Source organism: Ambystoma mexicanum, chromosome 2q (assembly GCF_040938575.1).
Source record: "Ambystoma mexicanum isolate Mex_15411 chromosome 2q, UKY_AmexF1_1, whole genome shotgun sequence".
NCBI lineage: Eukaryota > Metazoa > Chordata > Amphibia > Caudata > Ambystomatidae > Ambystoma > Ambystoma mexicanum.
Window position 1 is genome coordinate 886,061,114 of NC_090924.1, and position 144,179 is coordinate 886,205,292.

Here is a 144,179-nt window from a genome sequence, read left to right on the forward strand (position 1 = left end):
CTCCGCCTGTGCTAGTATCAGTTATTTTCTTGCACGCTTTGGCGTCGGCCTCTTATCTGTAGGAGGCGGGTAATGCAGATGTCTCAAAAAGGCTCAAGAGCTGTTAGATTTCCATTTGTGGGTGGTTGATACGCTCTTTGATTTTTTCGCCTGGGGTAAAGCTGATTCTTTAGGCAATTCCGGAGCCTTAACTGACTTGAACATAGAGAAAACATTTTCAGCCATCAATGTCTTTGGTGGCTCTCCTGCTATTGGTACCATACTTATCACCTCCAGATTCTGGTTTGACTGTCCCATATTAGTCAGGAAGGAATTCGGAGGGGACGCCCCAAGTTTTGGGGGGGTGTCCAACATGGCTGACTACCATTGTTTATGTTGTGATCTCATCCACTTGCAGTCAGCTAGGAGGGCTTCCATTAACAAAGATTTATCTGAGCATTCCCTCCTTGCTAAGTCAAAAAGGGGTTCTGCGACTGGCTGGAATTTTCTGCTTCTTTATCCAGAGTGAGTTCCATCTTATTCACAAAGACCTCGAGTCCCATCATTTTATTAAATACAGCTGTAAATTGTGTAGACTGCTCCTGCTCCTGGACTCATACAATTTCGTGAATGGTGTCAATGAGGCCGATAGGGAAGACATCACCATTTGCTGGAAATAAATCCTCACCTCCACTCTTGATGGTACCTCTCGTTTCCATTGGTTGTTTTCTGGCAACAAGGGACTTTGGATATCTGATTAGAGGAGGCTGAAGAGGGGATGGAGGAATCCCCCTTGCCTTCCGCCGTCTTGACTAGCGTCTTCAATATTAGAATGGGAGCCCCATTCGATCACCCTTTCATTTTGCTTGCCAACCCTCACCCTGATGCTTAACCTTTCCTGGGATGCCTGCAGATCTTGGCTCTGTTTTTTACATGGCACTTCATTTGCTGAGTAGTCAGTTTGCTGTTGAACTGGTTTTTATATCAATCCTTCAACTCTATTGGCAGACTCTGGATTTTTCCAAGATTTGCAGTCTTTTCTTCACACAAGATAAACTATTCCTTTTTTGCTGAGCTATTTTCGATGTTAGGTCCATTAATTCATTTGATAACTGAGCTGCTAGATTTGAACTTTTCCGAGCTTTTTCAGGAGGTGGGCCGGTCCCACCCCACCCACCTTCCTCACTTGGGGACACATGCGGGTACTTACCTATCTCTGACTGATATGAGAGCCCAAGTCTGGATCACCAAAAACCTCTGTGCAATGTTCCTTCATCATGTTTTCTTTGTGAATATCATCCCCTTCAACTCTTAGTTCGAACGCAGTATTTTTCTTCAATGCTTTGGGCACAATATCAGTCATACTGGACTCGGGCTCCTCCTGTCCAACTCGCCGCCCAGAGACATTTGCATTCCCCACATATTTCTGCTCTCCTATTTTATCGTAGGCCTGTAGTTCTCTCACCAAAGGTGACATCACCTTTACCTTATCAGCCCCCAAGCAATAATTTATATCAGTAGTGCTCGCACAACACCTTACCTGGAGTCTGGTCCTTGCGCAAAGGGGGCTTCTAGGAGGAAACATCTCCGTGCCAGGGAGGTCATTCTTTTCCTCCCTTAAACACCCAACGAGTTCCAATGAACTCCAACAAACTTCACTTTCCTCCACTATCAGGATTTAAAGGCAGCAATCAGGAGTTCAAGCAAGGCGGGGTAGCACATTGTAGCACACAGGAATATTAAAGCCACAGTAGCTCACAGTGACTTGCCAACTCCAACAAACTTCACTTTCCTGCAATACGCATCACTGTTCTTAGTTTTACAAACAGTGTCCCAACCAGTGGATCTAAGAATCCTTTGTATAGCTGCAAGTACCTTCAATCATTTTCTGCTTGCAGTGATGTGATGCCTAAAACCTGTCTTATAGCAGCCAAAGGGGTTCCCTTTGGTAGGGCAAGAACATTATGCTATAAACCACCCTCAAACTGTGTCCAGCACCCTTCTGCTTCCAATGCTTTGGTGCAGTAAATTACCTTAGGAATGATCTTCTTATGGTACAATCTTAATACCGTGCTCAATGAAAATCGCCCACATTTTCTATCCAATTGTCTCCGTTGTGCTGCAGAAGATGAAACTGAAGTCCTACTTAACGGGAGCTGCTTGTAGAGCTTACGATTTGTACAAATCAATGTGCCCAGGTACTTAAAATATTGTACGTGTTCAAGTTTGCTTCTATTAATAACCCAATTAAATTGTTTAATCTTCTTTCTTGTTGATGCATTTCAAATCAGTATTTTTGATTTCCCCATGTTAAGCCCAAGACTCAAGTTCCTAAAGTAATCGTTCACTGCTACCAGTGCCTTTTGTAACCCCTGTGGTGTATAATCAAATAACACCAAATCATCAGCATAAAGTATGTACGAAATCTGGCCATTTCCCAATTTAGCGGGGTTAATGTTCACATGATCAAGACAGCTCCCCAAATCTGATATATATGCATTGCAAAGGAAGGGTGCCAGCACTCATCCTTGGTGAAAGAGCCACGTTCACTCTTTACTCAATCTGAGGTGCTTTGTCTCCCTATCTAGCCTTACTTTAAGTCTTGTTCCCATATGCCAGACTTTTAACATGTCGATCAGGGGAGTAGGGCGCCCCTGTATTCCTAAGTTTGCCCACAACGCAGATGATTCCACAGTATCAAAAGCCCTTGTTATATCAAGAAAAGCAACATAAATGTGTCCTTTTGCTGGTTGTGTGTGAGTTGTCAAAATAGGTATAATCAAGCATTTAATGAAACACTCACCCATCTATTGAAACGTGATTGATATATATCTTGGCAAAGAGGTTCATCGGTCCTCGATCCAGGAAAGAGATTTGCTTGTAATTACCAGGGTCTAATCTATCTCCTGTTTTATGAATAATTATCACCAAAGCATCCCTCCAAGAAGTGGCACATGCCCTTGTGTTTACAATACTCTCAAACAACTCCGAAAGAATTCTTGCCCATAACTATGAGTCTGATTTCATCGTGGCATTTGGTAAACCATCTGGACCCGGGGCGTTAGCTTATTTACAGTTCTTAATAGTCCTCTGAATGTCCTCTAATTCAATGTTAAGGAAGTTCCAAGATAATTGAGCCTTACTCTGGTCTTTGCTTTGGACAACTATTTCATTAGTGTCCTGAGTATAGTTTTGAGAAAAGAATTACCCAAACAGTGCCAGATATCGGGTTAGCCTGTAAGGATCTCTGTGTCACATTTGACTTAATTAGCAACCAAAAACATGCACAATTATTCTTATTCAACTTGCATAGGATACTCTGCATCTCTTTGATATTTCAGATTCTTCCTACATTTAACCCAATTCGAGTAGCTCAGCCTCCACTTTCTCAAGAGGGCGAAGCCCGAGACCCCCATTTTCCTAGTTTCCCTCACATGCTTCCTATAAAGTGTCATCTCTTCATCAAAATGATGTGTATGAGAATAAGATTTAACTTGATTATCTAGTGGCTTTATCGGGAGCAGGCCAGCAAGGGTATCCTGGACAAAGGCGATAAAACCTCCTGGCGTTAAAGCCCTTAAATTTACATCCACCAGACATTCAATCAGTTGTTCAGTAAATTGGAGTTCCAATTGTGATTTGGATAAACGCGTGGTCTCTCTCTCTCTTATTTCAATATTCATATTAGAGATTTGGGGTTCATGTTCCACTTCTATTTGTAAAGTGAGAATTAAGGATCTATGATCACTACCCCGAAATCTAAGACCAGCACATTGTGCCTCATAGTAGTTTGCCAGTCCGGTAGTAATGGCACTGGTAAGCTACCGGCGCCGTTACTACCAGACCGGCAAACTACAAGTTCTGCTCGCGGGTGCCTTTTCGTACACAAGGTCTGACCTGGAGGCTGTACCGGCACCCGCGAGCAGACCATATCACATTAGGACCCCATCCATGGCATATCAAGGCAGCATCAGGTTTTATTACGGTTCGGTACTAAAGCAGGCACACCTTTATTTAACTAACTGTTGTTTTATCAATCATGAATCCATATATATTTTTCTGCTACATGTGTAATGTTACTTCTGGTGATGTCATCAAGGTCAAGGGCCGGGTGATATCACTACCGGTGATGACATGTGGGTCAAAGGTCATAAGATGTCTTTACTCGTGATGGCATCAGGTGTGTGATGTCACTCCTGCTAACCCTGGCATTTTAATCAAATGCATTAAACATAAAAAAACAGCAATAAACTGAATAATACCATGTTAACTTCCATAAACCGTGGTGTTTTATGGTGATCTTTGTGATGTGTTTTTTCATTTGTAGTGTATGTTATATATGATATATATGGAGCACACGCCCCACGCGTCTGCTTTGCATTTCAAAATCCATCTAGTAACGGCATGCACAATGAATTTGTCTCTAATTTTAAATGGCCTGAATACGTTAATTATAAATGCGGTGATGAGCTTCGGCACCGTAGGGCCCATACTGAGGAAGACATACGGCCAAGTGTGGCAGGTAAATTGCGGTGTGTGGAGGCCCCTGAGATGGGAGCCAGGCTAAGCGACGTGAGGTTTTTGGCACCATTATAATTCCTCTCACTGAAACTCGTTCGGACGTGGTTTGGGTGGGCCCAGAGGTCCACAATAAGGCGCTGAAGAGTAATAACTTCCTAACATGTCATGGGCCCATGGTTTCCAGTACTGTGATAACTTCTCCTGCTTCACTAAACAGCACCAGAGCAGCAGCAGAGTACATTACTAGGCAGCGTGTGGTACTAGGCATGGTTTGAAACAGAACCATGGTGTTCAGACATATGAACTGTGCTGTGACTGAGCTATGGCCCTGCACAGGAGTAAACACCCTCTCAGAAGGACTTTTAACAAAACTGCTCATTTCTGCTCTTGGGAAATGGTGGATTCCATGTGTGGTTCCATATAAGATGGAAAAATAGTACGAGCCAGCACACAAACAAAATGGAGCACCTCATGTAATGACACCAACACCTAAATCAATGATACACTCAGTATAGGAGCTATCCTTAGGACAATATGCTTTGTAGTAGTCTGTGATGGCAGGCACTGGTTAATTCATATCTCCAACAACAGCAGAGGATGGCATTATGTACACAGAGGCCCAGTATACAGGAGTGACGCAATAGTGAACAAATGCTTCATCCCGGTAAAATTGAGTTCTTCTGAGGATATTGTCGGACTGAAGGTGCACCAGACAATATATCAATCAAGATGGTGGTGGAGGAATGGGTCGATAATAGACACATCATGCATATCAATACACAAAGCATTCAACGGACAACCGGGCATGTCTTTATTATTTTAGTTTCTTCTTTGTCCATATGTTTTGTTCAACGTATATTTTGTGATCAACTTGCAAACGATCGCACAGAGCAGTCAAGTAAAACTGCTTCATCACTTTAATTGCTCATTGTATCTCCCATGTCGGTATGCCTATCACCTTACCCACAGAGAGGCAAGCTGAAGGAGGGATCCTAGTTAAGTGGAATTTCGAGGTTTTTCATCACAATATAAAACCCAGAGGTATGACCCACTAAGTCCTCAGACTCGCTTCAATATCGCTGTAAAGAGGAGAGGAAAACCTGCCATCCAGTTCCATATTATATCGTACAATTACACCAGGTGGACATGCCATCCACTTGGTAGCCACTCCCTTCGCACCAAAGTATTTGCTAGCCACAAAACATGGCATGCAAAGATTACCCATCCTCAACAATTTTTTCCAAAGGTTACAGCACCTGTGATCCCATGGGAGTTATGTTTTGACTTAATTCCAGGAGTATTTGAGGGCTGCAGGTAGAGATAGGTTTGGGATTACCAAAAAGAGGTTGCATTACTCAATGGCTTGGGAAATTATGCATTAGGTGGATTAAACCATCTCCCCAAATTAGCAGGTTTGCACGGCATCAACCTATCAGATCTCGGAACTTGTTGCCCATTCTAAGGTTTTTGAGATCAAGGTCATATGGCACATCTTGCATAGTCGTTGGGGCCAAGCTCTGGAACAGTCTGCCTTTAGACATTAGGACAATATCTAATCTCGTGCATTTCAGAAATAAATCTGAACATTTTATTATTCTACATCTGCTGAGAGTACAAGGTAGTCTTACAACCCGGAATAACCCCCATTGTGGCCAGATGGATATCCCGAGCACTGAGAAACCTTTGAGTGATAGTTGCGCATTAAGACCCCTACCTACATTTGAAATGTATAGCACATGAGGACGTTGAAGGGAGGACATTTTCAGCAAATCTAAGTTTGATAAGGGGCTGGGAAAAGGCAAGGCCCATTTCTGTAATAAGACACATTTTGTGCTTGAGAGGTATCAGGGTGGGGAGTAGATCACTGTATAGGTGCACTCTGAGAGTTGATTTCCACGTGATCATAGACACATAAAATGAATATATTAGGGTCCAGTTGATGTTACACATTTCAAAGCCCATTGTCCTGGAAGGACTGCTGCAGTCATGGAATATCAGGCTGAAATAAGCTACTGCCATATCCGACAAAGTCCAAGGCAAATTGTTGCTTTTGTTGGGTGGGGTGGGTGGCCACATGCTTGGGCTGTCAACATCTGCAGTGTGATGCACAGCCCAGAGACAGGAAGTGGGAAATCTCTAGGACCTCCTGGTGCTAGTGGCAGATGACTGCCACTTAGTGTGCAGATGTTATGCCTTCTCCTTTAAGATAAGACTCAAGTTGTTACATACCTTGTTGTTATAGCACTGGGTCAGTCTTTTTATTTTTATTTTTATTTGATTTAGTTGATACCCAACTTTTCAAATATATACAAAAATACACAATTATACAAAAGCAGCAAAAAGGAGAAAAGAGAATAAAATACCAGGGTACAAGAGATAAACATATTATAAACAAGCAATGAATAAAAACAAAATGCTTTACATTTCTTACACCATGCAGATGATTTGAATACAATATCAAAAGAAAAAAAAAAGAAAAAATAATAAGGGATAAAATGACCAAACAAAACGCCTCTCATGAACCAATGGGAACCCATACAAAATTTATTTGAGGCAGCTACAACAGGCAAAACCATTCTTAAGTATTGGACAATAGCAATCTGTACTTTTTCTCTTGAGGTAAAAAACCTAATTTGCCATTTGTAGTCACTTGAAGTGCATGTGTGAAAGGTGATAATGTTCTGAAAGTATCTTTCTCTCACCAACATTAAAGACGGACAATCCACTAGCAGAGGTTGCAGAGTTTCTTTTTGCTGTACATCAATGCAATATCTGCAGTAGTTTTGTTCCTGCGGGATCAGTTTCCGTCTAGATAATACATCTCTCGTACCCTATAGATTAAATCTAAACCGTTGGAATTCGGATCGTATAGCTGGAGATGGACATTTCAGCAGGTACTGAGCAATGATACCGTAAGGTTTGAGACCAAACACCCAAACATTGAAATCTTTATAGAGCGAGCACTTCGCTAAAGTCCCCGCCCAATCGGCGTGATAAATTTTACTTCAGCAAGGTCAGGGTTCTGGAGTAACAGCTCTATTGTTACATTTGCCTCACTCATATGGCTAAATACACACTTCAGCCATTTCCTTGGTTATGTATTACATGATTTTAGCAAGGCCAAGGCTAAGACTTCTAGAATTGTCCCACTATTTATACCCAGCAGGCACTTCCGTAGTAGGGCACACTATCTCCACCAACCCCCAACTCATATCGCACCATAGCGATCAGGGTCGCTTTAGGTAAGCCTAAGATAGCCTACCAATAGTTGGCCTCTAAGGCCTACAAAGGTGAGCCTTTGTCTAACACCATACTCTCCACAACATACAATACAATCGGGAAGACTTTCATTTAGTAAAAATCTACTGCATGTTTCAGCGAGAATTTACCAAATTTTTTTATGATGATTCTGGACTGTGAGGTCAATTGGAGTAACTTACTCTGTACCATTGTTCCTATGTCGCCCTTGGATTGCCTGTTTGAGATTTCTATCCACAAATATTTGTATTCCGGCATCTTTTCCAACTTGATGTCTTGTATCAACCATGTTTGTGTAAGGGGGGGCCTCCTTTTACTTCCCCACTTGGGGGGACAGGCAATTACTTGTGATTTACTTACATTAATTAGCAATCTATTTTCGCGGGTGTATTCCCCAAGCCTTACAAGCAACCGCTGTAGACCTTGTGGGGTCTGGGACAAGAAGATAAGGTCGTCTGCGTACAACAAGTATGGGATCTGCTGGGCTCCAAGCCTTGGCGGGTCGCCATTACAATGCAAAAATTAATTTCCAAGATCTAAAATGAAAAGGTTAAACAAGAATGCAGCCAACGCACAGCCCTGTTTCAAGCCATGTGATGTTTCAATTTCTGGAAACAGCTTCCCATCTAAGCTCATAGGAACCCGCATTGATGTATTAGAGTGGAACTAGATGATCAGGGACAGTAGGGATATCGGGCACTCATACGCTTTCAATTTGTTAAACAGCAGAACGCAATCCACAGAATCAAATGCTGCCTTGAAATCTATAAAGCCCATATATAGAGGTTGAGACCGCTCTAGCTGCTGTGCCTGGAGGAAATTGAGTAACATTATGTTAGGAATTGTTCCTGGACCCTTTACAAAGCTGGATTGTAATGGATCAACCAGTTTTTTTTGATGAAACCCGACAATATAATTTTCCCAGGAAATCGAGCAGCGAGATTGGCCTATAGCTGCTCGGTTCCAGTCTATCTCCTTTTTTATAAATGGGGATAGTTATTGCTTGTGTCCACGAGCTTGGGAGACACTGCAATGCATTTATGGTCTTGAAGATTTTATAAAGGACTGTCGCCCATGTTTTAGGGAATTTTTTTAACTTGAAGTTTGACAGACCGTCAGGACCACAGCCTTTTGAGTTAGAGGCAGTAACAATCAGATATATAATATCATCTAAATCAAATGCTAGATGAAAGGGCGCCAAAGGCCTGGTGACTTCGCTAATGATCGTAGGGGAGGGGCAGGCACAAAGAAGGGAGAAGTAATCAATCCATTTCTGGGTAGACACTCCATTCAACTGTAAGCTTATCTGGGAACCTGTGGTTGCATGATTTATGGTTGACCACATTTTCGCTACGTTCTTACTTGCTAAGGTTTTCAGCATGCTGGCCTCATCCTCCTGGTACAGGATCGCTCGATGTCTTCTGCCCCAATTTCTATACCTTGTTTTCACTCTCATAATCAGCATTTTCCTGATCAGGAGAGGTGCTTTACGAGCTACTCTTAGTTCATAACGGAGTCTTGATTTAATTTCTTTTACATCTTTATCAAAGACATGAAGATGTAGCGATGATTGCTTCGATTCGGTGCCTTGTTTTCGGGGCATTTGTATTAAATCTGGATGTTCCTTCAACCCGTTTCGAAGCAATACGGTGTAATCATGGTGGCCTTTCTCTAACAAACAATCAAGGGAAGTTACATCATTCTCTGACCATCATAGTTTTTTCCCCCCTGCATAGACTGTACAGACTGAGCCCTTGTGTTTATCTACTTTTGAGCCCTTTAGCGGATCCCATCTCCATTGGGTTTCCAGTTTATTATGGTCGCTCGCCTCTGTTTTTGACACACAAAAGTTCATTACCGCAGGCCAGAGATCCATGCTTACATAGATATAATCAATAACCGATTTACTGTCTCCTTTTTGCCATGTCGGGGCCGGAGGTATATCAGATGGGAAGGCACCATTAAGGAGTATCAAACTTCTATCCTTAACAAGGGAGACCCATCTTTTCCATCTGTTTTTATTTTTGCTACCCGCCATACTCAAACAGTTTAAATTTAAATCACCCGCCACTATAATTCCCCTTATCTTTGGGTCCAACACCATGAGATCTAGAATATTATTTAGATCTTTAAAAAAGGCATCATCCGACATGGCAATGGGGTTCCAGTAAATATTCACAAGAGCATAAACCTCTATCCCGGCCGTTAATTTTGCCAACAACATGTAGCTATTTGGAATGGCCCAAAGATCAGAGCTTAAGCCTCTGCCCCTTTTCACGGCTATCAACAGTCCTGACATCGGACGTCCCATTTGGGGTTTCACTGCAGGGTTAAGGTGTAGGTCATAATTATCCCATATTGGGACATGTGTGAGCCACGTCTCCTGTAAGAATACAATGTCATATTTACACAACTCTTCCTGGTCATTGTTTATGAGGTGGGAAAAACCTCTGGTGTTCCAGCTTACAATTGACAACAACTCCTTCCTCCCCCCATACTCACACTAGTTAGGTCCAGTGGCCTTAGACCTCGAGCCATGGGGCAGGCCCTCGTTTGGTGTGTTCAATTGCGGCTCAACCACAAACCCCAATGCGAGCAACTCATCCTTGGCCTGCCAGGTTACATTTTTTACCACTCTTGATTTGAACCACAAAATTACTGAATTCAAATTGGAACGCACAGGGAACTCCACTAATGATAAGTCTGATGAGACTATATCCTGTAGTTGATGCATTTCTGAGAAGATAGCCATCACCGCCCTCCTATTAAGATCATACTGCGTGCAAGGAGGACTTCTGCATGATAACCTCAAGGGAAACGATGTAGGCAGATTTTTCATAGGCGGTTTAAATTGGGTATTTTTCATCTGCTTTCCCCTAGCCTGAATGGGCTTTTCTTCTATATGAGCTTGAGGACCCTGCAGTCTCTTAAGGGCACTTTCAATCAAAGAAATGATCGGCCCCGTTATTTGTGTCAGATCCCCAATATCAACTTTCTGGGCCATATTTCCTTGGGGTTGATCTGCCAGGCCAATCCCTTGGGGGTAATTTGCTTCCACGGCCCTTTCAGGGCTATGGGGGGCTCTTGTCTGACTTACTTTTTCTAAGCTCACATTATGCGGTTGAAATGGCTCAGCACCCACAGCTCTTTCCAAGGCCAATTTACTTTGCCCACTGTCGGTCTTTTCAATTGCACTCACCAAGCTCGGTTTATCAGGTGGCAATAGTATAGTGTGTAATGCTTTCGCCATATAGGCATCTACTGCTTTCCTGATCTCTGCCTGGTGTACACTAAGGGCCAGATCCTTGGCTTCCAACTCTGACAAAGATTTAAGGGGGGGATTGACCGAGTTGGGTTCCCGGGAGGTCAATTTGTCTTCTATACCTTTATCCGAGATTGCCAACTCCCCCACTAGATTGTCTAAGGGTGGGTACTCCAAGGCTTGAAGGGGGTGAAAATTTAAAGTCCCATTTTTCCGAACAAGAGCTCGGGCTAAGTATTTTTGTTTAATGGCCTCGGATGCAGCTATGGTAGTGCGTTTGGGGAGTGAAATGACCTTAAAAAAATGTTTGACCAACGATTTTCCTATCGTTTTAGGGGTCTGCTGGTTTTTTGGTAATTTTTTCTCAGGTATTTTTTGGGGTCTGTTTTCCTCGCTTGCTTTTCTGTTTGTCGGGGGATATGTCTACTTCAGGCGTTTTAGCTTTCGGCTGTTCCCCCTGAATTTCCTCAGTGGATGATTTTAGCATTTTTAAGCTATCTTCCCCTTGAGCCAACTGCCCGCCTCCCCCTCTCGAGGATACATAAATAACATCATCAAAGTACGGAATCGCTGATTCAACCACATTTGATTTTAAGGTCACATTTCTAGCATGATTCTCTCCTGTGTTAAGTCGGCAGGCGTGTCAGTTTGAATTGCTACAGAGATTACTTGTGGTTTCAATTCCCTTGCAGCAACCAAGAAGTCCCAAATTTTGGTTAAAGCAGCCTCATTCAGGACTTGCCCTTTCATAATTTTGTCCATACATTTACTCTGGAGGTTTAATTTCTGTTCACATGCTAACAAAGAACTTGACATTGTGGGTAAAGCAAGGTTCATAGCCTGTAAAGCGATCCCCCAACCATTTTCTGACTGCAAAACTACCACCGACGTGTTCATACTCTGATTGTGGGTTGACTGAGTTGACACTTCTTGTTCATCATTGATGGTATTAGGGTCTCTTACTGACATTGCTGACTCATTTGCCCGACCTTGTTCCTGACTCCTGGAGTGGGCTGCACTTATAGAACTCTCTGAGAACATTACCGGGGGGGCTGATAAGTTCTCAGGGAGTAGATTGTTTGAGAATACAGAGTCGTTTGCCTCCAAATCTATCACAACAATCTCAACTTTCTGACCCTCGGGGTTAGAGGGTTTGCAGTAGCCGGGTGCCAGGGCACCAGTTGCCGGTATTGATTCCAATAGGGCCGTATCTGATATTGAGGAATCCTTTGGCGGGCACTCGATGGGCGGCTTCAACAGTTGGTCATGAGTTTGAAAATCGAAAGGATTGTCATTTAATCTGTAATTCGGGCCAGCTAGGTTACCACTCTCACCACCATCCTTCTCCATAAGTTTAGGTGTCATGGACCCAGACTGTGCCCGAAAGGCAGATAGAGACCCATTGCAGAATTTACGTATATCAGTGTTCCCCGGTGCCGGGTCTCTTGAGCCTCTCTGCCTCGGGGTGGAACTTGACAGATCAGTATCAGCCTGTTTTCTGGCGCCCCCAGTATTCATACTCTTTAGTGGGCTCCGGTCCGGCATATCCGATTTTAGGGATTTGAGGGATATGCGCATCCTGGGTCACCTGTTCCTCTCGGGTGAATCTAGTTAAGTTGGGGCTAGGACCCCCCCCCTGTCAGGGATGAGCACAATTAAGTAGCCCCTCCCAGCAGTGAGTAACAAAAAGCTTGCTGGAAGTTAAAAACTGTGTGAATCGGAGAACACCTTTGGATAGATCTACGGAAGAAAGGTTCCCCGGGTAGATCTTTCTATTGACCTCCGGGTCAAGCCAGCTATTGGGTCAAAGGTTTCAAAGCCCGCAGTCCCCAATGAATGGCTACAGTCGTGCCGGGGATCTGGGCCCTAAGGTGCCAATGAGCCACAAGACAGGGACAGCCGGGTTCTGCCAGGCAGTGTGTGTGGCACTCCCCTCACAGGCACCTAACCCACCGCTAGCCCCCACTCTTAAAGCAGGAGGCAGGAGGCAGAAGGCAGGTGGCAGGAAACTCTCCTCAACTCACCTGTTGCACACCCGCTGCACTCTCATATTCCCCCACTATTGGGTGGCCGGCGCTGTGGGGAAATCGCTAATGGGTCCTGGGCACTCGTATGCCCTCATATGCCCTCCAGTGCTCAAGGGCAATCCAACGCAGGGCCTGCCGAGGTTGAGCTGATGGAGCTGATAGAGCTGATGGAGGCTCTTCTCTCGTCACCTGCCCCCTCAGCACTCCGCTTGCAGCTCGCAGCTCCGTCTCCGCTGTGCAGCGTATCCGATCGTCTCAGATCGCGCACCCAAACCAGGAAACAGAGGAAAGGACCCTCTGGCGTAGGGAAGCACAAGGAGGCGTGTCCCGCCACACCATGTCAAGCCGCACCTCCACCTCCACCATGACTCACGGACTCACAGAAGCCGCTTTATAACTCTAAACTGACCCAGCAAATAGAGAAAAAGCAGAGTTCTCACTGTAGTAGAGAATAGGGTGGTGTTCCCCTCTGCGACATGCAGAGCAGCTGAGAAATCACTTGGGATTTGGGGTCAGGCACATCATGAGGGTGGTCTACCTGCCAGCATAGAGCTAGCACATGTGAATTACAAGATGGCAGACAGGCATCATGTAAGCGTGTTTCACGTGACAAAACAACCTTGCTCTCTAGCATTGCAAGCAGGTAAGCTGAAGCATGGAGACCTGGTACACCAATAACAAAACAGATCCAATTATTTTCACCAGAAGCATTCAATTTCTGGGAGCAGGACCCACGGGGAGTGGATGAAATAGAATAAAAGTCCTGACATGGAATTAAAGAGGGGTAGTTATGATGAAGTGGAGAAAGGCATTCGAAGGACACTGGGGAGAGATAGCAGAAGGGAGAAAGGTGTAAGAAGGAGTTAGTATTGGGGACATGTATTGGGCACAAGTTGGAAGTGACAGTGATAGGAGGTTGAAAGGGAGTTTCAGGATAAGGGTGGAAGACTTATGAGTGAGTTGGTGAGAATTTCAGAGAGGAAGATGGAAGGAGCTGTGGGGAAGGAGATAGAGAAAACGCCAGAATTAATGTTGGAAGGAGAAGCAGAGAAAACATCAGAGAAGAGGAAGGAAGAGGTTGTGAGGAAGGACAGAATATCAAAGTGGAAGTTGAAAGGAGTTGCAAGAGAGAAATGGAATCAAACAAAAGAAAGAAGTTTGGAAGACATATCAGGTTGGAGGATGAAATAAGCACTGGGGAGGAGTCAGGAGGAACTCCTGGGACTAGATCTGGAGAGTACATCAAGGAGGAGAAACATCAGAGGAGATATTGGAGGTGGAATTGACTTGGTACATGAGGAGAGAGAGAAGTGTGGGGGAGGAGATCAGAGGAGAATTAGAAAATATGCCCTTTGTAACAAGATAATTGCTAATCCTCAAGAAGGGCATTGTCCTTTGTTTGGGGAACAGTTCCAGGACCTTGACACAGGGAAGCGAGGAGCAGGTTAAAGTTGGGGTCCCTTCATCTGTCTCCTAGTGGAACCTGGGGTTTCTTGCCACCTTTACCAGGCCTCAGCTTTTAGCATTGGTTGGTGCTAGCATGAAAGTGCACCTGAGCTCAGAGATCCTTCAAAGGAACCCCCCACTTTATCAAGGATGAGAAGCAGAGGATCAGAGTCCACAGAACCAGGAGAAAAGTCATGTGGACATTTGAAGAATCCATGTCAGCGTTTTGAGTTTAGGGCCCTTTAGGAACGTGCATATGTAATGGATGGGATCACACAAACATTCTGAGTCCTTATCATCGAACCAACTCAGGAAGATTGCAAAGTGCTGTTTTATTAACAATTATCTAAAACAGGGAGTTACAACGAACATCAATGGACATATGCTCATTTCTTTCAGTGATCTTCACACAAATCATAGCTTTTAAATCAAAGATACATCAGAGGTGATGTCATACTATGTGGCAATAATGAAAAACCTATCAAGGGACAGGCTTGGCTAAGGGGAACATCTAAGTATACTTTCTATGGGAAGTAGGATTGTGATTGGATGTCCACTATCAGGTGAACAACATATGCCTATCACTAAAACGTGTCATCTTCAGAAACATTGGATACACCACGGTTTCTCATTTGTTTTCAAACTGTAAGGTCCTTTGTTATATGGACTACTACAATTGGTTGGCATGCTTGTGCCAGGTCTGGAAGATTTGGTTCACTTAGCAGCACAAAAGCCCAGACCCAGGTACAAGGAGATGGGACATAACATTACCTCCCCACCCAATTAGCCCAGCATCTCTCATCGCCCATGCCTTCTGCCATGAACATTGTCTTTGAACTTGGCCTTGCAAAGTATCCATCGGATTTAGAATACATGGGAGGGAGAGCACTCACTATCGTGTTCTGGGACTCCAAGTTCGAACTCTATTTTTATGCTTGGCTCACATGACCAAAGACCACGGTTTGGTCTATTTTGCAGCTTTTAACTGCTTTAAATGGATTAAACTTGGCAATTTTGGTATTCTTTCTTTGCACCTTAACAAGGGATGATTCATTGTTCGCATGTTAGGTCATTTCCAGAATAGATAGCTGACATTAGCTGCTTCAGCCTTGACTCCAGGCCAGACAGCCTCATCTTGCAGCTCCACAATTCTGCTTATTCTTTCTTGCCGTTTCTTGGGTCGTGGCTTACTAAATTCATGATACCGATGTCCAGCTTCTATACAATGGTGCCTTTGCCTGCGTTCTGCCCAATACGTATAGCCATTATCTATGATGACTTAGTCTACCTTGTGTTTCAGCATCTGTACATTTATTGAACGGTTGATTTTCTACAACACTTCGTGCACGTGTAATCTTTTTCCTTTATGTTTGAGTTCACTCGATTCTTTACTTCGTCATTCGTTTCTTTAGGATCCATGCATTCTCTTCAGTCAGTATCCTGAAACATTGTGCATACATTTTGTGACATGACTGGCTTATTTTCTTTGCTCCTTCTCATATTCCTTCAGGAAGTACCTCCATCAAGTTATCATTCCTTCAGGGATACATTCGGTAGGGTTGTCTCAATGGGTATCTTCTGTCAAACACACGCTGCGGTATTAAAACAACTGCTGGTGTCAAACACAGCACAATCTCAGGTCTCCAACATATGGGAGGTGGGGGGCAGGTTTCCTGCAGAGGCATGCAGCTGCTCATCTACATCCACCCTCTGGTCGAGTCCTCGACAACCTCCTCAATCGTTTCCACATCTTGGTATTTTCTTTTGAAGGCGTGTTTCTTGGGTGTCCATATCCTCATCACCACCATCAGGGTGCCTGTTGTTTTGACATGTTCATCTACACTACAGGTCATGTAATTACATTGTCCATTCAGGGTACAATTGACCCATCGTCCCACAAACTTCTTATGATTCTTTGGATACAGAAACGTGGTTCCTTCAGGTGCTATGATGCTAGCCTCTATGTATTTTCTAATGGCGTTATCAGTCAGCTCCCTGGCGTTTGGCTCAGGTTTGACATCGATCATGATCTTCATCCCTCCCACCTTCATTGCCGTTTCCTTGCATTGGGCAATCACCATCCTGACTATACAGAATCCAAACATTACAAGCACCAGTATTACTCCAAGAACCTTGAATATATTCACCAACCACTGTGGAATCCATGAAATCAAAGAAGTGTTAGGGAGAATTCTCATAAATGTGCTAATTCCCTTCACCTTAGAGACCCCCAGCAACTTTGCTGGATTTTGAGGACTTGAATTTTCTTACATGGAAAGAGTGTGAGCCTTTTTTCCCACTCTTTCATGTATTTTGATGTGTGTTTTACTCTTGTGTTATGTAATTATGGAGTTTTTAGATAACTCCATAGGCATCATCTTTTCATGTGAGTTACACAGCACCTTCAGTGCAGTGACACAGGGATGTCTTTTAGACTTCCAAAAGGTTTAAATACCTTCTCTGGGGTGAACTACTGTTCCACAGGGAATGTAAAGTGAAATTGACTTTACTAGTCTTTTGAAATTCCTAGACCCAGCACACCCTATCTCACAATAGAGTGCTGGAGGGGTTACCTAGTATCCCCTGTGTCTAAATACTCATGTAGCAGTCAAATGCTAACATTTCCTATCGAAATGGCTGGTGGCAGTGGTTTTAAAATGAACTACCATGATTTTTCCCGACCGCGGGCTAAAAATCGTAGGAGCCAGGTTTTTCAAGATGGCGCCTTAAGCCCCTTGTTTAAAAGGGTCCCATTCTTTTTTCACGTTTCTTTTTGGAAAGGTCCTTCTAGAGTTTGTCTTTGCGCACCAAACCAGGTTTTATCCCTTTGTTCGTATGCCTTTGGCGGGCTTCACGACTGAAGACCGTCTCTGGCACCTGAGTGTCTAGGGGTGGGCAGAAAGTAAGGCAGGTGCCCGAAACTCCCTGTGCTTAGTCTCCTAGTGTTAAACCGTAATCATATAGTGCATCCTTATTATGAATATTGCCCTAAACCCATTCGCATTACGCAGAAAACCGCGTTGCAAAGTTTTGATTTTTGGGTTCACTTCGCCGCCATTTTAAGACTCATCCGCCATTTTGATTTCAACTCATGTTCCATGTTCTAAAATGGTGGACTGTGTTTTCGACTTGCAGTCGAGCTGAACGACCTTTGAGTTTTCGTTAATGCTTAGTTTGACCAAGAGCCGACTGTGTAACCTATGTAAAGAAACCTTGCGCTTCATACGAACTGCCATTTAAGTGTTGTCCTCGCTCACAAGCCTCTTCCTCGTATAAACACTGAAACAATGAAGAGTAAACTTCGATCGTATGCTTTAACTGAACTGCATTGTAGTGACTCTTGGAATAAGGCTTACTATGGATTCCAAGAACCTACAGCATCATTGCATTTTCATGGACATGTAAACCTGTTTAATCCCTTGCATAATATTATAACATTTGTCATGTGAACTAGGCACAAACTCTAGCCTGCAAATTATTAACCCAATATTGTCCAAAATCGTATAAATATGTCAGTGTTTAGATACCCAGCACTCTCACTCCTCACTGTGTCTGCTGTTTCACACTGTGAGGTGTTGGGAGCCAGATAGCTATCTGTTTTGCTTTGTAAACTGTACAGTAATAAAAGATATTTTTATCTTTTCAACCCGTGATTGGTGTATTTCATTTGCCGCACTAAGCCTCGATATTTCTTTGGTCTTTCAGTAGGAGACCCAAATGCACTCTGTCGTGATTGGCGGCTGACTGTCCGGCAAGGACAGCCACCCTGCTGGGTGAGTGACAGCTAGGCTGGAATAAAGGGAGATAACTGTTTAAAAGGTGAGTCTCTTGGACTGGAAAGTAGAGTCGACCACTGGAACGAAAGAACCAAAGACGAGCTGGAAAAGGACAGCTGCTGCTACTCCTCGACCGTTGGTTTTCCTGGTGAAGCTGCAGGTCTGAATTGCCAAGTTTATCTCGACAGAGAAGCCCCTTCAAGGACGACTTTTTCCTTTGAGTTGGTGGGACCAATCAACTCGTAAGCCACCTGGATACCATTCTCGAAGCTGGTTAGGATTAACCGAGGGAAGGAAACCAACCTGTGTGCTTGACTAAAGCTACTCGAACTGAAGTGACTGCATTTTGTCAGTGTTTTCCGACGTGGAACTTTCCCAACTTGCAGGCCTAATCAGCTTTTGACCCAACATACGATTCTTTTTCGAACAAATTACTTCTGAGAACTTTCGCAAAGACTTTTACTGTTTACTACAAGAACTGCTTTTTCCTATCCAAGACAATAGGTAATGACTTTGGCCTAGGCCTATAGAACTAAAGTGAGTCCTCTGGTGGACTGAAACTATTTGCACTGCCTAGGAAAGTATTTGTGATCTATTCTGATAACTTGTGCCTTTTACTCCCATTCAAAGTAACTGAAATGCCATTTTGCTCCTATTTCATATTTCATATTTGCCTAATTTACTCAGAAACGTATTGGTTCAGTACTGAAGTGTGTTGCCTCCTTCTAGTGAATGTTTTCTAAATGATTGTGTAATAAATTAATAAGTGTTTTACCAAGAAACCTTGAGTGAAGTGTCTACTTGAACCACTGTGATTGTAAGACCTCTGTGTAACATCCTTGTACTGCTCACATTCCCTCTTGAGATAAGCCTGCTCAGCATCGCTAGCATATTCACTGTCATCTTCAATGTCATCTATCTCGTCTTCCATCTTGGCATGCAGGTCTGTCAACAACGTAATCGCCTCTGTCAAGGGTCTATTCTGGTCATCGTGAGAAGGTATGAATGTGCAACATGATGGCAGATTTTTGTGCGAACTCCTCCTTCCATCACTGTGATCATATCAAGGACATATCTATTCTGGAGGATCATTTGTCGTATGGCCCTCAGCTCTTCTTTGATGGCTTTGAATCCCTTTATGGTAGCATTGATTGTCTGAAAAAGCACGCATCTGGTAATTTGCAACAACTTGGCATACACCACTATTTGGCTTCCAGGCATGAATATAGATTTCATTATCATAGCAGTCTTGCTGTCTTGCTGAACAACTTGTGCTCTTCAGGAATACTATCATACGCTGTTATCAAGTTGGCTGAGAAATAATTTTCTCTTTTTGTCCGTTGGAGGATTTCAAGCAATCTTATTTTTCTCAAATGGTCATCCACTTTTGGAAATGTACCAATGTTTAGATCACTCTGAGGAATCACTAATGCTGGGACATGGATGAGCACCAGGGAACACACTCTGCCCCAATCTTTGGGCAACTTCATATAGGCTCTGGATCCACAGGCCCCATATCCATCCATAAGGATGGGTGTCTCTTCTCTCATCCCAGGAACGTCAATTGTGGCTTTGCACTCTTTGTTATATCCCACATGGTTCTTTCCATGATTTCGGAAATATAGTGTCGTATTAACCAATGGGACTACAGCTACTGGGCCTGATTCGTCTTCTACCCATGTCTACAATTTAAAGTGCTTGGCCCATGACTTTGTGCATCCATCATTCACTTTCTGCACTTCTTGTACGTAGTCCGTCTTCAGCAGAGGAGCTGGACAGGACACCATTCCTTCTTCCCATCCCTTTTTGTTATGCACTTGTCCATAGATCAAAATTTGAGTTTGTTCCCAACATCCAGGTGATTCTGCTATTTCTGTCAAATCAGGACAACTCATTCTGTTCATTTCGTCAATGATCACATCATCCTGTCCTGCAGCAGGATATACAAAAAATGTTGCTTTTCCATCCAGTTTCCTTCACCATTTGTACGGTTTTGATATAGTCATCCTGGTATAGGAACAACCATTTTGATCTCCATCGCAAAGTCGTCCAACTTCCTTGAAACTGTCCTCGAGTAGTACATGCTGCAAGATGACTGAGGCATTTTGCATCATGTGCTGATACCCCCTTCGAAATTAAAGTCCTTACTTTATTCATGACATAGGGTATGAGAGTGCAAACATAGCAACTCTGATCAGATGCTCTTTCCCCTACCTTTTTCTGTGTTTATTTATCTATTTATTTATTTATTTCGACACTTATATAGAGCACCAAGCCCGAAGGCATCTGGGCGCTTGTACTTAAGAAGTTGGTTACAGTAAATTACTTATAAGGTAGGTTACAGGATATAGTTGTGGTAGTTACATAATGGGCCTCATTATAAGTTTGCCAGTCTGGGAACTACGGTACCAGTAAGCTTGCCAATACCGTATTACCCGGACCAGCAAACTGCGAGTTGTGCTTGCGGGTGCCTTTCTGCCTGCCGGGCAGAAAGGCACCCGCGAGCACAGCATGTCGGATGCACCAGCACCGTTATATGGGGCCGAATGGCAATGGGGAGCATCTTTTTTCTGGCGCCCGCAAATGGGCAATTACCAGGTCCGGCAGGGCCGTAATCACCCGATAATTGCCCATTCATGGGCGCCGGTAAAAAAATATCATAATGAGGCCCACTGTAAGTGTTTAATGGTACATAGTATAGGTAACACATGGTATAGATAGGGCATGTAGGCAGCGCCGGCTGCAGTGACAAGTCCATTAGTTGCATAGAGTTTACAAGGCATGTGGGCAGCGTGGGCTGCAGGGTCAAATTCGGTAGTTACATAGAATATACAAGGCATGAGGGCAGCACAGGCTTCAGGGTCAAATCGGTAGTTACATAGAATATACAAGACAAGTGGGCAGCATGGGCTGCAGGGTCAAATTCGGTAGTTACATAGAATATGCTAGGTATGTGGGCATTGCGGGCTGCAGGGTAAATTCAGTAGTTACATGGAATATACAAGGCATGTGGGCAGCGTGGGCTGCAGGGACACATTCGATAGTTACATAGAGTAGGAATGGCATGTGAACAGCGCAAGAGTGCGAAGTCAGGACATGTTCATTACGAGGAATAGACAGGGTTCGGTGATCAACATTATGTGAGTCGCATCACAAGTTATGAGAAGTGTATTGTGCAAGAAATTGGGCGAGTCGTGGTATGGTGCACATGAATGCAAGTGGTAGAGTAGCAGGATAGAACATACCCTGGGTCGCAGTCCTGGGTGAAAGTGCATAAGGTTGAGAAGGCGGGGGCGAATGATTAGGCCAGTGTTCCAGGCCGGGACACAAGGTAGGTGAGATGGGCAAGTGAAGTGCTGCATGAATCACCATACGTCATACCTTACTGGAGGATACTCAGTATGGCAGGTCATGCAGGTGCCTACCCTTAGATGGATAAAGGTAGAAATATGTGAAGCAAGTGGAGCCGTAAAGTGTGGGGTGCCTACTGTCCAGCTTGCTCTGTAAAGGCTCCAGATAGGTAGGGGCCTTAGAGCAGGCCTTGAATGCGGGTGGACGCCGGCACAGCCTGCTGGTCAATTGGTGTTGGTAGAAGAATCGTAGTCCCTCCATCAGGGGGAGGGACGTAAGGCCATAGAGGCAGCCTCGCCTGAGGACTGTCACAAGCTACAGGTGCTGCAGGCTCGATGGTTGAAGGGGTATTCCATGGAAGCCATCTTCATGGAGCAAGTGCTCCCAGTGGGGGCACCATGTCTTGTCTGCATCGGCCTCCTCCTGTCGCATGAAGAGTTGCAGGAGGAGGCTGATGCATCACTCCTGATGGTCTGTTGACACCACATGTTATTCCCCATTTGAGTTGAATTATCTAGATAAGTATTTATCACTTCATTAGCTTCCTCTACTTATCTTTTATGTCTCCCAATATATTTATAGAGATCAAGAAATATGTAATTGTTCGTTTTCATAGTGGGGACAATCATAGGATCTCTTTCTTCAGTAGAAACATTAAGATGATAGAGACTGTGAAAGATAAAGAACAAAAAGACAACAAGAATAATCATGCTCTCCCACTGCATGCTTCAGCAGCCATAATCAGAGGTTTACGATGGAGAGAAGAACTGGCTGCACAAAACATACAATTAATTAACGGCCAACTGCGAGGGGACATTCCGCCCGCTCCAACATGGAAGAGGGGCCTGGAGGAAAACAACATTCTTCGCTTTATGCCGAGTATACGAGAGTTTAAACACCATGGAAGTCATGAGCACTATTAACAGCAACTATAATATCCTTAAAGTCACCTCGGACCATTGGTCAATGCTTACTTATACTCAAATGTGCCATAACATCGAAATAAATTCAGGACGCACTAGATTAAGAATTGCTCCAGAGAGGATTTGTAATATGACTCAAGCACTAAAAGAAAAATTAGCGGGCAATCAGGAAGATGTATCCTGTGCACTAAATGACTATACCACTGTCCTCCTCGCTTTTGTGGAACAAAAACCGGGGGTGTGAAAACAGAATTTGTCAATTGACATAGCTATGATGCTCAAGTCTCTACTGGGAAAAAAACTGTTAAGAAAACAAGTGAGGCAATTACCAAAAGTTGATACAGCCAATGCAAGGCTTGAAATAAAAAAACTTAAACAGAAATGTATAAACTGGGTCAAATCACATGAACATCTAATGTTACAAAAGACTCAGAGAAAATGTTAAAATGATAGCCGCTAAGAACACAGCAGAGACATGGAAAACATTGAGGGGCCGATTCATGGAACAAATGTGCACCGAAAACTCAGCGCAAGTTGGCGCAAGCTGGCGCAAGCGTGAAAAAGCAAGTGCACGCACACGCGTGTGATTCATGGAAGGCGCTGCGCGTGTTTCCCCTGGGAAGTGCACCAAATCCGTGCGTGGCTATATCCAACTATTCCTGGGGTACGCAGGGAGTTTAACACACAAATTCGCTAGCACGAGAGGGGTACGTGTATTCGGAGGGATGCGCAGGGAGTTTTACACGCGAATTCGCTAGCGCGAGAGTGTTACGTGTATTCTGAGGGGTGCGCGGGGAGTTTTACACGCGTTTTCGTGGTTGGGGGGCTGTATGCTTGTCCACTGGCCTGTGCGCCAGGTACGGGATTTGTGCGGGGTTGGGGGCGTAACTGGCACTGCTGCAGAGTCGCAGCGCCACTCTGCACCACGGCTGGTTGTGGATGTTGAAATCCATGAATACGCTGTACGCTGAAATGGTTTTTGGTGCACGCGGCTGGCGCAGACTGCCACACGCGCACACTATGCACCAGCCGCATGTGCCACTTGTGCGCCGAATTCTATGAATTACCCCCTCAACCTTTTGAATTGTCCACAGGCTTCAATAATCACTAATGATGTTGCGGCAGACATCTGGGCAACTCACTTTAAAGTGACATTTAAAAACTCTGGTCAAATTCACACTTCCTCAATATCAAACTCCTCAGAACAATGGACTCTTAAAACAGACAAAGACTCAATTTTATCACTGATTCGGCTAGCTAGTACCACGAGAGCTGCAGGGCCAGATGGTGTTACAAACCAAATTATCAAAAACAACCCAGATGAGTGGGCCTCTTTCATCGAGGAACTTTTCCAACACATAAAAACAACAAAGATGATACGAAAGTCATGGACCCACTCAATTATAGTGCCTATTTTTGAGAAGGGCGATAGGCCTGATCCTATGAACTACAGTCCTATCGCCCTTCTGGATGTGATAGGAAAGCTATTTGCAGCAGTCATCCTGAAAGAAATGACAGATTAGAGTAAGACCAGGAAACACTGCGACATCTGGCAAGCAGGTTTTGTCATGGGTATAGGGACGATCATGAATTTATTCTTGATAAACCGGCTAAAAATGAGGGCTAAATGAAAGGGAAAAAAAATCAAATTTAATTGGCCTCAATCGATCTCGCTCAAGCGTTTGATCTGGTTGACAGAGGTAGACTTTGGGCAAAGATGGTCAACTGGAAATGCAAAAATAACATTCTTGAATACATAAAGGCACTACACATGAGAACAATTGTCTCTGGCAGACTGGATGCCCTGGGCAACCTATCTCAAATGATTGATACCAAGAACGGTCTCAAGCAGGAATGTAGGCTAGTACCAGCAATCTTTAATCTATTCATCTCTGATATTGAGACCTCTTTCGAAAATATAAGATGTTTTCCGCCAATGCTGATGGGTTAGCCCTTAAATCGATTGCTATATGCTGATAACCTCATATTGATGGACGAGACACAAATAGGGCTGCAACTTCAACTAAATGCTCTGGAGCGTTGTATTGAGGTCAACGCCTTAAAGATTAATGTCAAAACGTCTAGGTGTTGACCCTGGGAGGAAGGACAGGTGGTAAAAAAGCCTGGTACACTTGGCAATTGAAAGGTGACAAAATCATACAAGTCGGCTATTTGAAATATCTTGGAGTGGACATTGGAAATAGCGAGATGGACAACCACTCTGATCTACACTCCACAGCAGGGTGAAGAACCTAGCAGCACCGGCAAAATTGATATCTACAAGGTACTGCAAGTTCACATTAATACCAGCAATCGAATTCTACTGAAAAAGGTAATTCCAATCTTAACTTATGGGTCTGAAGCAATGCTGGCATTACCGCACAACCTACGGCCAAATATCGAGGGGCTATTCTGGAGGAGGGTTCTAGCCCTCCCAAATGCAACGCCAATATAGGCCATTAGAGTGGAACTTGGTTTAAACTTGCTCAACCTAGTGGTCATTTCAAAATCTTTGTTGTTTCTCAGCAAGTGTTTGACCGCCCAAGCAGAGGAAAGCTTGCCAGTGCTTAAAAATGCACTAGATTGGAAGACAGAGTCACTCTTTGATCTATGGAGCAAAATCTGCATTTCTCACTTGGCAAGTGTGAACCTAGATGACCTATTGAAAAACCTGCTACTAGTCAAGAAAAAACTGATGGACTTAGACTGGATTGCTTCAGTGGAGATGAAAGACACATGCACATTATATGGCAGGCACATCACAGAAGTCAGGGCAAGGGGTTGTCTCCCAACTTACCTGAATAAATTCCCAAATAACCAGCTTTGCCGCCAGTTTATGCGCTTCAGATTAAAATTATACCCCACAAAGGAAATCACAGAGATAAGAAAACCGTTGGCAGAGAGGAACTTTTCATGTAAACTGTGTGCAGGTCCTAAGGAAACTCTTGAACATTTGGTTTTATTTTGCTGAGCACTAAGGAAACAGCACACACAATGACAAAGTTTTTCTCTGAATACAGCACACTTGATGCAGCAGACTGGTGTTCAATGATGATTGTGGGAGAGAAATTATCCATGAGCTTGGCTCTACTGGCATTTCTGAATATTTTGTTTGAAATGTTGCCTAAATGTGTAGTGGATTAAAGGTTCAGCAAACCAATTTGGGGAACGATGCACTGAGCCAAGATCCGAGGAACTCGTGATATTGAGAGACTTGCAGACCGGGGCCTGTTATGAAACAATTTTGTCTATTTTTATTTTTGTAAGATCTGTTTTGCCTGTTTGGGAGAATTGAATGATTGATTTTTTTGGTTTTTTTCTTTACTTTTTATGGTTCTTCTCTGTTAAATTAACCATGTACTTATTAAATAAAATTAAAAATTAAAAAAATATATAAGTGATGCATAGAAATCTGGTCAGCGATTTCTCGTGCTATCCTACTTCTTGCTGAACTTGTGTTCTTTCAATAATCGATTGTCTTCTTCATTAATCACTTCTAATACAATCACTGAACTTCTTTTACATTTGTAACTGTATAATTTGTTCAATTATAGCAATAAGGAATCTTATTATCACTGGACCGTTTTTAGGATCCTGTAAAATAGTGTGAATATTAACATCTCTTTTGACAAGAGTAGGATAAGATTGAAGTATAATAACAAAGACAGCAACCACAAGCCGATGAACATTACTATCTGCAGGTATCATGTATTTCTATCCCCCAAACAAATATTCTCCATGAAATGAGTCTCAATATTGATCTCTTTTCCAATTTCTAATCAAAAATGGATATTTAGGCATAATTCTGATGCATTATTCACTGCTTTAATATATTTCTAAAAGTTCATTTCGAAACTCATGCAATTCTCTGCAAATCCTTGCACTCTCTGCTAAAATATATGTAAGGAGTGTCTATTGAATTTCAGTCCAAATAAAGTATGTATTACTCACTCGTTGCTTTATTGTCCTTCTTCTTAGTCATTGTTCAGGTCCACAAATGTGGAAATTCTTCTTCTTGTCTTGCTTCTGGATCAGTAACAGTGGGAGGGAGGGTCTCGCTTTTATAAATCTTCACATTGTTTAGATGCAACCAAGCTCTTCTTCCCTGAACCTTAACAGCTGAAGGGGACACTTCTTCAACACAGAATGGTCCATTAAAGTGAGGCTGAGTCCCTTCCAAGTGAAATTTCTTATTAGAATTAGAACCCCCAAGATATAATTTAGGTAGTGGTAATAGTCCAATCAGATTGGTCACCAAATTATCTTCTTACGTGTTGCTAGACCATCCCGCCCTGATGCTTGACTTGATCTGAAATGAAAGAAATACTGGTAGTCATAAATGTCAAATAATCATGCATCTCATCACCTAGAGTTTTGGCTACACTCTGGGCATCAATCCTAATTCTAGATGGAGGTGTAAGGGGCATTCTCATTCAAAGCCTCATTACTAGCTTGTGCAGGGTCAGGTGGTGGTCCGGCCCTGGCTTATTCCAAAGGGCATATAAGGCCTGGGGTAGGCAATACAACCATCCCTTTTCCAAAGTCAATTTAATCTTGGTGATCCTCTCTTTGAGGAGACCGTTGAGTCTCTCACATATTCTGTTCGCTTGTGGGTGATATGCAGAAGAGAACTTGTGCTATATACTTAATAAAAGCCCTATTTTTTCGAATAGCTCATTGACAAAATGTAGTCCATTATTGGATCTCAGCACTTCACACACACCCCACCTCGGGAAAACTTTGTGTACTAAAAACATTGTTGTGCAAGTGGCATCTGGGTATGCAGACGGACCAGCTTTGATCCACATGGAGAAGGGGCACACCACCACTAATTCACCCGTATCCATTACATGTCTGCAGCATATTGACATAGTCAATATGTAAAGGCTGAAATGGACAATTCAGTCAAGGTATTACTCCTCTAATCGTTCTCAGTGTATGCCCGGCAGTAAACTTCTGACAAATGATGAAATTCACCATAAACAGTGCCACGTGTTCCTACAAATTAGGAATCAACCAGTCTTCTGCAATATTAGCAGCAAGACTTTCTCTAGTTACATGTGCTGGGTAATGCAGCTGTTCAAGCGTGACTTTCAATACATTTACTGTCATCACTGGCTTTCCAGTGCTGTCCTGTCGCTATAAAGCTTCCATGGGGGATAGAGAACACCCCTTAGTTTCTATAGTCTTGCTCTTTCTGTGGTGCGCTTCCCTGAATCTCTATTACTTGGGTTATTGACAGCATATTAAACTCCTCCTGCACTAACATAGTTGTAGCCGACTTTTCTTTAATATCATCAGTGTCAAAACTCAAAATTTCTGGAGAATATGCAACCCTTTTGGCTTCTAAATCTGCGGCTTTACTCCCGCAAGAGATTCACAGGGTAATTCATGGAATAAATGTGCACCGAAAAGGGGAGCACAAGTGTGAAAAATGCAGCGCACGCGTGCTAAAGTTGCGCACGCTGCCGTTCCTCGATTCATGGAATGCGCTGCGTGGGTAAACCCTGGGATGTGCGCCAAATCCGTGGGTGGCGCATGCGGGCGCACATGCCACCAAACGCTGTGTGCGACGCGCACAGGGAAAGCGCACAACTTGTAGCGCACACAAGAAAAGTGGGCGGAACACAGGGCATAACACGTGTAATGGGGATCAACGCGTGAAAATGTGGGAGTCACTGGGGAAGTACGGGAGGTAAATGCTCGCAACGCCCACACGTGCGCTAACAACACGTATTCATGGAATCGAACAGGGGAAACCCGTGCACCAAAAAAGATACGCTAATCCGGAAACACGTACGCACGCAGCAAGCAGGCGTAAGCGGCCCCACGCAGCATAAAAGTACGCACAAACAACAAGCTCATACGCTACGATGAATATACCGTTCCTCGCAGCCGTGGTCGTGGGACACCGCTGGAGGAGGAGGATAGCCAGGCCCCACATTTTTTTACCCACGACCAGCCTTTTTGAGATGCCTGATGATCAGGTGTATGGGAGGATCAGGTTTCCACCACTAATAATCCTAGAACTGGTCAGGGAGCGGGAGGATGACCTCACATCACCCACCCTGTGCTCCCAAGCACTAAGCCCCTTGGAAAAGGTGCTCAATGTACTGCACTTCTTGGCTACTGAATCATTTCAGCGGACAAGTGCCATAGTTGGTGGTGTCTCACAGGCCACGCAGTCACGCTGCCTACACCAGGTGTTGGCAATCATGACTGCATGCCCCTCAGTCTGCAGGCACATATACATGCCCAGAACACCTGCAGAAAGGCAGGCCATCATCCAGGACTTTTACGGGGTGGCACACTTCCCCAAAGTGCTTGGTGCCATTGATTGCACCCATGTGGCTCTCCGTCCTCCTCGGGCCACTGAGCACATTTATCGAAACCGCAAGCATTGGCATTCCATCAATGTGCAGGTTGTATGTGATGCCAAGGGAACGATCACCTCAGTATATGCCAACTATCCAGGGTCCAGCCATGATAGTATCATATTCCGAATGTCACCCCTAAACCGGGACCTGGAAGCTGGGAGGCATGGCGACACATGGCTAATTGGTGAGTATAAATGCCTCTGCACATGCATGCATGTCAGACACTGAGAAATGGGAAAACCCATCTAATGACAACCATAATAATCTCCCCAGGAGACAGTGCCTACACTCTGAGCACCTACATGATGACACCAATACAGAACCCAACCACACCACCCGAGGTAAGATACAACACAGCCCATATTGCAACCCGGGGCATAGTGGAGCGCACATTCGGAGTGCTGAAGTCATGCTTTCGCTCCCTTGACCGCTCTGGTGGGCAGCTGCTATATGCGCCCCCAGTAGTGTGCAGGATCATAGTGGCAGCATGTGTCCTACATAATGTTGCAACCAGGGGGGGCGTGCCGGTGGAAATGGTGGTGCCCCCATATCGCCAACCACATGCACGGCCGCTGCGCATGGGAGGTGAAAGGGCACGTGGTGAGGCAGCCCGTACCCAGCTTGTGGCAAATTTCTTCACCTAAAATCCCACCCCTGCGGAGTGCACACAGGCCTGGCACATACCAGCTGACAATTTATGATGATGACAAAAGGGACAGTCAACTCTCACAACCATACCACCCTGAGATTGTTTACCTACAAGTGCTACATTGTGTGCATCCGTAGCTACTTAAACACACCCAATGCTGTGTGAGTAAAAGGCACACATTCATGCAGCATGAAGGACTACCTCCTTGCAAAATACTACATCCAAATAGAGGCATGTCACCCAACCCCTCCCTAACCCCATCTCAGATACCCAACACCCCATGGCATGGCATGCAATGTGAACACAACCAAATGAATGCACAACACATGACACAAGTGTCACAAAGTGCACCGTCCCAAATGGAAACAGGCCAGAGACAATTTCCTCTCACTAATGAAAAAAAAGCACACATGAACAAATACTTACCGGCAAGACAAAACATCAGTACAGGATCCAACCGTGGCAACATATGACAGTAAAAAATGAACGTAGTGCAAGTGTTACAACCTGACAAAGGCAGCACATCGACCCCTTCCAACTGCAGTGTGTTGCTGGTAGCCAAATGTGGCAGTGTACTGCATACAACATGAACTGCATCTGCAATGGAGACGGGCTCGTCAAGACATGAAGAAGTAACATATATATATGCAAAAAGTCCTGTATGTAAAACCATATACAAATCCACCATGCAGTGGAGAAATGAACAGCAATCCCAACTAGGGATGTATACACAGTTTGGACTACAGACTGCCCACACAATTTATGGGAGACCAAAGCCTCGGAGTAAGTTACTGTCACTTGGTCACACCCTTTGCAAGCCCATCGAAAGGGGAAGCAGAAGGGGCGTGTGTGTCAGGAACCCAAGTATCTAACCCAAAGACAGGACAAGCCTGCATGTGCCCAGCTGGAATACACAGTGGATGCCTACTGGAGCCACACAAAGCAACACACTATAACATGACTTCACAATCTGAAAGAAAATGGTTATGAACAAAAAAGTAAAAGCAAATTAAATAAAGGAAAAGAAAAAGTAAATGTAAAGAAGTAAACCAAATAAATAAAATAATAAAAGAAAATTCAGAATACAATTTAACTAAAAAAATCTATTAAAATTAAAATAACAAATTACAAATGAAAATAAATTGAAAATAATAAATAGAAAAAAGAAGATGAAAAATACATACTAAATGAATTAAATACTATTTTCATTTTGCAATTCGGAACGAAAAATGAAAAAACCAAAAGAAACAAAATGTTTTTTAAAAAAAATCAAAAATGGCCATGTGTCGACCAGGTTTGGGGGGAGGCCACACAGGAGGGAAGATGTACAAGGTGCACCCCAACACCCACATGCGTTGATGTTGAGAAAAAAAAATCCTCCATGGGCTCATGGCCTTCACGGCTACCCTACAGTGGGAGATCTGCCGTCGCTGTCATCACCCTCTGGTGGTACATTAGAAGGTGGGCGTGATATGGGAGGCAGACCGCGCAAAGCCCTGGCATGCTCCTCCATGGCAGCAAGCATGCAGGTCTGAAAGGTTTGGTTCTGCAGGATGATGGTAGAGAGATCCCCATGCAGGACCTCACGGGTAGCACGCATTTCTGCCTGCAAGGCCTCGCCTGATGCCCAGATCTCCTCACGGGTTGCCTGGAGCTCAGCTGAGAGTGTGCGTGTCAGCTGCTCCAGCTGCTGTTCTGACTTTGTACACTGGGACACCTCAAGTGCACCCAGAGCATCTCTGAGGGACCTGTGTTCTAACCTCAGGGCATCCCTGTGGGCCTGTGACTCTACAGATATGGCTGTGTGCAGAGTCTCCAGGGCAGCTCGTCGGTCCCTGTCAGACCCTGTTGGATGCCAACATGTCCTCCCTGTGTGAGCGGCACATGGACTCTGTTGCCTGCTGCTGGAGCTCCACCTGCCTTTCAGGGGGGAGAATGGAAGTGGCCACCCTATCCATGGCCTGAGCCATCATCTCATATGATGCCCCCTGTTGTGCTGCATTAGTATATATGGAGTTCTCCCACACAGTATTGCCTGGTGGCGCACGGCAACCGCGTTGGCGGTCACCACACTTGTTTGGGGCAAGGTGATGTGCAACTTGCTGTGCTGGCACTGCCTGAGGCTGCAGGACTGCATTCCTCTTTTGATCTGCTGACCCAGGAACATGAGCAAATATAGTGGAGTGTGACCCTGCATCCGTAACTGCCACAGGCGGACTTTCCAATACTGAATGGCCCATAGCGGGGTCTACCCCCAGTGCAGGTGGGTTGGACAGAACAGCATCCCTGCCAGAAACACTCACGTGCGACAGGACATTTGTCTCAATGTCAGATTCAGCACCTGAGCTGTAGAGGTCTGCGGAGGTGTACCCAGTGACACCCGTGGACAGGATTGTCTGTAGGAGTAATGGATTTTCACCCACTACCAACCCACGTCCTCCACTGGTGCCTGGTTGTGCCTGTGAGTACTCCTGCCTCTCCTCCATCTCCTCCTCCTCAACAGCATCTAGTGCCTCATCACCTGCAAAAACATAAAATAAAAGTAATGAACACAGGCATGAGCAGCATAGCCCACACACATAGGCATCACGAAGTACACATCGAAAACATAATTGACACATGTCACACATGACAATAACTGCACTGGCAATGAAGTGAAAGGGGAGCCTAAAAGCAGCCACTGGGGACTCCAAGATGGGAAAGCAACACATGTGCTGCATGCTGCATAGCACCGGCATCACATATTAGCCTGTGAGTGGCATGGACAATCCACATACATGACACATGCCAGCACACAGATGGCACGTAGCATAGCCATGGCAGATTTGACAAGGACATCCAGATGGTAGCAAATAAGTACTGTCACCCATCAATGTGAGATGGACATCATGAAATAGAACATGCAAAAGAGTGTGACAAAACACGGATGTGCCACACGCTGCAACAAAGCCAGTGTTCACTAATGCAGTGATGACAGGCACTTGGATACATCAATGGTTGGTCACTGCAACATGACTGAAGACAATTATCATGTTGAACATTCAAACAGGGGCCCGTAGTGATTGTGGGCAGGCCATGTGTAGGTGCACATTACTCAATCAGCCTGATTGATGAAATCATTCCCATAATAAGTAAACAAATGTGGGGCATTGTTGGGTGTAATCTATGTCTGAAGTATGTTACATTTGGGGCAGAACGGCACAAAAATGTGTGGTAAACATGTAAAGGATTTCATCAATCAGGCAGAATGAACAGGAAAACACTATGAACAATGTTTTTGCATGATGGCAGTTGAAGGGCAAGTGCAGTAATTAGGAGCAAATTGTCAAATGCGATTAGAAGGGATACTGTAAAACCCAAACCCAAGGCCGGGGGATGGTTTGGAGGCACCACATGGGTGACCCATAGCAGTCATGACTACACAGCCTCACCTAGCACTCAATCAGAACACATCACCCAAACAACATACACATGGTTTGCACACACATGCATGGCCACTCACCGGACATTGCCTCAAGATCTGGTAGGTCTCCCACGCATTGGATCTGATCCTCTGTGATGAAGCCTCCAGCGATAGACTCATGTTCTGTGAGTACTTCCTCCTCTGGTGGAGACCCACTGCCAGTCACCAGAGTAGAGGCATGATTGGAAGCCAGCTTGTTCTTTGCTCTGCGTTTGAGGTCATTCCACCGCTTAGAGAAATCATCAGCTGTGCGCCTGCAAATCCAAGGGAACTAATCTGGTCCGCGATGCACTGCCAGTGGGCCCTACGTTGAGCAGTTGTAGTCTTGCACCTTGCAGTCACCAGCATTTCGCGGCCATGGCCCGACACGTAGCCCCCAAGTGCGTCTAGTTCCATATCATTGAAACTACGCTTCCTTGACGTGCCGGAGGGGGGAGCGTGTCTGGGGTCCCAGCCTGTACCGCAAGAGCACCCTTCTTCCTCTTGGGAGGTGGTGCGGACCCTGAGTGGTTTACGCCGCTCTGGTTGGTAGGGGCTGAAGCGCAGCTGGACTGGGCACTGGAAGTAGCCAAAGGCACGATGACCAAAGGTCTCACTGCAGGCATTGGCTGCTAGGTGATGTTGGCAGGACCAACCTTGGTGTGATGGACTTGGACCAACACTGTCCCGGCTGGGTGACTCGGAGCTGGGGTGGATTGAGCTGCAGCTTCCCCTGCAGCCTCCTCACCCTGGCTACTTGGGGCAGCAGATGACATTGCTGCCGCAGAGGCACATGGCCTGGTGACATCAACTTTCACTGCCACACGTGGCTTTGACTTGGTGACATGGAAGTCAGCCTGGGAGTCATCCTGTGCCGGTTCGGTTGACAATATGGGCCGGTTTAACAAGGCCTGAACTGGGATGGTGTCAGCTGCATCTCCCCGACCCATTGGGGGGGCAGCATAGGTGTCCCTGATTGGTCCTCCACACACTGGCCTCTTGGGCCACCCTGCACATCCTGGCCACGTCCCCTACCACGCCCACCTCTTGGAGGTCGGCCAACTTTGCCTCCCAACCATGGCACTGATGTTCTTGTGCGAATGGGAGGTGCAGTAAACAATTGTCCTGGGCAATTGGGGTGAAAGGGGCAGGGTACTAGATGGAATACGTACCCCAGTGCTCTAGCAAGGCTGTCTGTGACCCCTCGGGGAAGATGACGGGTCACACAATGCTCAGGCACCCCGAAAACAAAATTTAACGTGCACGTGACCCCTTGTAGCCCACGCACGTGTACAATCAACATGATCCCGTGTGGAGGGAAACGCCTGTGAGCCTTACGTCACTGATGCGCTTATGCGCTAAGGGCCTTTTCTCGAATTATACGCTGGTGTGCAGTTTTTTCACATGCCAAATCACTCCGTATCAAGCTGGCCACGTGACAAAACACGGAAGACCACGCTCCTGCCCAGAAAGCCAAATCACTGCCCCCCAGAGCCCCAAGCAGCCTCCCACGAGCCAACTGCTGCTGCTGCCTGCCTGTTGCCACCGTGTCCTGCCATTTGGTGCCTGCACATCTGCCATCTGCAGGGGTCCAGTTGCTGTGACCACCCCTGCTGGAACAGAAGACTCCCGACTGGTGTTCCATCAATCAACAGCCCAGCCCCGGGACCCAGTTGACCACCTACACCTGCCTCGGGGGTCGCCATGTCGGGGCAAACACCATCAGAGACCACTGGCGACCCCCAGCCAGAGAGGCAGAGGGCTACCAGCTTCAGTGACAAGGAAGTTGGTATCCTGGTGGAGCAAGTTCTGGGGCATTATGATGCCCTCTTCACACCATCGCGCGCTGACAAGGAAGGACGGGAGAGGATCTGTGAGGACATAGTGAGTGCCATCAACAGGGAGGGGATGGCACCCCGTGACATCAAACACATCAGGAAGTGCTGGGAGGACTACAAATCCAGGACCCTCAAGAAGGCCCAGTTTCTCTTGGAGGCAGCGGATGCAGTGGGGCACCGGGCCCATCTTACCACCCAGCAGATGATGGTCCTGGAGCGCATTCACCCAGTGCTTCACCACCAGATCCTCAGGATGCAGGCCTGTCTGGAGTCGAGCGGTAAGTGCCCATGCATTCACGTTTGAAACAGTGCATGTTGAAGCGTGGTGGTAGTTAGCTACTCGGTTGCATGTGTGACATGCATCATGTATGGATGTGTGTGTGCAGGGAAATTACAGTGTTGCATGTGAGTTTAGTCAGGCGTGACCCACATGGATGGTGTATGTGTTACAATGCATCATGCTGAGCAGCATGCGGAATGCACACATGTATGCATGCCTGTGTCTGTACCTTGACATGTTTGTGGTGTGATAGATGTGGCTTGCTGTCATGGACATGCATGATGTACATGTCCATGTGTCAGAGTAGTGTGTGCGCCATGGATGCATGACACATGTCCGTGACAATGTGTTGAATCACTGATACAGCCTACTCATCCTTGTATCCACTGTGTCTGTGGGCATATTCGGCCAGATGCATGACCCTCCGGTGATGCGTGTGCATGTGATAAGCATGTCCCATGATGCATGTGAGTTTCAGCCCACCATTGGATGTATCTACGGTGCGGTGGACATGGATGCAAGTTATTGTTGCATGTGCCATGCCGTTTCCTGCATGTGTGTTGCCTGCACTGACTCATGTGTTGTTGGGTGACATGATGGAAGTGATGTTTGACAGTGACACTCATGTGCTATTGCTTCCTGTCTAGGAGACTACTGTACAGTACCCTGATGCTTGTGTTCAATGTCTCCCTTTACACAGCGGCGAGTGAAGAAGAGGGCGGAGACGGCGCTGCAGAGGAAAGAGGCAAGGTTGCCTCCACCAGCCGGTGACACAAGGCTCAGTCACCCTCCCAGGAAATTCCATCATCTGGATGCGAGGGGACTGGTGCCGCATCTGCCACTACGGCTGCAGCGGAAGGGGCGAATGAGCCCCCACAGGGTCTTGCTACACGGAAGACGGTCTGGAGCCATCCAGGTTGGTGGTGTGTATAGAGGAGGAGGAGGCCGCTACAGAGCCGCAAATGGGGCCTGGTGGGGGTGGTACCACTGGTGCAAGTGGTGCAGTCCAGGGGCAGGGGCAGGAGGCAGCAGAGGTTGCTGCGGAGGTGCCTGTGCATGTCTCTGTCCCTGACACTGTGACTGCATCACCATGCACCAGCAGGGATGCCCCGTCCCAGGCCCGTCCGAAGGTAGGGGGGAGGCCCACGTCATCTGGCACTCCTCTACCTGCAGAAGAGAGGACCCGTGACCGGATGGAGTCTGTCCTGATTGGCATTGTATTGTGCACACGTGACATTTGTGATGAGATGCGTGGTTCCTGGGGGGACACGCACGTCATCACGAAGAGCTGTATGCCAACGTGACTCAGCTGGGAGGGGCCATGGTCGGGGGTTTCTTCCATGTGTCAGCCGGTCTTGCGACCCTCTCCTCCTCTGTGCACACTATATGCCAGTTGTTCTCTGTGCCGTCTTCTGGCCCAGATGCCACCAGGGCCCCATGTGGATCTGCCCCAACCAACGCAGCCAGCCAGGTGGAGATCCCATCCCTGCCGCAGTCGGGAGTCAGAGGTCCAGCAGGGGTGGCCAACCCACCAACTGGACCCCAGTGGATGGAGAATGTGCCAGCATCATCGGGCAGGGCACGTGCACGACGGAGCCAGGGGATTCCATCTGCCCAGGTGCCGTCGTGGTGGCAGAGGCAGTTGCATCGGAGGCAGCAGCAGGCTCAGCGTGGGAGGCATCATGGCTCGGGGCCATCCACACCCCGGGGGAAGGCATCGGCCGAGGGGCAGGAGGACCCCAGACAAGAAGTGTCTTCCGTGTGGCAGTGGTTGGGCTGGCAAATATATGCGGAGAGGCGGCGGGCAAAGAGGGCATGGCTCAGGATGGTCAGGGTGGAGAACTCTATGCACCGGGCTTTGAGGCGGGCGGAGGGCCTCGAGGAAACTCAGAGGGATTTGAGGGATTCCATGGATGCATCCCTACGAGACCTCGAGTCCAGGGAACAGGCCCGCCTCCAGAACATCGACATGGAGTTCGATGAGGCCATGGCCCAGAACATCGAACAGTGAGCTGTGGGACTAGCCCGCCGCCTTTGTAAATAGTTATGTAGTTGTAGGTTTCCTTAATCATTTTTTTTTCCTTTGGGGCGCATGGACTATGCCCCACCTTTTTGTTAATAGTAATTCATTAGGCAGGTTTTTTCTTAGGTTTCCTTTGGATTGTTGGGCACATGGACCCTTGATTTTTACATTTTATATATGTATGGACCTGATTTCACATATTTCTGTTACCATGGAGGAATGGTTTTGTATTTTTTTTACTTTGGATTTGGTGCTATGGACGGACACTTTGGAGGCATTTTTCTTTGCATTTTATTCTAATCACCATTAATAATTTTTCCATGATTTCGGACATCCTTTTATTTATCATTTTATTCTTGTGTAAAATCATTTCATTCATTCTTTTTTATATATAATACATTTTTTGTTTAAATTCATTTATGTGATCTTCTCTCTTTGGTTTCGTGCATGTCACAATGTGGGTTTTCTCAATCATGTGTCGCCATTGTGTGGGTCTGACGGACTTCTACTCATGCTCATGTGCATACTGGTTATTTGGCATCTATCATGACATTGGGATTTCAATTTGGAGTGGATGGAATTCTTGGTTGGGTGTTTGGACTGGGGTGGCGTGGGGTGGGATTTGGGTGGCCATAAGGGCCATGGATCTGGATTGTGATGACGTGTTCGGTGGGGAACATAAGTCGGGGACTGCTGGCAGGTGCCCGTCGCTAGGGGTGGGTGGGGAGCATAAGTCAGGGCCTGCTGGCAGATGCCCGTCACTGGGGGTTTGGTGGGGGACATAAGTCGAGGCCTGCTGGCAGGTGCCCGTCACTGGGGGGGACATAAGTCGGGGCTCCCAAGTGCATGGTGCCATGTGGCCTGCCTGTGGGGCATGCCTAAGGTCGATGGGCTGCCTGTGGTCTATGGACTGGGGTAAAGGGCTGCCTGTGGGGCAGCCTGCAGCCAGCCCATCCACCCTGGCCATGTCCCGCAGGCAGCCCACTCCGCAGGGGGGACTTTTTCCACGTTTTACATGCTATTGGCCTGGCGTGAGCGGGGTACGTGTATTCCAAGGGGCGTGTGTGAAGTTTTACACGCTATTGGCCTAGCGCGAGAGGGGTATGTGTATTCCGATGGGTGCACGGGGAGTGTTACACATGATAGGCCTGGCGCGAGCGGGGTACGTGTATTCTGAGGGGTGCGTGTGAAGTTTTACACGCGATAGGCCTGGCGCGAGCGGGGTACGTGTATTCTGAGGGGTGCGTGTGAAGTTTTACACGCTATTGGCCTAGTGCGAGCGGGGTACATGTATTCCGAGGGGTGCGCGGGGAGTTTTACACATGATAGGCCTGGCGCGAGTGGGGTATGTGTATTCTGAGGGGTGCGTGTGAGGTTTTACACGCGATAGGCCTGCCGCGAGTGGGGTGCGTGTATTCTGAGGGGTGCGTGTGAAGTTTTACACGCGATAGGCCTGGCGCGAGCGGGGTACGTGTATTCCGAGGGGTGTGCGGGGAGTTTTACACACGTTTTCGTGGTTGGGGGGCTGTATGCTGGTCCACTGGCCTTTGCGCCACATACTGGATTTGTGCGATATTTTTGACGCACGGGGCGGGCTTGGGGGCGTAACTGGCACTGCTGCAGGGTCGCTGTGCCACTCTGCGCCACGGCTGGTTATGGATGTATAAATCCATGAATACACTGTGTACCTAAATGGATTTTGGCGCACGCGGCTGGCATAGACTGCCGCACGCGCACTCTGTGTGCCAGCCGCATGCACCACTTGTGCGCCGAATTCTATGAATTACCCCCAAAGTCTATTTGCTTAGTATGTGCTGAGCATTTTACGACCACTATGGCTATTGGGAGTTGTAGTGCCTTAACGAGCGTATCCAATAAAGACACTTACTGCTCTGTAGAGCAGTCTATGTGGAGATAGCCCCTCCTTTTCCAAAATGCCAACCCTGCGTGTATGGTTGATGTCACATAGGCAGAGTCAATGTACACCATCACTTTCTGTCCTTCATGTTTCTCAAGCACGACAATAAGTGCTACTAATTCTGCTGCTTGCTCTGAAAAGTGAGACGGTAGTCTTGCACTCACCATTACTTCAAATTTTCCATTTAATCTGTGTCTCACTAAGGCGGCACCTGAATGTCTTTCTCCACTAGTCAAATTAATTTGTGAAAGAAACAACAATAAAAAGAATCTTCCCTCCCACCAAAGCATTCTCTTTCACATGGGGTATATCATCATAAAATTCAACATAATTGGCACAGTCATGCAAATGATCACCTTCTTCTACGGGTTGAGCTATGAATGGGGCTGGATTCACTATTTTACATCTAATAATTTTTATCATTGGGTTAGAAATCAATACCTCATAAGCTCAAGCTATTTGGGATGTCAATGTGCCCTTGGGTTTTTCTAGAATGTCAAATAGAGCTGTCATGCGCTACTCATACATGCCATCTTGGCGGCTGTGGAATACCTGGTGACTGCACCGCCATTAGAATGTTCCATACTTTTCCTCTTACTTCCTGGTTTGTCACTTTCGTGTTTTCTCTTTCCTGTCCACACCCATTTTACCGGTTCGGCGCGTTGCAACCCCTTTGCTTTCTGCCTTCGGGTTAATGCGCTTGTGCTAGCTTTGCTTTTGCTTCTTGCTTCTGCTTCGGTAGCCTTCCTTTTCACCTTCCTTTGTTTCCTGTTCGCCAGGGGTCTCGTCCCGTTCCCTTTCTGCATACTTGCCAACCCTACCGATTTAGGCGGTCGTATACCGCTTTTTAAGCAGTCCTACCGCCTACCAATTTTTTGACACCAAATACTGATTTTTTAAAAATTTTTTTTTTTTTGCCCATGCCAGCTCGGGGGAGTCTTTCAAGGGCTCCCCCGAGCTGGCGTACCAGGAGAATGCCCGGCATGCAGGCTGTTAATGTCAAAGGCACCCACGGCGGTGGGCTAAAAGCGCCCCTCCACCGCAGGTGCCTTTGGCAAAAGGCACCATTAGCCCCCCACCACGCCAACTCGGGGGAGTCTTTCAAGGACTTCCCCGAGCTGGCATAGCGGGAGAAGGCGCGGCATGCAGGCTGTTAATGTCAAAGGCACCCACGGCGGTGGGCTAAAAGCGCCCCTCCGCCGCGGGTGCCTTTGGCAAAAGGCGCCATTAGCCCCCCACCACGCCAACTCGGGGGAGTCTTTCAAGGACTTCCCCGAGCTGGCATAGCGGGAGAAGGCGCAGCATGCAGGCTTTTAATGTCAAAGGCACCCACGGCGGTGGGCTAAAAGCGCCCCTCCACCGTGGGTGCCTTTTGGCCAAAGGCGCCATTAGCCCCCCACCACGCCAGCTCGGGGGAGTCTTTCAAGGACTTCCCTGAGCTGGCGTAGCGGGAGAAGGCACAGCATGCAGGCCTTTGATGTAAAAGGCGCCCACGGTGGTGGGCTAAGGGCACCCCTCCGCCGCGAGTGCCTTTCACAAAAGCCCCCCACCACGTCAACTCTGGTGAGTCTTTCAAGGGCTCCCCCGAGCTGGCGTGATGGCAGAAGGCGTGGCAGGCGCCTCATTGTCATTGAATGCACCCGCGGCGGCGGGCTCATTCAATGACAGTGGGCTGCTGACGCGCCCTATTCCTATCATTACCTCCTTGCCTGACTATTTTTGAAACTTTAAGATTCCTACAGATTTTTGGTCACAGAATGTTGGCATGTATGTTTCTGGTTTCTTTAGATGTTCCGCTCAGACTCTGTACTTTGCCCAGACTCGACTCCCCTTGTTAATTTGCATATTCAAGTAACTTTGGGTCTCACCCTAAGTTACTAGGGGAATCCAGACGTGGACCCCTTGCTCACTACTCTTAGAGAGGCACAGCTCCTCCCTACTGATGAGGTCCAACCAGACCGAAACACGTGTCTGGGGATGCTGTTGGTACTCTTGTTCAAAGGAGAATTGCCTAGCATTTCGGTGCTGGACTGCCCCAGGGCAGGACAAGGACTGATATGTTTGGGATATTTCTTCTTTGTGAAAGATAGTGAGCTAAAGACTCTGGGTAAGTCTCTCGTAACCAGGACTAATGTCTGGCAGAGAGACTCCCAGGACACCCCTTGTTAATTTGCCTATTGTGGGTACAGACTTATTCCTGTCCCTGTAAAAGGATTCCTCCTACTACAGTGACACCTCCTATTCTAGGTGTCAATACTTGTCCTCTATCCGCCTACCGCTGTGTCTGCATAGGAGCTTGTTGCTACTGCCCCTGTGGTGGATTAATTTGTGCTCTTTCCTGCTGGGGTACCTGCTGTACTTGCAGTACTTGTGCCTGATAAGATGTGTGATCTTGGGCAAAGCCCTCTTTCGTCTGTGTGCTGTTGGCAAAGGATAAGCTGCCCTCCCCCTGGCTGGAAAACTGGTCATTTTATACATTCCCTTGGCACTCGCATACGCACGCAATATGTTCTGTCATTCCACAATTCCAACATACTGGGGGAACCCTTCTGACAATACCTCCTTGGTTATATCCTCCATGAGCACTCTTGTTTTCGTTTTGTGTGTTTTGAAACCCAACTTGGTTATTCTGAAATCCGCCTCCTCTTCCCCTTTACCCATACCTGTGCCTTGTGGTGTAAACCGGTACCCACCTTGATCCATCGGGCACAGATTATTTGCCTGTGATGCCCATTGCATCCTGCATTCCCATTGCTTTTCCGCTTGTCAATACCTCCTTCTATGGCAAATTTTGGCAACTTTTTGCGAAGCAACTTGGCTTCAATTTTTCTATTTTCATCTTTCTGTTCTCTTGTAATATTCGGCAATGGTGTACTATTGTCAACTGTATCTCAGCCCATGGCTTTGCCTCCATTCCCACTTTTTTTTTTTTTTTCATTTAGTTTATACAAACTTTTGAAAAAATGTTGTTTAAAAAAAAAGAAAAAACGTATCATCTTTACTTAATGTGTCTCTTGACATCCATTTTTCCTACTTTCTTACAACTTTGTCATTACTTAGGTTCCGTTTTAATTATTCAATACAGTTTCTCTCGCTTAAGTTCCATATTCTAAACATTAAATCTCCAGTCTTTCTTCTGTGGAGTTCTCTCCTTTGGCGTGAGCTGATCTCATTTCTAGTTGACTTTGTAGTTGCTCCAGGAATCTCATCAGCGCAATCATCACTGGTTTACTTTAAGTCATGTGTAGTTGCTTCCACCATTCTTCCGAAGTCAGCGTCTGATAATTTGCCATCTCCTTCCCTAAGCAATTTTCACGTTGAAGTTTTAATTCAGTGCAATTCAGGACCAGATGTTTTAGATTTTACTCCTCATTTGCACAGAATCTACACATTATGTTTCCTGCAGGGATCAATCGTCTATTCCTCAAGATTTCCTTTGTTTCTACAATATTCAAACGGAACTTTAAATAATGTCTTCTCAGGCATTTGCACGGTGAGAGAGTCAGATATTTTGGGAGCGTATTACATTTTTTATGTTTTTTTGCTTCTTTGGGTTGGTTTATCATGGAGTTTTGTGATGATCTTTTCTCTCCGATTTCAATCCAATCAAGATCTAATCATTTCCTTCTCACAGTCTCTGGGTTGTACCATAGAGTTATCTCATCCGTCCCCAATTGATTGAGGAGCTCACTACATTGTTGTTTCCATTCTCTTAAGGCAGATTTTTTTCCCCGCTGATTTCCAATCAGTATTTTCAGGGTGGCAAATTTGCCTCTTTGTTAGTCTTTCTAAATAGAACTAGTTTATTCCATGCAATTCTTGCGTTCAAGGTGGAGATCCCTTCTTCATATAAGACACAAGCAGTCGGGGTGCTTTGGGGGATCTGTAGAATTTTTTTCCAAAAAAATCCTTTGCACCTGGACCATATCTTGTGGTCTCAGCCGAACATGTTCTCGGCTCCGTAGGTTAGAATTGGGGTGACTTTATTTTGATAAAATTTTCTTACTAGCTCGCATGTAATTTTCCCATATTTCTTTTGCATTATGATTCCTTGTGAGGTTAGTTGATTGCAGCTGTTTAAGATTTTTTTCACCATCGGTTCGTCATTTATACTGGAGTTGATTGTTGTGCCTAGATATCTTGTATATAGCACTTTTCCCAGTTTCTTCTTTCCCACGAACCAGCTTGCTCTATGTTTAGCTGTCGTCCTTCCTCTTTTATTCTCCAGGACTAGGATTTCAGATTTAGCTGCGTTTATCTCTAGTCCGAGCTCTTCTGTATAGATCTTTAATGCTGTCAGTTTTCTCTGTAGACCGATTGGTGTGCGGTCTAAAATCACCATATCGTCAGCATACAGAATATGATGTAACTGGAATCCATTCATGAGCGGTGGGAATTAACTCACGCTTGCCAGGGCGGTTCCCACTTCTGAGATATAGAAGTTGAACAGGGTAGCCCCTAGTGGGCACCCCTGTTTCATGCCTCTCTCTGTGGGTATTGGTTTTGTCAAATTTCCTTCGCTGTCTAGCCATACTTGAATGTAGGTATCGGAATAGAGTTCTTTGATGGCAGCAATTAGACTCTCATTACATCCCCTCTCCTTAAGTTTGCACCAAAGGATTTCTCTGTCAACACCATCAAACGCATTTGCCATGTCGATAAATGCCAGGTAGATTTTGTGACCTGCTCTGATGGCATCGAGATTCAGTGCAATTTCAGTCAGGAATTTAGAGGGGGAGAGAAAGCAGAAGCAAAGAGGAAGGTTTTGAGGTGCTTCCGGAACCGGAGATGGTTCTCCTCAAGTTTCAGGGAGGCAGGAAGGTTGTTCCAAAGGGAGTCACCTGCCGAGGAGAGAGATCTACCCCCAGCTCGTTGCTTGGAGAAGCGGCTGACCCTGAGGGAGTTGGAGGCGGATGAGTGAAGAGCACGAGAGGGCAGATATTTAGGAAGAGAGAGCTGAAGGTATTTTGGCCCCAGGCCCCAGAAGGCCTTGTGTACAATGCAGAGGGTTTTGAACTTAATCCTCGCAGCCACTGGGAGCCAGTGTAGGGATTTCAGACCTGGAGAGATACGATCCCTGGGCTTGAGGCGAAGGACAAGTCTCGCAGTCCTGTTCTGAATGAGTTGCAGAGCGAGGAGAGTAGAGGTAGGCAGATTTAGATAGAGGCTGTTACAGTAGTCCAGCTTAGAGAGAACCAGGGCTCTGGAGACGGTGAGCTTCTGGGGGAAGGAGAGGAAAGGAAGAATACTTCTGAGGAGGTGCAGCTGGTAGTGAGACTTCTTAGAGATGTCAGATATGTGAGGAGAGAAGGAGAGTGTGGAGTCGAAGATGACCCTGAGGTTTTTTGCCTTCCAGGTAGGACCAGGAAGAGGGCCAAGAGAGGCCGGCCAGAGGATACATCTTCCAAAATTCTAAACTTGCTAATCTCTTCTCTAATTTCTTCCCTGTGTACGTGGCGTGCAAGTATGTGGTCATGTGTTGCAATACCACTCTTGACAATGATCCCCTTTGTGGCCATGGCATGAACATTGTATCTGCTGTGCGCTTTACCCATTCTGCACTGTATTATTTGAGTAGGGCATGTGTTTTGGTAATGTTTTGAATAGGTGCCTGAGTGGAGTATCCCCATAATGACAAGTCTCAATTGACATTCAATACTTACCACATCGTTAAATAAACTTTTTATTTCATTTGAAATCACCACTTTTAATGTTTAAAAATAACTAATATTAGCAAGCACCATCAATCGCTGCTCAATCCCCTTATTTCAATAACCTATCTATTATTTTCATTGGCGCCAATCGTTTCGATACACTTATCTTTAATCACTATTACTTCTTCACAATTCTATCGTTTCTCGATACGTTATTCAACAAACAACCTTTAGACTAGTCAGACATTTACACATGATAAACAGTGTGATCACCTTCCCACTTATCTATGTTTCATTCATAAACACAGGGTTCTCTCGCCTTTACTTTTACCTTGTATAAGGTTTGAGACATCATTTTACATGGTGCTGACCTGTGCATTTTATATTTCTCTCTACTCCCGTTGGAGTGTGAAATGTCTCCTTCTAATTCCCTTGAATTAGGACTCCTAGGCGGTATCTCTTTATCTTCACAATATTTCCCCGTTACTAAAAATGATCACAATTCCGTCCCTTTATTTGCCATTCCCCTTAGTCTGCTCACCATTCATTAATCGACTTGAGGCCTTCGGTATTGACTTCAATCTGACTACTTTGCTTTCCGTCCGCAGAGCGCCTGTGGAAACAGGCAGGGATTTCTTCAAAGGGGGACCTGCCCAATGTCTCGGTTCTTCTTGCAAGTTTATTTCTATTTGCCCGCTCTCTACAGTAATCTCTGCGATCTTCCAGCAAATGGCAGAGGATGCCCAATCATCCGCAAGTGTGGAGCTGAACAAGTTTGGATCTTTAAACCATCCTCTGCTACCACGTGAGTTTAAGGCCCTTTAGGAACGTGCATATGTAATGGATGGAAACACACAGATAAATTCCAAGTCCAAATAATCAAACCAACTCAGAAAGATGGCAAAGTACTGTTTTATTAACAATTATCTAAAACAGGGAGTTACAACAACATCAACGGACATACGTTCAATTTCTCTAAGCATCTTCACGCAAATCATAGCTTTTATATCACAAATATGTCAGAGGTGATGTCGTAATTTGTGCCAATATTGAAAAACCTATCAAGGGTCAGATTGGGTAATGAGAACATATAAGTATACTTTCTATAGGAATTAGGATTGTGATTGGCTGTCCACTATTAGGTGAACAGCATATGCCTACCTCTAAAACATGTCATCTTCAGAGACATTAGACACACAGTTTCTCATTGGTTTTCAAACTATAAGGTCCTTCGTTATTTGGACTACTACAATTGGTTGGCATGCTTGTGCCAGGTCTGGAACATTCAGTTCACTTAGCAGCACGTAAGCCCAGACCCAGGTGCAAGGAGTTGGGACATGACACTATCACCCCACCCAATTAGCCTAGCATCTCTCATTGTCCATGCCTTCAACCATGAAGATTGTCTTTGAACTTGGCCTTGCAAAGTATCCTTGTCTTTTAGAATGGATGGGAGTGAGAGCACTCACTATCATGTTCTTCGATTCCAAGTTCGAACTCTATTTTCATCCTTGGCTCACGTGACAGGAGACCACGATTTGGTCCATTTTGCAGCTTTTAAATGCTTTAGATGAATTAAACTTCGCACTCTTGGTGTTCTTTCTTTGCACCATAACAAGGGATGATTCATCCTTTGCATGTTAGCTAATTTCCAGAATAGATAGCTGACCATCGCTGACTCCAGGCCACACAGTCCCATCTTGCCGCTCCACGATTCTGCTTATTCTTTTTTGCAATACAGTTTGCCTTCCCGCTTCATGGGTCCTGGCTTACTAAATTCATGATAGCGATGTCCATCTTCTATACAATGGCGCTTTGCCTGTGTTCTACCCACTACGTATAGCCAGTGTCTATGATGACTTAGTCTACCTTGCGTTTCAGCATCTGTACATTTATTGACCGGTTTATTTTCTACAGCACTTTGTCCATGTGTAATCTTCTTCCTTTATGTTCACTCGATTCTTTACTTTGTCATTAGTTTCGTTAGGATCGATACATTCTCTTCAGTCAGTATCTTCTCGAGATGTTGTGCATACTTTTTATGACATCACTGGTTTCTTTTCTCTGCTCCTTCTCATATTCCATCAGGGAGTTCCTCCCTCAAGTTGTCATCCCTTCAGGGATACATTCGGGAGGGTTGTCTCAATGTGTATCTTCTTTCAAACACACACTGCAGTATTGGCACAACAGCTGGTGTCAAACACGGCACAATATCAGGTCTCCAACATATGGGAGGTAGGGGTGGGCAGGGTTTCCTGAAGAGACATTCCGCTGCTTCTCAACAATTTCCAGCTGTGTGATGCAAAGATGGAAACGCTTTCCCTCGCTGTCGTTATGGCATATGGCAACGATGGAAGCGAATGCAGCCCAAACCAAGATGGCCGTGTTATGTTTCCACCATGGTATACCGTGTCTCACTAATGACGTATCCAGGAAGTACCTGATAGAGCTAAGCTACATAGCGGAGACCCACGTTCGGTTGGGTGTGTCGCAACATTTCCTTTTCCTCGTTGCAACGGCACTCTGTTTCCCTGTTTCCCCATGTGGGTTTCTCGACTCCTGCTAAGTCTCGCTGGGTCTATTGCCTACATGCTATCCTTGTTCTTACATTCTTCCCCGCTAAAAGCCATCCCCTTGCAGTATTCTGTTTCTCCTTGCCTCCTTTCTAATGTTCCTCTTGTTCCTGATCCTGCAACTCTAAAATTAGAATCCACGTATTGGAAATATGTTTACAGCCAAGAATTTCCATCAATCCTGCACCCGGAAAGCTGAATGGATTTGCAGTTCTACAAAGTCTTGGCTATATTGGCCACAGCTACTTCTAAATCAACTTGAAAAATCTTTGAGTTTTTTCATCCGTTTTAGGGATTTTTCCTCCCATTGGAGCAATCTTCCCGGCAGCCCCTCCTGCTTCTGTTTCCCATTTCAGAAAGCAGGGTGGCTTCTAGAGAAGATAGGCCTTACCTCCACTCGTCATTCACAAGCAAGACTCCCCAAGTAAGGCCTGTAGCTTACACTCCAGGACTGTGAACTGATCACCTTCTCTGGTAAGGGGAAACTCATTGAGACCGACAAAACTAAGCACTTTTGAACGCAAGGAGAATCCATCCAGTTGTTCTTGTTAAAAGTTTTGCGTTGCCTTTATTAATTCATTTTTTACTGAATTCTGTAACTATCCAGAAAAAAACTGCTTTTACTATAAATTTTTGTATATACCTGTTGTTCCTCAGATCCATGACTCATGTCACAACCTATAGAGATGTCACACAAGTGTGTTAATAGATATGGCAAATGATAATAGTATAGCATTAAAGAAAATCAAGGAAGTGGTAAAAAAAAACCATTCAAGAAGGGGGTCACAGAGTTAAATGTCAAGGGCAGGAAAAAAGAGACAGTAAGAGAAACCTGCAGGTGTCATTTACATATCCAACTGCAACATGTTATCCAACAGTCTGTCATATAATAGAGGATTCGGGTCTATTGTGGGAAAGCGTTTGAGGTGAGGGCAAAACATTCACAACACCAACAACAAGCTGATTGGTCAGAATGTCTCTGATGAAACTTCAAATGCTATTTTGCCAGAATGGACAAAATCTGTCTGCTGGAACATGGGGCTACAGGACTAAATGATTCCGATAATTAAGTACTTTTACACGTGAAAGAGACAAGTGAAGTCGACCGCAGTGCACCACAAAAGTAGATAAAAATGGCACGTCCCTGTTACTAGACAAGGGCTCACTGTATACTATAATATCTATGGAAAAATGTGTCGACTCATTCAAAGGAGAACTGGCATATCTCAATGAACTAGATATCCAAGTCATTTGAGAACAGCCCCATAAATGTGTTAGGATGCAAGTGGAGTGCTCTCACATTTAAGGCAGTTAGTTTGTGTCTAAGTTCTATGTGGCAAATGAGTACTTTCAGTGTTGGGATGGACAGATGGGCGTTCCCTGCATACTTCAGCCAGGCAAGAGTTATTGTATGGTATCTGCAGGGAAGCACTTGTGGATAAGTGCTCCTTTGTGATCCCATATCATATGTGGTTCTAAAGTTGTTCAATTAATGCATCATTCCCAACATAGGGGCTAGACCAAAAATTTAGAAGTTGCAACCTTACCTATCCTATCACAGTACAGGAGAAACTCCAAGAGGAGCGGTGTGGGGTGTGCATAGCAGATGTGATTGAACCCACAGAGTTCTGAAAGGTTAGGGATTGTCTGGAAATCACAAACTGTCATTGGTATGTGCATCAGTTGAAGGGATCTAAATGTCAGCAATGCGTATAGATATTTCATCACCCGGTGCCAGATATTTAACAATTGCTATCCACAGTAAAATCGGCCAAGTTTCTGTCCACTTTGGATTTATTGATGGCATTCCACCTAATCGGGTTTGCTTGAATCCTCAGGCATCTCACCTTCTTTGTCATACCTCTGGGAGCATACAACTATTGCTGCATGCCTTTCAGTTTGGTGTTGATGGCTGCTATGTTCCAGAGCATTCCACAAGTGCTAGTTGATAGGTATGCTGAGCAAGTGCTTCTTCTGATATGACATTACCCGGTAGCATTATCCGGATGATAGCTGCAAAATATGTAGCGGACAGGGAAATGATCTCAAATACTGCTGTGCAGTGGCTTTTATAGTGGAACAGGGATCATTTAGGTGCAAACTCCCCTACAATGCCCCAACCTAAATCCTACATAGTTGATCTGGGCACAATTTAAGGAGTGCCTCATTCATTTGCAAAAGCCTCCTAACAAGGCAGTACTCTTGGTGGCCAGTTGCCCGTGCAAGGATGATACATCACATTAAGAAGTGGTCCTGGAGTGTTATAGGGCAGCAACCAATATGTAAATGACCTGCAATAGTCCCCTCTAAAATGCTTGCATCATAATGTTATGTTACCTACTTTTTAAACTGTGCCAGTCACCCAATAAATACAAATCAATATGTACACACTGCACCTTTGGTAACAGATGTATTGCGGGAGCAGGAACATATGCGGCACAGTATACTCAAATGTACACATTGGTTTAGCCTAATGTAGAATGAAATTGAAGGAGTGGAAGAAACAGTCAGCGTTTGCTGTGGGGGTGACTGATGGTAGTCAGCTGACCAGCCACTGGTCTGGGGAACCAAAGGGTGGAGGGGTGTGCAAGGTATGGGGAAGGTTGACAGGTGCACGTGGCTCAGCCCACTCGACAGGCGGTACTAGGGATGGGAGTGGTAGGATGGGGGAGAGAGGAGCAAGGGGGACCTTGGGATAGACTTTTGTACCTGCAAGTATTATTTTAATTGTAATCTTACAAACTGGGTGTGAGCACCGTCAAACCTTTTAAGCACAAAAATGACTATGGTAGACATCCGAAGAACAAGAAGTCTGGCTTCTTGTCAGATCCATCACATTTTGCTTCTTTTCACCTCTGATCATAATGATCAAAAGTGAACAAATATTTGAACAGTTTGGGCCACATAAATCAGGTGTGGGCAGTGCTTACAGGTATTATTAATGGCTTGCTCATCCTCTACTGAAATGGTATTCACTGCATAATCAGGCAACAGGGAACTAGCACTCTTCCTCCTGGTGGCAATGGTGTGGGGTGCAATTTACACATCTTGGATCAAATGGGGAAGGGAGTGAACATCAATGGTCCCAAAGGGCTCCACAAGAGCCGATGGGACCTGGTGGATATTGGTGAGGGCATGGCGTGTGGCAATTACAGTGTTGTTGGGCATTCCATCACCCCTGGTACAGTTCATGCTCCAATCCACTGTCAGATGTCACTCTTATCATGCTGAACAAAATGAATTCCATGTTAGGAGCAGCTTTTGAGATGGCAAATGAGAAATGGGTATGAAAGTCAGTGGTTCCAAAGGGCTAGCAACAGGGCAGGGAGCAAGTTGCACCTGTGTAGTTGTGGGTAAGGAGAAGTTGGAGATCAATCACAGTGTTTATAGGCATGTCCTGAGACCTGATACAGTCCCTGCTATAGTTCATGCCCCAATGTCACCCTCCTGGTGCTTTTCAACCAAATCAAAGTCAGGGTTTTGAGGAGGCACTCACCATTCTACACCACATTGTCCAAAGTATCACTGAGTCAGTACACTCCCTGAACAAGTTGGTACAAAATAATCCTGTGATCTGAAAGCTAGTCCAGGATCCTCTGCTTATTGAGTTGGGTAGGAGTTGTGCAGAGCACAGTCAGTTCACTTTGTGTCCTTCTTGACCACCTGGAAGGCTGGGACCATCCAGGGCAATCGTGCCTGCCAAGCTATGGGTTTCCTTTACAGAAAACCTTACATACTTTAAACATACAGTCAGATAGCAAAACACTAATTTACATGTATATTAAAAGTACCTGCCATGGTTGCAGCGGCACCGTGGTCAGTCCACAATATTGGTACATAGTAACTGAGACTGAAAACAGTTTAAAGGTGTGAATTTATAAACGTTTTATTATATAATCTGCTCCATTTTTAGCAAACACCTGGAAAGTTATGGTAGGTTTATAAAGGTTTGGAATGCTAAAGTAGAATTTGCCATTTTAGCTAGCTCGTACTTACCACCGCACAACCAAGTAGACATCATTAGGTGTTCACCTCTAACTCAGAGCAAAGTGAGCAAAGTATTCTGGGTATGCAAATGTGCTCAAACACACGCCTTCTGCTCCAGAACATTGCCAAATCCTAAATGGCAGTGTAACATAATAAATAGCGTTTCAACCCGTGACTGATGGTCCCTAATAAGGGTGAAGCATGTATTCAGTTGCCTGCATCCTTGAGAGCTAATGGGAAGTACCATGGTGAACACAACTTTGAAGCTGTTGTAACAGCTTCAACAAATGTCATCAAATTCCTTTTATTCCCTACATCACAAAAAAGACATCAGCGATGTATCAATGCCAACTGCAGACCAATCATATGGTGGCCATGAACGGCCTTCATACCACCTCATCATAAAATGTGCATTTAGGCGTAATTTTGCCCCCATTGCCATTCCACTGTGTTGTTGAAAAAACCTCTACTTATAAATGTAGATGTTATTTTGCTTAATTACCTTTGTGATTTGAATAATACGTTCAGTACAATCATTGTTTTGCATTGTATTGTAGGATACTTGTTAAGCACAAAGTTCCGGCGAAGGCATTTTGGCACTCCTTGGCACAGAGAGCAGAGAGTAATTTAAAAATGATTTTTTTTAAAGCTTTGCGAAACACCAGTTGAGCAGTTGTTGCTCTAAGGGACAGTGGGAGGTAGTTCCATAGAACCGCCGCCACCACTGAGAAAGAGCGGCCGCCAATGCAGCTTTACTTTGCTTGAGGAACAGTTAGTAACCAGGCGTTACCTTACCGCATGGGCTTGGCTTGGGGATATGGCTGGTATTTGGCCACAAGTTTTTCAGCTCCCTGGCTGTAAAACTCCCAGTAAACCAGGCAGAACGCCTTGAAATTAATGCGTTTGGCTACTGGCGGCCAATGAAGTTGATGAAGACCAGGGGAAATGTGGCCGCAGCGGGGGATAGAAATTGCCAGTCGGGCCACAGAGTTCTGAAGAACTTGCAGGCTATGAAGAGCATAGGCAGGCAGGCATAAGTAGAGTGAGTTACCATAGTCCAACGAGGATGTGACCAAAGCAGAGATAACAGAGGCATGAAGATGTGCAGGGATGTAAGGAATAACCCATCGGAGGAGCTTAAGCAAAAGTAGCCCTGCTGACAGACTGTACTGACCTCTGACTCCAAGGACAAGGACAAAGGGAGTTTCACCCCTAACTCCTTAACCGTAGAGACCGGCTGGGGAAAAGGGCCCAGAGAGGCCTGCCAGAACTCGTCCGTCAAGAGGGAAGATGCCGAGAAGGGGGGGTACCACCAACACCTTGGCCTTGTCACCATTCAACTTGAGGCAGTTGTTATGCATCCATTCCCCCACAGCCTCCAGACAGGCATGAAATCTGGCCGCTGAATCAGGAGTAGTCAGCATAAGAGTAGCAGAGGAAGCCGTGGTAGCATATCTAATTGGTCAGACATCCCCTTTTCTGAATATGTATTATTTTATGCTCTTGGATGTGAATGTATTTGGGCCCCGCGTGTTGCAACAAATCACCCTCCGACCCAGGCAGTTAAAGAGGTTTCTGCCCTACACCCAGTTTCTGATAAACCTCAGATAGAATCTCTGGAAGTAGTGAAAGTGGGTTTCCTTGCAGCTGCTTTTCCGATGTTTCTGCCTCTGTCTGATATGATATGATATGATATGATAAGGTATTTGTAACGCGCCTATACACAAGTGTTTCAAGATTTTGGACTCCATTTGTGTGAATCTTCCAGGCTTGCTTTGGAGATCTGTTTTGGATTTACTGGTGAAGACTTCCTATTCCATTCTGGTTCGGAGGAAGAGATACGAAGGTCTTCTTTCTTTAGTTCTGCTGCCTCTCCCATTATTGCCTCAAATCCTTCTTTTGATGATATCACTACCTCAGGTACGAGCAGAATTTCATGGACTGGAAAACGAACAAATTCGATATCTTGTGAATTGAGAAGGTACAGGCTGGGCAGTTTCTTCAAAATTGATAGAATCACCCCCCTTCAGAGGGATTTTATATTGTTTTTGTTTTTGTTTGAGCTTAGGGAGAACCAGATAATCGGCATTGCAAAAGCTGAAATTCTTTTGCTCCCTTTTGATCCTTGTTACTCATCACTTAAATGATGACTCGCAGCTTCCTCCCATTGTATGGCATGTGCCTCTTTTCTTGATGTTATACCTTGTTTGTTTGTTTGTTTGTTTATTTCATTTGTTTAGCGCTCCAGACCGAGGGGTAGAAGGGCACTTAAGAAGATTGTTAAAACATTGAGAAGTATCTTGGAGTTGCATACTTCGTACATACATACTTATAATACATATATAACAAAATGGAGTACAGTTTACAGTTTGAATAGCATACAATTATCAATATACAGTTTCCATGTACAGTCTTATACAATACATGAGGCAATTACCGAGCAGGGGTGTGAGGTCGGGTGTTAGTGAAGCTACTCTTTGTTTAGGAGCCAACTGATGACCTGCTTCCTGAAGATCTGGAAGGACTCGATAGTTTTCATGTTGAGAGGTAGGGTGTCCCAGAGTTGGGAGGCAAGTACTGTGAATCTGGCCCCTCCAGCTCTTTTTAGGTGGAATCTGGGCACTGCCAAGCATAGAGTGTTGGAAGATCTGGTGGTTCTGGTAGCAGGTTTCATGGTAAATTTGTTAGCTAGATATGGTGGTGCTAGGTGATTGAGGGACTTGTACCTGAGGCAGATGGTTTTTAAGTCGGTTTTCTGGCGTATGGAGAGCCATTTGCAGGCTTTCCTGGTAGTGGAAATATGCTCTCGTCTGGGAATGTTGAGGGCTGCGCACAGAGCGTTATTCTGTAGTACTTGTAGTTTGTTGAGTATGGATTGGTTGGCACCTAGGTACAGGCTGTTGCAGTAGTCCAGTCTGGATTGTATGAGGGCTCTGGCGAGGGTGAGGCAGCTGTTGGGTGATAGGAAGGGTCTACTGGCCCTTATGAGCTTGCCGGTGTAGGTAGAGGCTGAGGCAATCAATTGGTTTGTTTGGAAAGGTTGGTGTTGGCATCCAGATAGAAGCCGAGGGTTTTCACACTTTTGGCAATAGGGATGGTGTGACCATCGATCGTGATGTTATTGTAGCTGGGGTTGAGTTTGGTTAGGGGGTTAGGGGAGCCAATGATAAGGAGCTCTGTCTTCTCATCGTTCAGGCAGAGGCCATGTGAGGCCAACCATGCCTAAATGATGGAGAATATTTTGTTGATCCGGGCGACGTCTGCTTGGTAATCGCCTGTATCTGGGTGTCATCTGCGTAGTTTGTGTAGGTGACACCCAGATGGTCCAGTTGGTCAAATAGAGGCGTTGTAAATATATTGTACAAAGTGGGGGATACACAGGATCCCTGTGGGACTCCGCATGTGATGGGGATGGGATCTGCTGCAGATGTTGTTGATAACACCCGCATGATTCTGTTTGCCAGGAAGGATTGTATCCATGTGATGGCAGAAGGGGAGAACTGGGCTGCGGTGGCTAGGTGACTGCCGAGGATTTTGTGGCTGACCAGGTCAAAGGCCGCTGAGAGGTCTAGGAGGAGTAGAATTGCGGCATTCCCTTTATCTTTAATTTCATCAATCTGGCTTTTGAGATCAACAAGGGCAGTTTCTGTTCCGTGTTGAGGTCTGAAGCCAGATTGACGTATTCCTAGTAATTGGTTGGATTCCAGGTATTCCTGAATTTGGATGTAGGCGACTCTGTCCAGGATTTTTAGGAGGAATGGCACTGTGGTGATGGGCCTGTAGTTAGTGGGTATGGCTGGATCAAGGGATTGTTTTTTCAAGAGTGGGAGAACCCATGATTGTTTTAGGTTGCTGGGTATGGAATTATTGGGGAAGGATAGGTGAATTAGTTGGGTGATGAACGGGGAAAGCTCTCTAGCTGCATCTTTTATGATTTGGGCGGGGCAGCTGTCTCCTTTGCAGTTTGAAGGTTTTAAGGAGGTGATGAACTTCTGTAGTGGTAACTTTCTTAAACGTGAAGGCCAAACTGGTGTGGTTGGCCGTGGGTGGGCTGGGGTTGGTGATCTTGTTATTGGAGAGTTGTTGGCGCTTGTCCTCAATTTTGGTTTGGAGTCCTGTAATTTTGTTGTTGAGGGCGTTTTGGATGCTGGTGCACCAGGATTTGTCTTTCAAACAGGTGTCTGGGGGTGGAATAGGGTTTTCTAGTTCCTTTAGAATTTGAAATAATTCTTTGGTGGAGGACCTGCCTGAGTAATCCTGGTGTTGTATACATCTTTTTTGGTGAGAATTATCTCATTTTAGTACAGTGAGGATAGGTTAGTGAGGTTGGATTTATTTTCTGCGGTGGGGTTAGTTTTCCAGGTGTGTTGTGCCTTGGCTTTCTTTTTTCTGAGTGATTTGAGCTCAGGGGTGTACCACAAGTTCAGATGAGCTTTGGGTTTGTCTTTTCGTAGCTTCAGGGGGGCAACGGTATCCACTGCTCTAGCCATGGAATTATTGAAGGTGTCGACCAGCAGGTTTAAGTCAGCGTTGGCAGGGAGAGCATTGAGGGTGGGTAGGATCAGTGGTAGTAGGGCTTCAGCAGTGACGTTGCGTTTATTCCTAGTGGGACAGGCTGGTGCCAGGGGGTATTTATTGGGCAGTATCTGCTTAGTGTTGATCTCAAGAGGAATCATGTGGTGGTCAGTCCATGCCAGAGGTTGGGGCTCCTTGTCCATTGTACTCTGTTTCCATCCTGCTGCATTTCCCTTCTCCCAGCCTGATTTCCTCCATTTTTTTCAGTGACTCGACTTTTTTCTGTACTTTTTGCAAAAATATTGGGGCTATTTTCCAGCTATTGTTCCGAGCTCCCTGCATAATACCACTCAGAGGTTGGCTACCCCTTCCCAAACTTTGTTTCCTCTTCAGGAAAATTGGAGCTATTGCTGGTCCTCCTCTAGATATTTGTTGATTTACTTTGTCTTGGGTTCGGGAGCCCACTTCTGAGCCCCATTTGCTTCCCGTAGCATTCCCAATGGTGTCCACTGAGTCCCTGCCATTTAGGCTTCCCACTCCTTGATTTTCAGTTTGCGATGACACTGTTTTTGTCCCCGTTCTATCTCCGGGGGTAAGTGACGGCCGCTCATCCTTTGCTTGTTGCGTGGGTTTCCCGTTTCCCGTCTACTTTTTTTCCTGTTCCATTGGTATCCATCAGAGTCGAGGTGGTGTGGGTGAGCTCTCCCCCCTCTTCCTCTCCCCCCTCTTCTGTCATAGTCGCCATTGAAACCCTAGTGATGGTTTTTAAAAAGGCATTCGTTTCTGAGTTTTAATTTTATAGATTTCTTTTTTTTTTTTTGCTGGTTCCTCTTTGAGGATGCGCTCTCTTTCAACCCTTGTTTCCTTCATGCTTCTCTCTTCCTCTCCCTTCTTCTGCCTATGTATTGGCGGCATTTGGATTCTTCCACCTCTGCGATTATTTCATCTATGACTTGATCCTGATGGAATGTCAGGTCAGCTAAATTCTTAGGGCCATTCTCTTCCTCTCTTCCACCACATTTGCCAATCTCCTAAATTTTTCAAGGACTGATTTCGATAGTGGTGTGTCATCCATGTGTAGATTTTGATCTTCTGCAATCCTTGCTATGCTGTTGGATCCTAACCATTGTCTCAACTCATCTACCTGTGTAAGAACACTCTGCATAATTGTGAGTTGGGAATCATCCCTTTTTTTCACATTTAATGCTTGCTAGATTGCTGACAGATCTAACCCTTGTTTGGTTACTTCAGTTCGTAGATCTTTAGGATTTGGGGTTTTAATTGAGTTGATGGCATTACTACAACCCACCACTGATCCATCCAAATGTGCTACTTCTTTTGTTAACTCTAGGAGTTTCTCCGCTTTAACCGCACTTCTCCTCTCAATAATTCGAAGACTGATACAACAGAGTTTAGCACATAACTGAGGGCAGAAAGAGTGTTTGTATTTATATGTGTATCGGATTCCCCTTCTTGGTTTAGATCGGGGGTGCCAGGATCACCCTCACATAATCCACTTTCTCCCATTGTTCTCTCACATGTCAGTAGATCGATTTTTTGACTTACATCCATACCTGACATGTTCAGATTGTCCAATTCAATTGATATTTCCTCTGTTCTTAGTGCTGTTGGGGAGGTAGTACAGTTTTTTCCTTCTCTCCTCAACGTTTTCACTTTACTCTGAGTGTTCAATACCACATCTTCACCATTCACACGTCTGCTTCTTTTTTTACCGAAGTGGTCATCAATTTTCCTTAGAATTATTTTTGTGGTGACTGTGTATTCTAGGCTCGTTTTCCAATTTTGCGGAATGAGATTTGTTTCAAATTTTGGCTCAGCTCCCCTCCCAGGGGATGATGATGATACCTCTGCATGGATTAATACTTGGGTCCTTTGGCCAGTTGGGAGGGACATGCCTACTCCCCTTATTGGCGAAATTGGAACACTTTTTTTGATTTTGATGGATTTGAGCCCTTCTCACTGGCTCTTCCCATTCCGGCACTCTCCCATCAGCCTGCATTGGATTACTGCAAAGTTTCATTCTTCCTATAAGCAGTGGTGGAGTTGCGTCTTTAGCTGGTATTTCCAGGATTTACTTACTTCTCTTTATTGGCTTTCCTCTGGGTATATACGATGTTGGTGTTTATTTGTGTATTTCTTATGTACTTTCTGTCTTAATCTTTCTCTTTTGACTACAACTGTGTTTTGCGTGGCTCAGAAGGCATTTCCAGCTTAGAACTTTCCAGAATCTACCAGAGAATAGTGTCCAATAGGCGGAATCCCATGCAAGTCCCTACAATATGATGAATGCCGCCTATTCTCACAACTATCCCCTTTAATTATGTGTAGCTGAAACGTTTCTGGTGTTGTGCTTACAATGAGCAGAATCGAGTTTGAGTTCCAAACTTTCTTTCAGTCAGTGTCCTTTTCGCCCCCACTTATGCACAGTTGATATTTCCGATAGTCTGGCCGGGCTGCCCGAACCTTTTGTACCTACCCTGGGATCGAAGGGACACCGCCCCAACAGTCTCCCTTGTGATGAAAAATGAAGAGGTACAATAACATCTGTCAATAACTTCTGTCACCTGCCCAATAGGCCATGTGCCAGAATAGAATTCTTCCCCGTATGTGTTACGGGTGAGAATATTTCCTGCTAGTTTCAGACGGCCTCCCCCAATCTTGACCCTCATTTAAATGTACATTAATGAGACTCACGTTATCTCCTTTTGCGGTGTGGGTTATGATGTACTTTGACCGTTGGTTCGAACGAAGCCACACGATCTCTAGCTTCCAGGTCTACCTGAGTCCTGCGCCTCCAGTGCCAAACAGCAGCAAACAGCACACATTAGGAAAAAGATAATAATAATTTGGCATTTATATAGCGCTACGATCTGAGCGCTGCTTATTATTACCCAAGGTGTGTGGTGCTCATTTATCGAGCTCAGAAAGATGCAAGCTGAGTTTGGTCTTGACGGGTTTCGAACCTGCGTTAACAGGCTCTGCACGGATGTCAAAGCGAGCGCTCTACTCGCTGTGCCACCTGACCGACTGCGCAGAATGCACTGCCCTTTACTCACCTGGCCGGGCTTCTCACTGCAAGGGCTGGGTGCGCTGGTTTTCACTTCGTGCTTTTGGGGTGGGGTTGGGGGTGCGTGGATAACTCCTCCGGCGTCCTTAAAGGTGCAAGGCACCAGTTCAGTTCAATTACGCCCGACATTGCAATATATATTATAATAATGACAGGATTGGGTGTCACTGCATTCTCCTGCAAACTCCAGCAGTCTCGCCCCAGCAGCAAACAGCACACGTTTGGAAAAAGATGCGCCGCCCTTTACTCCACAGCTGGGCTTCACCATGGGAGATTGTCAGAAAGACTAGTTTCCCAGGCTGGCTTAATGTATGAACAGAGGCCTCATGAGTATAGAGCTGGCACCCTGCAGATCAGATGGTTGATGTCTATGTTATAGAAAAATGCAAGCAGGGTACTGGTGGAAATATCCACTGCAATTCCGACTTGGCAAACAGTCAGTGTGACCATCTGTACTGTTTCAATTATCTCTGGAAAGCCTGAACATGCAGTTTCAACTGGTTTTAGCACCGTTCATGCTTGGCTCAGACCACAGGAGATGCTTCAATGAGACACATTTGAGAGACATTAGGTTAATGAAAATGAAGGCACTTTTTGTTGGTAAATATTGCAGCAGAAAGATCCCTTGGACCACCTCCTGGAATATCACACAGCAGAATCCTCAGAGGATGAAGATGTGAGTGCAAGCCAACTACAGACACATGATGAGGGGTAAGTGGAAAGGTGGTGGGAAATTTCACTCTGACATTAGTGAGTGCATTGCAAAAAGAATGGCTTCATTTTTCACTCAAGAAAAATGTTCTGGGGCAAACACTGTTCAGCTGCGCTTTGAAATAAGATTCATGGGTTTGGATAGGTGAATATAGGCTTCCCGTTAGCCTATAGCCAAACAACATAAAGAAGCTATTCATCCCAGTCCATGCGCTTGTCCCTATGGGATCAATAGCTTGTTAACCTTGAATTACAGTAATACACGGATGTGAGTGGTCAGATCTAGTAGTAGTTTACTATTTGAACAAAAAAATACATCTTTCATGAAGCTGGGTTAAACTATTATTCCAAGATTGAATGTCCATGTGTTTCACTCATTTCGACCTTAGAATGATCTTTATCAAGGCTGGGCTAACAAGAGCAGATCTATGTCACATAGCCAAAATACAGACATTGAATATTTCAATTATATACATGTAACACAAAATAAATAAAATGGTTTAGGAGTGGAGAGACGCAGACAAAAGAAAAGACTGACCACATAATAATTAGAATGGACAAAAGAGCTACATAAAGATATATTACATCTGACAGTCTGTTGTGCGCATTCTGCCATAGTGTTACCCTTATCACCATATGGTGTTCTGAGTGTTTATCATTTAAACCCATTATTTGCTCATTATTTTTAAATCTATGCTAAAAGCTAGTGTGGTATCCTTTGCCCATGCTTTACCCATGGAGTCAATATTAGTAAATATGACATTGGAGGTCATTCCGAGTATGGAGGTAGCCATGCCGCTTTTAGTGACCTGGCTACCCCCATACCGGATACCGGGTATGGGTTCCCTGAATGGGGAAATACAGGGCCATTCCAACATTGGAGGGCCCAGTATTTCCCCATTCGGGGAACCCAGACCCTGTGCATCCCCATTCCCTCTTGAGCCCCCATAGGGCTCAATGGGAATGGGGAGCATGCTAACAACAGGCCCGTTAATTAGGAGCCTGTTGTTAGCATGCTGGTCCACTCGCGGGACCCGCTAAGCACGCCTGGTTTTACCAGGCGCCCTTAGCTGGTCCCGCGAGTGCTCCTCGTAATGAGGCGGTAGGGTAGTTAACGGCGCCGGCAGCTCTGACGGCGCCATTAACCCCCCACCACCACGGTCGGAATGACTCCCATTATCTTCTGTACACTCTATTCAGCTCCTTTTGGTTTGTAGCCCTCCGGGATCATGCTCCCTTTTCTTACACCCATTCATGGAATTAGTGGCTTCACTGCAGTTAAAATAGGCTAATCTTGTTGTGCTAGGTGACTTTAACATTATAATGAATGTGCCACTGCCTCCGTCTCTTGAGCAGTTTTTAAACAGATTTGCTGATATGGGGACCAAACAATATATGTCTGAGCCCACCCATCAGTTGGGTGGTATCCTGGATCTTATTTTTTCAGCCATTCCAGGAGTACTGGTGATATGATATGAATAATAGGTTATTTATAACACGTTTAATACCCAGAGGTTTCTAAGCGCGGACCCAGGGATCGAAACTGTGTTGCTCTGTGTCGTCTTGCTTCCAAGGCAAGCGCATTGCCCCTGAGCTATCCTCCCGAGACCAGCGTCTCCTGTTATGCCACTTATATGGACAGACCATTTCTTGGTCTCTTTCATGGTGCCTCTTTTGAGCCATTTGCTGCCTCCTACGACGCGTTCAATTCTTAGGAGAAATTGGCGCAATGTTAACTTATCTTATTTTACATCTGCTGTTATAGCAAATTAGTCCCGCTGATTTTTCTGCTTTGTCTTTAGCACTGTTGAATGCTGCTGATCAACTTGCACCCTTGGAGTCGGCAAGTGTCCGCTGTCGCCCCTCTCAACCATGGTTCTCCATTGAACTCAAAGCAGCTAAACTTGGGGTCCACCAAGCTGAGCGTAAATGGCGCCTGTCCTATAGTTTGACTGACAAAGCCATTTATTCTTCTCTCTCTAGGAAATATCATTTGTTGATAAAAACTGCCAAACAGTTGTTTTTTACTAGTAGTATTGAAGCTGCCTTGATTCAGTCTCAGTTGTAAAACCTTTTTCCTCCACTACACGCTTTTGTCCCACGGCTCCGCCTTCTCGGTCCCATTATGATTCATTGGAAGAGTTTTTTCATTCTAAAATCACCAAAATTTGCGAAGATATCGAATCTTCACATTCTGTGGCGCTGGTCGTTGGCATCAGTTCACCTGCCACTGTAAGCTGGGATATCTTTTCGGTGTTTACTGAGGAGATGGTTTTGACTGGCTTCTTGCGTGTTAAATCGGCAGCATCATCTGACAGGGACGTCATTTCACCAAAATGCCTGGGGTAGCAGAGTGACATCACATGACCCTTGACCTCTGGTGACATCACAAGAAATTATGTCATTTGACCCCACCCAGAAGTGACATCACAGTATGCGATGGAACACAACCTTTCACCCCGTGACAAAACAGGAAGTGGCATCACATAGCATTGTTTCTAAGTACAGTATGAAAAATATGGTTACGATATCACTGTAAAGTGATATATATTTCATACAAGAATGGATCACAATATCATTAATATCAGCGCATATAGGCCCATATTACCAAATGACTGTGAATGCAAGCAGACGTTGAAGGCCAAATGATAATGATGCAGTATGATATAGTACGTACGCTTAAGCACTTCATATAGAACAAATATACATACAATGTCACCCAAACTGTGTTGGTACTCATTTATCAACCTCAGCAGGATGAAAAGCTGAGTTGAACTTGAGGGGAGTCGAACCTGCAACCTGCAGATTACATGTACAGTGCAGCAGTAAGTGCTCAACCCAGTGAACTCTCTTACCGGCTATAGCTATCTGAAAACCAGCCACTGCAGAAACAAAGAGCCACAGACCAGGAGTCTCCATTTTGTTCTTTTTTTTAGGGGTAGCAAGGGAGACCACAGGGGTAGCAAGGGAGACCTCAGGGGTCGCAGACCCCTGGCGACCCCTAAAGGACCTCCCTGAGTGTCTGTCTCCAAGCCATGGCTTCCTGTGTGCTTGAAGGGCCTATCTCCTGACTGTGATTCTTGTGTGCAGGAGGCAGTGATAGCCAAACCTTTGAATGCTGAGACCCTTCTCGAGTAAAAAGTATTGTTACTGTATTGTTAATGCCAGGGCTACTTATGTTTTCTATTAAAACCAGTCCACATATCCCCCTTTGAAAGTGCCTCACACGGCCACACATTCTCCAAGCCTCCTCCCCTAATCCCGCTGGGTAAAACCTCACGGTTTGAAGACCACTGCCTTGAAATGTCTTTCTCCAGGGTTTTGTGCGCCTGCGGGCTCTAAGCGTTTATATCCTGGATGTAAGACTCAGCAAGGTTGGACTGTGGAGAACATTCCGATGATGTGCAAATGCGATGAACAGAATGATATAGTGTGGATAAAGAAGGAAGGCTGTACCAGAAACAAAACATGAGTGAGAAAGGATGCGAAAGGACTGCTGCGTAAACCACACAATGAAGTGCAAGAGGGAGTTGATACAGAGCAAGACAACAAGGGAAGATGTCATGGGAAGCAGATGGGCAGCGAGCTAAGGGGAGAAACAGCCGCAAGTTAAAAGGTAGTTTGAGAGATAAAAACGAGCGAGGTGGGCAGAGAGACAAGGACTAGACTTTGGAAGATGAGGGTGTACATGGTTAAAGAAAAAGAAAGAGGACGTCTGTGATCAATTAGAAATAATGAGAGAGGTGTTTATTGATAGTGTCCACCAAAGACTACTTCACCATTAAATAAAGCATAAAGGATGAATTGTGCTACAATGTCAGGCTGCTCAAAGAGCAGCAGCAATGCGCCGTCATGCCTGCAGACCGCGCACTTACATTAATTAACCACCCTGCGTTATCGCTGCAGCAAAAAACTGGCTGTTAGAGCTTATTAGCAATGTTGGTAAATTTAAAGGGTTTCGAGTATCCTCCCGCCCCCAGAGAGAGTGCTTTAGTGAATGCTTCACACATGGACACGTAACCGCGTACACAGGAATCCCTTTCCTCAGGCACGTGCCCGCAGACACCCCGAGCAATGCAGACCCGTTACTAGGAACGCGAAATCTGCCTGTGAAGCGGTGTGGCAGGCTGGCATCTGCTGCTTGGCATCTTATGGGGAAAAGTCTATATGAGTCACTTATTCCCAGGAGGCAGAACCCAGGGCATGTTGAATAGAGAGTGACAAGCACCTGTGTTTTATAAAGAACCAGGAACAAATCTCTCTGTGAAGAAACACGTTACTCCTTCCGTCAAGTGACGGGTTCCATTCACCACATGTGATTAGGACAGACCCTTAACTAATAGTATATGTTACATTTTTTGACAAAAAGAAGGGCGCATTTACTGGTGTTTTCTAAAAGGCTTACCATTTCCAAGTCCTCTTCGTTTCGCTGCACACACTAAATATTGCCCTCCACCGGCCACCAGTCACTGGGCCCTTCTGCTCTGCTCTGACTTCCCTGCCTCAGCCCCGTCATCTGGGCTCTTCTGCTCTGCACTGACTTCCCTGCCTCAGGCCTGGGAGAGCTATGGTTGCTAAGCAACCATAGCTTGAGTAATAGACCTGAAGGCGCCAGCACTCCTCGCTGATTAGTGCTTCCACTGGCCGGCCTGGGGTAGCTTCAGGAGCTTGCTCAGTTGCTCTTGTTTTATAAGTAGTTTGTAACAAACTATTTATAAAAACGCAAGCTCCAGTCTCTAGGCCAGGCCAGAGGTCGCAAAATCATGCCAGAGGTTGCTGGGGAAATGCCAGAGGTCGCTCTTGCGACCTCTGGCGACCCCCAAATGATGTCCCTGCCATCTGACCCAGTCCCTTTATCAATTCTTCAGGGTTTGTTGCCTAGGATTATTTCTTTGGTGACCCAGGCTGTGAATCTTTCCTGTAGTCATGGGTTTATCCCGGATAAATTGAAAAAAGCCATTGTGGTCCCTCTACTCATGAAACCTTCTTTGATGCCTCTATTTTGTCCAATGTTCGTCCTATTTCTTTACTTCCATTTTTCATGAAGCTTCTAGAAACTCTGATCTCTCCTATTCTGTCTTCTTTTTAGGAGTCCTCTGCAGTGCTCTATCCTTTTCAGTCGGGTTTTCGACCAGGAAGGGGTACGGAGAGTGTCCTGCTATCAGTCATGGATGACTTTGCCAGGTTGGTCAACAGTAGAGGAGTGGGGGCGCTGATCTTGCTCGATCTGTCAGCTGCTTTTGATACTGTCGACCGCCCCCTCCTCCTTTCTCAGATCGTGGTGCTTGGAATATCTGGTGCTGTGATGGTCTGGTTCACCTGCTTTCTGACTGGTTGTGGCCAGTCATTATCTCTTCCCCTCTTTCTCTCTCTTTCTCATCTTCTGTTTGGTGGGGTCCCCCAGGGCTCTGCTTTGTCCCCAATGTTATTTAACATCTACATTTGTTCCCCGGTTGTTTTCATCCGCTCCCATGGCTTTAGGTGCTATTCTTACGCAGACGGCACACAGATTCTGATCTGTCTAGATGTTGAACGGGAGGGTGTTTCGTCTTGTCTGCATGCCTGCCTTCTGGCTGTGGGGGAGTGAATGAGCACCAGCTGGCTCAAGTTAAACAGGGGCAAGAGGGAGGTCTTGGTGGTAGAATCTTTGGTCACACCTGACTCTTGGTCTTCTTCCTTTTGGCCTGTTTCTCTGGGTGCTTTCCCTATTTCGGTCACAGTGTTGAAGAACTTGGGGGTCTACCTGCCCACGTCACTTTCTATGGTAGCACGGGTGAGTGCAGTATGCCAATCTGGCCATTTCTTGCTACGAGTTCTTCATAAAATCTTGCTGTTTCTTCCTGCTTGCCTGCGTCTGCCTGTGGTTACTGCGCTTGTTGCTAGCCGCTTATCGGCCCGGTAGTGTGCCATCTGCATTGGCTTCCAGTGCAGCAGCGGATCACCTTTAAGTCCATATGCATTTTTCATCGGGCGGTCTATCAGGTTGGACCCGAATTTCTTCAGGAGAAGTTCCAGCCCTACATTCCAATCAGACTCTCCTCTCTAGTAGCAACCGTTTGGTTGCGGTGCCAAGATTTCACCTTCAGAGAGTAGGCGACAGGGCCTTCTCTGTAGTGGCTGGTAATCTGTGGAACAATCTCACTCTTAAACCTAAGTCCACTGAGAATCATTTTATTGTATATTAGCAAGCAGTGACTTACTTCTCGTAGTATTGTGCTTGAGAATGGCCAGTACTTGTTAAAACAAAAACGTAACTATGCTATTGACTATTTATTTACTCCTTGTCATTGGAGCAAGCAGTTATAAGAACTGCTAAATTGCAAAAGACTCTTATTGTTAGTGCAATATTCAGGGAAGCAGTTATGGTAAGTGTGCAGTATTGCCATAGTAGGCTCTCCTCTTTAACCACGATATCTCATTCTGATTGAATATATACAGTTATGGTCCAAATACAAATTATTATGGTTTGATATAATGAAGTCCTGCAAGTTAAAATAGAGTTTAATAGCACTGTAGCCCCCATAGAGTCCGTGGCCACTTGGATGTATGAAATATTGTAGCTAGCTATTACCTGTACATCAAGGGGTTGTAATACTCAACATTAAAAGTTTCATGGATTTGGGGAGGCTCAGCCAATTCGGCATGCCACGTGCTGTCACAGTGGGTGCTATTTTGGAAACGTGTTAATATACGAATGGTGATGTCACACTTATTAGGCATGACGTCACTGGTGTAAACTATAAATGGTCCATTTTGAGGCTCGATACTTATGTTCTTACTAGGGATGCAATTTCGCCAAAATGCCTGGACTAGCGGAAGAGACATCACACGACTCTTGACCTCCTTGTGACATCACAGGCAGTGGCGTCATTTGACCCCACCCAAGTTACATCATAGACAGTGATGTAATTTGACCCCGCTCCCAAGTGACATCATGGGAAGTGTCATATAGCATCATCTCTCAGTAAACTAAGAAAAACATAGTTAAAACATCACTACAATGTGACATAATAAGGCTTCATATGTTGATCCATTCTTGTATGAAATGTTTCAGTGTGTCAAGGCCAATAAAATGTGATACTTCTCCCTCCCTGAACCCACTTTCAACACCACACTGCACCCTCACTGAGTGTACTTCCGCCTGGCTCCACACTGCTACAACACACCACACGCGTTTCCCACACTGCAACCATTTGTACCCCAAACATTAGAAATGAGCTCTTCATCACCCAGTTTGCACACGCAATCCCAAGACTGAAGTGACCCCCACATAGCCCCCCTTGCAACATGATCCACTACCAGACCTTTGCTCATATCGCACAGTCCCCCTCCTTCACCGAACAATGATTGTCCTTCTCACTAATTCTCACCTTTACCCCCACCCTTCTGCTGGACATATTAACATCCCTTTCAGATTAAACATTGTTTGGAGCTATTTCTGTCCTGCTTGTAGCCTTAAAGACCATGGTTTGCTTTGACAAGAACAGCTCCAGGGGGCTACACTTAACAATCCTCAGGCCATCTGGTGCTAAACTTACAAAGCTATGTGAGGGCATTAACTATGCATATTCAGGGATGTTTAAAAGGGTACATTAGGCACACCTGGAAGACGTTTAAACTAGCTCATTGGCTGCGTTCTATATAATGGCCAAGTCATGTGGAGTTAGATTGGCAGAAAGGTATGCACAAGCAGCTCATCTCATGCCACAGAGGTAGCCCAGAGGATGCAGAAATCCATGAGCTGATTTTACCTCTGGCTCATTAAATCTTTATTTTGATCCCCTCTCCTCTGGGCAGGCATATCTGCTGAGCAGGCCTTCCTTCATGTGGGAAAATAATAAAGGTTGGCCAAGGTTCTTTTCCACAACATTCATGCAACCCCCCAAGGTTTACACCCCATAAATGCGAGTTAACCCCTTCTGGACAGCAGGTATCTAACCCACAAGGTAAACCCCCAACCCAACGCAGGCGTCCACCTCACATGTCAGACAGACACCCTTTGTATGGCAGTCCGTGCCCTGTATACAAGTTATTTCAGAGAGGTAAATGGAAGACAATTTGCTTTTAAACATCGGCTTGGGGGGATAGTAGAGATTATAAAATATAAGTAGTCAGGTTTGTGTACTTTTGCCCATGTCAGTATTAAAGCTTCTTCACTTTTTAATGTCACTGAGTTAAATAGTGCTGAATTGGTCATATTTAACCAGCTGCTGGTAACTAGTGGCTGGGAAGTGCTTCCTCATTGGACTTTATTTAAGGTGTTCACAATGTACAGAGAAGGCAAGTCCAGCTTGAAACTTTTACTCTTCTTTGCACTAGTAAGTCTTCTTTGCACTAGTGAGGCTTCTGCCCAGAGGATGCAGCATTTTACCATTGGTGCAAAAAGGTCACATTACAGCATTGTTTTAAATAGTTGTCTTTACTTTTCAGGTAGTGTGTTACAAGTGCCTGACCACAAGATGACACTGGGGTGCATTAGCGTGCACAACGTAAACGCGGGTGCAGTGTGTCCTCTCTCTCATAGACAGTGGTATATGGGAAATAACTACATTGATTTGTTTTGACTACTTGAAGATGCCAATGCAGACCAATCAGCAGATGGGGGCGTGTCTAGTAGAAACAGGCATACAAAAATCGCTTCTGTATTTAGGCCTGAAGGTGGCATGCTCCTGGTCTTGTAGTTCTTTGCAAAAACACCTTATTTAAATAATGCCAGATTTAAATTTGAAGTGCGCGTAGGCCCGCCCCTGTTGCCCAATGCCACTTAGATTTTAAAAAAAATTTTAAAAAAAGGTGCACACTCAATCTTTAAAACGGTGCAGCACTGCACATAGATGATGCATAAATTGGTGGCATAGGGAGGAGCCGTACAACATGTGATGGTTTTACACTCAAGCTCAGCATTTCTTTTTTTTTTTTTTTATTTTTTATTTTAAACTTCAGACTTGATTGCCTCAGTGCTCACACTGTGGCATCAGACTTTTGTTACAACATAAAGAGTTTTGTTAGTTTCCTCACTAAACATACAGTTCAGTATTTTCAATGACACTTCAGCATCTTGTCTAAAAGAAAACAAGAAAGAAACAAGGAAGACAACCAGTTTTCGATCAATGATCATAAAAAGCCTCCAGCTGTAAATAGTCTATAAAATCTACCACAGCACAGCTTAATTTCACTGAACTGCCAGCCATTGCATATGACCACCAGTCCCGAGATTCAAAGTTCACTGGACTGAAGCTTCCCAAGTGCAGAGTTCGTTTTTGTATGATCTGAGTACATTTTGTAAGTAAATGTTCCAAAGATTCAATTTCTTTCAGGCAGAAGCAACACTTATTGTCATTTACTTCTTTTAAATGACGAAGCCACATCATCGCCTTGGTTTTTATTGAATTTAAGCGAATACGTAGAAATTGCTCACGATGATGTCGGGAGGGGCAATTTGTTAGGTAGCGACATGGTACTCCTAACTTATGTGCTCCTAACCCGGAGTCTAAAGTCGTTGGCATCCTTAGACGTTCGTCATTATTTTGAATCCAACATGAATGTTCACATTTTTTTTTCACGGCTTGTGGTCTCGTTACCAAAGCTTCTACTGTTAATTCGGCTTGTTTTAGGATCTGTTCCATACATAATTTCCACTCTTCCAGGAGAATTGATTTTCCTGTGCCTGGTCTCGAGGAAAAAACTTGATAACCTGGTGGAATTGGCGTCGAGATCATTTTCCGCAGAGCCATCAAGGATTTCCACATGCACATGCATGAAGAGAATTCAAAGAAAGTTCATATCTTAACTGCTTCATTGAGATATACGCCGGTATCCTCAGAACTCGCCTCCAAAAAATGGCTTCTAATTTATTCCAAAAGGCGATGTCAATGTTCCATCCCGCTTCAGACCCAAAAGTTATTGCTGGAACTACTTTTTGGGTATAAAATGTCAGTACAGGGTTAAGGTAAATTTTCCGTATGTTTTATACAACAACTGAGCTTGAATACTGAACTGAATCATTCGATTTGCCATGTCATTTTTCCAATGCTGTTCACACAATGAATTGTTAAATGAGATTCCCAGATATCTTATTGAGTCTACCACTTCCAGATGTTTATCATCAATTTTCCATCTAAATTGATTTTTATTTTTGGTATTTGTCCTACCAATGATGATTATTTTGTTTTTTTCAGTGTTTAATACCAAATCATTTTTATTAAGATAGTCATGTAGATTTGTTATTTGCCTTTGTAAACCTATCGGGGTCTTATCTAAGAGAACCACATCATCAGCGTAAATGATGTATCCGATTTCTGTATTATTTAAAATAGGCAGAAAACATCTTAAATTTTTACAATGTGCTGGAATATCAGCAATAAACAGTTTAAATAACTTGGCAGCCAATGGGCAGCCTTGTTTCACGCCCATGTTTGTAGATATCTGATTAGATAAGGTGCCTTGGTTATTCAACCTTATGCTGATGACGGTATTTGAGTATAACGCTCTTATAGGTTCAATTAAGTTACTGGGACATTTCCAATTTTCCAATTTGTGCCACAATTTTGATCGATTGATGCTATCAAAAGCCCCCCGTAGATCAATGAAAGCTACATACAATCGTGATTTAGTTCTTAAACTTTCAACTTTCAAAATAGTCATTAATAGGAGATTCACCTCGACACCAACTCCTTTGGTAAAACCTGTTTGCCGTATGTCCGGAATTCGTTTCATAACAGACCATTGTACCAGCTTCTGGCGTAAAAATGAAGCAAATATTTTCCCAATAGTATCTGACAGGGCAATCGGGCGATAATTAGTTGGATCTGCCCGATTTCCCTTTTTATAGGTGGGAACAATTATTGCTTCGCACCAAGACACCGGAATCGTCATTGTTTCTGATAATCATAGGAACAATGATTCCATGAACATTGCCCATTCATCTTCATCTTTTTTCAACATTACGTTAGTTATTAGATCTGGACCAGCAGCATGTGAATTTTTTAGGGTCCGTATTACTGCTTTTATATCTTCAGCTGAGATTTGCATGTCCCATGATGACAAATTATGTTCAGCAGATCTTGTTTCTTCATGCTGTGAATTTCTGAAGATTTTAGTAAAATGAAGTTCCCATTGTGACGCATCGATCCCATTTGACAAATCAGAGTGATGTTTTGAGTTTCCTGTGTTCAGGATTGCCCAGATTTCTCGAGAATTTTTCTGGACTAACTATTTCATTAATAGCTCTCTTTTGTCTTGCTCAATAATCATTTTTTGGGATTTTAACCAATTCCGATACAATTGTCGACACTTTTTTATTGCAATTTTGATGGATTCTATTGCAAAACGTGATTTTTTCAATTTCCTCACGTCACGTCGCATGGCCTTTTTTACTAGCGTCAATAATGTTGATGACAAATGTTTATGTGTTTGTCCCATAACCAGTTTAGAGGCTCTTACAGTGACGAAATCCGAAAGCAAGGGAACATAATCAACCGACATTGATTTGTCATAGAGAAGCTTCTGATTTAGTTTTTGTATTTTGGAACCATTTATCCTAAGGCGAGTTCCGCCAGCATTCACAGAAAGTGGTATATCATGAATTCTTGTTTCATTTGTCCATTCCACTGGACAGGCCAACCGCAACAAGTTATGGTCACTATTTGACATAGGAGATATTAACAGTGACAAATCCTTTTCAAATAGATTTTGGGAGACCCAGAAAAAGTCAATGATCGATTGTGCATTATGATCCGACCACGTTTGCTTTGGCGGTTGATCACCTGGCACATGACCATTTACCATTTTACCGTTGCGATTTCCTAATACGTGGCTCCAACAGTGCGCTCGACTACTTACTTCATTTTTTGGTGATAGTTTAAACACATGATTAACTTGGTCGTATTTGAACCACGTACAATTTAAATCTCCAGCGCAAATTATTGAGACGTTCTTATAATTCAATATTGCTTTGTCAATAAGATGTTTTATTGAATCCAGAAACGATTGGGTGCTGATTTTTTTCGGGTTCCAGTATCCATTTAGTATAAGCAGGTGCTTCCTTATATTCATATTTTTGTTATTTGTTTGAAGTAAGGCTCCTTGCACATATGGATTAGGACTAAAAGTGTCGATAAGCCCCCACCACGTGTTTATTCTAATCATCATCAACAGTCCAGAGGAAGGACGCCCCTTTGTGTTTTTAATAGCGGGGTTTAAAGAATCACAAAGCCATCTCTTGCTGGTGGATCGCTTAACCATGTCTCTTGCAGGCAGATGGCAAAAACCTTTTTTATCTCGACATCAAATCGGTTGAACAAATGAGTAAATCCTCTCGTATTCCAGGACAGAAATTCCCAAATACTTTCATTTTCAATTGCTGGTGGCTAGTGCCAAGCATTTTTGTTGTTTTATGTTTTGTATTTGATGGTCTTCTTTGTGCATGATCTTTGGAAGCCTGGAATTTGCATTTCTCGACGTAAATTAGCACATCTTTGTTCTAAATTTTTATGAGAGGTACTCTTCAAACTGGTCGTAGAAGTCTCTGAACCAGAACTAATTGGTTCAACCGATATATCAAATCCAAACATCAACAGTTCATCAGAGGCATTCAGCATAGTATTACAAACAGAAGCTGAGGAAATGTGCAAGAGCACTTGGTCACAACACCGCTCAGTTGCATACTCCACAATTTTTATATCATCGGATGTGATTGTTCGAAGTGTTGGAATGCAAGAAAATAATTTCATCACATTATTGCGGTTTAAATTCAAATCATCATCTTCTTGATGGAGATTTTGCAGTCTCAATTTATAGTTTGAGGTTTTGTTGTCTGATTTCAAAGATGTGGAAGCACGAGAGAGGTAATGAACTTGTTTATTGTTTTGAGTTCTTGGTTGTTTGGGGTTCAAGAGTGATGGTGTGTTTTTCGAACTTTTCTCAGTCACCGTTGATCTGTATTCAGAACTCCTATCTTTTTGCAACTCAGATGTTAGAATTTGTGGTGGTGGAACATGTGGGGTTTCAGGAGCCATGTATGGATTTAAAGTTTGTCGATCACTTAATGTGTCATCCGAGTATGTAGACGGATCACAAATGTTGATCGAGGATCCTGAAGAGTGACTTCTGATACTTTCCGGTCCTGAGTCCACTCTTTGACGCTTGCTAGAGGGAGCTACAAAGCGCACAGGGTCCTTATTAGAATTCACTAGATCACATGTATAGTATTAGGAACACTTGATTTAGATGTCTCGGAGCGATTGAACAAGCCCAGCCTAGCATCTGCGGGTACATTTCGAATAAAATTTTGTGATTTCCGAGGCTGTGCCTCCTTGTTAGTAACAGGCCTCCTTTTTTCTTTCACTGATTTGCGCTGGTTTTGCCGATTTAGTGTGCAGTCACCCTTTTTTGTTGTAATCTCGATTGACTTGGCTGATCCTTGGAAAATTCCAAAAGACATCGAGGGCATCAGGGAGACTGCACTTTTAATTTTTTCTTCCATTTGTTGGCTCTTTTTTTGTGCTAAAGCGGGAACAGTACAGCAAGTATCAAGATTTATATTATTTGCTTGCAAGTCCGCATCAGGGCACAGTATTGTTTGAGGAATTGTCATAGACGTCATTTCCATGTCTGTTCCATTTAGAGACTGCTCATATAATTTATTCCCACCTTCAATTAAGTTTTTTGATGTTATTTTCGATACTGCATCACGTTTCCCTGCAATGGTTAATCCTTTTTTATGTAACTCGATTTGAGAGTTCATCAACGTAGAAGAGTGTCGCATCCATTTCACGGCATCAAGCAAGCCATCAGATAAAGAGTCATTAGAGAATGATGGCGTGCGGCAAGATCGCTTAGCCGCTCTTGCCAACGCAGTGTACGTTCAGCTTCCTGAGTCAACTGAGCTTGCAGAAAATTTGTGGCCAAGTCAAAACTATCCATCTTTTCCTTTAATGATATTATGAGTAAGGTCTGATCTTTATGGGATTTGTGAAGAGACTCATACATCTTCAAAAATGGTAAAAGAGCTGCAGACAAGGCCGCTAATACATTGTTATATATCTGCATAGCTGCTGCCGAGGAGAGACTTGGTTTCGACTCAGTTCCAGTCTTATCTGCTGAACATGTATGTAGATTGTTTGATTCTGAATTGGAATTATTTGTTGTTGACAAGTTCCCAAATTTGGTCGTCACAGGAACTTGTAAAGATTGCAATTGATTCAATCGTGATCCACTCTTTCTTGGTGAGTTCTTTGAAGTTCTCATGTGAGTTCTTAATTTGGTTGTACATGTACTCGTATCTTGCTCAACTTCATCATGTAGAGTGGACCAGTAATATAGCATTTACCCATCTGAGCAACATTGTGTTTCTATCAAGATATTATTGATGCGTCTACTTCAAGGTTATGGACGTTGCAAGATGATTTTGCTTGAGAACTTTGATTTTATCGTCCTAATAAAAAACAGCTCGATCGTTGCGTTGCATCAGCTTCATCAAATCGGAACCTTGAGTGCCTAGAAATACTTTGTGGTGATATCTGTGTAGTTGTTTTTGCATTGACCACTCGTGTAGGTTTTTGAAACCGATCTTTCGTGTTTAAATGTAGAAGGGTTTTTTTAGTCATGCTAATCACTGACGAGGAGCCAGCTAAGATTGTGTCATCATTATCAACCGAATGAGTAATCATTTCTGGTGCTACTGTGCATTTTGTTGCTTCATTTATATCCTCGTTTTGAGAAGCTTCCATTAGTTCTGCATCCGTTAATTCGTGGGCAGTAAAAAAACATCTACTATTTCAGATTGAATTGGAAGTGGTGAATCTATTCTATAGCACTCCGGTCGAATAAAGGTAGGTTGAGCAGAGTCAATAGTGGTTTTTGTAGTGGAGTGACAGTAGCTTCAGAGGTAGTTGTCACTTCAACTTCACCGACATTCTCTGGTTCACTATTGGATCTACTAAGATCTCCAGAATTATTTGGATATTTTTGCACAACATCAAAAACTACAGGAGCAACAAAAGAGTTATCGGCGACATGTAAATCAGCCAATACTTGTGCCGGAAGATTATTTAAAGTTTCCATTTCATCAGACGGGGCAAAAAGGCTAGTTGACATAGTTTCATGTCTGTCCCCAACTTCAGCCCCAGCTTCTACAGTAGATAAATGTACAGACGCCTTAGGTAAATATTCCAAATCTTTAGTGTTTGTCAAAGGGGTTGTACAGTCTACTGATAGAACAGTGTGCTCAATGTGTTCGAATTGTAGACAAGGATCCACTAATTGCTTAGATGCACTTTTTCTTGATTTTGAGCTTACCTTGGATGTCTCTAGGCCAGAGTCTGCTTTTAAAGCTGTCCATGGATTCTGCATCTGCCGTTGTTGTATGGACTTTCGTCTTGTTTGTGGCCCTACCTGGCCCCCTGATCCTGATTGTGCGGTCATGCTGTTTGTGATACCGCACCACTCTGCGCACAAACTGCAGTTGGAAGTGACCAGAGGCCGAGATCTAAGCTTGACAGCAGATCCAGTGAGTGCCAAGACAGGACCAGGACCCAGCGCCAAACAGCAGCAAAACAGTTCTTGCCGCCGAAGTATGCGCCGCCCTTTACTCCACGGCCGGGCTTAACGCCGCAAGGGTGCTAGCCTCTGTGTAATGAGGGCCCTCAAAATTACGTGATCAGGACACGTGACAGGTAAAGCCCCGCCTCCTCCAGGAAGCGCGGCAGGACAATGATGCCGGCAGGAGCGCAATAGATGCTCGCAATGCCGGGTAAGCCGGGTAAGAAATCTCAGCCTTCTCGTCAATACAGGTACTCTCTCCAGCACAACGCACAGAGCGGGCGGCAGCCTCTGTGTAATGAAGGCCCCTCAAAATCATGTGATCAGGACACGTGACAAGTAAAGCCCCGCCTCCTCCAGGAAGTGCGGCAGGACAATGATGCCGGCAGGAGCGCAATAGATGCTCGTAATGCCGGGTAAGCCGGGTAAGAAATCACAGCCTTCTCTTCAATACAGGTACTCTCTCCAGCACAACGCACAGAGCGGGCGGCAGCCTCTGTGTAATGAAGGCCCCTCAAAATCATGTGATCAGGACACGTGACAGGTAAAGCCCCGCCTCCTCCAGGAAGCGCGGCAGGACAATGATGCCGGCAGGAGCGCAATAGATGCTCGCAATGCCGGGTAAGCCGGGTAAGAAATCACAGCCTTCTCTTCAATACAGGTACTCTCTCCAGCACTACGAACAGAGCGGGCGGCAGCCTCTGTGTAATGAAGGCCCCTCAAAATCATGTGATCAGGACACGTGACAGGTAAAGCCCCACCTCCTCCAGGAAGCGCGGCAGGACAATGATGCCGGCAGGAGCGCAATATATGCTCGCAATGCCGGGTAAGCCGGGTAAGAAATCACAGCCTTCTCTTCAATACAGGTACTCTCTCCAGCACAACGCACCGCATTTCATGGGAATCTTTCACAGCCTTCTAATCCTGTTTGTATCTCACGGAAGAAAATGACATGTGAGATTGTGGAGGGAGGAGGGAAGGAGCCTCGCTCCTCCGTCTTTGGTGTCAGGGGTGCGGCTGGGCACGCGAGGTTCAGGCAAGGCGTACCTACTCGACTAAACTGCTACTGTGTCTGCTGCCAGTCGGGGTTGTGGGGGCTGCCAGCAGGGGATGCAGGGGCACCCGGGCAAAGCTATGCCACTGCCTGCCCCACAGCCTAAGAGCTTCTGTTATAAAAAAAAAAAAAAAAAAAATGTAGAAAGAACAATGTTTAGAAAAGGTTTTTCTATTTAGGGGTAGCAAGGAGACCACAAGGGTCGCACCTGTGACCCACATGAGTCACATGCGTGACCCTAGTGACCCCCAAGTGGTGTCTGTGGTTCGTACCCATGGATAAAGAAATCATATTGCAGTAATACTCTCAACAATGCAATTGTTGCCACCATTGATTATACAGTGTTGAGAATCACAATACTGTTGTTTTTCATCATTACTTTCTAAATTGATAACAATGCGTAAAATAATTAACCAGTATGTACCTTCCTAATAGGTACTGTTTTCTGCTTACATATCGTGAATTAATCAAAATATCTGGTAATTGACCATTCCTTAGTGTAGAATCAATGGTGCATGCATTCAGCGTGCCCTGATCCACAGACAAGGGGACCAGACAGATAGAAGTGCTTGTGAGCCAAACACTTCAAATTGTGAAGTGCTAAAATATAAATGGTGTACCCAAGTTATCATGACATCATGGAAATGGACATCAACACACCTAAGTGCCCTTTTGGGTAATATTTCTAATAATGCAAAACTCTTCATTATTGGTAGTGAGCTTACTTAGTGTATTGTGTTTGCTAAACCACTTAAATGCTTTTTCAAATATCACGGACTCAGCACTGATACACGATGGAAGTGGATCAAACTTTGATGGTGTATGCACACCAGTTGTGTCACTTTTTCCAGTGGCATCTTAGTCACCAAAATATTTTTCTGAAAAGTCATGTTAGTTGCATTCTGGTTGTACTATTGTGGGATTTTATCTTCCGTAGAAGTCACTGATGACAAATGTTAAATGCACGTATGTCATGTGAGTTGGCCATTTGGACTGTCCCCTCCTTGCTAGTCACACACATATGGCAAGTGTGTTGCAAACTCAGCTATGGCTACTGCATGGAGATTTACTGCATGCATTCAATTGTGGGATTCTTGACTTTCTAGTCATCAATGACAATAAAAGTCAAGACGGTATGTCATACAAGTGGTCTCTTGGATTCTCTCCTCCCTAGTATTCACACAAACATTTGATGTGTGTGTGTGGAACACTCAGATACACATGCAGAAGTATAGTATAGCCCCACAAGCATCCATCCTCTCCTCTTTGATCATCAACCTGTGTCTGGACTTGCTCTGAAACCTCTTGGCTCCAGATAACATTTGCATCTGCCAAAAGGCAGATGACAAACAGCTTTTCCTCAAGAGATCCTCCATCATAGAAATCTACAGGCTTAAGGCCTGCCTCACATATATTCAGTCTATTCATGTCCAGTGTGTGCCTGAAACTCACCCCCTCCAACACAGAATTCCAAAAACACTGATCAACTTCAGATCTGCAGTCCAAGCCTGGGTCCACTACCACTGAGGTGGTGGCAAAGCTCTCCTAGCAGGACCTCAAATGAACACTCAGACACCTCTGAGGTGTGTCCTACATTCTGGAACATGACACATCAAAGGTCTCTGCAAATATCACCACATCTCCCAGACCATCATCAAACGGGTCCGGCTCCCACTGTAAGCATGTATCACCTTTGAATCCTGCTGCATCATTTAAAAGGCCATTGCCCTCAAGTCTCAAAGCTACATCACTGAGAGGTTCAACATCTCAGAAGGCCTAAACTCCACCAGAAGAAACAACATGTACAGAATTGAGTTTAGTCTGTGCATGAAAGAAAAAACCAGATGACAGACATTCTTTATCTATGTCCCCAGAATCTGGAACCTCCTCCCCACCAACACCAGACTCACCCCCTTGTTTCTACATTTCAGAATGGAGCACACGGCCCTCTTTTTCAAGCAATGGCTCCTCCCTAACTCCTATGTCCACACACCTTCCACTCTGCACCTAACCTGAGACTGGGAATTCTGCTTCCTCCCATTTTCCATCATGGCTCCCTGTAGATGCCTTACTGACTAATTGCCCATCCCCCTCTTACATTTATAGCTTTCCACTCCCTTGAATTGACCCCTTGTGATCTGCTTTCCACACAGGTTTCTTCCCCCTATGACTTGAAAGGTGCTCTGTTGCTTTCGGAAGCTGGGTCTTCCCTCAATAAATACCCTAAAATTAATAAATAATACTGAATTTTAACATATTGCTGCTGGCCAACTTTGCATGTTCTCCACTCTAGTAGTCACTGATTTCAAATGCCAAGTCTATTCCATAAGAGGTGGTCACTACGATTCTCTCCTCCCTGGTATTCACAATAGTACGGCATGTGTGTGACCCTCGCAGTTCTAACACGATGCACGGTGGCTTTGTTGACAGACGCTAAGTGGATGCTGGTTACCATTTGAATGATTGAACACCTGATAGTTCTCCAGTGCCTGACTAAAAGAGGGGCATAATTTGCAGTTATCCTAAAAGAGGATGTACAGCGACCTGATTGGGCCAACACATATGAGTGAACGATTATGTAGACACCCTTGGGGTCATTACGACCCAGGCGGTAAGTACACCAACTTTACCACCATGGTGTAAACCATGGTGTAAACCATGTTTACACCATGGTGGATGGCGGATTTACCACCCCATTCCAAGGTGAGTGGGGCGGTAAATCCCCATTTCCCATTTACCCTTCCCCATTCCCATTTTTGCCCCATAGGGCATAATGGGAGTGGGGAAGGCGCTAATTACGGCACCGTAAATTACGGTGCCGTAATTAGCACCAAGGCGGTTTAGCGCCATGGATTTTAACGCCTGCTAAAAGCAGCCATTAAAATTGGAATCAGGCGTTAAGGGTTAACGACGGCGTTAACCCTTAACGTCTGAGTTGTAATAAGGCCCCCTATCAGGTGATGGTGGTTTTCGAAGATTTCATTTTTTTATTGGTCAACACAGTCCAGTCCTGAGGAAGACAGGCAACAGCGCTAGCGTAGCTCTGGATGTTGGTTTGTCGAAACTTGGAGAAAGGAAGGCCTATATAAAGTGAGAAGCATTAATATGTTGGGACTTCCTTTAGTAGACAGATGACTGTGTTGTATGTCTTTTTGTGTTGAATTGCTGTATACTAAACAATGAAATACGTTTTATCCATATGATAAAGTATTGTAGGTATTTAGACACTATTTCTAGCACTTTATGGTGTATACAAGGTGGAGAGGGGCCTATTTAGTATCAATGTTTTGGACTCCAGTTGAGATCGAATTTCTCAATTTGCACTCTACAATTTGCAGTGTATGCTCTATATTGAGTCTCCACTTGATGAATATTTTCTTCGTAAATGTTTCTATGTTTAAAAAAGTGAGGACAATGTTTTTTTATGATTATTATGATGTTGTTATAAGAATAAAATATGTGATTTTTGCAGACCTTCCTGTCCCGAGTGTCTATGTCTACATAAGGCCCGTTTTGAATTGATGTTATTTCCGTGAGACACCATGCTTGTAGTTCTTTCTATGATTATTCCCCAGGTTTCTGCGCTCGAGGGGTGAACCCACATATAGTGGAGTGAGCACACTCAGTTATAACCATTAAATGTCACTGGCACTGACTGATCCGTCTTGATTAAACTATATGATTTAAAATAAAATAACCAACCTGTCTCATTTCATTTTCTAAACTCTTCCTCAATTAGATCCTATTTCAAATTTCTACTTTCCCTGAAGTAAACTCCCTTTCTATGGTCTAATTCTCCCTGAACTAAATTCTATTTCAATAGTCTCTCTCTAACTCAACTGCCCTAATGTAACTCAAATGAAAAGTCCATTCATATCTACCTACCCACACTAGCCAAGCTGCTGGAAGCCTCCTTCCTCTCCCATTGCCTCCATGCCTGTTCACAAACTCCAACTGAACGGGCCTCAGATAACCTGTGTGTGGTTCAGAGTTTACCCCAATATGTTTGCATCTGTTTACTCCATATGCCTCCCTGGGAAGAATGAAATATTGAGTTAGTCCTGAATTAAAGAAAGCCAGTAATCTGTACATTGAGTACAGATTTCAGGAGCAGGTGTGCACTTCATTACAGGGGAAAAGGCAATTCATGAGCTTATCCACGGCTCTAGAGAAAAGCACAGTTTGGTAGAATGGTCACCTGCTCTGTCACAGTCCCCAGGTGGCGTGCCTGCACTAATGCTGGCACCACCGCTGCTACCACGCTGTCAATTTCAGTGCTGTTGGATCCGAGCAGCATTCAGATAAGGGCCTGGTTCCTACATGTGTGGTGAATGCCCTTACCTCATGGTCCCCCCATTGGAAGGTGCTTGGACTGTTCTTGCTCCAATGTGGACCACGCCACAGTGGCTCCCCGGGTGGCTCACATGCAGACTCTTTATGCATGTGCTAACTGACGATGTTCATGCCTTGTTTATCCAAAGGTGCATCAGGGATTGCCTTACTTTCCCTTAAATACCTCCTTGGAAGTTGGTTCCCACACAATTAGGGTGTTACAGAAAGGGCCTTACATCCCATTCTGTTATATCAGTTGGCACTCCCTGCAGAGAAAACAGTGTCATGTGTCAATTGTCTCTGTTCCACGCTTTCTGTGATGTGACCCCTGCTTCATTTGGGGGTGTTGGTGAGTGCACATTTTGCAATGGTTAGTCACTTAATTCAATTTCTGGAATTCAAACAACAGTTCCATTTTACAAGTGTGCTTCTCATGAACTCGACAGCCCCAAAACACTACAATTCAAGTAGCAACTTACTATCAGTGTCATGCCCTTTACATGATAGCATGAGCAGAAACACTTTAGATAGCGCTGTCATTTTATGTAAGATTCCCACCCTTTCTCAACAACAGCGCACTGGTTTCATGCAGTTTCCATCAGACCGTCTATGTTTCCATGTCAACCCTATACGGCTTTAAATGACTAGCGGCCATGACGAGATGAGGTATTGCTCTCAGACTGCATCTGCGCTGATACACCGTCTGGTGTTGCCATTTCAGATTCAGTGGAGCAAGAAATTAAACAGGCCCTCCAGCAGCAGTGCCTGTACATTCAACAAAAAAACAATAAAGCTAAGCCATGTCTTTGTCACGCTAACCCCCCCTCTGGTTGCATCTGTCTGAGTAAAGAGTTAAACACATTTTTGTCAAGTAACAAAAGCATTTTACGGGTTAGCAAAGTAGAGATTTTCGAAATAGCGTGCAGAATGAGGTTTCTTCTTTAATACTCTGATCCGTCACGAGCCATTGCATTAAATAGAAACCTAATAGGTGTGTTTGGTGATTCTTAAAATAAATTAAAAAAATGCGAGTTAAAATCGGTTAGCAAGTGCACCTAATTTCACAAACCACAGACGGCATATCTTTCTGAACAAAATGGCTTCCATTGTCGAGATAAAGTAGTAGAGTCCTTGCATGGCTAGGCACAATACGAAATACATTCTGCAAAAATCGTCATCACCTACTCTGGCAGGCCTGCTCAGACACCTGCAAACGCACTTGCGTGCATCCCAAGAGTGATTGGGTGTTCCAGGGAATGAATAATTCAACTTGATAAACCCTTTGATATTTTGGATCCGAAAATGATCAACTGTGGGAAGTGCATCTTTTTGACCAATATTTACATAAATCTACAGCATGATAGACCAAAGCGCCAAGACCTAGGCCCATGGATGTCAAGTTGTTGCCAGATAAAGGTGGATGATGAATGTACTCAACCTGAAAGCAAATTTGAAGATATTTCTTGCCAAATTCACTTCACTGTGAATTGAGAACCTTGCCACCCCCCACCCCCCAAGTGTTTTTTTTATTTTTTTTGTTGGAGGTCCAAATCCTTTCCACTAATTAAAATTGAACAAAACATTCTCCCAATGAGCACTGTGGTGAAATATGGGATTTTCAACCTGATTTTCTAATCTAAACTTTAAAGAAATCAAAATCTGTGTGTGCAATCCCAATGCTAGCTAAAAATGTGTCATGATATACATTACACGGCACAAGCAAGTAAGGGATCTCCTTCCCCTACAATGAATGTGGCGCACAATATAAACACTTTTTTATTGCTACAACATAGATTTTTTCTTAAGGAGGCCTCAAACCTGTCTCGCACCCAACCTCCACAAGCACACTGTGTCACAATGGACTAGGAACCAGGCCGGTGTGTTACCAATAAATATTTTATTAATTTGTGATTTACTATTAAGTTAGAATAAACAAATCACAACAGCCACCAAGGTGTGGCAACACAAAATCCAGTGTCCGTTTTGGTCAAACATCACACTGAGACAACTCAAATACATATATAGTACAAGGATTCACTTTACTTCTTTCACCACTACCATCAAAGAACAGTTCAAAACACCAAGAAAATGAATGCAACAAACAAGGAAGTGCATGTGCACAAAATGATTCTTGAGTCCCAGCTCCCCTAATTCCCCTTTAACCTCCACTAGGCTTGTTAGTTTTGGATGGAAGGCAGTGGTAAGGAGTGGGAACACAAGGTAAAAATAGGATTTTGAGTAATGCCTACAGAAACAATATGGGGAGCCAGCAAAGAATGGGACAATTTGTTTTTCGCACAATGGAAAAAAATGGGTTTTTAATTATTTAGCACAACTGCTATGGGACAGAACAGAAGGAACTTTGTACTGCTTATACTTAGAAGACAGGCAGGGCTTTATGAAATATTAGCCAGCACACACAAGGAAAATCAGTTTTAGGATATGCAACACGTGGGCAATGGAATGCAAATGGAAATTCGTTTTGCCAACACAATGGGGAAGGAGGAACAGAATAGGAAAAACGTTTTTTAGGACTTTAAGCTCAATTTCAATGGAAAAGAAAATGCATATTGAATTAGTTTTTACTGAGGCTACACATGACAAGCAGGTTCTGGGCAATAGGGTATCTCACAATAGGAAAATGGGTTTTTAGGTAAAAATGACAGCTGCAAATAACAGGTAGGCCCTGGGAAAAGGAATAGCTCACAAAAAGAAAATCGGTTTGAGGTTAGGATGGCAGAGCAAAGGGAGAATACAGTTGCAGATGGAAATTCGTTTAGCAGAGGACAATTTAAACACAGGGACAAATTCGTTTTTCAGCTCACAATGGGATTGATTCCATTGGGCAACACTTATTTGACTTTCACAATTGGCAATGCACTAGGAAAAGATGGTGCGTTTTGAATTCCCACAATACAAATCATGTGAAATAAATGGAGAAATTAATTGATTTACTGAGAAAAATATATTAAGGATCTACACAGGCGACTGGGGATTCTTCAATGGGAAAACCACTGAAATGCACAGCTAAGAAATAATTCTTCAATAGGAAAATGACTTAAGGCCCAGACAAATAAAGTATGTTTCAATAGGAAAATGACTTAAAGGCACAGAAAAATACGATAGGGGATTTTCAATGGGGGAATCTTTAGGGCAGTGCTGAGAGAATATGGGCCTCATGCAATCTATGGCTTGGGATATTTATGCTCACAGGAGAGGGCTGGTAGGAATCATGGAGCATCAGAGCATCACTGCTGGGACAGTCAAGGGGTCAGGCAAGGATTCCCTCTGTCCTCCAAGGGGTCCCAAGACAGCTATTAAACCTCCTGGCTCCTCAGCAATATTTAGGCCTCACTCTGCTGGGATGTTCCAAATTTCAGCAGCCGCTCCCTTCCTCTCTGCCATACAAATGGTCCAGCATCTGCGCTGGCATGGATTTTCATGTCAGCACAAATTCTGGAGATACTTGTAGGGTCCACCTGCTTTATGTACTGGCATAAACCAGGCGGACCGCATAGGGAACCATTATACAAACTCACATGTACAATTACAATTAAACCGTCACAGATATGCTTGCATGTCGGAGAGGTTTTACTTTTAATTTGAAACATTGTTCACCGTGCGTGCACAGTAAGCAGTGCTCCCAGTTGAAATCAAACTCTCCCCAACATGCTCGCATTTCAGGGGTGGGATTTTATTTCATTTGTGAGCACCGCTTGCCATGGGAACATGGCAAGTGGCAGTCACAAACAAAAGTAAACATTGCCTCACATATTGCAGCATGCCAGACCGCATTTATTCACTTTTCACTGTCGTCACAGAGAATAGAAACATCAAGCCAAAAGAAAAGTGCCCTTGCATCATACAGCATGAAGGAGAGCTTCCTACACTAATCAAACAGGTGCCAGTCTCCTTGTGGAAAGGGGGTCCACACAGGTCACATTCTCCCCTACCACACTTGTTCTTGTTTTGTAAGATACCAGACTGCAGCACACTCCAGCATGCAGAGCGGGGTTGTTCAGAACAGCTAGACCACGGGAGACACCAGAGGGTCCCAACACTCCTGCAAGGTACAAGGTAAGCATTACAGAACGTGACGCCCACATTTTCACCTTTCCCGAGTGCTATGGAGTCCTCAGAAGTCGATCAATTTGCGCAGCTTTTAGGAAGGTTTAGGGCGGAAGTTCATGCGGCCAGGTCTGAAACTAATACATTACTAATAGGAATTTGTGGTGAACAAAGATCGTACAGAGGAACTAGCCAGGTCCAAGCAGGGCAAACCCCGCTTCCAGGCCCGGTTCCCTCCGATGCTCCCACTGCCCCATTTCAGGTGGTCATCCCAGGGGAAGTTCCTTTGGCTACCCCAGAGCGTTTCACAGAAGACCCCCATATGTATGCAGTATTCATGAACCAGTGTCGCCTTCACTTTCTATGCAGACCCAGGGTTTTCCCTACTGACCAATCCAAGGTGGCCATTGTAATCTCGTACCTGCGTGGGCGTGCAGATAACTGGTCCATATCGCTGGTGAACCGCGATGACCCCCTCTTGCGCAATTATCAAGGTTTCTGAGAGTTAGAGAAGTTGTTCGCTCAGCGAGCTCAGGGACAAGCTCTAGACAATGAAATGCTGTCTCTACATCAGGGCAATCAGCAACTCTTGGCCACATTCAACCAGTTTGTGACAGAGATTAACTGGCCAGAATAGAAGCAGACAATTTTGTTCTACCAATGCCGCCAAGGAGAGTTGAAAGACGTCCTGGTGCAGTCAATCGACCAGAGGGATGTGCCGAGTACTTAGACTTCTGTCTGCAGCCGGATCACTGGTTACAGGACTGCAGGATGGATCGTGTTCAGTCCAAAGGACGGTCATTTTATTTCCACCCAAAGGAAATCCCAGAACGCCTATCGAGAGTCACCCCAAAACCATGCAGCTGGGAGGTATCCGTGGCCCGCTTTCCCGAGACGAAAGGGAGAAGAGGAGACAACAGCAGTTGTGTTTGTACTTTGGTAAAGCGGGGCACTTTCTTCGGGATTGTCCAGTGAAACCTCCCAGGAAGACCGTGGAGGCTATGGAAATGACGGACAAGGGCGATATAGACCATTCGCTGGAAAACTCCAAAGCCCAGCAAGTGTATGGGTCAGCTTGTCGAGCAAGGAAAAGGCATCTATGACCCTATACCGGGTCTTACCAGTGGTACTCATTTGTCCCCAACAACCGTCATGGATGCACGCTTTGGAGGCATACTTGGAAAGCAGTGCAGTGGGCAATTACATGGACCACAATATGTCCTGTAGGATAGGGATCCCTTCCCAGCCAAAACCAACTGCAGAGAACATCACAGCCGTGGGCGGGTCCCAACTATCATCAGGCCCAGTGACCCTATGCACAGAGGAAGTGGTACTGATCTGTCAGGACGGACATCGTCAAAGCCTCACCTGTGATCTGATTGTGGAACTCCCCAGTTTCAGATCATCCTGGGGATGCCCTGGCTAGAGTCCCACAATCCCAGCATTTATTTGTGCACCAAGACCTTAAGGTTCTCCAAGAGTTGCAGACAGACACGTTACAGTGGAGGTCTGGCCTCTGGGGCCCCTCATGTAGTGTTCAAATGAAAGAAGACATGCTCCATCCTCAGTATCGTAGGTGTATTACTGCCTGAGTTTTTGGATTATCAAGATGTGTTTCATAAAGAGCAGGCCAATACCCCTCCTCCACACCAGCCGTATGACTGCCAAATAGACCTTGTAGCTGGTTCTCAAGTACCCTGTAGTCGGATTTATGCCTTAACCAAACAAGAAAACGCCCATCTAGTACTTGGCCAATGGGTTCATCCAACCGTCAAAGTCACTAGTGGCCTCTCGCCTCTTTTTTTTACCAAAGAAGGAAGGGGGACCTAAGCACTTGCATAGACTACCGCTCATTGAACCAAATCACCATAAAGAACCGTTACGCGTTACCACTTATTCCTGTGCTTCTGGACCATGTCAAAGATGCCTGCATTTACACCAAGCTGGTCCGCAGAGGTGCTTACCACTTGGTGTGGTTTGAAGGCAGGGATGAGTGGAGGAACACCTTCTGCACCAAATTCGGCCTTTATGAATACCAGGTGATGCCCTTCAGCCTGTGTAGCACGCCAGCTCCGTTCCAGTACTTTATGAACAACGTCTTGCGTGAGCTGTTGGATGTGTGTGCGATCGTTTATATTGATGACATCCTGATTTATTCAACCACAGTTCAGGGCCATGTCCTCCATGTACAGGCAGTGATCAAGAAACTGCGGCAGCACAAGTTGTATGTAAAACTCGGAGAAGTGTGCCTTCCATGTCTCAGAGTCAAGAGTTTAGGATTCTACATTTTTATCCTCGGTTTATTCCTCGAGTCTCGGATTCGGTTCACCCGATTACCACGCTACTTCATAAGAATAAGAAATTTGACTGGACCACAGAAGCTGAGCAAGCATTCCAGGCTCTGAAACATAAATTCACCACAACACCTATTTTACAGCACCCAAAATCGGACCTCCCATGCGTTGTTGAGACCGACGCCTCCAATGTGGCCATGGGAGCCGTTTTGTGCCAGATAATTCAACAACTGGCCAGTTACATCCAGTGGCCTTTTGGTCAAAGAAATTCTCTCCAGCAGAGTTAAACTACACCATCACCAATTAGGAACTCTTGGCGATCAAAGCGTCCTTCCAGGAGTGGAGGCACCACCTGTTGGGCGCCAGACATCCAATAACCGTAATTACAGATGATTGGAACCTGCATCATTTGCGATCCACAACGGCACAATAATCGCGCTAGTTGAAGTGGGCTCTATTCTTTGCAGAGTATGCCTTTGTGATAACATAGCGACCCGGAGTACATAATGGCAAGGCAGGCGCTTTATCACGCTTGGGAGAAGGGGACTGCGCCTATTCTTCCCCAGAACCTGTGGCCATTATCCTGAACGACAAACTGCTAGATGTTGTCAAAACAGCGGCCGCCCCATTGGATTAGCTACACACAGCCTTAAAACAAGCAATGACTTCGGACGAACAGAAAACATGGGCCAACCAAGACACCCAGCGAGAAGTCCGGGAGGTTTATCCTATTACCAAGGCAGGCTCAATCTTCCAGGCCCAGGGTTACAGGAACAGGTACTATCCAACTATCACAATGCTTTAGTTGAAGAACATCCAGGAATCGCAAAAACCATGGCCATGGTGCAATAGCATTATTGGTGGCCTACCTGGCGACGCAGCATTATTCAGTATGTCCAAACGTGCAGTATATGCACACAGAACAAAACACAAAAACAGAACCCTACGAGTTTCCTACACGACCTAGCCGTGCCTTCAACCCCTTGGCATACAATCTCATTGGATTTGATCACTGACCTACCCCCATGCAGTTGTTTCAACACGATTCTGGTGGTAGTAGACCTTCTGTCTAAGATGGCACACTTCATAGCCCGTAAAGGACTCCCAAATGCTAACACATTGGCCAAGACCTTTCTGAACAAATCGTCAGACTTCATGGTTTTCCTTCTGTGGTGATTTCTGATCAAGGCAGCCAGTTTGTGCCCAATTTTGGAGGAGATGGTGTAGTCTGGCCCAGATCAACGTGTGTTTGTCCACCAGTCATCATCCACAAACGGACGGGCAAACAGAAAGAACTAACCAAACCTTGGAGCAATATCTTCAGGGTATGCTCAATCAGGTTGATCAGAGATGGGTCAATCTTCTGTGGGTGGCTGAGTACGCTTACAATAATTCGGTGCATGCTTCCAATGGGTACAGTCCATTCTATGCACTTCACGGCTGGCATCACTGCACTTCCATTTATGATCCACCTGCAAAACTGGAAATGCCAGCTGTCACAACGTACACAATACCATCCATCAGACATTGAAGCAAGCTGCAGAGCATATAGCAGCAGCTGAGGAATTTCAAAAGAAATTTCCTGGCTGGGGAAGAAGGGAATCACCTCCTTATCAAGTGGGTGATGAAGTATGGCTATATACCAAATACATTCAATGTGCAACAGTCAACCTTCTGGGTTAAAAAACCTAACAATTTATTAGACCTTTTCCCATTATGGGTGCAACTCAAAAAATATATACAAAATACATTAATACATAGGGACACTTAAACAGTGTGGGGTTAGTAAGCGTATATTCTTATCATGTGGAGAACTTGTTTAGATAGATTGTACATAGTTGATCTGGGTGGGTATGCTTATATGAATGTCCAAGATAGATTCTCTTGTGTTCTAATTCACTTGATATAACTGGATAACGTTTGTTGTTCACAAGTGGTTTTAACAAAGCATTGACCTGCAGATTGCATGAAAATTGCACTATTTCTCGCTTTAGAATGTTATCTATAGAGTATTGTCGACACAACGTGTTTCAGCCCTTCTTACAGTAATTCACACATCAAGGCAATCATCTATTTTAGTCTTATTGTGCCTTCATCAGGATGGTAAATTATTTGTTCTTGATGCTAATTCGATCATCTAACCCTTTCGATATGAAGTATCAGTGGTGAAGCAAAACATACAATAGAAAGGTGTAACAGCAGTTGCTATATACTGGCCACACTCACAGGTGTGAAACCCAGATGCAGGAGACTACTGACCTGGAAATTATTCCAACACACTGGGAAGTGTGCGTGATCGGTTCAGGTGGAAGGTCCTTTCCGTTCAGATGGAAATAATTCCCAGAAGGATCTCTTCCTAGATTCAGGTCAGAACCTGCAAAGGTGACAGATATATCTAGTTAGACAGACTGAAAATTGCTGCTATGTTACATTAAATACCACTGCCTGAGCTGCTTGTTACTGACCTCCAAATGTGTATTCACGCTGGAGACAAGGGGTGTAGGTTGTATTCAATTCAATCAAATCCTTCTTGCTTCTGCCACTTTTCATGGGTACTGCAGAAAGAATAGCGTATTAGAGTGTGCTATGCTCATAATTGAGATCATCCTGTTACTATGTGGGGAGGTGGACTGTTTATTCTTATTTATCACTAAGTATTTGAAGGCATATTGTTAAGCAATGGTTCAAATGATTGATAGCACTCTGACCTGTTTGGCTTGTGTGGTGTAAAATACCGGCAGATTCTGGTAATTCAGGCAGTCATGCCACACAGTATAAAGCACACGTAGACCATGGCAGAGGCAGGACCATTGCAGCAATAGGTATTTTTATCCACACACCCAACTGGTTGTGTTGAAAACATCAAATTCTGGCTTGGTATACGTAACGCAGGGCTGTACAATTCTTTGTATGACCGTATGTTACACCACACAAGCCAAACAGGTCCGAGTGCTAGCAGTCATTCCCCCACACACACCAATCAACATATTGGACAGAGATAATTATAAGCAATTTCAACATGACAATTTAATTTACCGAAAAGGGCATAGAGTGCGGCACACCAGGCATTTATTAGACACAGGTCGCTGCAATCATACTAGCATTTTGCACCCACAGGGCTCTGCAAGGTGCTCCACTTTACCCAGAGTATTCCTTTATGGGGTGAAAACACTGTTAGGGTGGGTGCCTAGGATTAAGGACCACACATTCCGATTATCCACAGAATTCATATTCAGACCAGAATACACAAGGAAGTAGTGGCAGACACCACTATTACTATGCACGTAGAAGCAGAAATAACAAAGAAAGACAAAGTGATGGTACAGATGTCTCTGGCATTGAGTAGCACACAGCCCTATGCATTGACCCAACACAATGCTTGATAGACTTGACCGACAAACAGCCTTTCACAGATGATGATGATTTAGGGGAGATGGTGTTTGAAATCTGCATACCATGTCAGGTAGTTGTAGAACACAGAGAGGTTCCCCAGAAAGTACTTCTTGCAAGGATACTATCAGCACACTTAAATGAGGATACAGACAGGGTGCCTAAAGAAAAAGGGACTAGCGCCTCCCACGATGTGGGTCTCTTGAAAGGAATAGGGGACGTCCGCATCAAGCAAAAACCAGAGGCAATATTGCCCTGGGTCAAGCAATACCTACTGTCATGGGAAGAAGCTGAGGGAATTTATGACACCATCGTGGTTTGAGGTAACAGGGCATTATACAGCCACCAGAATCCCTCTGTAACACAGCTATCAACCCAGTGAAAAATGCAAAAGGGAAGTCTTGGTGGATGATGCAGGACCTCTGCTCTCTATACAACATAGTAGAAGCTGAATTTTCAGGGGGGCCAAATCCAGCATCCATTTTGTGCAATATTCCCAGAGGAGCAACTTACTTTACAGCAGTTGACCTAAAGAATGCATTCTTTTTCATTCGGTTACCACCAGGGTATTTTGAATCCTCAAGCATTTTTAACAGAGTGTTACAAATGGAGCTAGGGAACCTGCAAACAGAAAGCACAGTGATACAATATGTAGATGACCTCTTGGTGTCGAGCACCACAGAAGAGCAATGCCGAAATGATTCAGTGACACTCTTGACACCATTGGCAGAAAAAGAAAAGAAAAAGACAGAAAAAGGGTGTAAGGTAGACAAGGAGAAGCTACAGTACTACCAGAAGAGGTAGTGTGTTTAGGAAAGATAATATCATCAGAGAGAAGGCCACCCAAAAGAGAACAGCAGCTCTCTCTGTGAATGAGATGCAACAGTTCTTGGGCCACTGTAATTATTGTCGGTCCTGGATTTTTGATTATTCTGCCTATACCAAATCACTCCTACATGAGTTGAAGGAAGCACAGAAGGGGAAGGGTCCCATAATTTGGACACCTGAGACACCCAAATAATCCAAGGAACTAAAGAAAGCACTTATCAATGCACTAATGTTAGCGACCACAGATTAAAATCAACAATGTTTCCTTTTTTCCCATTCTAATGGTCAGGCCATGATGGCTATCCTCACCCAGAAAACCTCACAGAGACACAAGACTTTGGCTTATTACAGTGCTCTTTTAGACCCAGTTATGCATGGACATTTTCCGTGTGAGATTGCATGTGCAGCACCAACATTTGCAACATTTGCAACATTTGCTATTCAAAAATCGTCCACCATTGCCAAGGGCTGCCCAGTGACACTCTATGCAGAGCATGCAGTGTTTGCTATACTGGAAAAATCCATGTCTACCCTTGCCACCCAGCAAGCTTCAGGATATGTGGTCATATTGTCAAACCACTCAATTAATACAGTGAGGTGTCACACCATTAATCCAGCAACATTTATTTCAGGACTGGTGGCTCCAGGTGACTATGAACATGTTTGTGCACAATAACAGGAATTTTTAGACGATCTACACCATGTTAAAGAAGACAGTTTGGAGGAAGTAATACTTTTAGTTGATGGGTAATGAATGGTCGATCAGAACATTTGCTGTTAGGAAAGACTGCATGTATGTGTAATTTTCCTTCCAGTTGTGAACCTCCCACAATTTTGCCCAGACTTAAGCTGTACTCCACTGGGCTTTTGCTCATCTTGTTAAGGGGAAAAAGACATGCCCTTCAGACTGTCAGTACTGGGAGACTTTGTTTCCCTTAGTCTTTCACTTTTTTGCCATTTCTTGGTAACTTTTTATCAGTGCACAACATACCTTCCAGTACAGTGCACTGGCGTTTCTTTTGAATTTATAAGGCCCTATACACCCTCAAAGGATTTTTGGTGAATGTACAATTGAGCTGGTGGCTGCTGTCACTTTGAAAGCATTTTTGACTCTTTTCAATGGTCCAAACCGTGTTTACTGTGTTTACCGTGTTTGCCCCAGGACAGCGGTCAGTGACTACAATGTCCATACCACAAAGTCCTTTGTTCTGTCCTTTGGCCATTTTGTCCCTTTGCCTTCCCCAGGTCGAGCAGACCTGGGAAATTCCTTATTTGGACATGCAGGCTCCCGCGCAACCCAAGGTTTTCGCGGGCTTCTTCACGCCTAGTGTGTGTGCGCCCAGGATGTGGTCTGCAGCTGTCTAGTTCCAATACACATCCTGGGTGCCATGATGTCTGGTGTGCCGGGGTGACAGGGACCACTGTGGTCCGTGATTAGTCCACCTCTGGGATGGTTGAATGTGAGCAGATCTCACCTTGGATGACCTTCGTATTGGCATGAAGCAAACTTTGGATAAATTAAGGCACTCTATACACATTCCAGGTCAATCTTCTGAGCTCACACCAAACAGAGTAAAGGAGCCAAGTATCCGGAACTAAAGACACAGATCAGTGGAACCACTGGTGACCCACTGGAAGGTTTGGCACCCTGACCCTGCTGTTGTCCTGTTGGAGCTCCTGTTTCTCATCAGTCATAAAAGGCCTGCAAGGGCGATTTGACCCATTGGAGTAGTAGGACCAACTACTCTTGGTACCTCCTGCTGTGAACTGACCAGCTCGTATGGGACCTTTGCTTTGGAATCGCTGCAACCTTGAATTTTGATTTGAGACTTTGGTAACCATAAACTCTTGGTAGAAGACACTCTTCTGTAAATCTTTATACACCTAGCATTCCTAGGTCTGGAACTAGGAGACTCAACCTGAACCTGAGCCTACACAGTACCCATGTCGCCCCGCTGTGGTGACAAGCTTTGTGGGTGCCTTGCTGCTGTGCCCCCTTGTGCCCTAAAATGAGCTTCAGTGGAACTGACCCAATCCCTTCCTCAGAAGTGGAGTAAAGGCCACTGTCCTGCCATGGAATGAAGTCCAGAATGCAGCCCCTGAAAGCCAGAGAGACACAAAACAGTGGGACATGAACCAGTGAGCGTACTGGACTTGACTGGCGAAGTTTGGTCCAGATTGCGTCATGGGTCGATGAGTACTTGCAACATTTATAGGTGGCCCCTGACACATCCATAGACTTTTACGCACAAATGCCCCCAAGAGCCACTGACCTTTGTTAGGGTAGCCTGCACTACCATCTTATTCTCGATTCCTGGAAATCACTCTGCCCCCTTGCAGAGACCCTCCTTAAATAGTGGAACTCTATTCTTCATCGCCTCACCCCACTTCCTGAGACACTACAGCCCCTTGAAGAAACCCGTTTTGTACTTTAACGTCTGATCGAGCGCTGCTACGCTAAATGTACTTTTGAGCAGGCTCCACACTACGTAGGGATTGGACTGCCTATTAGATATGATTTCAGTTGCTGAAAAATTGCCTAAAATATATTTGCACTGTCTGGCCCTCTTCTTCTACAGGTTGTGGATCCATACTTGTTTTAATATTGCTTTAAGATAATAGTTACTGTATATATGTTCCCTAATATAAGATTGTTTTAGAATCATTAATATTATGTGGTTTCATCTTGTGTTTGACTTAAAAGGCTTTTAATACATGTATATGTATTTTTGATACATACACCTGACTGAGATTAATTTGTGGTATTGTTTGCCGTCTGTGCTCATTGTGGACTTTTGATCACCCTCACCCTCCTGCAACCTAGTCTTGACTGCCGACAATGCTACCTTGATTGGTCTGGATTGTCCAGAAGGTTACCCTGTTCCAAGAAACTAGACTGGCCTTCTGAACCTCCGCCCACCAGGTCAGTGTTCAGAAATCCATCTTAACAAATTGGTGTATAGTGGTGGGATGGGAGTGAAGGTACCCAGTGTTGCGCATTGGTAAATGTACCCAAGTTACACTTACTCAGGACACATAAGGACCGTAGTGAAATCTTAACTGCAAAGCTAACAACCTATCTTAGAACATGGAAGCAATAACTAACATAACTTTGAATGCTTCCAAATTAGAGGCACTGAGACTGTTGTGTCCCGAAAGAGGTTTATGTTTATGTTTATGTTTATTATGTTTATATAGCGCTTTAATCCAAAGCGCTTTACAATATAACAACCAGGTACAATAATGAAAGAAGCATAGTTACAATCATGGAACAAACCATTGAAACAGTATGTAGAACAATTTACTTAAAAGGAGGGGAAGAGGGCAGGGGGGAGAGGGGAGAGGAGTTAGGCTAGGAAGGTTTCAATGTCTGATTTGAGGTCAGCGGGAGAAAAGGGGAGGGAGGGAGGAGATGGGAAGGGGGCAGGGTAGTTGGGGGGCAAGTGGTAGGGAAGGAGAGTCAGGGGGGGCGTGGAGAAGAAGGGCTTTCAGAGAGGAGCAGAAGGATGAGTAGGTAGGGGTGGAGCGGATAGAAAGAGGTAGGGAGTTCCAATGAAGGGGGCCAGGAGTTGAAAGGAACAGAAGCGTGAGGAGGCACATGGGGCTGGGGGTACAGTGAGAAGGTAGAGATCAGCTGAGCGGAGAGAGTGGGAGGGAGAGTAAAATGAGAGGAGGGCAGAGAGATAGGGGGGCGAGATCATGGAGAGATTTGAAGACAAGACAGAGGAATTGAAATTTTATTTGTGAGAGGTAGGGAAGCCAGCCAAGTTGAGAGAGTGAGGTAGAAATAGAATCTCGAGGACCAAGAAGACAGAGAGTATGGATAGAGGAGTGGTAGATGGATTTTAGGGGAGTCAGATAAGAGACAGGGAATCAAAAGAGGACAGAGGGGCAGTAGAAGAGGCGGGAGAAAATAAGGGAGGATATTAAGAGTTTAGATGCGTGAAAGGTGAGTGAGGAGTGGATCTGGTAGATGGTGAAGAGGTGGTGCCGACAGGCAGGAGAGGTGAGAGAGCTGTGGTTGTAGAAGGAGAGGTAGGAGTCAATGTGGAGACTAAGATTGCGGGCATGGGTGGAGATGGGGAGATTGGAAGGGGGGAAGTGGATGAAAGGAGGGGGGAGAGGAAAGCTCAAGGTACCAAGGTTGAAATGATCCAAAGGATCATGGATTGGTAAAAGGATCAACTCAATGCCATCACTTCAGATGATAGTGCAGAAGGTGGTTGGGCTGCTCTCACTGAAAGCTCTGACAGACCTGCCGCTGCCATCATCCATGGAGTCCATGAAGACATGGATGATGAAGAGTCCCAGGTTTTGTCTGTTGGATGAGATGCTGAAGCCATGCTTGAATTTAAGAAGCAAGAGCTGTTGTTTAATCAGAAGGAGCTTGAGTTCAATATGGCAAAGTTGAGAGTTGAGCAAGCAGAAAAATAAAAGGACAGGAATCACCAGTTGGAACTGGCCAAGATTGAGGCTACAACTGGCACCTCTAAGTGATCTGGAAATGAGTCTGGGTCCTCCTCACATCCACGGATCCCCAGAGATCTGCTTAGTATGTTTGATGAAAAGAATGACATCATGGACTGGTTAACTGCATTTGAGTATGCTTGTCAACTACAAGAGGTTGTGGATGCAGACAAGATTGATTGGTTGCTCAATCAACTGACCCATTCTGACTGCAGTGCCATTATGGAAATGTCAAAGGCTGACAGAAAAGACTTCACAAAATTGAAGTAAACTCTCATCTTAAAGTTTGGGAAGACTCCTGCCCAATACTTAAAGAGATTTAGGGAGTACAGAAAGAAAGAAGGTAACACTGGGTGTCCTATGTGTAACGCTTACCTTGTACCTTGCAGGAGAGTTGGGACCCTCTGGTGTCTCCTGTGGTCTAGCTGTCCTGAACAGCCCCCGCCCTGCGTGCTGGAGTGCGCTGCAGTCTGATACCTCCCAAAACAAGAACAAGTGTGTTAAGGGGGTATGTGACCTGTGTGGACCACCTTCCCTCTTGACCCCACTTTCCCTAAGGAGACTGCTCACCTATTTGATTAGTGTAGGAGGCTCTTCTTCCTGCTGTCTGATGCAGGGGCGCTTATCTTTTGGCTTAATGTCTCTATTATCTGTTCCAGTTGCTTCACTGGAGAATCCCAGGCCTGCTGTGGCTTATTGAGAATGATTTTCCTCATGTGTTTTCATGTTCGTTGTTTTTATTGTTTTTCATGGTGATCAAAGTTCCTTTAAATGTATCAAGTTCCTTTAAATGCCTATTGAGTGGTGTATTCCGGTACTTGTAATTATGTCCTTGCGCTTAAAATTGCGCGTGCTGCTTGGTGCTTTCAGCTGTTGAGCACCACATGTCTTAATTGCCTTCTTTATTGTCTTTCTTTTATAGGTGCGGAGCCGTACCGGACGGAGAACTGCAAAGACGATGGATCGGGTGTAAGCTGCAGGCCGGACCGGTGGGGAGAGCTGCAGAGAAGGTGGATCAGGAGGAACCTGAAGCCCAGACTGGAGGGAGAGTTGCAGAGCCGGCTGTTCAATGGAGAAGTGCTGGAGCTTCGGATCACTGCTAGTTGCGGGGGCCGCAAGCTACAAGGAGCGGTGCAGCAGATGAGTGTTCAGGTCTTTAAGGGAGGTTCTTGGAGGCTTTCTTCACTGACCTTTGGTTTTCTTTGCAGGTGCTGGTTTGGGCCATGGGCCAGAGAATCTTGATAAGCGTTATGCTGCATAGGCAAAAATAATGTGAAGCACGGAAACATGTGTGTGCGCTGTTTAAATAACAGGCCGCCCACGCGTACTAGACTGCATCAAATGAAATGTGCTGGCCAAGCTATAAGCCAAATCGGAGGAACTCGCTGCCAGGATTTAACATGACAATTGGATGGCCCGATGAGCGGCAGGCATGTCATAAGTTCTCAGGAGGATAGCTCAGGGGCAACACGCACACAATGGAAGCAAGACAACATGAGCAACACAGGTTCGATCCCCGGCTCCACCGCTTGGAAACCTCTGGGTATTAAGTACGTTATAAATAACCTATCATATCATATCATATCATATCATAGGGCAGTGCAGCCTTCTTTTCCCCTCGCCCTACTGGTCCTCAGAAATAAGTGGGGCCGTGTGGTATGAGAACATGAAAGCAGAAACCCAGTGATCATGACAGTATCCCCCTTCAAGACCCCTCCCAAGGGATTGTCACCAGAGCCTTGCCTGGTTGGGTGGTCTCGATGGAACCTAGGTACAAGTCGTGGTGCATGGAAATTTGAGGCAGGTTACCATGTGCGGTACTGAGCCCCATAACCCTTCCAGTCTATCAGATGATACAGAGTGTGTCTTACAACCTTAGAGTCAAGGATGCTCTTTACCTCATATTCTAGTTCACTGTCCACTAATACCGGGTCCGGCGGTGTTATGACTCGTGGGCCTGGTCGGACTGGTTTCAATAGAGACAGGTGAAACACTGGGTCTATGCGCATGGTGTGAGGTAATGTTAATCGCATGGCAACTGGGCTAACTACAGCTGAAACGGTATAAGGCCTTGATATTTGGGATGAAACTTCCTTGGCCCTTTCAGTGCACTATTTATTCGTCATCTGCATTTTGTTGAGAGGTACCACAAGGCCTGCACACAAGAGAGAGGGGTAGCTACATACTCTATCTCTCTGTTCATAACGTCAGGCACTTTACACTAAATGCATATACCTGATACCAGTTAGCTCTCCTGACTCAAATAAAAGGCAACACATAAAGACACAGAAATGCGGAACACAAGTACGAGCAGTACTTCCATGATGAGGGTACGCCTACTAGAGCGGAGCAACGGAGCAAGGGACAAGAGCAGCAGGCTGAAAGCCCCAAGGGTTCCCTATTGGAGGTTGTTGCCTCTGGTAGACCACAAAATACACAGGAAGAAGGCCAGATCTCATACGTGAAGATTGCATTGTGTTCCAAGGATGCCAGCGACCCGACTGGGTAAGCGGCAGAGTTGGGGAGGCGAGGTCAAGCCTGTGCTACTAACCTTGACTCATGAATTGAAAATAGCAAATCAAGAAAGAAGTGCACAAAACCGGTGAGTTGCCAAACGACCTGAGAGACCGTTGTGTGTTAAAGCGAATGAAGTAACAACATTATATCACAAGTGAAGGCTGCAAGCATGTGAATGAGACGTGAAGAAAGGCAGACCTGTGAATGAACTTTGAAATAAAAAGCAGCTGTGAGATTGCTGGTCCGGCAAAGGTGAGTAGCCCAGTGAAAAGTCTCAGTGAAAGGTATATTGTTTGAAGTTATAATGCAAACACACAGCGAAAACAAATTGAGTGAAAATAACCATGAACTTTTAGTTGAAGTGGTCCTGCAGTGGACTGGTAACAGTGCCACACACATTTGAAAGTCTTGAAAAGGGGTCCGAGCCCAATTGAGGGAGACCCGAAGTACAATCAACTTGGGGAATGGAGCACCCCTGCAGGTTTGTGTTGAACTGTGACGTGAAAGGTCTGAGTCAAGCAGAGGGGGACCTTTGTGAACTGTGTGCATTGATTTCTGAGTGTGTGTTGTGTGTTGTAAGGTCTGAGCCTGGCAGAGAGGGACCTTTGTGAACTTTAGATTGGAAATATAATTTTGGAAAGTCAAGAAAAAACTGTATTGTGGAAGGCCAGGTGGGCCTCTATCCACGGTTTGGAAATTCATACAGTGTTGGAAACCTTGCTAGAGTGTGTCATCCTGCCAAGAGGGACAGCCTTACTCTGCGAGGTGTAACATGAGGAGGAGAGCTGGTTCAACTACCTTTATTCTATTGAACACTGATTTTTCCTTTTGTATACCTTTCTACTTTTTACACTTCTTGTATAAGAGATAGGACAGGCATTAGGTTTTGTTAGAATAGGCCATTTTGATTTGACTGACGCCACTAGCACTGTTTTGTTTATCGTTTGATAGTCAAGACTACTCCCATCTTAGTTATAGGGCAAATTAGGAGTTTCTCTGACCCCAACATTTTTAATAAAGGTTTTACAAATGGTATCCATTGTGACAGTGTCATACTTGTGATGTCTCGGGAGGATAGTTCAGGAGCAACGGCCTTGCCTTGGAAGCATGACGACGTAGAGCACCACAGGTTCGATTCCTCAGGTCCGCGCTTAGAAACCCATGGGTTGTCGGGGGGGAAATTCTGCCGGGGTCGGCCGGGCCGTCCGCAGACCTCCGGGCAGGGAGGCCCTAACTCCTCCCGTATATCCCAGATGAGATAGAGTATGAGACACACGCAAGAAGCAAGGTGACTCTGCTGTTTATTTAAACAAAAATGGCAGGGATGGGTCAAGGATCGTACGCGTCCGTCCTGACACACACACAATGGTAGGGCTCGCAGGCCCTTTTTACCTCAGTATGACGCGCTAATTGCGTCACCTTGGAAAGTTAGCAAAAAACCTATCGCCACTCTTAATTGGTTGCTCGAGTGGTAGGGTTAGCATAGCATACGTATAGAGAACAATATTAGTGGACAAGGGTTAGTCAAGTGATATATCTGGGTTGTCCCTACAATTAGATACATGAGAATTGTTACATGAAGACCCCTGATGATTGGTTAATGTTAATGGCGTCAGTGATAGGGGCCCCATGTTCTGATTGGTGCGCCCGCAAGCTTCCCAGCCTGGGACCATCGCTGTTCCCAGCTCTCAGTGTACCTGTCATTTGCAACAATGTTTCACTATGAGTACGTGCAGACAATGTGAGGACTTATTCATAGCTGGAAGACCGACTACTCCCACTGTCGCAGATGTCCATTGAGCCTTTTAATTGTACCTGCCTATGTCTTGTAACGAGGGATCCAGACGCCTTCTTCCTCCTGGGCTTGGCATCCTGTCAGGTTGGGCGTGGTCACGTGAGGTGGGACCGTGTTTGAGGCATAATTCTGCACAATTAATATTGTTTTTCCACTGTGTGCCTGGTTTAATTTGCAGGTGTGACTTTAACGTTGGTGTGCGGCGTGCGAGGTTGCAACATCGTGCCCTTGATGGTCTGCTTTCGGAATGTGGGTTTGCAACATTGCGGCCTTGGCTGTTTGCTTTCGCCGGGCTCATTCTGCAGGATCAGCAACCTGACTCTTGTTCTTTTAACGTCCATGGAAGCTCTTGCTTGCGGCCTACTTAGGCCTGGTGTATAGGTAGAACCGTTTGGTGCACAGGCGCTTTAGGTTACAGTACCATATTGTCTTATGACCAGTATCGTGTCTTCATTATATTTCTCATTGTGGCACCTGGGTTTAGGAGAAGCGTAAGCAAGCTCTTTAGATGAGTTCATGATGCGTCTTGCGTTTCTGCATTTGAGAGCCTATGTGGAAAATAATAAAGATGCACGTCAGTGAGTATGTCTGTCGCCTACGTCATAGCACTGAGTATATTCTTCGTGTAGATTGGTGCGGGAGTGTCCAGTGTGTATATTTGTACAGGTGTGCTGACCGTTGGCTAGGTCGTCATGGCATCTCTAACGACGTGTAGGTTTTAGTCTAGTTGATCCGCACTGCAGGTGTCGGCATGGCCAGGGTGGGCTGCTGGGCAGGCAGATGGACACATCCGTATGTTCCTGTACCAGGGTATTTGGTCGTCTGGTAGATGGGCAAACTCTTCTCATGGCGGGTGCCTGGGCCGTGACCCTTTAGGCCAAGCGCGAGAGGTGAAGGACGGGAGCCTGGTCTTCCATTCTCCCACTTCAGTCCCCCCTCTGGTCGACTTGTCGACCACAAACATATCCTTTTCATTATCTCCTCTTACTCTCCATATTTTAGTTATTCCTCCTAAATGTCCATAGTGGTTCACATGATCTTCAAATGACCAATACATATATTCACAGGTTCCTCCAGGAGTACAGTATACCCATTTCCCTATGTAGCTCCTGGGGTTTCTTGGGTTCTCGATCTTCACCGATGGTGGGTCCAGATGGTTGGTGATGATCTGGTTGCCCAACTTCTCTCTCTCTTGTATGATTATGCCTGTGTGTTGGCCGTCATCTGCTGGCATCAAGGGGTGCATACCAACCATTTCAAGCAACTCGTCAGTGGTGCGTGCCTTCCGGGCCTTCCAAAATCTTATTATGATGAGTGTAGATCCATCCAAAATAGTACAACCAACTATAATTTTCAGTCCATCTGACAGCCAAGTTTGCATCCATGACCATAATATTGAAAACCAGCTCTCATCCTTTGTCACACCTTTGCTTTCATCGATCATTTTGGAGTGCATCTGGGCCAATTGTGAAACTGCTTCTGTCAGTGTACCATTGTCAGCATCGTTGGCAGGAATGAACGTGCAGCATGATTGTCCTATCTTTGCGCAAACTCCTCCTTCCATGGCTGTGAGGAGGTCCAATACATATCTGTTCTGGAGTGCTACCATCCTTATAGCTCGCAGCTCCTCTTTTATTGCGTTAAATCCATTTACTGTAGAATTGATGGTCATCATTAGTTCCCATCTAGTTATCTGGAGCCATTTTGCGTTTGCGTAAGCCTGCAGTCCCGGATGCATTATTGAGGAGAAGAACATTGCTGCTCTGCTGAATAGTCTGTGTTCTGGCGGAATTGAAGTGAGTGCCGTTTCCGACCTTCCCCATAGGTAATTTCCTGTCAGAGGTTCTCCTTGTCTTTTCCTTCTATTTAGGACAGTATCATTGCCGTTGGTCCTGTTCCCTTGCTCCTCCTGAGGTGGTGCAGATCTCTTCTTTCTCTTGTCCCCTTCATCCATTTTGGGAAAGTTCGCCACATTCACATGCTTCTGGGGTACCACTAGTGATGGTACATTGACGTGCACCATTGTGCACACACCATTCCACAGGGGAGGCAGTGTATGGTATGCCTTTTCTCCACAGGCCTAATAATGGTCCATTATTACTGCTGTTCCTGCTCCCCCCTCAGGTAACTCCATCACGCTTGCACAGTTGGTGTTGTATCCTACGTCCACCTCTCCTTTATGTTGGTAGCATACCTTAGGCGCAGTCAGCGGCAGTATTGTTATTGGGTCTTCATCCGTCTCTATCCACGTGAGCATGGGTACGTACTTGATCCAAGTCGTCCAACATCTGTGGTTGTGTGCCTCGATAGTCGAGATAGTTTCTTTTGTTACCATGTTGCTGCCAATCACTCCTATCTCCCAATTGTTGTCCAGGTACACCTTCCCCGTTATCGTCACCAGTGGCCTCTCCCAACATCCTGGTTTACCAGGAACTTCAGTGGTGTACCAATCACATGGTAAATACTGCAGTGTTACTTTTTTTGTTTCCCCTTTTGCAGGACCACTTGTTATGTATTTGAATGCTTCAGCATGTAGACTGCTCTTGTGGTAACTCAAATAGGTCTTGAGGAAGTTGTTTTCATATGGGTATGAGTCTCGTGTTTTCCACACCATATGCACCACTGTCCCTTGGAATCTTCCTTTCGTTTGGAACAGTGCCAAGTATATTATGCATCGTGCTGTCTTTTCATCTATTTCTGTGGCAACAAATGTTCGAGAAGCGCTCATGGCGTATGGTATTAATGAGCAAACGTAGCAGCTGTCCTCTGTTGTCTGCTTACCAATGCGGGTCATGTGTTGGTACCATATGTTGTTTGAGACGTGTGCTGAATCTTGTATATAATTATCAATACCTTTATTATCTGAGTATGTGCTGCGTTGAACTCTATTTTGCTTGTGTGCAATTTTACTAGTATCACCTGACGTAACACCTGTTGCAGCTGGGGATGGGGGTGTATTAGGTTTGGGTACAGCAATAATATTGAAAGCATAGCTGTACTGCCATACAGAGGCAGCCAAGAACCCGGTGATCATCAAAATCCCTATTATTTTTATTACATATGCTAATTTCACCGGCATTTTGCTCTCACCTTGCTGCAGTCCTGGCAGCGTATTCTTGCGACGTTAAAGTTGCCCGCCTGAAAATTCTCAATATGCTGGTTATTAAATGTTAGTTGTTGTTTTTTAAGCTCTCCCTATCAAATAGTCATTCAGTGCCCAGGCGAAGAGCTGTTCCCACGCTACTCTAAGCGATCTATCTCTTAGGACAGGCAAGTATGGGTGGAGGTGGGGCATTGAATATTCTATGGCCAAGAGGAATGCTGTGTAGTAGACAAGTACCCTTCTCCTTTTCAGGTACGTTGGCCTTTTTATTTCATGTACAAATTGGTGTGACAATTCTTCTGGGTAGTTATCGTCTGAGGGTACCATCTACTCCTGGGCAGTGAATTAGTTAGTTATCTATTTTCTTAGCAGTACAATAATACGCAGTTCCTGCATGTGCGAGAGAAAAGAAAAGAGCATTCACGTGTTTACATGCAAGATAATGTCCTTCAGTTCAGTTATTACTGTAGTGGGGGTAGGGGTCAATTGGCAGGGGGTTTGGGGCTCAACTGGCGGAAGTATCTTTACTCTTTGAGCGTGTGACCATGGGGTGGACAGTATGGGGATCACCCCTTTCTTCTTCAGTTATTGTCTCTGGGGAATCTGGGGAGTGACAGGGTATGGGAACACTTGGGTCGTTGGCTGTGGTAGAACTCTCTTCTTCCGTTGGTGATGTTGTTGCTGTTCTCCCAATGGACCTGTCAGTGGCGCTGGGGCGGGTCTGGAGTTTGTAGATCTTTACATCGTGTAGGTGGTTCCAGACACGCTTGTCCTGTTGATACCTCCTCTACCAGATGGGGGCCAGTGAATCGTGCACTATTCCATTTCCTGTTGAAATTGCGAAGTAGTACGTGGTCACCTTTAGCAATTTTACACAGTCTTTCCTTTTCCAATTCTTTATCCGCGTCTTCTTGTTGATTGCTGTTAGACCCGCCCCGTGTGCGCTCGAGCTGTTGAGACACAAACACTACACTAGTAATCAAAGAAGACACATATTGGTACATTTCATCACCAAGAATACTCGCTGTACTTTCGTGGTCGGTAAATGCTCTTGATGTTGGCGTTAGGGGAAGGTGCATTTGACGTCCGGTAACCACCTTGTGAGGGGTGAGGTGGTGGTCGGACCCTGGTCTATTCCTTAGCTCAAATAGGGCTAATGGAAGGCAATATAACCAACTCTTCGTTGTTGTTTGCTGTATCTTTGCAATTGCCTCCTTTAATAGGCCATTCAGGCGTTCACATATACCGTTGGCCTGTGGGTGGTATGCACATGCAAATTTATGCTTTATGTTCAGCAAGGATGTGATGTGCTGGAACATTATAGCACTGAGTATATTCTTCGTGTAGATTGGTGCGGGAGTGTCCAGTGTGTATATTTGTACAGGTGTGCTGACTGTTGGCTAGGTCGTCATGGCATCTCTAATGACGTGTAGGTTTTAGTCTAGTTGATCCGCGCCGCAGGTGTCGGCATGGCCAGGGCGGGCTGCTGGGCAGGCAGATGGACACATCCGTATGTTCCTGTACCAGGGTATTTGGTCGTCTGGTAGATGGGCAAACTCTTCTCGTGGCGGGTGCCTGGGCCGTGACCCTTTAGGCCAAGCGCGAGAGGTGAAGGACGGGAGCCTGGTCTTCCATTCTCCCACTTCAGTCCCCCCTCTGGTCGACTTGTCGACCACAAACATATCCTTTTCATTATCTCCTCTTACTCTCCATATTTTAGTTATTCCTCCTAAATGTCCATAGTGGTTCACATGATCTTCAAATGACCAATACATATATTCACAGGTTCCTCCAGGAGTACAGTATACCCATTTCCCTATGTAGCTCCTGGGGTTTCTTGGGTTCTCGATCTTCACCGATGGTGGGTCCAGATGGTTGGTGATGATCTGGTTGCCCAACTTCTCTCTCTCTTGTATGATTATGCCTGTGTGTTGGCCGTCATCTGCTGGCATCAAGGGGTGCATACCAACCATTTCAAGCAACTCGTCAGTGGTGCGTGCCTTCCGGGCCTTCCAAAATCTTATTATGATGAGTGTAGCTCCATCCAAAATAGTACAACCAACTATAATTTTCAGTCCATCTGACAGCCAAGTTTGCATCCATGACCATAATATTGAAAACCAGCTCTCATCCTTTGTCACACCTTTACTTTCATCCATCATTTTGGAGTGCATCTGGGCCAATTGTGAAACTGCTTCTGTCAGTGTACCATTGTCAGCATCGTTGGCAGGAATGAACGTGCAGCATGATTGTCCTATCTTTGCGCAAACTCCTCCTTCCATGGCTGTGAGGAGGTCCAATACATATCTGTTCTGGAGTGCTACCATCCTTATAGCTCGCAGCTCCTCTTTTATTGCGTTAAGGTTATTAAGCGCGTTATAAATAACCAACCATAATTATACATTTTATAATTACCATCCCTTCCCTACAGGCCCTATAATGAAGTGTGGAAGTACCCTAGAGTACAGAGCTGAGAAAAGAGCCTTGGAAAGAGACTTTGAAAAAGTAATTGGATCTGAAGTAAGGGCCGTGGACCCCCAAGTACAGAAGACAAGGTATAACAGTTATATGGACAATAGTAATACCTGCCAGGATAGTGAACTAGAGCTGCTACAAGATCAGCAGAGAAGTCTGAGAAAGACAAGGGGAAGAGTGTCATTTCCATTGGTGTTGCAAGTTGCTGGAGAAAGGCAAGGAGAAAGGGAAACATTTCCTCTGGCACCCTGAGAAGCCTGAGAAAGACCAGTGGAAGCAAGTCATTCCCCTTAGTGTTGCAAGAAGCTGGAGAAAACCCAAGGCAAAGGAGGCCATCTCTTTTGGCACTGTTAGAAGCCTGAATAAGATCAGGTGAAGGGAGTAAGTCAAACGGGAGTAATTTCCTATGGCACTGTGAGAAATCTGAGAAAGACCAGAGGAAAGGAGTCATTACACCTGCTGTTGCAAGTAGCTGGAAAAAGTCCAGGAGGAAGGGGGTAATTTCAGCTAGCATTGTGAGAAGTCTGAAAGAACCAGGGGATGGAGGGCATACCCCCCGTATCTGGAAAGACAGAACATCTGGTGTTTCTCAATAGACACCACACAGAAGGATGCCTGAACAAGATCCAGGGGAAGAGAGTCATACACCTTGGGATAGAAGCAGAACACCTGGAAAGGAGGAGATATGCCCCATGGATACAACAGTAAAGTCAGTAATCATGGTCAATAAGAAATGCTGATGTTTTGGGTCTTCGAACTTTGAGTTCAACCAAGAACTTGTAGTCCTCTTTAAGACATTTCGCTCTGAAAATTGTCTTCACCTTGAAAAAGTATTGTGCTAGGGAAGGGAGTCAATGGACAGTCCCTTGTTTCTTCTACACCAAGAAGATTCACCAATCATTTAGTTTACTTATAAGTGTAAGGAAAGGAAATAGGTTTCTGACACAGGATGATGGACTTTTTATTTTCATGGACATCCTGACAGTCTCTGTAGTGTTTGGGTTGAGGCAGGGAAAAGGGAAAGATAGTGAAATTTGGGTTTTTCGCTTTATTTTTCAAAACAAATACACGCCACATACAGAAAATGTCATTAATTCTGATATTATCTTTTTGCCTACAAAAAGTAGTGCCTTGAATAACATTCGGAGGCGAAGCTTGTTGGAACATCAATGTAAAGCTATGGTGTCAACTTGAGGGGCATTTTTGGCAGAGGTGCTGAAAATTCTGTCAACGTGTCAATGATAGCAATCCGATTTGAATTAGGAATCGAAGCATTGTATGGAATGGTCCTGTGGAAATCCATTGCTGCTTGGACAAAAAATGTGCAAAACAATAAGTTCGAGACCATATGAGATCTTAAAAACAAAGAATAACAACTCAGTCTCAGAAATGATAGCAACATGGGTGCTTAAACTAACAAATATCTTAAAAGAAGCAGATGTGTCCCTGGAAACGGTTCTATTAACTCTGCAAGTAACAAAGAAAAAATGTAGGAGATGGAACTGGATATCAGCACTGAAAGACATGATAAACTGATCACTAGGTTGGACATTGGTCCTGCATCGCATGGAATGGATGTGATTCTGAAATACCTGTCAAGATTTCCATCCCAGTACCATAGAGACCAGTTTTTGAGACTACGTTTGATCCTCTATAAACCCAATGAAATAGGGGTTCTAAAGCATGACAAAAAATAATCAATGTGGATACTGTAATAATTCTGTGGAATCAGAAAAACACCTAGTAGTAGAATGTGAACGAGTAAAATCTCAATGTTCCACACATTTACAGAAATACGCCCCATTAAATGGAAACATGGACGAGTGGTGGCTTTTTTTGGTCCTTCCTTTAAAGATTGTATCTAGTATAATGGATTAGAGATGGAATGTAATTAAGTAATGCAGCAAAAAAAATAAAAAATTCTAAACTAACGTTCCAATAAAAAAATTCAAAAATATAAATGTGTATAGCCAAAAGAATTCCACCTGTGTGTCAGTCTCCTCCTTTAACACCCTTACATCTGCTTGTTGTGAATACCCCAATCGTGGAGATTATCATGTCCCGGCAACCTCTCCCTGCAAGTGATTGTGCGTGTCTTGTCCTTCTGTGGTGGGTGTAATCACTGCTCCTTCCATTCTAAATTTAGCAAATTTCTTGTCTACCATTTTTGCTCCTGCCTTCTGAGCTTGGTCTACTTTATTTCTCTCTCTAGCCTGCTTCTCTCTGCAGTGGTGCACTATGTGTGTTTGAATCTCGGCCAGCCTCTCGTTTCAATGCCCATCAACTCCAATTCTGTCTGTACGTCTGCGTGGAGACCCTTTAACAGTATGTAATAAAAGAGGGAATGTTCCTATTCCTGAGTTGTTGTGTCTCTAACCACCACATCTCCTGTATTTGTTGAATGTACTGTTCAGGGTCTCCATCTGGCCTCATAGTACTCGCTGAAATAGACTGCATGTCTGATGTCTCAGAGTACATTTCTTTTGCTTTCCATACGTGTGCTTGGCAGTTATTAAATGGTGCGCCTTTATGGGCATTGCTGCTTAGTGTCACCCCATCATATTCTACCAGTCTCCAAAGTCTATATGCTTCCTCACCCAATAAAGAGGCAAACAAGCTCTTCATATCTCCTATAGCCAGGTTAATCCCCAATGTCTGTTTATCAAGGGCATATATCCATTTACCTGCCCCTGCTGGTAGAGATTGCAAGCTACTCATTATGTTTCAATTGTCCCTGTTTGGCCACAGTATGTACTGAGATCCCCCTCAACCTGTCTGTAATAGGGGGAACTGTGTCCTCTGCTTCTGAGGCTGTGATCTCTCCCTTCCCTTCTTGCTATTTGTTTTAGCTATTCTGTTGGGCTGTATCCTAAGTCAATTGGACCAACACATTCTGGCTCTGTCCTCCCACAAACCCTCTGCATTGTTTCTTCAGTTATCAACCTGCCTTCATTGTATTATGCCTGTCTGTCCTCACACGTTTAGTCGCTATCCACTTCTTCCTGACACAGGTTTGCTATCAAGTTTAAACATTATCTGTCCTGCTGTCCACTGAATCGCCGTGAACTGCCCCTTCGTCTGCTCCTCTGCTGCTCTTACAAGTTCCTCCTCTACTTCTTTATAAAACATCTTCTATCTACCTTTGAACATGTTTCCCTATTTCTGAAAGTAGTGGATTTCTAACCGTATCTGTTGTTGTGTTGCTAGGAGTGGAAGGGTTTGTTTATCTGCTTCTACTAGCGCCTTGTTGGCTTCTTTGTCTGCCCTTTTTTTATCCTATACCGCAGGTTCATAACAGGGATTTGTATAGTCTGGAGTGGGGAGTAAAGTAGTGGGCTTTAAAAGAAAGGACCCACAAGGGGGCAGAACAGAAGACACTTTAACTTCCTTATTAAAAGCATCCTCGACTTCCTCAAACATTTTCCACAATTTAACCCTTTGTCTACTCTTCAGTTTTTTCCCTTTGGGTTTTGACAATAAATATGCATACATGTCTTCTAAAAGATCTTTTGCATGTGTTCCATCTATGGACCATGATTTAAACATTTTTTCTGTGGTCGCCGATACCCAATCTGTGTGGTATTTTAATACATTATCCATATACTGTGGGAATGCCTCATACATCTGTTGTAAGGGAGTATCCATGATTTTCATAGAATCCCACCCCTCTCTACTCGAAATCTACTGACACTGTTCCAACAGCGTCATATACTCCCAAACCTCTATGTCCCACCAATGACCCTATTTACAAAACTCCAATTCATTCCAACAATAATCTGTCCCAACAAAAAACAATTTTACAAAAAATCCAATTATGAAACAGTTCTCTATTAAAAGCACTTATACTCACACATCAATTTCAACTCTCCTTACTCACACATTTCTCATAACAACCAAATCATCCACACCTTAACACAAAAACCACACCTCAACACAAAACCCTCCAAGTCCACATCTCAACACAAACACCTAAAATACACTACTCTAACAAAATCAACCAACAATATTTACAATACCTTCCTCTTGCCCCTCTCACAGAGGGACAGAGGGATTCCTTTATACTCCCACACAGTGCTGTCATTCCCTTTATAAGAGGTGATTCCACTTCAATTCACAACTCTATTCTACCTATGATGTCAACTTTCCCCCAAAGGAGGATTTCCCCTTCAACATCTGATTAAAACCTCATGCAATACTACAAGCACCGTCTTTCCCCCCAACGGAGGAGTTCCCCTTTAACTTAATCTACTACTCAATATAATAACAAGTCACACCAAGAAAGAAATTCAGAATACTGCATTTTCATGCAAGAGTATACTCACGGGACATGGTAACTCTGAGTCACCTTGATGTTGAGTCTCCACTCTCAACTCCCTGCACCACTCATATCAGTGGCCATGGGATCAGTGGGATCAGGCAGACTTTTGGGCAACTCAGCATCTGCTGATCTCCTCTGTTTGTGCAAACACAAACTGGTCTCTACAGGCCGGCAACATGCCCCCAAGGTGAGTGGCGGGAAGCACCTATCTCTTCGACAGCACAGGAGATCTTGCTGGGGCATCCAAATGTGAAGGTGAAGTTCCCCAAAGTAATCCAAAAAATAAGGCAAAAGTAATCAAAAACAGAGTGCACAAATTGCATGAAAAGCTGCTTTTTATTTGCAAATATGGCCGGGAGAAGCAGACAGCTCACTAGAGCGGAACCAAGAAACATCTCAACAAGCCCATTCTGGGTTACAGTATGAAATGCTGAAAACTTCAAAATTAACATATTTTCCAAATGCAACATTAATTCTAATTCTAATATTTCAATTGGCTGCTTGTCATCAAGCCCTTAGAGAACACTGGTGCTCATTACGAGAATGGCAGTGCGCGAAAGAAAATGGCAGCAATGGAATTACTGCCACTTTTCCCGCTCCGCCATACTACAAGTTTGGCCCCGCAGTGTGGGGATTTACCTCCACCCTCATGCTGGAGGTAAATTCTCTCACTTTCCACTGGAAAATCAGCACAATCAGCAGAATTACTGTGGCGATAACTGCCGAAATACCCCAAGGAGTCTTATGGACTCCAAATTAATGGGAGTGACACCACCACCACCACTTGTAATCCGGAAGTAAATCCGCTGGACCAAGTGGCTGTAACAGTAATTCTGTTGGACGGTATTCCAGTGGATTTACCTCCAAAATACCACCCAACTCATAATGAGGCTATGATTTGGAGTTTCCTTTCTCATGACCATTCAAAATACCACCCCTCAAACATGACATAATGTCATAGTCAGCAAAAAATTTCACGTTGCCTATGGTTGACACTCTTCATGGTGCAATTGATAAGAAAGTTCTGCCCTAATTGGACAGTGACACCTGGGGCAGATTGGGCTGTAGCATCCCACCATGATGGACCAATCATATAGTGAGTGGAAACTCAATAAGGTCAAAACTTTGTTGCATCCCATGAAACACCACAATCCCTTCCTCATAATTGGCCTTTTGGCCTTCTGCCCTTTGCACCTGCAACTCCTGTCTTGATACATGTAGCCAACTCTGGATCTTGACCTTCTAGTTATCTTCCCACAATGAGTAGCTGTATGAAAAAATGTGTGTGTGTCCCTACACCTTGAAATTAATTCATTCTAATTATTTGTTTCACCAGGGCACTTTTACCTCCGAACCAAATGCCCTGGGGGCCCCTGTGCTCACATCCTATTTCTTTACTTTAGCAATGCTACTGTGTGGCCTTCATTTTGTATCTTACTGTACCCTTCACAACCATTATGTATTCATTTGTCTATTGTCTGGGAAGGCACCTGGTGTCTTGAGTCTCACTGCAGGCCCCTGAGAACGTTCTCCATCATAACAAAGAGCTGAACACTATTCTATATTACTTTCCATGCTGGCATTGACTGCTTGGAGTTTTCTGTCCACCACCAAAAATACATCTTTAATTAAATGATCATGGCTTAGAAATGCAGATGAGCACACTAAACTGGAACAATCTACAGCCTTTAACAATAGTTTATTCTAACATGGCAGACCTTTTGCTCAATACATCATCTAAAAGCTACACTTAATAAAGCTTAACCTACACGATTCAAATAAATCCAAATAAATCCAGACTACAGAACCTTATCAAATACTATAAGAATAATAAAAAAGAACTTAAAGAAATAGTTTTCTGCACATGTGTTTTTCTATGAAGCTCATAGTCTAAAAGCCCCTGAAGTGTGGCAAAACGACATCTACTCTAAATACAATGTCACACCACAGAAAGTATGTGAAATCTACATCACTACACGGGGTCTGATGCCTTGCTAAAAGAGTGTTCTTATCTTGTACTTCCGCACACCTTTAAAATGTTGGACTTGTATATTTACAGCAGGGGGGAAATGGGAAGGGCAAAAGGTTGCGTACATGCTTGTACATCACCTTTTTTGCCCTTTACATTTGCACCTGCATTACAAATGGTGAGAATTTGGTGGCGGGGAGCCGCTTACATTACAGTGTAAACGTAATGGCTCCCTGACGTCAAATTAAGTTTTTATAGAAAATGAGCCCCCGCATATCACCAGCACAGAGTAGATTAAAAGGTTAACCTTTGAACAATAAATCATGGTGTCTCTTAATAGTTCTGTCCTGAAAATGAACTATATATAGTGATAAAAATGGGTAACAATGGCTTAGTTTGGCTTACAAAATGTTGACACTCAAAAAATAAGACTTTAGAAAACTCGATAAAATTTGCAGTTTATTGTCTCAACGGAAAGGCATCTAAAAGCTGTTTGCTTGTTGTTTCCAAGGCAGTTCAGCTTTGTATTTTAGCCATGCTTCCAAAGTAAGCATTAAAAATCATGATTTGAATAAATTGACTGTCAAGGGTTTTGACCCATGTTGAATTATTAGACCGGGTAGATGTGGGGATGAGCTGTCGCCGCCCATCATTCTATCCCGGAACAAAACTAAATCAATAGACTCGGTGGATGTGGGGATGAGCAGTCGCCGCCCCTCATTCCATCCCAGAACCAGGAAAACCGCGCGGTTGTGCACACACCAAAATGGTTGTCTAACCTGCCACCCACCAGTGCCAGCATGATGGACCGGAAGCGCCAGGGGTGAAAGGTGGTGTCAAAGGAAAAATAACAGTGTTGTTAGACCAAAAGCGCATTAAAATCACCTTTGTTTTCCTGAATGCAAGCTCAAAGTGCCTATTTCGAACATTGCAGGATATTCAGAAATCTTACTGAACACCAGCAGACATCTGGCAGAATGAAGTGTTGTGTGCATACAAAATCTGGGAAGGTGAATAGCCCAAAACAATGTTTATAACAAAACTGGCTGAGCTGTGGATGTCAGCAGCTTAATTAAAATTGGATTTAAAACCACTAAAATCGAAATGTTTAAATTAAATGAGTGACCTACTTTTGAGTGTCACATAGTTGCAACTGTTTAATGTCATGGTTTTGAACTTAGAATCAGCATTCTAGCTGCATGTGTAAAAATTGTAAGTTTGATTTAAACTGGGAACTAAAGTGACATTTAGCTGAATTCTGCCTGACAACTACCCCCGACAGGAGAAACCTGCTCAGCCACTCTTCCCAGGCCTAGCTGCATCCTGCTGCCCCTGCCAAAAGGAGATGACACCTCTCTGATTGGGTTAGGGGAGGAGCACCTGGAGACTGGAGGAAGTTGAACAAAGCCCTGTCCTGGACTCAGGCAAATGTTATATTGGGGGGGCCGTAAAGTGGCTTCCTCTTGGGAGAAACTGGGAGGGGCAGTGCCTCTGCTATCAAGCTGAGCTTGGGGGAAGTGGACAAACCAGAAACTCCACCATGTGCTTGTGGAAAGCCACACCCCTTTTTGACCAGGGCATAATTTTAAAAAGATAGATAACTCATAGTGCGGACTGGTCAAAATTATATAAATAATATCATTATTCTTGGGATTTTTCCGTGCACATTGTAAGAGGTGTTAGGACCCTGTGGTGTATTCTGGGGGGTTGCTAGCAGAAAATAGGGTCTTACTCCAAATGTCTGCATGTTAAAAATCTGACACTTCATCAATTAATGTCCATACTCCTTGCGCACATTTGTGTAATTTTTGGTAAATGTCCGATATTGGTAAACTGACCAAAAAGCGCACAATGTTGTCATTTCTGAATCCCAGCTCGCAGGAACATGGGGCTTCAACAGAGACCTGTCTTAATTCATCTGTAATATGTACATGTAATGTCAACCACTTGTGTATCTGGGAAATATGTATTTGAATCAAATATAGATTTGTGGGCAAATTGACCAGGGGAGGATCCTCTGACCCATAAACAGACCTCATCATGAGGACAATCCATTTCCTTCCCCCAATCATGGGAGAGGGGAGAATTGGGCCAATGACAAGTAGAGAGGGGCTGGCTCAGTTATGCCACGCACACACCCACTTTCTCAACACATAAAAGCAGACAGTGTAGGACAGGTGGGGACATTCACTGTCCACTTTCTTGCGGGACGCTTTGCCGGGAGACTCCAGACTTCAAATCTATCAACCTCCAGAGACCAGAGATCCAGAGGGACCAGAGATCCAGAGAGACCAGAACTGTGCAGTGCTGAGAGCAGAACCAGAGACCAGACCGCTGTTAAGAACCGCTAGCAGAAGTCCAGCCAATCCTGACCCGATCGGTGACGAAGTCATTCCTGTCCAAAAGATAGTGTGAGTACTCTAGGACTGTGCCAGACTAATCTCTTAGTTTAAAATAATCTAATTAAAACTATTTTAACCTATTTAGAACTACCTCATAGGAATCGTGTGTGTCATTCTGTCCTTTTTAAAGCTGAAAACTGTCACCTGTCATTTTGAACTTTTAAATTTCAAATCCGAAAAACTACCTTCACAAAATCGGCCGTATCTCCGGACCCGTTTGTGCTAGGAGCGAGGTTTAACTGTCATCTTAAAGCTAGGATTCTAAGCTTTCCAAGGAGCCTAGAACCGACTTATAGTGCCTTCACAATCACGCTCGACGCACGCGATTACATTTGCCACGATTTGACATTTTGCACAATTTCAGCCATGTGTAAAAATCAGCAGCAGCTCCTTGCTTTCCTTTGCTAGAATTCGTTTTAACCTGCTAGTTACTCATAGAGCATTGCTAAAGTGAGCCTGAACTAATATAAACTAGATATCACCCACCCTGAACCTCTAGAGGGAATTAAAAGCATTTTTAGCACATTTCTCACTTCATTGTCATCACATTCAAGGCATTTTGGGCCTGTGTTTCAAACTTCTACCTGTTTTCCTCTAAGCTTGCTGGGGGGGAACTGCATTTCGTATTGCATTTTGTTGGGATTCTTGACTGTGTGCTCTCCTTCCATTTCTTACATTGCATAGCGGGGGGAGTGAATTGCCAGAGAAAAAGTGATTATATTATCTTTTGCTAAATCATATCAAGTTATTTCTGTACTGCATTTTATTCATCATTGCATTGTCCTTGAAGCCATAAAAGCATTCTCAGCTACTTCATCCTCTCTATATCACTTCTAAGCCATCAAAAAGAGTGCACCACTGTAACATTATCCATTGTTGATCACTATTATCCTCACAAGTGTGCTATCAAACATTAATTTACTATAAAAGTGTGATAGATATATATTGTTTACATTTTCAAATAAACCGTTTAAATTTGCAAAACAAATCTACTTCTTGGCTCAGTGGGGTCGGGGAATTCTAAGAGAGGGGTGTTATACAAGGGTTCATCATCCAGATTATAACTTGCCATAAAAATATATAAATAAGGGCTTCCCTTGGGCATCCCAGACAAGGGACTGACTTAGTGGGATAGCTTGTTTGTTGTCACTTACATGACAGAGTGCTGATTCTTTGGTCACAGACTAGAATTACAGTCTTGGCTTAGGAATGAAAGTTTCTGCTTGCATTGGTACCCAGGGGGGTCAACATATTTTGTATCCTCCAGGTCCCGCCCCCTTACAGTGGCATAGCCTTCAGTAAAATCTCAGGAACTCCTTCAACTGTCTAAAAACAGATGGTTTTTAAAGGCCAAGTCACTCGTGTGTTTCCCTGTTGTTGATCAAATTCTAACAGAAAATTATGTCATTCATGCAATCAGTTGGAACAGTAGAACAGAAAATCCTGTTTGTTTACACTTGAACTGAAGCCAATCTTGTTATCTGTTGTGTACATAGGTACTGGAATCTTTGAACCAGATGGGTGTTAGCCAATTGATAAAGACATAAGTGCTTTATCAATAACATGTTCTGCTATCTTGTTTGCAATTAAAACTTTTCAACATCATTTTCTTGTTTAAGAAAGCAGTGCATATTTGGAGAATTTGGTGTGCTCCATGCTGCTCTTCATAAAATAATTCAAGCACATTACATTGTTAAGTGCTAACTACAACAAAGCATAACAGATAGATACTTTTTTGTGGAGAACAATTTGGAAAGCGGGACACGGGTCAATGATAAACAAAAACATTAACTTGTGCTTTCCGCATAGCAATAGATAAATGTATTTTCTAAACACACTGACCTTATTTGGTTTCTAGTGAACACATTAACCCCACAATGTATTCTGGAAAGTCACAGTAATGTTCTGCATATTTCCAATTGTGCTTTAGAAGAGAAGGCTGTTACAGTCAATAGTTCTGAATGGTCATTTGTGAAATGCATCACTGTCAAAATGAACAGGAATGTTTCTTTTGTGGATACAGCATATGTGGCCTAGCTGAGAGTTTAGAACTGTTTATATTGCAGACATGTAATGCAATATCAGACAGTAGGATTCTGTTGTGCTAACGTATGCTGGAAGTCACCATGAACAACATTAAACATACTGAAGTTGATACAACGAAGTTGATATGATGCAATTACGAGGGTGCTTACATTTAGAAAAAATACATAAAATAGAATTTCTCTAGTTTGGTCACGTTAGACAAAATTGTATCTTCACGTATTGATATCATGTATTTTTATGGATGTTCAATTTACAACAGAAAAATCAGAAAACTTCTCTAGTTCCAAGAACTTCATTGCCGAAAGGTCATAGAGTTTACCAGTGATCCAATTTCAGCGCTGCACACTTTACTTGGAGACATCAGTAAGACATGCAGATTGGAGACCAACATTAGCAAATTTCAAAAGAAGCAAACGTGTGTATTTTTTTCTGCATTTTCTTTTCAGGTCAAATAGACAACGTGAAAAATAATGTGGACGTGAATGTGTCCAAGAATCATTGTTTTAGAGCAGATCGCTCCTGTTTTACTAACTTTTCCCATCGTACAAATGGTTTTGTTTTGGAATTCTAATTAGAAAGATCAAAATTAGATTTCCTGTGGAAAAAACACAACAGTGCAAATCATGCCAGGATATCAAAAATAAAATTCACTCAAAGTTGACTTGCATAGAAATTTATGACTGCACTTTCTGTAAAGCTAAATAATACGAGACACATTATTTTAATTTAGATATGCACTTCCGTGAGTGACAGACATCAACCACCAAACGTGAACCATTTGAAAACAGGTACCCTTAGGCCCTGATTCATGGAATGATTTGTGCACAAAATCACAATCACAAAATTGCGCGCAAGCGCCTGTTTATATATTCATGGAACAGAATGCGTGGGGTTTACCAGGGACTTGCGAGGAATCCGCGCCGGTCCAACACCTCACTGCGACACCACAAACGCCATGCGTGAGACTTGTAGCCAAGGGTTCTGCGCAGTCACCTAAAAAGGGGGCGGAACACGTGGAATGGGGAACAATAAGCGAAAATATGGGCGTAACGCGGGATGTACCAAAGTAAAATCCTCGCAACGCCCATACGCGCGCTAAAAACCCATATTCATGGAATTGTACAGGGCTCTCCGTCATGCGTAAAAACACTTGCAAATCCGGAAGCCCCGCAAAAGCTGGATTAAGCGTCACTCCTCACTAAAACAAATGCATAAAAAGGGTCCATATACAGCTACAATGAATATACCATTTTTCGTAGCAGTGATCGTGGGACATCGCAAGGTGGAAGAGGATGGCCAGAGCACACATTTTTCTACCTAGGACCAGCCTTTTTGGGATGCCTGATGACCAGGTCTATGGCAGGGATAGGTTTCCACCTCATATCATATTAGACCTGGTCAGGGAGTGGGAGGATGACCTTACATCACCCACCTTGTGCTCTCAAACACTGAGCCCCTTGGAAAAGGTGAAAAGGTGCTCAATGGACTACCATTTCTTGGCCACTGCATCGTTTCGGCAGACAACTGCCATAGTTGGGGGTATTTCACAGCCAACGCAGTCACGCTGCCTATACCAGGAGTTGGCAATATAGCCTGCATGCCCCTCAGTCCGCAGGCACATCTACATGCCCAGAATACCTGCAGAAAGGCAGGCCGTGGTCCAGGATCTGTATGGGGTGGCACACTTCCCTAAAGTGCTTGGTGTGATTGATTGCACCCATGTGGCTCTACGTCCACGTAGTGCCAGAGAGCACATCTATTGCAATCGCAAGCACTGGCCTTCCATCAACGTGCAGGTTGTATGTGATGCCAAGGGTCTCATTACTTCTGTTTATGCAAACTATCCAGGGTCCACCCATGATAGCTTCATATTTAGAATGCCACCCCTGCACCAGGCCCTGGAAGCTAGGCGACATGGCAACACATGGCTCATTGGTGAGTATAAATGCCTGTGCACATGCATGAATGTCGCACACACACAAATACACAGCAATGACAATCATTTTAACCTCTACAGGGGACAGTGCCTACCCTCTTACTTACATGATGTACCTACATGATGACCCCAATACGGAACCCTCTCACACCAACCCAGGTAAGATACAACACAGCCCATATTCAACTTGGCGCATAGTGGAGGGCACATTCGGAGTGCTCAAGTCATGTTTCCGCTCCCTTGACCACTCTGGTGGTGAGTTGCTATATGCACCACCACTAGCGTGCAGGATCATTGTGGCAGCATGTGTCCTGCACAATGTTGAAACATGGCGCAGTGTATCAGTGGACATGGTGGTGCCCCCACATCCCCAACCACATGCACGTCACCTGCACATGGTAGGACAAAGGGCACGTGGCAAGGCTGCCCTTACACAGCTTGTGGCACAATTTTTCACCTAAAATCCAACCCCTGTGGAGTGCAGACAGCCCTGGCACATTCCAGGTGCTATTCAATGATGACAAAGGGGCAATCATCTGTGCCCACCAAACCACCCTGAGAATGTGTCCTTGGAAGTGCTCCATTGTGTGCATCCCTTAGAACTAAAACTAATTATTTTTTTGGCTTTCCAAAAGAAACACATAGGTGAGGGACTATGCCACTACCACCATGCCAAACTAGACATCCAAGGTCCTGTGTGTCACATAAACCGTACGATATTTATTTCCAATATCATTTCCATATGTGAAGTGCACAACAGGCCTTGGCCATCGCAGCGCTGTTACAGAAGGCTTAACCGGTTTCATAGGTACTTGTCAAAACATCCATGTTGCATAGCCCCATGTTGCAGGGTGGCAGCATCATACAAATGCAGAAAGTCAATTTAGGTGGCCGTGGCTAGGAGGAGAGGGAAGCGGGGAGGGGTAGGACAACGAGAGCGGGGGGCATACACATCACAGGCGACCAGGGGTGGGGGGCATACACAACATCACAGGCAACCATGGGGGGGCATACACAACATCACAGGCAATCAGCGGTGGGGGGCATACACAACATCACAGGTTGATCATTGGGGTGGGGGCATAGACAACATCACAGGTGAGCAGGGGTGGGTTGGGGCATACACAACATCACAGGTGACCAGGGGTGGGGGGCATGCACAACATCACAGGCGAACATGGCGGGTGGGGGGCATACACAACATCACAGGTGACCATGGGGAGGTGGGGGACATAAACAACATCACAGGCGGCCAGGCATGGGGGCATACACAACATCACAGGTGACCATGGGGGCATTGGGGGAGTGGGGGGCATACATAAGATCACATGCAACCAGGGGTGGGGGCATACACAACATCAAAGGCAACCATATGGGTGGGGGGCATACACAACATCACAGGCGACTGGGGGGCATACACAACATCACAGGTGACCATGGGGGGATGGGGGGTATACACAACATCACAGGTGACCAGGGGGGGCATACACAACATCACAGGTGACCATGGGGGGAGGTGGGGGAGTATACACAACATCACAGGCGACCGGGAGTGTGGGGGGCATATACACAGTGCCCCGTTCTCATGCAAACACCACCAAAGTGTCAGCAAATGCCATGTACTGACCTGTCCATGGAACTCACCTGCCTTGCATACGATGCACACCATCGTAAGACGCTCTACCTACGTGGAATTCAATGCAGAGTAACAGCGCAAAATACATGCGCATACATTATCACAGTTGACACTAGAAAGAAACTATGTATACAAAACAGAGTGCAGGAGCAATACAGAGTGCAGGAGCAACACAGAGTGACTATCCATTGACATTGATATGTACAGGAGAACAGTGTACCACACCAGAGAGAGAGAGGGAGGGAGAGAGAGAGAGAGTGGCACAGAGAATGAATATCAAGGAAATGACAGATAAAGGAGTCCATGGCCCGGTTTACTGAAGTACAATGTCATGCTGCACAGCACAGTCAGTCCGCCCATTCAGGTATCCACATAGGTAGCTAACACAGTGACATGAGTGCCAATGAAATTACACCAACATGTGAGCATGCAAAGGACACATAAGAGAAATGACACATGCATCAACGATGACCAACAATGAAGCATGCACAACATGAAAGACAGTGCAAATGCTTACCAAATAACGGCGTCTGAATGCTGTAAAACCACATGACCTTATCCAGTAAGTGTGTTTCTTAATTTGACAGAGGAACAACATTGTCTGGTGGAGGGTAAGAGGAGTGTGGACTTTGAATGGTGCAGGATGGCTCACCCGGGACAGTAGTCACCGCCACAACGCGGATTACTGGAACAACATGGACGAACATATCAAAACAGACATTGTGCAGTATAATTGACACAACACACACGTGCCACAGAAAAACAAAGTTATGATTACCTGCACATGCCACCCGGTGCACCCCCATTGAAACATGCTAGATTAGTTCACCAGGCATGCCTGCACGTACACCACTGCACATGTATAGTCCCTGAAGAGTAAATGGCACACCTCAAGGGCAATGAATGCAAAAAATAACAAAGACCACAACCAGGAAAGGGCAAAAAGAAATATGATATGCCAACATCTGGTCAGGGTAGGTGGAAAAAGGAACAAATGCCTATCTTGTACCGGGGGTCCACCCAGGAGAGGAGATGGAGAGGGTGCACGTCAACACCCACATGTGTGGAAGTTGAAAAAACAATTCCCACCATGGTTACATGGACCACATGGCTATCATGGATTGGGAGGGATGTCGCTTCTGTCACCACCTTCCTGTGTAGAATGCAAAGGTGGTGCTGGTAAGGGAGGTTGACCAGGGCCTGGTCCTCCATGGCAGTGGCCAGGTGGCTCCCAGATGAATGCATCTGGAACATGAAGCCTTGGTGGTCCGCATGCAACACCTCATGGGATGCACAGAGTTCCTCCAAGATGGTATGAGTCAACAGTCCCATCTGCTGTTGGCGCTGTGTACTTCAGGCTGCCTCTCACACTTCCATTGAAGCTCTGAGGGCCATTAACTCTCACCTCTTGTGGGTCGACCCTCTGCAGGCAGGGAAGTCTGCACCCGTCGGCTCCTGTCACTGGCCACCATGTGCAGCCTCAGTGAATGGCATGTGGCCCACAGTGCCTGCAGCTGGCACGCTGTTTCTTGTGAGAACATGGTATTGGTCACCCTATCCATACTGTGAGCCAACATCTCATAGGAAGTGGACTGTTGCTGTGCAACAAGCAACATTGACTGCTCCCACACATTATCCCCAGCCACGACACGTCCACCATGTGTGTATGCCCCACGGCTGCTGGACCCAAGGGAGCGTGGCCCTTGATGTGAAGCTGCTGTCTGTGGTTGCAGGACTACATCCCTCCCTTGGTCATCCGTCCCAGGACCAGAAGCCACTAGAGTTGAGCGATGCCTTGCAACCGTAACCACCACAGACAGACATGGCAACACTGACTGGCCCTGTGAGGGGACGTTACCCCCTGCAGACGCACGGGCTACATAAGCACCATCAATTGATGCCCTCACCTTCGACAGCATAGGGGAATGGACATCCGGATCACCACCAGAGCCACTGGTATCATTGGAGGTGGACTCATACTGAGTCGTTCCCCGGATGGACTGTAGCACCAGTGGATTCTCATGTCCTGCCACAACATGTCCTCCACTGGTGCTCTCTCGGGGCTCAGGCTCCCGTTCCTCCTCTACCTCCTCCCCTGAATCCGGTAGCTCACCACCTGCACATGGACACATAAAGACATGAAGAATCATGTTAATTGCTTCTACTACATGCATTGTCATCACAATGCTGTCCTGCAAACATTTACATGCATGTTAACATGCCATAATTTGCATTCAAAACACTATGTACAAAAATCCCTGAAATCATGGCGTCTGCAGACTTGCCACCACATCCCATTTCCCTGACCATGTAATTACGTCAGACATTCCCGACAGACATGTGTCGTGTCCCAGGTTTGTGATGTGGAGAGAGTGAGGACATGTGCTTGGAGACAGGAAGAGGAGACAGTGACACATAAGAGGGACAGGGCCATGCACCCATGGGGGGTGTGTCCAGTGTGGCAGGTCAACATGGATGACTCCAGACTGATTTCTTACAAGGGGCTCAGTGCCATAGCTGTGACAGGGATATGCAGGGTGTAGTAAAATGCAAGGACACTCATGGCACAATTTCCTGTATGCTGATAGTGTGCATGGAAGGTATGTGTAGCATGGGGCCACCTATGGACAGGTAGGATGGAACCTGTACTACATGCAGTGCATGATGAATATCATGTGCTTCAGACACAAGCACTTGACTGACATAGCTGAGTCACTAACATCACTTATGTACATAGCCAGATGCCACGTTGTGTTGGCATGCTGGAAATGTGTATTAGTATCTGACAGTTGTGGATGACTAATGTCACAAAGCCATGTTCAACTGATGTGCAGCACATGTGTTGTATGCACTCTGCAGTACACTAAGCATGAGTCAGTAGACCATGAGAGGCCATGGTTCACCCATGGCAGTCATTCAAATGCAGTCAGAAGTGCCACACAATCATACCAATTCATTCAATATAAATACACATATTCTAGATCCACATGCTTCTTCACTCATCGGACGTTTCCTCGTAATCTGGCATGCCTCCCATGCCTTGGACCTGATCCACATGAATCAACTCACTCATGGCCTCTTCATGTGGAGTGAGCTCCTCCTCCTGTGATGACCCACCTCCAGTCACCATAGCAGAAGCAAGGTTGTCACCCAGCTTTTTTTTGGTTCGACGGTGGAGGTCATTCCACTGCTTCATGACTTCAAGACCGGTGCGCCTCTCATTCCCCAAGGCGTTGATGCCATTCGTGACCCGCTGCCAGTGTACCATACGCTGAGCAGGCATTTGGGTGCTCCCTGGCGCTGTGCACATGTCACAGTGGTGGTTGCGCATGTAGTCCATGAGAATCTTGAGTTCATGATTCTTGAAGCTCCTCTTCCTCGATGTAGCGGTCTCCTTTGCCGTGCTTTGGGATTTAGCTTTTCCCTGTTCTGCACGCTTCTGCCTCTTGGAAGGTGGAGCAGACCGTGTGTGGTTGGGACCACTCAGGGCATTAGGGGCTGGACCACTACTGGCCTGGGCCATGGCATCACCCACTGATGTTGGGTCAGTTACTGGCCCTGCAGGTCCTTCAACCTGGGAGCTGGGTCCAGGTGTTTTGCGTTACTGTCCCTTCCCCATGGGCACACAGGCATCAGCTGCTACTCGTGTCCGTGGCCCTAGGGGGGAAGACAAAAGATACTGCTGTTGCTCCCTGACCCTGGTTATTGGGGACAGGAGCTGCCCCTACAGGTGCCTCAACCTGGGAGCAGGGAAGAGCAGATGACCCTGCAGCTCCCTGACCCTGTTGGGGGTGGTGCACAGCTCTCTCTGCACCTCCCTGACCCTGGCCACCTCAGCCACCTCTGCCACCTTTCCCTCTTGGTGAATTCCCAACCATGGTACAGATGGATTAGTACAATGGGAGGCACAACAAGCAATTGTCCTGGATATGTGATGTAAAATGTGCTAGTATTGCCCAGCAAGGCTCAATATTAAACCTGGTGAAAAAAATAAACAGGACACGTAACGCACAGGCACCCAAACATCAAAAAAGCATGTACACGACCCCTCAGTAGCTCACGTGAAAAGAAAAAGCGTTACGGGGTACGCTGTGGCACCCAACAACACAAAATATGCATCCACAAATCCCACGAAAGCCACTGTGATGTTATCAATGGGGGTACGCGATACACAGGGGCAGCCAGAGTATGAATAATGCATACGCGACTCACCGTTACCCTCAAAAAAAGAAAAATACGTGCACATGTGCGCAGAGGCAAATCCCCCACCGAAATAAGAAGTTTGCACTTTCACAGTAGTGAGCAAAATGCGTGGCACCCCAAATAGCTCCGAAGTCCACACGTCCATCTGCTCCTCGCACAAGCCGTGTGATGTTCTACTATGCACTCCTTTATTCTGAATCTGAACGTCAACGCCCAACGGCCAGCACGTGTCACGTAACTTACGCAATTAGGCCCTTTCCTCTGATTTCACGTGCACTCGCTAATTTTGCACGCACAAAGTAAACATGTTTCTGGCTGTCCATACGAGTAACATGGAAGACCCACCCGCTCCTGCCTACAAGCCATTTTACCTGCCTCCTACTGCCTGGAACTGCCTCCTATGAGCCATCTTCTGCTGCCTGCCCAATGTGTGTGGCTGCTGCCCACCTGCCCTGCATTTTGAGTGCCTGCTGTCAAGCCATTGGCAGTGCTCCTGTCTTCAGCCCGGGGACCACCTAAGCTGATTCAGAAGATTCCCAACGTGCCAGAACATCACCACCATTCCACAACTCAGCCCCAGGACCACTTTGCTTACCCACACCTGCCTCGGGGGCTGCCATGTCTGAGCAAACATCACCAGAGGCAAGTGGTAACCCCATGGCAGCGAGGCAGAGGGCTGTCAACTTCACAGCCAGGGAAGTCGACATTCTGGTGGAGCATGTCCTGGGGCATTATGATGCTCTCTTCAACCCCCAATGTAAGTTGGCAAGGAAGGATGGAAGCTGATCTGGGACCAGATCTTGGGTGCCATCCACGCGGAGTGGGTGGCACCCTGTGACTACCACCATGTGCGCAAGCACTGGGAGGACCTGAAGTCCAGGACCCACAACAAAGCCCAGGGCTTCCTCCAGGCTGGTACCAACCAAGGTGGGCGCTGGGGCCAGTTGAACACCACGGATATGCGGGTCCTGGAGAGGTTTTACCCGGTGCTGCACTCCCAGGTCAGCGATTTGCAGCACCATCTGGAGTCATCAGGTGAGTGTCCAGGTGTTGCTGTCCTCCACTGTGCATGTGCATGTTGATGTAAGGTGGGAGTGTGCACCTTGGCCTTACAGCAAGTATGCCCATTGTACGGATGTCTGTGTGCATGTCCCAGACAGTGCTGCACTTGTGTCCAATGAAGCATGTGTGATCCCAACAGTGATACTTTTGTAATGTGTGTTGTATTGCAGCATATAACAACATGTGCATGGTTTCTTGCATGTTTCTGAGACGTGCCTGTGTTAGAGGTGTGACACATGGGTGTTGTTGTCAACATCATGACCAGGCATGGGGTGCATTTGTATGTGTCTGAGATGTGACTGTGTGACTGAACATCACTTCTGGATGGATATAACTGGTGTATTTCAATGCGTGCCCTAATTTTGCTGCCTGATTGACGTTGAGGGGAATCTGATGTGATAGCTCAGTGCACTGCTTCAGGATTGTCAGGTGATGTGTGTGCATGACATGTGTATGTCCCATGATGCATGTGTGTGAGTAGCATGCACAAATTGTAGGTGATGACAGTGCCATGTCCAAGGATGTGATTGTCTGTTGTGAAGGACAGACATGTATGTGCATGTATGTATATTGCATGTACCTGTGTGTTGTGCAGGGTGATGATGGTTGTGACCTTAGGCAGTGTACTTCATGTGCATATGTTTTGTGCCAAATGCACATAAGTATAGTAGCCTGATGTCTGTGTTCTATGTCTCCTTATCCACCGCAGCGTTGGAAGAAGAGGCCGGAGAAAGTGCTATGCCTCCACCGGGCAGAGACGCGAGGACCAGTCATGCCCCCTGTCCTCAACATCATCGGGGAGTGAGGAGACTGGTGCTGGGTCGTAAACATCAGCCACAGCTGCTGAGGGGATGTCCAAGAGGGCTAAGGTGGACATGGACTCCTCAGCAGCAGGGGGACAGGTGAGCTCAAACAGGGGCAATCCACTGCGGATTACACTGGGGAGGCATCTGGGTTGGTGGGGGAGGAGGAGCCGGTCGTGTCAGCCCAGTCCATGGGCCCCAGCGGGGGTGATGAGGTGGGTGTAACTGGTGCAGTCCAGACTCAGGGACAGGAGGCAGAAGGCAGTGCAGGTCACCATGGAGGTGCCTGTGACAAATCCTGCCCCTGGGCCAGCGCCTGCACCAGTATGCACGTGCCGGCATGCCTCACAGGTGTTGGATGTTTCCACACAAACTGACACCCTAATGCCTGCAGATCTGGCTATTCCAGACAGAGTGGAACCCCTGCTAGCTGGTATCACGAGGCGTACAGGCGCCATTCGTTATGATGTGCAGGCTTATAATTATGCACATCATCACAATGAGGTCTGGCATCTTCTGAACTGGCTAGCAACATTCCTGGTCTCGAATTGGCTGCGTGTGCTGGCCACTTATGCAACCCCCTCCTCGTCTTGCTCCTCTATGCGCCAGTCATCCGCCCGGGCGCCTTGCGGCCCAGATACCAGTGGGGCCCCCTGTGTACCTGTCCCAACCATGTCGGCCCATCTGGTGGAGATCACATCCCACCCTGAGTTGGGAGTCAATGTTGGATCAGCCGAAGTGGTCACCACGCCAATCCAGGCTATAACAGGAGCAATGGCAATGGAGGGAGAGCAGGCACCCAGGAGCAGGGCACGTGCCAGACGCCCCAGGTAATTTCATCAGCCCAGAAGGTGGGTATGCGATGCAGGCACCGGGCAATAAGGCAGCAGCAGGCTCTGAGTAGGAGGCTTTGTGACTCAGGGCATACTATCTGAAGGGGGCAGGTATCTGGCATCAGGAAGGATGCAAATGTGGAACTTTGCAGAAAAATGTCTTCCGTGTTGGTGTGGTACGGGCAGCAAATTGGGGCAGAGAGGCAGTGGGCTTTGGAGGTGAGACTCGCCATAGCCAGGGCGGAGATTGCACTGTGTAGGGCAGAGAGGTTGGCTGAGGTCCTCGAGGATACTTGAAGGGAATGGAAGGGGATGGAGAGGACCATGCTGGAGACTCTGCAAGCCCTCGAGGAGAGAGCGGAGGCCTGCCTAGGGGAATTGGACGCAGTGTTCCATGATGCCCTGGCTGAGACATCGAGTGAGATTGGTGAGGAGAAGGACTAGCCCTCTGCCTTTGTAAATAGTTTTTTAGGTATTCATTATTTGGAGTTTGGGACATTACTTTTTTGTACATAGTTATTCATGTGTGGGTTTCCCTTTAATTGTTTTATGAGTTGGAGTGGACTCTGGACATTACTCCATGTTTATTGTGTAAATAGTTCTATTGGTCTTATCTTGTGTTGTGTTCACCATGCGTTAATGGTTATTTTTTTTATCTTTGATGGTGTTGCAAATACTTTTTTGGACATGGACATTTTTGCATTCTTTTATTTTTTTCATTTACATATTTTGAACATAAATTTACAGTGTGTATGAGCACAATCCAACTGTATAATGTATTTTCTTACCTTGCAGTCATTGTTCCTCACAGTCTTTTAGTGTGTTGGTTTGTTATTCTGTTTAGTGTCCCTGGTTCTGCCCATCGTTGGTCATGTGTGTGGTTACTTGCAGGCATGCGTCATGTTTGGTATCCATTTGGGTGGTGAATATACACATGTAGCTGAACGGTGGAGGAGTGTGAAGGGAGAGTTTGGGTGTGCACGGTAAAATGAGATTTGCTTTCACATGTGCAGCATCACTGTATTTTGGCCCTCCGTGTATTTGTGAGGGAGGTGGGTGGGGTGACTGAGGGAGTGTTGCATGTTCATGTTCATGATATTAGCACATGATGTGCTTGATGCTGTGTGATGCACATGTCGTGCTTTCACTTTCACCAGCATGTGTTTGTGCAGTTATTATTGTCTCTTGTGTTGGTCTACCTCTTGCACTGCCATGCAACATTGGCATTACTTTGGATTTACACATCAGCGACCAATGCAGCTGTCTCAGTCCATGGCACATTGTCTGATTGCCATGTACTCAATAAAAACTCAAGTCATTCCTCTTTGCTTGTGCTTTTGGTCCTCATCTCCCCTGCTGAACTTCGTATCTGCACTGGCCACCTGGCTACCCTCTGACCTTGGGCCAAGGTCCCCTCACCAGCCACTTTCACACCCGCACTGCTTCCATGGCATCCCCCGCACTTGGAATGTTTTTCTGTATTCCTACAGCACCCTACCTGCACTTGAAACCTGATGTCTGCACTTAGCACTGCACTTGCAACCACTTGGCCACACTTTGATGATTTTCATTGTTATTGTATATGTTTTGATGTCCTTCCCATGTACTGCACTGCCCCTCCCCTTTCCCCCCATACTTTTTACCTTCCCCACTTCCCATGCACTTGCGCCATCTCAATGTCACCTGGCCTAGCAAGATAGCTGTCTCTGTCTTCACTCTGTTCCCCCTCCCCTGACTCCTTGCGCCTTCAAACACTTGTGTATCGGCGCATTATGAATGCCATATCATTTATGCCATATCATTTTATATGATTTCATATCATATCCTTCACACATGGAAGGAACAGAATTTGTTTATTAGGAAATCTGTTATGGTAATAGCAGCTCATTGTGTCTCAGGCTGTGGCACACCTGGGCAGTGTCTATTCATGTAGCACACATTGAGGCTGCTTTTTATTCTGTCATTGTCTGACTATTTCTCCATGGGAATTTGTGACATGACATTGTGACATGGACAGCATGGCCTCACTTTCCTATTAACTTTTTACATGTGTATGTTGGGAGATGGTTGCAGACAGCAATTGTGTTTCAGAAGCTGCCACACTAATGGATGTGGGCCAGGTGTATGCATTTATTTGTGTTTGCAGAATACATTTTCCAGTGGATATTTGGGGTGGTGTCACAACACAGCAATCAAGGTGCATGACACACCATCGATGGAGTGATGATGTGTCACTATGTCAGCGTCCAGCATGCAGGTGATGTCCAGTCTGGAGAGGGCTGCCTGCAGGGTGGAGTCACAGTTGATGGGCTCTGGGGTGTCCCATGTGTAGGGGGCTGCATGCAGGGTGGGGTGATGGGTGATGGGGTCTGGGGTGTCCCATGTGGAGGGGGCTGCCTGCAGGGTGGGGTGATGGGTGTTGGAGGCTGGGGTATACCATGTGGCGAGTGCTGACTGCAGGGTAACATTACGGCTGATGGGGGCTGGGGTGCCCCATGTGGAGGGAGCTGCCTGCAGGGTGGTGTCTCAGCTGATGAGGGCTGGGGTGTCCCATGTGGAGGGGGCTGCCTGCAGGGTGGGGTGACGGTGATGGGGGCTCGGGTCTCCCATGTGGAGGGGGCTACCTGCAGGGTGGGGTGACTGGTGATTCGGGCTGGGGTGTCCCATGTGGCGTAGGCTGCCTGCAGGGTTGGGTGACAGGTGGTGGGGGCTGGGGTGTACCATGTGGAGGGGGCTGCCTGCCGGGTGGGGTGATGGGTATTGGTGCTTGGGTGGGGCTGTCCCATGTGGAGAGGGCTGCCTGCAGGGTGGCATCATGGATGATGGGGGCTGGGGTATCCCATGTGGAGAAGGCTGCCTGCAGGGGGCATCGCGGCTGATGGGGGCTGGGGTGTCCCATGTGGAGGGGCTGCCTGCAGGGTGGCAGAATGGGTGATGGGGGCTGGGGTGTCCCATGTGAAGGCAGCTACCTGCAGGGGGGGCATCACGGCTGATGGGGTTGGGGTGTCCCTTGTGGAAGGGGCTGCCTGCAGGGTGGCATAACGGGTGATGGGGGACTGGGGTGTCCCATGTGGAGGCAGCTACCTGCAGGGTGAGGTGACGGGTGATGGGGGCTGGGGTGTCGCATGTGGAGGGGGCTGTCTGCTCAGTGGGGTGATGGGTGATGGGGCATTCCATGTGGAGAGGGCTGTCTAAAGGGTGGTGTCATGGGTGATGGGGGCTGGGGTATCCCATGTGGCGAGTGCTGACTGCAGAGTGGCATTACAGCTGATGGGGGCTGGGGTGTCGCATGTGGAGGGGGCTGCCTGCAGGGTGGCATCACATCTGATGAGGGCTGGGGTGTCCCATGTGGAGGGGGCTGCCTGCAGGGTGGGGTGACGGGTGATTGGGGCTGGGGTGTCCCATGTGGAGGGGCTGCCTGCAGGGTTGGGTGACAGGTGGTGGGGGCTGTGGTGTCCCATGTGGAGGGGGCTACCTGCTGGGTGGGGTGATGGGTGATGGTGCTGGTTTGGGGCTGTCCCAGGTGGAGAGGGCTGCCTGCAGGGTGGCATCATGGATGATGGGGGCTGGGGTATCCCATGTGGAGAGGGCTGCCTGTAGGGGGACATCACGACTGATGGGCGCTGGGGTGTTCCATGTGGAGGGGGCTGCCTGCAGGGTGGCATAGCAGGTGATGGGGGCTGGGGTGTCCCATGTGGAGGCAACTACCTGCAGGGAGGCATCATGGCTGATGGGGGCTGGTGTGTCCCATGTGGAGGCAGCTACCTGCAGGGTGAGGTGACGGGTGATGGGGGCTGGGGTGTTGCATCTGGAGGGGGCTGCCTGCAGGTTGGGGTGATGGGTGATGAGGGCTGGGGTGTCCCATGTGGATTGAGCTACCTGCAGGGTGTGGTGACAGGTGATGGGGGCTGTGGTGTCCCATGTGGTGGGGGCTGCCTAGAGGGTGGGGTGATGGGTGATTGGGGCTGGGGTGTCCCATGTGGACAGGGCTGCCTGCAGGGTGGGGTCACAGGGGATGGGGGCTGGGGTGTCCCATGTGGAGGGGGCAGCCTGCAGGTTGGCATCACGGGTGATGGGGCTGGGGTGTCCCGTGTGGAGAGGGCTGCCTGCAGGATGGGGTGACGCATGATGGGGCTAGTGTGTCCCATGTGGGGGGGGCTGCCTGCAGGGTGGGGTGACGGGTGATGGGGGCTGGGGTGTCCCATGTGGAGGGGACTGCCTGCAGGGTGGGGTGATGGGTGTTGGGGGCTGGGGTGTCCCATGCGGAGGGGGCTGCCTGCAGAGTGGCATCATGTGTGATGGGGGCTGGGATGTCCCATGTGGAGAGGGCTGCCTGCAGGGTGGTGTCACGGACTGATGGGGGCTGGGATGGGAGTGTCCCGTCAGGAGGGATCTGCTTGCCATGGGTTGTGATTTGCAGACGCAGAGTTTGGCTGGGGTGCAGCAGGGGATTGTGGGGTGTTTTCATGCGATTACACTGGGGTGCGGATGGGGATTGCACAGAGTTTTCACGTGATTTGGCTGGGGTGCAGCCGGGGATTGCGAGGTGTTTTCACGCGATTGTGCTGGCGTGTGGCAGGGGATCAAGCAGAGTGTTCACGCGATTTGGCTGGGGTGCGGCCTGGGATTGCAAGGTGTTTTTGTGTGATTATGCTGGGGTGCGGGTGGGGATCGCGCAGAGTTTTCACGCAATTTGGCTGGTGTGCGGCCAGAGATTGTCAGGCGTTTTTGCACAATTACGATGGGGTGCATCCAGGAATCATGCAGATTTTTCACACGATTTGGCTAGGGTGCGGCTGTGGATTGTGCGATTGCGCAGGGGCGCGGCGGGATACGTGCAGTGTTTTCATGCAATTTGGCTGGGGTACGGCCAGGGATTATGATGTGCTTTTGCGCGATTACGCTGGGGTGCGGTCGGGGATCACGCAGAGTTTTCATGCAATTTGGCTGGGGTGCAGCCGGGGATTGTTAGGTGTTTCTGCACGATTGCGCTGCAGTGAGACTGGGGATTGTGCAAAGTTTTCACGCAATTTGGCTGGGGTGTGGCCGGGGATCGCGCAGAATTTTCAGATGATTTGGCAGAGGGCTTAATGCTGGCCCAGGGATGGCACAGAGTATTGCGCCTTGTTAGGCATTTTATTTGCTTTTTACTGCACTTGGGGGAAGGTTGATGCATTAATGGGGCAGCTTGCTTTTCCTTGCCCCATGGCTACTGATGCCTCGGGAAATCCATGAATACGCGTGCCACACAATAATTTCTCTGCGCCACGGCTGGCACGCGCTCCTTGTCGGCGCATGGCGCTTGCGCCTTTTCTGCACCAGATTCTATTAATCGGGGCCTTATTATGCATGGTTAAGAAGGTTATGCCACTATGGAGTAGAACACATTATGCATTCTAGAGTTTTAGGGACATTTTGCATCCAAAAAATAAAATGTACTCATTACAAGCAAACATTCTGAGCAACTTTTAATATTAACGTACAGAGCACAATCGTATACCAGTTAAAACAGTGTGTTTCATTCTGAAAAAATGCTGGGAACAAAAGGAATAATTACCAAAGCCGAAACTCAAGTTAATCACCTGAAAACAAATTTCACATAATTACTGTAGAGGAATAGTGGCAGACAAAATACGTTTATGTCAAGTTACATACAGTGATGAAGGTCATTCATTACACGAGTCTATTGTATGTATATATTAGGTGATTGATGAGTTCAGAATATAATATTCAGAATATGTTATGTAAATGTAAAGATTAATTTAATGATATGTCATACATGGAATGTGCAGGATGTCATTTTCTCGACTTGGGATTTTTGTCATTTATTAAAATATGATTTTTGTTTAGGAAAATGTTTGTATGCTAGTCCAAGGAACATTTTCTTGCTAGGAAAGAGTGTTAACCCACCACCTTGGAGCCCATAACGCAGATGGCATGAACCCAATTATTTGCAACACTGAAACATTTCCACAGATCACAGCTCATCAAACTTTTTTTAACAACACTGTACACTACAATCAAGAAGCAATTGGGGCTCATTATCAGTTTGGCACTAGTGGAAAATTGAATTACTGCTCTGTCTAATTGTGTGGTACAGAATATTGTTTTGAGGATAGTTCTGCTGGGGGAATTAGTGCTAAAGGAATTATCATCATTGTTGTGGTGGCAAGTCCTTCAGCTCAAATTCCGCCTAACAAAATTCTGCCAAACTTCCCGAAACACTGGCAGATAAAGGTGTTCCGGTGCAGAAAATTAACCTGGATGTGCTGTTCCCAAGCAGAGGTCATGTATGAGAATGCAAAGGCAAACCATGACATCCACAACCTAGTGCTGTTCATTGATCTGCAGAGGTGTCCACCACAATGGCCAGAAAGGGTACCACCACAGCAATGCGAGAGATGTTTGGTGAGGAGGCTGCACATACCTTGTGTCAGACCACACGCATGGGTATGGGCTGATGTAAGTTGATCCCACTCCATTGCCTGACCCAGGATACTCTACTGACCAAGATTCAGTCAGACATTCAGAGGAGGATACATATGAGCACTGGAACGCCAGCCCTCCTGAAGCTGGTTTCCACCTGCATATTTTAGCAACAGGCACATTTCAGCATGCTGTTAGTATGCTGATTAGCATGAGCCATTTTCAAAAGTTCTGGGCCATAATATGATATGATAAGTAATTTATAACACGCCAGTACAGAAGTGTTTCTAGACGCATGTACATGAAACACTTCCCAGGAATGCACACCACATTTCCCTGACCATCACCCCGGCTGAGGTGTATGCCACAAAGGCACATTTCTATGTGACTACCAATTTCTTAAACATGGTAGCAGCATTAAACTGTATGCATATGGCATTGGTATGCTCCAGGTAGTGGCACAGGTTTACCACAAAAGGAAACTGTACCATTCAATGAATGTCCAGATGTCCTGAAAAGCAGATATGTCTAGGTTCCACTCAAAATGCAGTGGTGCTATTGAAAAGTACTCTGCCAGGATCCATGGTCAGCCACAGTGTATATTGATTACGGGTAAGTAGCCACATTGGCAATGCTATGTACACATAGACCACACATGCAGAACGGGATGTGAAAGGGGGACAGAGAAGCAACAAATATATATCATGCATGCAATCGTGTACAGCCCTGAAAAAGTGGGAAAGATTGTCAAATATGTGCAATGCCGCACATTTCAAACCAAAGGAAGGTTTCCATGCCTTCAGAGGAGGACTTGCCCTCCCCCGCATTCGACTCAGGGAATGATGATGATGCAGTGGACCACATGCCCCCACAAGGTGGATGTGCTAATGTAAGGGAAGGACGTATCATCCATTAGAAACTTATAGACAATGGGCCTCATTACGAGGTCGGCAGTAACCCGCCGATGCCACCTTTGGGTTGCCTCCGACACCGAAATACTGTTTTTGGCATCTGACTTCCCAGTGCCCCCAGGACATTACAAGACCTGGCAGCGTGGGAAGTAAGGCAACGGATTTGGTAAATCCCAATTCCCGTGGAGTTCCATAGGACTCCACAGCAATGGGGCCTCGGAAGCACCAGCAACGTTGCTAAAAGTGCCAGTGCTTCTGTGACAACTCTGCCAACTGAGGCCATTATGCCCAGCAGGGTCAGACCTGCCATGCACAATGGCCCCTACAGGCAGTCTTGTAGTGTGGCGGCTAGGAAATAGGGCTGCTGGTAAGCTTACAAGCATCCTTGTTTCCGAACCGCCACACTCGTAATGCGGGCAAATATTTTTTAACACTGTAAGAGGATTCAATTCAACACTACAGCTAAGTCAACGCCTAGTCTATAATACTGAATGAAAACCCTTATTGATATATCTTTAGGTCCAGTTCATGCGTTCTGGATGACTACCCCTATATAACACCCCTCTCTTGGAATCCCCATGACCCCACTGAGCCAAGAAGTAGTTCTGTTTTGCAAGTTTAAAAGGTTTATTTGATAATTTAAAATATATATATATATCACACTTTATAATAAGTTAATAATTGAATAGCACACTTAATCTGATATGATAAAGATCAACAACGGAGAATCTGGCACTAGCACACTTCTTTATAATTACTAAGGAGTTGAGATGAAATGGATAAGGTAGCACACTGGTAAATAGGTACAGAAGTATAATGTGGTAGAAATGCTTTATGTAAGCTCAGGTGGATGCAATATTCAATGAATGCAGTACAGAAAATACTCAATATGATTTCAACCAAACAATGTAATCACTTTTCTCTGGCTATTCACTCCCCCCCTCTTTATGCAATGCAAGGAAATGGGAGGAAAGCACACGGCTCTCAGAAATGCAATCAATGTAATCAGTTCAATCCAGCAAGCTTAGACAACAGAAAACAGATAGGAGTTTTGAAATCACAGGCCCAAATTGCTTTGATATGTGCTGGCAATGAATGAGAAATATGCTGGAAACGCTTTTAATTCCCTTTCAGAGGTTCAGGGTGAGTGGTATCTAGTTAATATTAGTCCAGGCTCACACTAGCAATGATGCAGGGATAGTTAGCAGGTTAAGCGAATTTCTGGCAAATGGAAAGCAAACAGCAGCAGTTTTTACATGTGAAGAAATTGCAAATCGCGGTAAAATTCGCGGATGCGTGTTCCGCGATTGCGGTAAAACTATAAGGGGTAGGAATGCGGTTCTTGGTGCGATTCAAAGCTACGATTCTAAGCTATCAGAGGAAAGTTACTGCAAGTCTCTAGCCCAAGCGGTCGCGGAGATATGAGCGATTTAATAAAGGTCGTTTTTGGGTTTGCAAATTTCAAAAGCTCAAAATGACAAGTGCAGCTTGCAACTAGAAATGACAGGTGACAGCTAGGAGGCAGTTCTACTTAGGTTAAATAGATTGAATTAGATGAATTTAAACTCAGAGATTGGTTCTGCACAGTTTTCTAGGTACTCACACTATATTCTTGAGTGAAATGGGCCTCGCCACGGATCTGGTCAGGGTTTTAGACTGGACTCTGGTCTGGTCTGGTCTGGCCTCTGCACTTCACAGTGATCTGGGTCAGCTCTCTCTGCTGGTCTGGGTCTCTCTGGGTACAGCACTGCTTTCTCTCTGGTTCTCTTAGTTCTGGATAGATTGAAGTCTCTAGTTTGGCTTTCTGGAGGTTGATGGAGGTAAGTATGGATTTTTCCGGCAGAGCGTCCCGCTGCAGATGGATTTGGAAAGTCCCTATCTGTCCTGTCTGTCTGCTTTTATGTGTTTAGAATATGGGTGTGTTCTAGCATCACTGACCCTACCTCTCTCTCAGCTTCTAATTGGTCAAACTTCCATTTATCATTTGATTGGGGAATGAACTGTGAGTCAGCGTGATGTCATTTTACAGCCTGCAGAAAGTCCACTCCTCCTGTCAACTTACACACAAATCTAGATTTGAAACAAATACATATTTGCAGAGGTACATATTGTTTTAAAATCATATGCACCCATCATGCATTACAGGAGGTATACCCTGTTCAAACTCTGCTCTTCCTGGGAGCTTGCATTCAGAACTGGCACATATTTCACTTTTTAACTGATTTTGCAATTTCTGACATGGACCCAACTTTACATACATGTGTGCAGGGAGTAGGGACATTAACTGATGAAGTTTCAGATTTTTAACATGCATACATTTAGAGTTATATCCACTTTTCCGCTGACACCCCCCTGAACATACCACCGGTTCTAAAAACCTCTTAAACTGTGGGCAGAAAAATCACAAGAATTATGGTGTCATTTATAAAATTTTCACATGTCCGCTCTATGAGTTATTCATCTTTTTAAAGTTATGTTCTGGCTCCAAAGGGGTGTGGTTTCCCAGGTCACATGGTATAGAAACCAGTCTTTCCAGTTTCTGCCAAGCCAGCTTGCTCTCACAGGCAGTGCCCCTCCCAGCTCCTGCCAAGAGGAAGCTACATTTTACGACTGCGGTAATAAAAACCTTTGCCTGAGTGAAGAGGGCTTTGTTCACTCTCCTGCAGAGCACCAGTAATTCAATTATCAGATAGATGGCATATCCTTAGCTTGGGCAGCAAAAGGAAGGTTGGCCTGGGAACACAGTGGTGACTCAAGTTTCCCTCCTGATGGGGGTAGTTGCCAGGCAGAATTCAGTTCCTTAAGCCAGGTTTCAGATAAAATGTCACTTTTTGTTCCCCAGTTCCTGCATTCAAATAAAACTAAACATTTTCACATATGCAGCTAGAAGGCTGATTCTAAGTTTAAAACTATGACATTTAAACAATTGCAACCTATGTGACACTCAAAAGTAGGTCACTCAGTCAATTTAAACATTTAGATTTTTTTTTAGTGTCTTTCAATCCAGTGCAACTTAAACTGCTGAAATCCACAGCGCAGCCAGTCTTGTTATAAACCTTGTCTTATGATCTTCATTTCCCAGATTTTGTAGGCACACAAAACTCCATTCTGCCAAATGTCTGCTGGTGTTCAGTAAATATTTTGCACATATTGCAATGTTTGAAAATAGGCATTTTGACTTGCCTTCAGGGAAACAGAGTGGTTTTAAAACGCCGGCTTTTGGATAGTGGTGAGTACTGGTACTGCACCCATTTTTGGGATTTAAGAAAATGAATTCCCCACAATTCTAGGTTGCATTTGGCAATCAGCATTGCCATTCCCAATGGTTTCAGACTACTGTGCGGGTAGTCCAATGGTGGTTTTAGGCAGTTTCCTTCTGTGCCCATAACATCGGCAAAAATGAATGGCAGCCTATTCTTCATGCATTTCCCTGTGCATTTTCTGGGAAGCTCTGGCCATCATGATGTTTTCATGTCAGTACTGCACAGTTTTGAGGTAGGGCTAGGATGCATGGGTAAATACATCCCACAAGCCCCCCTCTTGCGATGGCCATTCTATTTCACGAATGGGACTCGCAAGATCTGGGATGTTTCCTCATCTTCTTCCAATAGATAGCACAGTTCAGCATCTTTTCTCCATCCGGTACTGATCGATCGGTTCTCCTCGCCGGTCCTGATGGGAATATTGGGCGGTACACTGGGCCCATTGGATCTTCGTTCCCGGTCTCCGTATCATCCTCCTTGGCCCGTCTTCAGGTTTTCTTTCTCCTAGGACGACAAAGGAAGAGCGGCAATACCTACTCATAGACGTTTTTCCACCACCGTTGAGATAGTGGGGCAGCATATGCATTTCATCATGACGAAACATTACATTCTTATTTAAAAAAAAACAGTATAACTAAGAGACAGTTTCATGCAAATCACAATATTTTAGAGACTAGATGTGGTATGTTTTATGATTGGAACTGAATTAGTCTGAGACAGTACCCGCTAGGATTCCAGAGGATTCCTCCAGTTGTTGCAGAGTGTGCCTGGGATGGCAACATTTCAACTGGTTTATGTGGACCCACTTGTCTTCCCCCTCTGCCGAACCGCCTTTGGGGATGCGGATCTTGTAGGCCACAGGGGAGATCTTGTCGACGATCTCAAAGGGTCCCTTCCATGTAGGCAAAAATTTGCGCTGCTTGGCCTGGTTCCTTTGGAAGTTGTATAGATAGACCCGGTCTCCCACCTGATATTCCTTCCTGGAAGTTTTCAGGTCATAATGGGTCTTCATGCTATCAGCTGATCTTTCTAGATTCCGCTGAGCATAAGCAAAAGCATGTTGAAGGTGTTTCCTTAAATTCTCTACATACTCATGAGTAGTGGAGGCATTTATCAGTGTCTGCTCTTGGGTCCTGTAGAGCAAATGCTGAGGAAGCACCATCTTGCGCCCAGTCATCAACTCAAATGGTGACATTTTGGTTGCAGATGAAGGGGTAGATCTGATGGCCATTAGGACCAGAGGTAATCGGATATCCCAACTTGGCCCAGAATCTGCCACAAACTTCTTTAATATGCTCACAATTGTCCGGTTATATCTCTCTACTGCCCCAGAAGAAGCTGGTCTATAAGCAATGTGTAGCTTTCTCTTGACCCCCAGTATCTCCCACATCTTTGTCATTACTTCACTGGTGAAGTGGCTACCTCTGTCTGACTCAATCCTTTGAGGTAGACCAAAACGGGAAAAGATGTGGTTAATCATCAAGGCAGCTGCAGTTTCTGCCTTGCAGTTTGGGGCTGGGAGACATTCCACCCACTTGGTAAACAAGCATGTCACAGTCAACATGTACTTATTCCCCCTAGCCGAGCGAATCACAGGGCCTACAACGTCGATTTGTAAATCTGACCATGGCAGTGTCATTCCCCTCTTTTGTAAAGGCGCCCGGTGTGTGAGGGATGTCGGCTGAAATTGTGCACACACAAGACAACCCTTCAAATATTGGTTGAGGTCCTGGCCCATGTGTGGCCAGTATGCAACCTCTCTTAAGATTTCCAGTGTTGTGTGAAACCCCCTATGACCGGCGGTGGCCGCATCATGGGCGTGACTTAACATCAGGCTTCGGAATGAGGTAGGAACCACCCATTGATCGTGGCCAGCTTTGGATTTCCTTACCAACAAACCGTCTTGGATTCGGAACATTTTTGGACATTTCATCAACACTCTTAGGTCCTCTTTCCCAATGTAATCGGTATCCGTCAGGGGAAAGTTCTCAGGGTCCTCAAGGTGCTGGTAAAATTTACCAATTATTGGATCCCCCTTCTGAGCAGTAATCAAATCAGTATCAGGGGTCTCCTTACTCCATTGTGCAATTGAAAGGTCGTTGTGAGCATTTGTCTGGGACCTAGTGATAGCAGTGACCTGGATTTCCCCCAACAGGGACTCAATCTCAATTAGATCCCCTTGGATGGCCCCGGTTTTGGCCAGCTGATCAGCTAAGTCATTTCCAGTTTTGTCTGGTCCCTCTACTTTGGAATGACCCTTGATCTTTTTCCAGTAGATGGTCATCCCATTCGATGTGACCAGATCATCAATGTTTTGGATCAACTTCCCATGTTTCAAGGGTTTGTTGTTAGCACATAACATGCCTCTGGTTTTCCAATTAACCAGGTGCTCCACAAACCCGTTCTGTACATAATCCGAATCTGTGATTATGACCAGTTCGTGGAGTTGATGCTGGACAGCAGTGAGGATGGCCTGATGCACAGCCATCAATTCTGCCACCTGACTACTTCGGGGACCAATTTTGTATCCAGCGGAGGGTTCTGGGGACTCCTTCACCCTTGCATTCCCTACGCCGGCCACCAGTTCTTTCTCCCCGTTGTTGTCAACATGGTAAGAGCATCCATCCACATAGACAGTGGGCATTCCCTCACACTTGTCTTCTTCAAAGACTTTGTGTGGGGAATTAAGGTATGCCTCCATGTTGTCCTTTATTTTTAGACTTTCGTCCTCGAGACAGTTTTCTCTGGCACAATCATGCAAGTCAGCCAGACCTTGCGCGAGGGGACTCTTCTTGTTTTGGCCATATCTGACCTCCACAGGAAAGCCTTGCATTGACAGAATCCAGGAAGTAATTCGGAAATTACTCACATTTCCGGCCCGGATTCTGTCACTTTGGAGATATTGCAGAGGCTGGTGTGGAGTCTCCACTATGATGTGTTCCCCCTGGATAAACGGGCGGTAATTCTTCAATGCCCACACCGTTGCCAGGAGTGCCTTCTCACAATCGTTGAATTTTTCCTCCACAGAGGATAAAGTTTTGCTCGCATAGGAGATTACTTTATTGACCTTGTCATGCTTTTGGTATAATACTGCCGTCAAGCACGTATTAGAGAACCCTGTCTCCAGGAAGAACTCCTTGTTTCTGACAGGGTAAGCTAGGCAAGGCGATTGTGAGAGGCTTCTTTTGAGTTGTCTTACTGCCTCGGCTTGTTCTGGACCCCATTCCCACTTGACCCCCCCCTTCAGGAGATGAATCAGGGGTCTGGTGATCTCTGCGTAGCCCTCAATGAACTTTCTGCTGTAATTAGTCAGTCCCAGGAGGCTCCTTAGTTCCCGCAGAGTTGTGGGGTCTTTCAGTTTCTGAAGTGCTTCCACTTTCTTTTCCTGGGGACAGAGACCCTGAGGAGTAATCTCATGGCCCAAGAAATTAACACGGGTTCTACACCACTGTGCTTTCTGAAAGGAAAGTTTTGCTCCGGCGGCCCTCAACTGTGTCAGAACATAACGGATCTCCGCTATATGTTCCTCCACAGATGAACTTTTAATGAGGACATCATCTACATAAGCCAGGTTACCCCTCGCACCCAGGTCGGGCATGGCCTTATGTAGGAAAATATTGAACTCATTACCGGAGTTAAGGTATCCGAAGGGAGTCCGGGTCCATGTGTACTGCTGGCCCCCAAAGGTAAAAGCCAATTTGTATTGGTCCTCCCTACTGACAGGCACAGTCCAGTATCCATTGGTCAGGTCTATTGCAGTGAATACCTGTGACCCCTGGATCTGGGCCAGCCCTTGGTCAATGTAGGGCAGAGGCCATCGGGAAGTATGGACCCGTTTGTTGAGCTCCCTAAGGTCGGCGCAGAGTCTCCACTGGCCGTTTGGCTTCAATATCCCCAGCACCGGATTATTGAAGGTGCTGTGGACTGGACGGATTATTCCCCGGGACTCAAGGTTCTTAATTATTTCAGTAAGGGACTCCATTGATGCGAGAGGCAAGCGATATTGCTTCACAAACACAGGAGTCATGCCAGGGTCCGTGGGGATTGTTGTTGTGTGGATGTCAGTGCGACCACAGTCATATGAGTCTACCGCAAAGAGATCTTGGAAATCCAAGAAAACTTGTTTCAACTTTTGCTTTTGTTCCAGAGTCACACAGGCATCAGCTAGATTGACTCTCTCTTCCACCATCTGCCTGAAGCCTGGAAAGACTTCTGGTTTGGCTATCTCCGCGGCCTCCTCCAGCTGGGTGGAGAAGTCCCTGGTCAGAGTGCTGATTTGGACCGGAGACTTCAGGTGGGCAAGGCAGCCTTCATGAACCTGGAAAATCACCTCATCCCTCCTGAAGTCACACGTCACATCTTCCTTACCATACGGGCAGGAAGTGTACACCAGGAAGTTCCCCCCATGCCGGGTAAAAATCCTGTCTGGTGTTGCGTTGTCATCACTGTCACTGTCAAAACAGTCCTTGGGGATTGGTCCTAACAGTTCATTTACTAAGTCGATGGAAAAATGTCGGTCATCAACCGCCATTCCAATAATGGTGCCTGCGGCTAGAGTAATACTCTTTAAGTCGCTGTTATCCACCTCTATTGGAATGGTGTCATGTTCTATGTTGACTAATGGAGTTGGGTTTACCCCCAACCCTTGCTGTTGGAGAGAAGCATTTAGATGTATGTAAGCATCAGGGTTTTTCAACTCTTGTCCCCTTTTAACTTTCACTTCCAGGGAGAATTGTCGGGTCCTTTCTGGGATGGTGACTTCGTCTTTAACCTGAATTTCAACTGCATAAGGTAGCAATTGAGCTGACCTAAATGCTTTTTCTGGATCATCAAAGCCCATGGGATTATCCGCTAATCGGGACCAAGCTTTGAAGTTTATTAGGTCCAAACTAATGGCAAAGCGATTGAGAATGTCACTGCCTAAGTAAAAGGCGGCAGGGACGTCTCGCACGACCCAACAATTTTGGACTATGCTCTTGTTGCCAATGGAGATTTTGAGCATACACCTGCTTGGCAGGAGATGTTTGGAATTAGGTGCTTCCAGGTCCATTTCCCATTTGTCTATCAGTTTGAATGTGGGAATGGCTGGATCTTTTGGGAGTTGGCGGAACATGGCTTCGCTGATGAAGCTCTTACCGTTGTTCACACACACTCGAGCGAGAACAGAGTCCTTCCCATCATTTAACTGAACAGGGATGAACAACTGCTCTCCAATTTGCTGAATATCAGCCAGGCTCTGAGCTGATTTCACATCTTTCTGGACTATAGGAGTGGGAGTTTCAGATTGTGGATTGGTATAGAATTTCAGAGTGTTTCCTTCCAGCGTGGAATACCACCTTAAACTGGGAGGAAGGTTGATTTTCAGAAATAGAGAGGACCCCCCATCACTAGTCTGTTGTCCTACTGCTATTACTGTCACGTCTGGAATCTGGCTATTCTGGAAGTGAAATTCTACTTGGTCAGATTTTTGTTCAACCATGTGGCATGTGCCGTTTAAACTAACATGGTTGACACTCTGTTTTAATTTTATTGGTCGGCTAGTCTGGGTCCAGAGGACCTTGTTTACACAATCTATTAGGGGTGACAACCTTCTCAGGAGGTCATTCCCTAGTAAACAAGGGGTGCCCTCTGGGGTCACAACTATGACCGGGTGTTTCAACTTATGTCGCCCAATTTTAATGTCCAAGTCTGCCGTCCCCTCGACGGGAATTTCCTTCCCGTCAAAGTTCTGCAGTTGTCCAGGAAGAGAGGTGAGAGGAATTTGGTAATTCCCTCCCCTTCCTGCATTCAGTTCGTCAAAGGCCCTTCTTGACAGAAGGGTAGCTTGAGATCCAGTGTCCACCAGTGCCGAGATTGTACCGTGCCCCTGCACTTGTACCGGGGCATAATATCTTCCCTCCTTCTCCTCAAGGGGGCACAGATAATGTACATTTTTGGACAACTGGTGGGCTAACTTTCTGGTTTTGGACATCGATAGCGAAGAGATTTGGGCAGAATTCGGGGGAGAGCCTTGGGAATCTGAAAGAAAAATTTGGCAACTGGAGATCAGAGCCATTGTGGGTTCCCCTGGTTCCGGTTCTGGGCTGCCCCCCCCTTTTTGGAGGCAGTCCCCAGGATGGGTTTGAACCAGGGGATTTTCTTGCTGTTGGTTCTGGGATGAGATGGTGGGCGGCGGTAGCTCAGTCTCCACATCTCCCCAGTCTGGATTTGCATCCCTAGGGACCCATTTTTCTTTGGGAGGAGTTCCCCCCTCTCTGAAGGAGAAGATCCTTTTCCCAGGATCCTCTGAGGATCCCTCTCCCTCAAATTGGAAGATCTGTACCTCCTCCTCAAACTGAGTCTGTTTGGGTCTTTTGTTTCTCCTACCCCCCCTCTGCTCCTTAAGAGGCAGACTTTCAGGGGCAAGAGATTTCGTTTCCGGTTCCTGGGTTTCCAGGGGCTGTTTACAAGTGAGGAAGGAAGCTTCCTCCAAGGCTTTACACCCCCCTTCCCTTTGTGCCTCCTCCCTGGGAACCGGTGAGTTATCGGGGTGCTGCCCCCGTCATTGTTCTGGAGCACCAGGTCCAGAGTTGGGTGCGTTCTGCGCCGGCACGCCCATCTGAGGGTTCTGCTGAGCCCTCAGTATGTGACCCAGATCCCGCGCCATGTTTTGAACCTGGCGCTCTAACTGGGAAACCCGCTCAGGCTGATACGGGGCCCTGTTTTCTCCCCTGGGCTGATCCCGGGAAGGGTAGCTGTCCCTTCTTTGGTAGTACCCCTGGTTGGGAAGATTTGGGTACCCCTCCACCCTTGGCCTCCCCTCTCCCGGATTCAGTGGTCTGGGCTCAGGGAATTGGGGAAAGAAGGATGGATGGTTTTGGGGCTGAAAGTCGGGAGGATATCTGGGGAAAAAGTTCTGCCCAGGGTTTGG